Here is a 144,179-nt window from a genome sequence, read left to right as displayed (position 1 = left end):
GGGTTGTTGCCCCTAGCAACCAGGCTGCAATGCCCACAAGCTTCGTGGACCCGCCGATCCACCGCAAACAGTCAGTAAAAAAAAAATAAATTTTTTTTTTCTTCTTCTTCTTCCTCTCCGGGGAAGTACCTCCTAGGCCATTGCCCTTAGCAACCAGGCTGCCGTGGCATTCTCCACCATAATGTGAGGTAGCGGCGTTGCTTGGGCAAAAACGTGAGGTAGCAGCGTGTTCACACCAACAGTCTATTTATTGTTGCAGCATAAATAGATCCAATTTCCAACAATCAAAGTCTCTTCCGGATCACAGCCGGTGCATATAGATTAAATCCTTGGTATAAAAAGTCTTGTTACCTTAGGACCCTGTTAACTGCAGGGGTCTTGTTAAGGTTCTCCTAGGCTTACACTCTTGGCCTGTGTTCATTCCACACAGAGCCAGCTCCGCTCACACAGCATGTGGTAGCTTCATCAAGCCTGGCTCTCAACTGAGACACACCCTGATGTGCTCTGCCAGATTTAAAGTAAAATGCTAGACATGAGGATTGCTACAAAACCTGGACTTGGAGAAGGGATCTGTCTCCCTGTTACCCTTTGTGCTATACTCCCCGTAATAGCTATAGCAAACTCAGAGGGTTTCCAGACACATTCTGGGGGACACATAGCGGTCTTCAAATATTACCCCTGTCACTGCCTCACAGTAGATAAGAATGAAATGTTTATATATACCACATAAACAAGTGTATATTTTATTCCATGAGATTTTTAGGTGGGTAATAAACATGGAATACATGTAGATTAGGGAAATGTCCACAAATCCCATATAAACAGGTATAAACTGCGTTAGATAGGTGGGGAATTAATATGGAATATAGGTAGATAATAGAGAAATTTACACATATTCCATATAAACAAATGTATATTTTATTCCCTGTGTTAGATAAGTGGGGAATGAACATAGAATATATGTAGATAATAGGGAAATGTCCACAAATCCCATAAAAACAGGTACATATTTTATTCCCTGAGCTTCTTAGGTGGGGAATGAATATGGAATATGTGTAGATAATAGGGAAATGTTGACATATACCACACAAACAAGTGCATATTTTATTTCCTGAGCTTCTTAGGTGGAGAATGAACATGAAATATATGTAGATAATAGGGAAATGTTGACATATACACTACTGTTCAAACATTTAGGGTCACTTAGATATTTCCTTATTTTTGAAAGAAAAGCACATTTTTTTCAAGGCAGCTAACATTAAATTAAACAAAGAAAGAAATACACTCTATACATTGTTAATGTGGTAAACGACTAATCTAGCTGCAAATATCTGGTTTTTAAGCAATATCTACATGGGTGTATAAAGTCCCATTTCCAAAAACCAACACTCCAGTGTTCTAATGGTACATTGTTTTTGCTGACTGTGTTAGAAGGCTAATGGATGTTTAGAAATCCCTTGAAAACCCTTGTGGAAGTATGTTAGCACAGCTGAAAACAGTTTTGCTGATTAGAGAAGCTATAAAACTGACCATCCTTTGAGCTAGTTGAGAATCTGGATCATTACATTTGTTGGTTTCATTAAACTCTCAAAATGGCCAGAAAAAGAGAACTTTTATGTGAAACTCGACAGTGTATTCTTCTTCTTAGAAATAAAGGATATTCCATGCGAGGAATTGCCAAGAAACTGAAGATTTCCAACAAAGGTGTGTACTACTCCCTTCAGAGGAGAGCACACACAGGCTCTAACAAGAGTAGAAAGAGTATTGGGAGGTCCCGCTGCACAACTGAGCAACAAGACAAGAACATTAGAGTCTCTAGTTTGAGAAATCGACGCCTCAGAGGTGCTCAACTGTCAGCTTCCATAAATAGTACCCTCAAAATGCCAGTGTCAATGTTTACAGTGAAGAGACGACTCCGGGATGGTGGCCTTCAGGGCAGAGTGGCAAAGAAAAAGCCATATCTGAGACTGGCTAATAAAAGGAAAAGATTAATATCGGCAAAAGAACACAGACATTGAACAGAGGAAGATTGGAAAAAAGTGTTATGGACAGACAAATCGAAGTTTGAGGTGTTTTTCATCCTATAGGACAATGACCCAAACCACACCGCCAAATTATGCATGAACTATCTGGTAGCTGGTATTCTATCTGTAATGGAGCGGCCAGCCCAGTCACCAGATCTCAACCCTATTGAGCTGTTGTGGGAGCAGCTTGACCGTATGGTATGCAAAAAGTTCAAGGCAATCCAACTTGTGGGAGGCGTGGTATTCCATACTGGGTATGGAGCAGGCCAACACCGGTTCACACAAAAGCACAATGCCCAGGCTCAGAAACACCTCATCAGACAGGGTAAGGGCATGATTATACCTGAACTCAGGCTGGGGGGTAGAGTTTTAGGACTGGGAACACAGTAGTACAAGTGGGAACACAGTGTGAAGTGTGGAGAGTCAGAGTCCAAGTGTGGAGAGTCAGTTTAGGAGTTGGAAGGAGCAGTGGAGGAGGAAAAACCTATGGTCTGGAGCCGGCGCTGCTCGACCAAGGTGCAAGCAGAAGGGGTTCTAGAGACCACAGGAGGAGCAGGATCCTCCCGTGGCCTTGTTCCACATATAATCTACGGGTGGAAGGACTTGGCCGTAAAACAGGGATTGGTCCCTAGGCTAGAGGAGAATAACATACGTACTCAGCTAGCAAAACCAGCGGCTGAGGTGACTGCAAGCACCGAAGCCACATCCGCACACACATTCGCTGGAAGGTGACCCTAAAGTACCAAGGGATAGAGCTTCACACCACCCAACAAAGTCCACGGGCATTAGCACATGGTTCAATGAGCGAGGGCGCAAAGCAGGAGGGAGAAGCAAGTGCAGGAAGACGGCCAGAGAAAGGTACACTTAAGAAAGTTGCATCGGACTCGACCTCCGAACCACCCGGGATCGGCTGTAGCCCATCACAGAGAAACCACAGCTTTCCAAAGACAGTCACTGGGTAGTCGTGTAACCCTGGAACCTGCTACAGTGACTAAAAACCTTGAGACTGCATCCCTGTGTCGCTCCGTTATTCACCTGCAACCCTCGCCACCCCTTCTACTTCTACCACTCCAATCCACCCTGGGGCCCAGCTCTACCTGTGGAGAGCTATACCATCTCATCTGCGTCACCATCTGCCCCAGAGGTCCCCATCCCGCAGCGGCAGCACCTAACTTGCCACATACCATAGGTGGCATCACAAATAAACTGTCATCGTTTCCTTCCTATTTCTTAAACGACACCGCCAGGGTCGCGGAAACAGGCCCTGCTGCCGCGGCCCAGTGACGAGTCACCCCACAGCCCCGGAGCTTGCGTGTCATATCTCCAAATTACCTCATCAAGTTAACAGCTAAAATGCCAAAGATCTGCAAAGCTGTAATGCTGCAAAGAGAGCATTCTTTGACGAAAGCAAAGTCTGAAGGAGAAAAGTATTTTTCTCGTCGCCACAACAGCGCCACCAGAGAGATACAGTGCCTACAAGTAGTATTCAACCCCCTGCAGATTTAGCAGGTTTGATAAGATGCAAATAAGTTAGAGCCTGCAAACTTCAAACAAGAGCAGGATTTATTAACAGATGCATAAATCTTACAAACCAACAAGTTATGTTGCTCAGTTAAATTTTAATAAATTTTCAACATAAAAGTGTGGGTCAATTATTATTCAACCCCTAGGTTTAATATTTTGTGGAATAACCCTTGTTTGCAATTACAGCTAATAATTATCTTTTATAAGACCTGATCAGGCCGGCACAGGTCTCTGGAGTTATCTTGGTCCACTCCTCAATGCAGATCTTCTCCAAGTTATCTAGGTTCTTTGGGTGTCTCATGTGGACTTTAATCTTGAGCTCCTTCCACAAGTTTTCAATTGGGTTAAGGTCAGGAGACTGACTAGACCACTGCAACACCTTGATTTTTTCCCTCTTGAACCAGGCCTTGGTTTTCTTGGCTGTGTGCTTTGGGTCGTTGTCTTGTTGGAAGATGAAATGACGACCCATCTTAAGATCCTTGATGGAGGAGCGGAGGTTCTTGGCCAAAATCTCCAGGTAGGCCGTGCTATCCATCTTCCCATGGATGCGGACCAGATGGCCAGGCCCCTTGGCTGAGAAACAGCCCCACAGCATGATGCTGCCACCACCATGCTTGACTGTAGGGATGGTATTCTTGGGGTCGTATGCAGTGCCATCCAGACCAAAGATCCTTGAACCAGTCTGTCTCAGAGTCCTCCAAGTGATCATGAGCAAACTGTAGACGAGCCTTGACATGACGCTTTGAACGTAAAGGTACCTTACGGGCTCGTCTGGAACAGAGACCATTGCGGTGGAGTACGTTACTTATGGTATTGACTGAAACCAATGTCCCCACTGCCATGAGATCTTCCCGGAGATCCTTCCTTGTTGTCCTTGGGTTAGCCTTGACTCTTCGGACAAGTCTGGCCTCGGCACGGGTGGAAACTTTCAAAGGCTGTTCCATAAGCCTTCCACTTCCGGATGATGCTCCCAACAGTGGAGACAGGTAGGCTCAACTCCTTGGAAAGGTTTTTGTACCCCTTGCCAGCCTTGTGACCCTCCACGATCTTGTCTCTGATGGCCTTGGAATGCTCCTTTGTCTTTCCCATGTTGACCAAGTATGAGTGCTGTTCACAAGTTTGGGGAGGGTCTTAATTAGTCAGAAAAGGCTGGAAAAAGAGATAATTAATCCAAACATGTGAAGCTCATTGTTCTTTGTGTCTGAAATACTTCTTAATACTTTAGGTGGAACCAAACAGAATTCTGGTGGTTTGAGGGGTTGAATAATAAATGACCCTCTGAATAAACTTTTCACAATTTAAAAAAAAAAAATAAAAAAAGAAATAACATTCTTTTATGCTGCAGTGCATTTCACACTTCCAGGCTGATCTACAGTCCAAATGTCACAATAACAAGTTAATTCCGAATGTGTAAACCTGCTAAATCTGCAGGGGGTTGAATACTACTTGTAGGCACTGTAGGTCCGCCCCTCATTCTGGACCGGAAACCCACTAAAATAAAAAGGCAGCACCTCTCCGATGCATCAGTTTGGTTTCCTGTCCCAGGATGGGAGACCCAGAAGTGCTCTGGCGCTGCCACAGTGAAGGACGGCTTTCATTTGGGGTCCCTGGTGTTCAAATCAGGGGCCTCAGCTTCCTTGTTTTCTTTTACCATTATTTTGTTTTTTTGGGACCAGGTCTGTGTCCTGCAGGGGTGTATAGCCCTGGTGGTTGTATACGTCAGTCATATACCAGGTCTGTGTCCTGCTTGGGCTATGCCTCGGCGATTGTATACGCTGGCCTCCAGGTCTGTGTCCTGCCGGGGTGGAGATCCCGGCAGTTGCATACCCTGGTGCTTTATGCCGGGTCTTTGTCCTGTGGGGGTGAGCACCCCTGCAGTGGTATACGCTGATCGCATGCCAGGTCTGTGTCCTGCTGGAGTATTTGTCCCTGAAGTTGTATACGCTGGCCTCTGTGTCTGTGTCCTGCCGGGGTGGAGGTCTCGGCAGTTGCATACGCCGGTACTTTATGCCAGGTCTGTGTCCTGCTGAGGTGTGTGTCCTTGCAGTGGTATACACTGGCCCCCGGGTCTGTGTCCTGCCGGGGTGGAGGTCCCGGTAGTTGCAAACGCTGGTACTTTATGCCGGGTCTGTGTCTTGTGGGGGTGAGCACCCCTACAGTAGTATATGCCGGTCACATGCCAGGTCTGTGTCCTGCTCGGGCATATGCCCCTGCATTTGTATACGCTGGCCTCTGAGTGTGTGGTACTATATGGCAGACGGTCACATGCCAGGTCTGTGTTCTGCTTGGGCGTATGTCCCTGCAGTTGTATACGCTGGCCTCAGGGTCTGTGTCTTTCCAGGGTGGAGATCCTGGCAGCTGCATATGTGACGCCCTGCACTAGCCAGGTAGTCACAGATAGCGCCCCGCACAACACCAGTCCCTCACTAGGTAACACCAGCCAAACCATAAACCCTAGTCACCTCCCTCAGAGCTTGATGGACGCACCAGGGGGCAGAGCCAGGTGGTTGATCACGCCCACCAAGGAGTCCAGAGGGCCTGAGGCAGGAAAACAGTAGTCAGTTGGAGTCAGTGTCAGTCGGTTTGGCTTTGGCTAGGAGGCAGACGGTGGCCTTAGCCTGCAGGAGCCGGGAAGACGGCTCGGTGGAACCGTGGTGGACCGGGACAGGGTAGTGGCCCGCCGGTACTGACCCGGGGAACCGACTCGGAAACCGGAGCACAAAGGGGGGTACTCAAACCCTGAAATGAGGTCCAGAACCCACTGGACTGAGTTAATTAACTGATTGCAGTCTGGACTATAGGTCCTTTCCCACCCAAGTCCCGACTGAAGACAACAGCCCACCGAGGGGGATAGAAAGCCACCGCACAGGCAGAGAGATCCCACAGGCCAGCATCTGCGGGCAAACGGGCTCCTCCGACATATACAAAGCCGGGGAGCGGATTCCCGTCACTGAAGCGCAGGCAGTCCACAAATACACAACACGGTGCAGGAGAAAGGCCGAGACCACCAGACCGGGTGGGGGACCAGACGCAGCCGGCTGCGGGCACCAACCACCATCAACTTGGTTTACCAGAGACTTGTGTGTGTCAATAACTGTGAGTATAACAGTGCCGTCCGGCCGCACACTGCCCTGCACCGCCCAGCTCTCCCCAATGGGTCCTGGGGCCACCACCCCTGCCCACGGAGGGGTTAACATCTTGCTGTATCACCATCTGCCCCGGGTGCCCAGTAACCGCAGCGGTGGTGTCCACCTTCACCACAACCCGTGGGTGGTGTCACGAACTTAAACACGGCTCTGGCCATACACCTACCTACCACCCCCCTAAAGTAGCGCCAGCACCCTTTCAGAGCGAAGTGACCCAGGGTCAGGAGACACTCGAGCCACCCACCTACGAGCCCGGATCCGAGCGGCTCGGCGGCAGTCAAGTGCGGGGCGGTACACATCGACTCTTCTGGAGTCACGAACAGGATACTTACCTATTCACTTACCTAGTGAATGCGCCTTGAAGTGAAGTCAGCGGTGGTCCGTTGCGAAATTTGCAGAAAATTCACCATCTTTCCGCTATCTTTTGGCACAAAGATTCCCGCCAGAGTCTTCTTCCCCGCAGAAAGGGCGCGAAAACTGAAGCCCCCTGGGAAGGTGGCCGTGCAGCAAAGCGAGAGGTCGAAAAACGAAACTGATCGGCCAAAGAATGGAGTGCCGCAAAAAGACCAAGGGGGGGCGGGTGAAGATTCTGCGACATGTGACCCAGCTGATAAAGGGCAGGGACTCCAGGACCCTGCCACCCTTTCGGTTCCTGGATCCCGAGTGAGCGACTTGGCTGACCCGTCTAGCAAGCCCGAAGCCCCCGCCCGAAACAGCGGCGTGGGTGGAAGCCCGGACCACACAGATGTGTCACCGTCTGCAAGCCCAGGTGCGCTTCTTAATGAAGAGGTGGATGGCCGACATGGAGGAGGTAGCTGCGGCCGTGCGGGTACGTGAAGTGGAGCCAATTTTGGAGGAGCGGGTAAGCGACCCATGCCCCTATGTCCCCGAGTGACCGGCTATTGCAGCTGAGGGACCCAGTCTGCCTCTGCCCTCCATGTGCCTCCCTCACCGCTCGTACCGGTTGCCGCTGCTCCCCCCGCTCGGTCCGCTGACACCGGCAGCGGAGCCCGTCCTATCCGCCCGTGAGGACCCGTCTGTGGAAGCAGCCCGCGGATGGCCAATTGTCAGACCAGCGCCAATCCCGCTTCCGTGGAAGATTCACCCCCGGAAGATGCCCGTTCCTGGTGTGGACCCGCCGGTCCTGGAAGTGCCCGCACCCAAAGAAATCCAGGCCCCGGCAGCCCGCCCTGCCAAGATGGAGATGGATGCAGACCGGAAGAGGGCCCAGCAGGTAAAGCTGGCTGTTCCCAGGTTCCAGGCCTCTGCTGAGGCGGTGCGAGGTTGCTGCTGCGAGGCAGCAGTGCAGGCCGTGTCACAGCGGAGTTCTCCAGTGCAGCAGGTGCCGGTCGTAGCCGGCACGGGGGAGCTCCGACTGGGCCAGACCCCCGCGCAGAGGGAACCGGAGCATGAGGATGCTCCGTATTGGGAGCAGCAGCGCCAGCTGGGCCGGGAGATCGCGGCCCAGGAAAATAAGAAGGCAGAGGTGCTGGCCCGGACCATCTGGGAGAAGGAGAATCTCTGTAGTGCCACCTATCGGGTGCGGGGCCCGACCCACGAAGACCAAGTCCGGCAGTTTGACCGCCCTGCGTGGATGGGGGTTCATCTTTGAACCGGGCCTGGAGGCGGAGATATTCGTATCCCGGCGGAATGTCAACTCCCACCTTCCGATGGGACACCCGGACCGTGACCTGGAGCCCGGAGAGCTGGTGAGCTACACCCGGCATTGCGGGGAGAGGGGCTGGTTCACCCTTGATGTGAAAAAGAGGGTGAGCCGCAGTATCCCGAGGCGGCCCCAGTTCCCTCCCTCGCCGTACAGTCCTAAAGTTGTGCTGGAGGAGGAGTATGAAGAGGAGTATGAGTGAGGTAGCGGTTCCCGGCTACCATACTGCCCGTCCCCGTTGGGGCTTTGTTAAAATCCCCGTACTGCCCGTTTCATATGAACATGGCTGAGAACTTGTAGGCCACCCAAAAACGTTTGGGCTTGTAAATAATCCTGGACCAACTTTCAAGTCCTGCAGCCCCGGGGAGGCTGGTTGGAGGAAGGGCCTGCGGCAGAGGAGGCCGGGGTCCCGTCACCATTGCAACCGGTGACTACCCTCTGGGTCAGGGGTCCCCTGGACGTGAAGCCTCTGAGAGACTGCCGGGTAAGGAACTTTTTACCCGGTCCGTATGGGCAACACCCGGGTCCGAATCCGATTCCTGGACTGGGGAAAAGGGGTGCTGACCTGTTTTTAGAGGCAGCATCAAGGTTCAGGTTTGCTTGAGTGGGCAACTGAAAGGACCTGGTCCCGTCCCGTTCCCGGTTAATAAAAATGTGTTTTTATCTGTTTGCAACGTTTAAGCAAAATGCCTCCCGTCAAGAGAAGAAACAAAAGCTTTCGTAATTGTAAATATGTTGGTATACTTGTATACATGTTCTCTTTTACTTTTTGCAGTTCAGAAAAATAAACGGTGGTGGTCGGACAGCCCGCGGACGGTCTGTAGTTAACCAAGGGGGAGTGTGATGCCCTGGACTAGCCAGGTAGTCACAGATAGCGCCCCGCACAACACCAGTCCCTCACTAGGTAACACCAGCCAAACCATAAACCCTAGTCACCTCCCTCAGAGCTTGATGGACACACCAGGGGGCAGAGCCAGGTGGTTGGCCACGCCCACCGAGGAGTCCAGAGGGCCTCAGGCAGGAAAACAGTAGTCAGTTGGAGTCAGTGTCAGTCGGTTTGAGTCAGCAGTGAGTAGTGAGAGGAGTCTGACAGGTGGCGTGGTTGGAGCCTGGGCACCTTTGGCTAGGAGGCAGATGGTGGCTTTAGCCTGCAGGAGCTGGGAAGACGGCTCGGTGGAACCGTGGTTGACCGGGACAGGGTAGTCGCCCGCCGGAACAGACTCGGAAACCAGAGCACAAAGCGGGGTACTCAGACCCTGAAATGAGGTCCAGAACCCACTGGACTGAGTTAAATAACTGATTGCAGTCTGGACTATAGGTCCTTTCCCACCCAAGTCCCGACTGAAGACAACAGCCCACCGAGGGGGATAGAAAGCCACCGCACAGGCAGAGAGATCCCACGGGCCAGCGTCTGGGGGCAAACCGGCTCCTCCGACATATACAAAGCCGGGGAGCGGACTCCCATCGCTGAAGCGCAGGCAGTCCACAGATACACAACACGGTGCAGGAGAAAGGCCGAGACCACCAGACCGGGTGGGGGACCAGACGCAGCCGGCTGCGGGCACCGACCACTATCAACTTGGTTTACCAGAGACTTGTGTGTGTCAATAACTGTGAGTACAACAGTACCGTCCGGCCGCGCACCGCCCTGCACCGCCCAGCTCTCCCCAATGGTTCCCGGGGCCACCACTCCTGCCCACGGAGGGGTTAACATCTTGCTGCATCACTATCTGCCCCGGGTGCCCAGTAACCGCAGCGATGGTGTCCACCTTCACCACAACCCGTGGGTGGCGTCACGAACTTAAACACGGCTCCGGCTGTACACCTACCTACCACCCCCCCTAAGTAGTGCCAGCACCCTTTCAGAGCGAAGTGACCCCGGGTCCGGAGACACTCGAGCCACCCACGAACGAGCCCGGATCCGAGCGGCTCGGCGGTAGCCGAGCGCGGGGCGGTACACATACGTCTGTACTGTGTGGTATGCACTGGTTTGGTATATGGTGACATACTAGGGTGTGTCCTGCTTAAGGCGTATGCCCCTGCAGTTGTATTTACTAGCCTCCGGGTCTGTATCCTGTCGGGGCCATCAGAATTCCGGCAGTTGACACGCCGGTTTTGCTTTTTTTGTCCTCTATGTCCCGTAGGCTGGAGCAGCTGCGATTGTTTCCCGCCGGTGGCTTACCGAGTCAAGGGTTTCCAGATGTGGAAGCGGCGATCTCGAGCCATGCCGCGGTCTTCCGAGTCCTGACAGGAGGTATCATCGGACCGGAACCCGTCTCTGCACATGCGCAGGATCGGGCAAGATGGCGCTGCCCACCGCTTCTACATGGGGGTAGCGTTCCTTCCCTGTTTTAACTCGGGCCTTACCTGGTGGATAGTAAAAAACTCAGAGCAGCGGATTTACGCAGGTGCTCTCAGCCATACCTACCGCCTCAACCCGATGCGGTCTGTCAGGGTGGTGAGTGGCGGTTTACTTCCCGGCTTCCTCTTGGTCTGTCCCGAGCATTGCTGGGCCTCTGGGCGGACTCAGCCTGCACGCCCTTCTACTGACCGGGGGCCTCCTGGCTGTCTGGTTTCAGTTCTGGAAGGCAGCCCTTGTAAAGTTATGGGTGAATTTCTGCCGCAGGCAACGATGGCTTCTCCAGCTTCGGTTGATGTCGGCATCCCAGACTCAGGCTATCTGTCGGCCTGCTTCTGGGGTGGGGCAACTGTTCGGGATATTTCCATTCTTTGAAAATGGAAGCTGTCCTTCAGTGGTGCCTCCTCCGGGGACTATTCTGACTTTCCGTAGTGGATTCTTCGGAGCCCACGGTTGAATGGCTCCCATTGACAGTCGGAGGCTTCTTCACTCTTCAGCTTCACGGCCCTCGCAACAGAGATCAGACTGCTCGCCTCCCGGCTCTGTCCACTTGGCTCGGCTCCCCCGCACCGCTTGCCTCTGGTGTTTCAAATACGCCATACCATAAGGTATACATAGAAAACAGACTCCTTTTTTTTGCCTTTGGGACTGTGGGGCTTCCTATTCAGGGTGGATTGGTCTGATTGCTTCTCGGCTTTGGCCTCCCTACTCGCTCCCGGCTTCGAAACCTCCGGACCGACTGGTGCCTCTAAGCTTGGGCCTAGTGTTGCAGTTCGGTACCTAGTGCCTATAATGGGCCTGGTACCTATGATATGCCTAGTGCCTCTGCTGTGCCTAGTGCCTCTGCTGTGCCTAGTGTCTCTGCTGTGCCTAGTGCCTCTGTTGTGCCTAGTGCCTCTGCTGTGCCTAGAGTCTCTGCTGTGCCTAGTACCTAGGCTGTGCCTAACGCACATGAGATGCCTAGTGCCTATGGTGGGCCTAGTACCTATAATGGACTTGGTGCTTCTGTTAGGGCTCCTGCCTCTGCCAGCCTAGGTGCCTCTGCTGTGCCTAGGTGCCTATGCTGTGTATAGTGCCTATGTTGTGCCTAGCGCCTATGATGTGCCTAGTGCCTGTGAAACACCTTGTGTCTCTGATGTGCCTATCGCCTATCTTGTTCTGTGACTAGCCTCGGTGTTGTGTCCTCCGTACCGAAGCCTAGTGCCTCTGTTGCTTGTGCCGCTGTGTTGTGCCTGGTACCTTTGTACCAGTGCCTAGTGCTTCTAAGCTTGTGCCTCGTACCTTCGAGCCTATGCCTAGCACCTCTAAGCCTGTGCCTGGTGCCTCTGTGCCTGTGTCTGGCGCCTCTAAGCCTGTGCCTGGCGCCTCTGAGCCTGTGCCTGGTGCCTCTGTGCCTGTGCCTAGGGCCTCTGTGCTTGTGACTAGGGCCTCTGTGCCTAGGGCCTCTGTGCTGTGCCTGTGCCTAGGGCCTCTGAGCCTGTGCCTAGGGCCTTTGAGCCTGTGCCTAGGGCCTTTGAGCCTGTGCCTAGGGCCTCTGAGCCTGTGCCTAGGGCTTCTGAGCCTGTGCCTAGGGTCTTTTGAGCTGGGGCCTAGCGCCCCTGAGCTGGGGTCTCAAGCCTCTGGACTTGGGCTAGCACCTTGAGGGGGCCTGGTGTCTTGAGCTGAGCCTGTCGCCTCTGGGCTGCGGCCTAGGCGACTCTGGATGTGCTTGACGGCTCTCCGCTGGTGCTTGGTGACTGTGAGAGGCGCCTGGTACTTCTGAGGTTTATTCCTAGAGCCTCCTGGGCGTGTTGCCTGGCGCCTTCTGGGCGTGTTGCCTGGTGCCTTCTGGGCATGTTGCCTGGCGCCTCCTAGGCTTGTTGCCTGGCACCTCCTGGGTTTGTTGCCAGGCGCCTCCTGGGCTTTTTGCCTGGTGCCTCCTGGCTCCTGGGTTTGTTGCCTGGTGCCTCCTGGCTCCTGGGCTTCTTGCCTGGCGCCTCCCGGGTTTGTTGCCTGGCGCCTCCTGGGCTTTTTGCCTGGCACCTCCTGGCTTTGTTGCCTGGCGCCTCCTGGCTCCTGAGCTTGTTGCCTTGCGCCTCATGGGCTTCTGCCTGGCGCCTTCTGTGGTTGTTGTCAGGCGCTTCCTGGCCTTGTGCCTGGCACCTTTGTGTTTGTACTCAGCGCCTCTATATTGGGGCCTAGTGTTGCTATTCTTGCTTGACAGCCGGCGCCTTTGGCGTTCCTTGCATCATTGGTAGCCTTAGGCCTTACCCATTGGTGATTTCATGTGTCCACGCATAATTTAAAGACCTATCTTAACTTAAAAAAAATTGTTTTGGCCACAGTTTTGATTGGCATTCCTGGGGCACTCAGTTTTGGCTCTTATTGCAACCGTTGCCAGCACACTCGGCTGCGGGATTTGTCTTTGGGGACATGTAATAATCATAATAATAATAATAATAATAATAATAATAGCGCCAACATATTCCATAGCGCTTTACAATTAAGAGGGGACATGTACAGACAATATGAGACAATACAAAATAACAAAATTAAGATACCAGGGGGAGTGAGGGCCCTGCTCGTAAGCTTACAGTCTATGAGGAAATAGGGGAGACACAAAAGGTAAATGGGGGGGAGAAAAGCTTGTCATATATGGTCCAGCCATCGATTTAATAGGGTATTCAAAAGCAGCTGCATGAACCCGTCGGTGAGAATTTATACAGGTACAGGGGACGAGAACTGGAAGTAAATTTTTTGAAGGGCAGAAAGGGACTAGATTATATCAGGGCGGTGAGGTGATAGGCTAGTCTAAAGAAATGCGTTTTTAGGGCCCGCTTAAAGGTGTGGATGTTGGGAATTAAACGGATTTCTCTTGGTAGTGTGTTCCAGAGCATAGGCGCAGCTCGTGAGAAATCTTGAAGACGGGAGTCGGAGGTTCGAATTGTTGAGGATGTCAGTCTTAAGTCATTAGCAGAGTGGAGGGCACGGGTGGGGTGATAGACAGAGATGAGGGAGGAGATGTAGGGTGGTGCGGAACCGTGGAGAGCTTTGTGAGTGAGAGTGATAAGTTTATATTGGATTCTGTAACGGATAGGCAACCAGTGCAATGACTGGCAAAGAGCAGAGGCATCAGTGAAGCGGTTGCAGAGGAAAATGATCCTGGCTGCGGAATTCAGAATGGATTGGAGAGGGGAGAGTTTAGTAACAGGGAGACCAATTAGTAAAGAGTTACAATAATCCAGGCAAGAATGAATGAGAGCGACAGTAAGAGTTTTTGCAGAGTCAACGGTAAGAAAAGGTCGAATTCTTGAGATGTTTTTGAGGTGGAAGTGACAAGAACGAGCGAGTGAACGAATGTGGGAAGTGAAGGAGAGATTGGAGTCAAATATAACCCCAAGACAGCGGGCGTGCTGCTGGGGCATAATGGTAGAGCCACACACAGTAATGGTAATATTGGGTTTCGGAAGGTTAGGAGAGGGAGGAAACAGAAGAAGTTCAGTTTTTGACAGGTTCAGTTTTAGATAGAGGGAGGACATGATGTTGGAGACAGCGGACAGACAATTGGTAGTATTTTGTAATAATGCAGGGGTGATGTCAGGAGAAGAGGTGTACAGTTGGGTGTCATCAGCATAGAGATGGTACTGGAAACCAAATCTGCTGATTGTTTGTCGAATAGGGGCTGTGTATAGAGAGAACAGGAGGGGGCCTAGGACTGAACCCTGAGGAACCCCGACCGTAAGGGGAAGAGGAGAGGAAGAGGAGCTGGCAAAGGATACAGTGAATGAGCGGTCAGAGAGGTAAGAGGAGAACCAGGAAAGAACGGTGTCCTTGAGCCCGATAGAGCGGAGCATAGTAAGTAGGAGCTGGTGATCCACAGTATCGAATGCAGCAGAGAGATCCAGGAGGATCAGCAGGGAGTAGTGACCATTAGATTTAGCTGTTAGTAAATCATTAGAGACTTTAGTAAGAGCAGTTTCAGTAGAATGTAAGGAGCGGAAACCGGATTGTAGAGGGTCAAGGAGAGAATTATTTGACAGATAGCGGATTAAACGGGAGTGGACCAGACGTTCCAGGAGTTTGGAGATGAATGGTAGATTAGAGACAGGTCTGTAGTTAGCGGCACAATTTTGGTCCAGGGATGGTTTTTTAAGTAATGGGTGTATGCTGGCATGTTTGAAGGAGGAGGGAAAGACACCAGAGGAGAGAGAGAGATTGAATATTTTAGTTAGGTGAGTGGTGACAGCTGGGGTGACAGATTTAAGATGTGAGGGAATAGGGTCACTGATGCAGGTAGTAGGGCGAGAAGATGCAAGGAGCATGGTGACTTCTTCTGTGACTGGATCAAAGAGTGACAGTGAGCTAGATAAAGTGTAGGAGGGCAGACAATGTGTGGTGTTATGAGGCTGGGAGGAAATTTACTGGCGTATATGGTCAATTTTTTCTTTAAAATAATTGGCCAGGTCATCTGCACTGAGGTTGGTGGTTGGGGCCAGAACTCTTGGTCCTAGGAGGGAATGGAAAGTATCAAAGAGTCGTTTAGGATTGTTGGCTAAGGGAGGTGATGAGGGTGTTAAAGTATGCTTGTTTGGAGAGGTGAAGTGCAGCATTGTATGTTTTGAGCATAAACTTATAATGGATGAAATCTTCGGCTAGATTGGATTTTCTCCACAGACGTTCAGCGCACCTAGAACACCGCTGGAGAAAGCGTGTTTGCAACGTGTGCCAGGGCTGCTGCCGTCTGCGCCGAGTTGCTCTGTGTGTAGCAGGTGCAGCTTCATCTAGGGCGCTCTGTAGGGTGTCATTATAATGTTTTACAGCAGAGTCAGGACATGAGAGGGAGGATATTGGGGCCAGTGATGACTGCAACTTCTTCAGAAATTCCTGGTTGTTAATGGCATGTATATTCCTATATGGGAGGTAAATGGGGGTGTCCTGAGTGGGTTGACAGCTCTTGACCAAGAATGAAAGAAGGTTGTGGTCAGAGAGTGGGAGAGGGGAGTTAGTGAAATCATGCACTGAGCAGAGACGGGAGAAGACCAGGTCCAGCATATTCCCACCTTCATGTGTAGGAGAGTTAGTTAGTTGTGAAAGGCCAAGAGAGGAGGTTAGAGATAAAAGATGAGTGGCAGCTGGGGAGAGGGGATCATCAATAGGGATGTTAAAGTCCGCCATGACAAGAGTGGGTAGGTCACAGGCTAGGAAATGTGGAAGCCAGGTGGCGAAATGATCCAAGAACTGACTGGTTGGGCCTGGAGGGCGATACACAACTGCTACTTGCAGGGAGAAGGGTCTGTAAAGCCTGACAGTGTGGACCTCAAAAGAAGGGAAGATAAGTGAGGGAACAAGAGGGATGACCTGAAAAGTGCAGTTTGGGGAAAGCAACAGACCAACACCTCCACCTGATCTGTTGTCAAGTCTAGGGGTGTGTGAAAATTGTAGGCCACCATATGAGAGAGCAGCAGCTGCGGTGGTGTCTGACTGCTGAATTCAGGTCTCAGTAATAGCCAGGAGGTTGAGGGAATTGGAAAGGAAGAAGTCATGGATGAAGGAGAGTTTGTTACATGCTGAGCATGAGTTCCAAAGGGCACAGTTAAAAGAGACAGAAGGTATGCAAGGAATATTAATGAGATTTAGGGGCTTTCTGAGAATGCCAGGGAAGGAATTGAGCTTACTATTATAAGAAGGTCCTGGATTAGGTGCAATATCTCCTGCTAAAAGGAGAAGGAGAATTGAGAGAGTGAGAATGAGGTTAAGAGATTTATGAGAGTGTATTACGTTGCATGGTGGGAGTGGATGGATCTGGATGGTTTATAATTTTGAAAAGAGCATGAGAACAGTACATAGGAGAGGAGAGGAGAGAAGGACTGATATCGATGGAGTGCACTGGGTGTGTGAAAGAGCAGTAGAAATGAGGGATTGAAGCAGCTAGCATATAAATTGTACAAATACATAGGGTGGAAACATGTTGCAATGCACAAAAATTTAGAGCAAGTTTGTTTGTTAGTCTTACATGCCTTACCTGTCTCCTGCCCTGTACAACTGCCATGAATAACTGCAGTGCACTTATCAAAAATCAGCACTTAAAAAATCTGCACAAATGCCCCCTGCATAAATGCTTCCCCTTAGCTAGGTTTACTTATATAGGAAAACTTGTGCTTAGATGTGGGTCAATTTAGCTCGTTAATCAATCAATCAGCTAACTTGAGACACAAAGAGGCAATGACTTGGAATAACAAGAAACAGGCTTGCATACTAACAAGATCATAAAACTCATGAGCAAGTGAGATAAATTTTCTACATCTAAAGCTGGGTTTACACTGCAACATCGCAAAGGACATCGCTGTAACGTCACCGGTTTTGTGACGTAACAGCGACCTCCCTAAGTCTCTGTTGAGTCGCTGGTGAGCTGTCAAACAGGCAAACCTGGCCAACAACGCAACAGCGATCCGGACCTGCAGAACGACCTAGCTGGTTGTTGGGGATGTTGATAAGCAGCTTTTTGAAAGGGAAGTTGCTAACAAAGTCGCTGCAAAGTCTTTCACACACTGTAACTTTCTAGCGATGCATGCTGCACAGCGGGAAACAAAGGACCTAGGAATGGTCCTGAACGATTTGTAGCGATCAGCAACTTCACAGCAGGGGCCAGGTCGCTGATGTGTTTCACACACTGCAACATCGCAAACGACATCGCTATTGCGTCACAAAACCGGTGACGTTACAGCGATGTCGTTTGAGATGTTGCAGTGTGTAAACCCAGCTTAAGAACAAGCTCAGTTACAACTAATGATATATACCATTGCATTGCTATAAGCAGAAAGTGGAGTTAGGATTTAGCAGATGAGAGGAGATGAGATGATCATATATACCTGTGGTCAATAAGCGTTACATTGGAAGGAGTGATTCCTAAAGCCGCACAGCTCAGAAGCAATTCTTTCTTACGAGTCTCCCTTTGATTGTAGTAATTTCCTGTGGAGCAGCAGAGCACAGAGAGGGGGCGCTGTCCCTGCAACAGACCCAGGATAGTGGGGGCAAAAAACATGCACTCGTCATCTGGGTGGCCGATGAGCAGCAGCAGAGCCCGGACACCTGGCAGCAGAGCCGCTGACTGGCCGGAAACAGCATCCCGCCACCTGCTACACACCCACCACAGCACAGCGAGTGCCGCCACCACCGGCCTGGGGGACTGGAATCCCTTGTATCCGGGGTTCTTTCAAGTTCATGTTACTGTGCCCAAGAGGATCAGCTCTTTTCACTTTTCCTCGGTTCACTGGCACTATGTTGGTTGGATCCTGTTGGGTGCCGGAGTAGGTGTTCCCCTTCTAGGGGAGTACGCGGTCATTCACCCTAATGAAAGTCACATCCCTACACATCAGGGGCACGTCCGAGGGAAGGCCTTGTGCTATCCTGGTCGCAAACCTCCCCCGGCCTGGGCAACCTTGCTTTCTTTCTCGGGGGTCTGTCAGGGCAGCTTTCGGGAATGCAGTCTCTTCTCTCCCAGGGGCTCTTCTCCTCCTCTGGTTTTAGGCCTCCATCTGACGGCCAGGGTTTTGTGGAGAGACGGTTGGACATCAGGGTTTTCCCTCGCCCTGTTCCACTCTTTCAGTGGTGGACGTCCTTCTACCCCTGGGTTTCTCAAAGTAGGGGGGACACTTCTGTCCTCTACAGGTAGGACCTGTTTCAAGCAGTTCTCGCCTACTTCGGCTCAGTCTGTCCTCGGGGTTTTCAGCAGTTCAAGTGGGCAAGTCAGCATTGGAGGCACTGTACAGTGGCTGGTTGGCAGTATTCGATGGGTTCGCAGTATCCTTCCTGCGGTCACCAGCTTCCCCTTCCTCTTTTTCCCTCTTGGGGGTTGGTTTGTGCATTGACTGCTCTTAATGCTCCTTCTGCCATCTCCTCCATTCCGTACCCCTCAAGGTGACTACTGCTTGCACTGTCCTGGGGCCAGAGTGTTAGTATCCTTGGGTTCGCTCTCTCTCACCGCCAGGCTCTCGGTTTGGGTTGATGGGACCAGCCTCATATGACCATTGTCCCTTTGCCGCTTGTAGCATGGGACTTCCATGTTGGAGGAATTGTCTTCCCTCCTTCTGTCCCTATACTACAGTCCCTTCGGAGGACTCATTTCAGATACCAGGGGATCACGTGTGGCCTTGTTGTCTCCACGGTCCACAGTTGGGCTTTCAGCATCCAGAGGGTCTGTTACTAGTTGGTTCCGGGTGCCTCTTGGGGAGGCCTGTGTGTCCCATGGTACATTGGTGCCTCGGGGTATTACGGGACGCTCTACCGGTTCTGTCGCCCTCCTGGGCTGCCCTTGCAGATATGCTTCGGCTCACTTGCGTGTTACTTGGTCTATTTGACTGCCTTGTTTTACATTCTACCGGCTGGCTTTTCTGCCACATCTCCTATGTTCAGTGGCAGGGTTCTGGAGGCTCTGTGCCCTCCCTAAAGGTGTTTTCTTTCGAATCTCTCTGGTGGCGCTGTCGTGGTGATGGGAAAAATCTAGATTACTTACTGGTAATTGGTTTTTCCAGAGCCACGACAGCGCCACTGCTTCCGACACCTTTTTTGTCTTGCGCTCTCGGTTTTCGCCTTTCACAATAGTGGGTGTGACCATGGGGTTTGAATTAACCTTGCCTTTTCTAGTACTCCTTTCTATGCTCTGTAACCTAACTGATGCATGGGAGAGGTGTCGCCCTTTTATTTTAGTGGGTTTCCTGTCCAGAATGAGGGGCGGACCTATCTCTCTAGTGGCGCTGTCGTGGCTCTGGAAAAAACAATTACCGGTAAGTAATCTAGATTATTTCAAGTAAAAATCTTTATTTCTAACCTAGTCAATGTTACCCAGACTTAGAAGTTTCCCGACGACTGTTTAGCCGAGGGGTAAGCCGGGCAGTCTTTCCTCCAGTGTCCATGGTGTCCAAAATAGAAGCACAGCTTGAGATCCCGGCGTCTTCTCCTCTCCTTCTCATCCGGACTGACGGCTCCAACTTCCATGTGTTACGTAGCCAGCAAAGAAGGTGCCCTAGGTAGAGGGGGCGGAATCTCACGCATGGTGCCCCTTCTTTCCCATAATCTGCGGTCCATACGAACTGTCTCCATCATCGCATCATCCAAGGTGCTGGGAGGAGGGTGCAGAGCCAAAGCATCTTTCAGTCTGAAAGACCTCTCCGGAATTGGCACCTAAGTGCAGAATCATTCCACCGTACCTCAGTGGACCTCTGCCGAAACTCAGAACAATATAGCTCAGCAGTGTGGTTTCCCTGAGTGCGACACATGATCCTGTCCTCAGCCACCCGTACTCGGTCTGGTTCGTCATATATCACCCCGAGGGAGTCAAAGAAGAGGACAACTGAATGCCGTTTCGGGGACGAAGGGGGTAGGGAAAACGCCCAGGTCTGGGGACCCCCTCTAAGTAACGACATGATGATCCCCAACCGCCTGGTCTCATTCCCCGAAGACCGAGGCCGGAGAGTGAAAAGAAGCCTGCAACTCTCCCTAAATGTCCGAAATAGGTTTTTCTCCCCCGAGAATTTATCAGGGAGCATCACCATGGGCTCGGGGGAGGTCAGTTGGACATCAGTGGGACTATGCAGTTCTACAGTTTGTGAGGTAGCTGCCACTGAAGTGGCCCTCACAGAAGCGGAGACCTCACTCTGCAGCATATTGTGTGAAGCTACCAGGGTGCGATGCTCTGCAGCCAAATCCTGTACCAGCTGCATAAGGTTGGCTACTTACTCGCACAAAGTACTGAGTGGATCCATTACAGTCTTTTATCCTGCAAAGATGGATCCCACTACCAAGAAAAAACTGGTTTGTTTTTTTTTCCTATGGGAAGATAAAGCCTATTGGAGCTGGTTATACTGTCAGGCTGCCAGCAGGGGGAGCTGGAGTCCTGCAGGGAAAGACACTACATGGAGCTGAATGAGCAAGGAGGGGAACTCCCAGTGTGTGCTAATGCAGTTTCTGCTAGCATCAGCCGGACAGCTGAAGCTGTGGAGCATGCGGGGGATGGTCAGACGGGTCCGGGTCATATACAGTACGGGCAGCAGGAAGACCGGAGGAACTAGCAGTGGAGGAGTTGAGATCAGGCCGAGGTCGGTACCAGAGTGGGGAGGTAGGAGAGGGGGGAAACAACTTGGGCTATTGTGGGAAGGAAGGAGGTGGGACAGAGGAATGGCAGAACGACTAGGGGACAGAACACAGACAGAGGCTTAGGGCACAGAAAGGGGACAGATCAGGATCACACTTAGGGTATGTGCGCACGTGTGCGTAGTACATGCAGTTACGCTGCGATCTGCACCGCAGCGTAACTGCATGCGTCCTGCGTCCCCTGCACAATCTATGGAGATTGTGCAGGAGCTGTGCGCACGTGGCATATTAGAATGCAGCAATTCGGCTGCTGCCCGAATTACTGCGTTTTAAGAAGTGACATGTCACTTCTTCCGTGCGCTTTGCATGCTGCCTATAGGGAGAGGCACCATGCAAAGTGCATGAATTCTGCAGGCACCATGTGCTTCAGAACGCAGCTTTTCAGCTGCGCTCTGAAGCGCACCTTTTATGTGCGGTGCAGAGCGCACACGTGTGCACATAGCCTTACAGGGATCCGCACTCACTTTCAAAGTAAGCTTATAGCCGGCACTGGTTCACTGGAAATTTCATCTTTTAAGGCATCCAAGCTCCGGAAGTGAGGCCCGGGAGAAGGCTCCGCCCCCTAGCCATGTGGACGGGGAGGCGAACCATGACACATATTCCATATTCATTCCCAACCTAAGAAGCTCAGGGAATAAAATATACAATTGTTTATATGGGATATTTGTACATTTCCCTATTATCTACATATATTCCATCTTCATTCCATGTCTATGATGTCTAAGAAACCTATTATTCATTTCTATAATTTTTAATTGTGAACAGCAGTTTTCAGCTCTTTCCACAGATTCTCGATTGGATTCAGGTCTGGACTTTGACTTCCATTCTAACACCTGAATATGTTTATTTGTGAACCATTCCATTGTAGATTTTGCTTTATGTCGTGGATCATTGTCTTGTTGAAAGACAAATCTCCGTCCCAGTCTGAGGTCTTTTGCAGACTCCAACTGGTTTTCTTCAAGAATGGTCCTGTATTTGGCTCCATCCATCTTCCCATCAATTTTAACCATCTTCCCTGTCCCTGCTGGAAAAACAGGCACAAACCATGATGCTGCCACCACCGTAAACCATGATGCTGCCACCACCGTGTTTGACAGTGGGGATAGTGTGTTTAGGGTGATGAGCTGTGTTGCTTTTATGCCAAATATATCATTTGGCATTGTGCCCAAAAAGTTTGATTTTAGTTTCATCTGAACAGAGCACCTTCTTCCACATGTTAGGTGTGTCTCCCAGGTGGCTTGTGGCAAGCTTTAAATGCCACTTTTTATGGATACCTTTTAGAAATGGCTTTCTTCTTGCCACTCTTCCATAAAGGCCAGATTTGTGCAGTGTATGACTGATTGTTGTCCTATGGACAGACTCTCCGACCTCAACTGTAGATCTCTGTAGTTCATCCAGAGTGATTACAGGCCTTTTGGCTGCATCTCTGATCAGTCTTCTCCTTGTTTGACATGACATTTTTGAGGGACGGCAGGGTCTTGGTAGATTTGAAGTGGTATGATACTCCTTCCATTTCAATATGATCGCTTGCACAGTGCTTGTTGGGATGTTTAACCCCTTCATGACCATGGACGGATATATCCGTCATGGAGCGTGTCCCGTTAAGCCCCGCCCCCTGCCGCGGGCAGGCGGCGGTTGGCACACATATTAGCTGTTTTCAACAGCTGACATGTGTGCCTGCATGTTGCGAGTGGAATCGCTTCCACTCGCAACATTTAACCCCTTAAATCTCGCTGCCAAAGTCTGGCAGCGAGATCTATATGCGCGCAGCCATGATTTTTACTTACCGCCGCCCCCACCGGAAGTCACGTGCGTGATCACGTGACTTTCGGTGGTTGCCATCGTAGCACAGGGTCATGTGATGACGCCTGCAGCTATGAAGTTTCACTTTCATTTTCCCTCAGAGCAGGGAGCAGAGAGAAACAGTAAGTGACTGAATCTGCTGTTTACAGCTGTATAGCTGTGATCAGCAGATAGATAAGAGTGATCGGATTGCTGATCGCTATAGCCCCCTAGGGGGACTAGTAAAATAAAAAAACCTAAAAGTTTAAATCATCCCCCTTTCCCCCCATTGAAAATTAAAGGGTTAAAAAAGAAATAAATATACACATATTTGGTATCGCCGCCTTCAGAAATGCCCAATCTATCTATATATATAATTCCCTTATTCTGTCTGTCTGTCTGTCTGTCTGTCTGTCTGTCTATCTGTCTGTCTGTCTGTCATGCTCCAAAATTGTGTCCTTACGGTGACACAAAGCTGATTGGCCGCTGGGCTCGCCATGGCCCCGCCCCCCCACACGGATTGGCCGCTCGCCCAGGCTGCGCCCCCACACGGATTGGCCAGCCGCTCGCCCAGGCTCCGCCCCCCCCACAGATTGGCCTCTCGCCCCGGCACCCTGCAGGCATTGGCAATTCGGCCACGCCACGCCCCGCCCCCCTCACGCAATGCACGTTAGCTCTGGCCCCACCCCCTCCCTCCTCCCGCGCATTTCTCGAACTGACACGGCTGTCACGGAGGTGAGTACGGTACTCCCTGCCCACCCCCCCCCCCTCCCCCCCCGCCCCCGCCCCCGCTCGCACAGGACTGGTGTGGATACGTTGCTAACCATGCTCGCATGGTTACAAGCGCTGTCACGGAGGTGAGTACTGTACTCCCTCCCCCCCCCCCCTCCCCCCCCGGCCCCCGCTCGCACGGCAGTGGTGGGAGTGGTGTGGATACGTTGGTATCAAGCCCATCAAGGTCCTGCTGCGCCAGAAGATCCACACGCACACACACAAACATACACACACATCAGATCACACTCACACTCACTCTTACACACACCTCACACACACCTCACACACACCTCACATCGCATCCACATACTCACAACATCCTGGGATATCGCTTGCTTCTCGGCGGCGAAAATGTGCTGTTGTGATCTTCCAGGACCTGACGGAGGATCACATGGCCAGAAGCATGTGATATCCCCGGATGTTGTGAGTATGAGCGCGTAAGTGCGATATCGTCAGTGTCTGTGTGTGTGAGTGGATGCGATCGGGTGTGTGTGAGTGGATGCGATCGGGTGTGTGTGAGTGGATGCGATCGGGTGTGTGTGTGAGTGGATGCGATCGGGTGTGTGTGAGTGGATGCGATCGGGTGTGTGTGAGTGGATGCGATCGGGTGTGTGTGAGTGGATGCGATCGGGTGTGTGTGAGTGTATGCGATCGGGTGTGTGTGAGTGTATGCGATCGGGTGTGTGTGAGTGTATGCGATCGGGTGTGTGTGAGTGTATGCGATCGGGTGTGTGAGTGTCGGCAGAGGACCAGGCCGTGCTGGAGGAGGCTGGGAGCAGAGAGGCTGATCATGGGGAAGAGGGGAATGCTGATGCTGAAGGAGGCTGGGATGGGAAGGCTGGGAGGAAGGAGGCTGGGATGGGAAGGCTGGGAGGAAGGAGGCTGGGACGAGAGAGGCTGATCCTCAGGAAGGCTGAGGAGGGGAGGCTGATGCTGAGGGAGGCTGGAAGGAGAGAGGCTGAGCAAACGTGCTCCATCCGCCATACTGCGCACTCCCCATCGTGCTGCATCCCCCATGCTGCGCACTCCCAAACGTGGTCCATCCGCCATGCTGCGCACTCCCAAACGTGGTCCATCCGCCATGCTGCGCACTCCCAAACGTGCTCCATCCGCCATGCTGCGCACTCCCAAACGTGCTCCATCCGCCATACTGCGCACTGGAGCACGTTTGGGAGTGCGCAGCATGGCGGATGGAGCACGTTTGAGAATGCGCAGCATGGCGGATGGAGCACGTTTGAGAATGCGCAGCATGGCGGATGGAGCACGTTTGGGAGTGCGCAGCATGGCGGATGGAGCACGTTTGGGAGTGCGCAGCATGCCGGATGGTGCACGATCGGGAGTGCGCAGTATGGCGGATGGAGCACGTTTGGGAGTGCGCAGCATGGCGGATGGAGCACGTTTAGAAGTGCGCAGCATGGCGGATGGACCACGTTTGGGAGTGCGCAGCATGGCGGATGGAGCACGTTTAGGAGTGCGCAGCATGGCGGATGGAGCACGTTTGCAAGTGCGCAGCATGGCGGGTGGAGCACGATGGGAGGTGCACACCTCCCCCCAACACACACACACACGCGCACTGCACAACACACACACACTAGGAATCACAAACAACGCCCTACACAGACACCCACACAGACAACGCTGCACACACAAATATACGCACATACTGCACAACACACACATTGCTCAAAACATACCTCCCCCCAAAACACACCACACACACACAAACCGCACAACACACACACACACACACAACGCTACAGACACACAGCGCTCCACAAACAACGCAACACACGCAACACACATACAACACCGCTCTCACCCCCCGCGACACTCAGAACATGTACAGCGCCCTACACAAACACTTGGTAACTACACACAACAACATCTATATATATATATAACAAAAATCATACATGAACTACACAATACGTAAATTCTAGAATACCCGATGCGTAGAATCGGGCCACCTTCTAGTCAAAATATAAAATCAATTAATCTGATTGGTAAATGGCGTAGTGGCAAAAAATTCCAAACGCCAAAATTACGTTTTTTGGTCGCCGCAAGTTTTACGCAAAATGCAATAACAGGCGATCAAAACGTAGCATCTGCGCAAAAATGGTACCATTACAACAGGGGAAAAGGGGAAGGGCACCACCTAGTGGGATCTCCTGGTATACTAAACACGTACTAAGAAAGGGGAGGAGAAAAGGTATACCAACATGGGATCACCACAACAGTATTATTATTATTATTATTATTATTTATTTATAGAGCACCATTGATTCCATGGTGCTGTACATGAGAAGGGGGTTACATACAAAATACATGTACAAGTTACAGTAGACAGACTAGTACAGAGGGAAGAGGGCCCTGCCCTTGCGGGCTTACATTCTATAGGATTATGGGGAGGAGACAGTAGGTGGGGTGTAGGTGGGGCGGCAGCTCCGCACGGTGGTGGGGCGGCAGCTCCGCACGGTGGTGGGGCGGCAGCTCCGCACGGTGGTGGGGCGGCAGCTCCGCACGGTGGTGGGGCGGCAGCTCCGCACGGTGGTGGGGCGGCAGCTCCGCACGGTGGTGGGGCAGTGAGGTCATTCAAGGTTATAGGCATTTCTGAACAGATGAGTCTTTAGGTTCCGTTTGAAGTTTGCAAGTGTAGTAGATAATCTGACGTGTTGAGGCAGTGAGTTCCAGAAGACTGGGGATGTTCGGGAGAAGTCTTGGAGACGGTTGCATGAGGAGCGAATGAGAGAGGAGGATAGAAGGAGATCTTGGGAGGACCGGAGATTACGTTTTGGAGTGTAGCGAGAGATTAGTTCAGAGATATATGGAGGAGACAATTTGTGGATGGCTTTGTAAGTCAGTATTAGTAGTTTGAATTGGATACGATGGAAGATTGGGAGCCAGTGAAGGGACATGCAGAGAGGAGAAGCGGGGTGGTAGTGAGGCGAGAGGTGGATCAGTCGGGCAGCAGCATTAAGGATGGACTGGAGAGGGGCGAGCGTGTTAGCAGGGAGACCGCATAGGAGGATGTTGCAGTAGTCGAGGCGGGAGATTATGAGAGCATGCACTAGCATTTTTGTAGATTGAGAATTGATGAAGGGACGGATTCTGGAAATATTTTTGAGTTGAAGACGACAGGAGGTGGTGAGGGATTGAATGTGTGGTATGAAGGACAAGGCAGAGTCAAAGGTCACTCCGAGGCACCGAACTTTGGGTGCTGGGGAGAGCGTGATGTGACAACAGTATGTAAAGGATAAATATTTTATTGATACACGCAGAAACAAGAAACCACATGTCTCCACACTTGGAGTATGGGCACACAATAACACAATTAAAAACACTTAAAAAGCCAAAGGCATGGACACCATACACGCCAGGAAAGGTGACATATAAAGAATACAATGTCGATACAATGAAGGTACTCTATAGAATATTGCACAAAGGCCCGGTCCCAGAATTGGTCTATTTATAATGGTAATGAGACAGAAACTGTATGATATACTACACAGAACAAAATAAATGGGATGCAAAATTGAAAAGTCGCTGTATAGATATAAACAGATATGTCAACACCTGCATATAAAGGATCACACGTATTGCAGTAAGTTACCCCTATATGTAGTGACCACGGAGGTCAATGAGTCGTATAGTTGTCACGCTCCCCGGGTCCCATGCTCCGTTCCCCGGGTCCTCTGCCCCGCTCCCCGGCTCACCTGCCACGCTCCCCGCTCTCCAGCCTTCGGTGCCCGTACTTCCCAGGCCCCCTGGTCTCCGCTCCCGGCGCCCGACGGCTTCCCAGTCCCGGGCCGGCTCTCCTGCGTCCTCCTCTCAGCATCCTGCCCTGGCTTCTGGCACCCGAGCCGCGCGCACGCGCATTAGGGCGCGCGCGCGGTCACTGACCCTTTCTTAAAGGGCCAGCGTCCATTAACAGGAAATGACTCTAACAGGTACAGGGTATAAAGGGGTTTAATGTCCAAGGGGGCGGGGCCTGATCTTCGTGTTTTCCAAGCTAGGAGTCAGGTCTCCTTGTGTCTTCTTGCCATACTCACGTATCTCTCTTCTAGAGCTGATCCTGCCTCGCCATCCGGTCCTGCTGAATCCCGAACCCCGCACGCTGTCCGTCTGCCATCTGACAGTCCGTACCATCCCGGATCCCTGCGGTGACCCGTCATCTCGCTCCAAAGGTTCCGGACCCCGCCTGACATCATCTCGGCTTCCGAACCTGAGCTACGTCACCCGGACTACCATCTGTGACTCCGTGGTCCCAGGGACTTCTCCGTTACACTCACTTGCACGGACTGTTCTGCTGCCCATAGTGCTTCAGCTACCGGACTCCTTACCACCACCTTAGAGTTCGGCCCAGTGGATCCACCTCCTGGGTCTGCCCGACCGCCTGGCCCTGACAGTAAGATCAGGCCATGGATCCCGCTGCAGCACTAGCGGCCTTGCAAGAGGAACTCCAACGCCAGCGTGAAGTCCAGACCCGCATGCTGCAATTCATGTCTTCTGTGGACGCCCGCCTGAACACGTTACAAGCGGCAGTTACGCCTTCAGCATCCAGGGTCTCCACTAGTCAATCCACGGCTCCCGCACCCGTGGCAGCCTCTTCGGATGCTTCCAGACTCCGTTTGGCTTCACCACCCCGTTATGCCGGAGATCCCAAGACCTGCAGGGGCTTCATAAACCAATGTTCCCTTCATTTCACGCAGCTGCCACATTTGTTTGCCTCCGACCAAGCCAAGGTCGCCTTCATAATGTCTCACCTAGAGGGCGAGGCACTGTCATGGATGAACCCCTTGTGGGAGAAGGAGGACCCTATGACCAAGGATCTTCAAGAGTTCCTGCAGTCCTTTCGCAGCACCTTTGACGAGCCGGGACGCGCCTCTGCGTCTGCTTCATCCCTTCTCCGCTTACGTCAAGGAACACTGACGGTGAGCCAATACGCCATCCGTTTCCGCACTTTGGCTTCAGAACTCGGGTGGAATAATGAGGCCCTAACAGCCGCCTTCTGGGAAGGACTCTCGAGTCGCATCAAAGATGAGTTGGCGGGTCGTGACGTGCCCTCCACCCTAGATGCCCTGATTGCCCTAGCAACTCGAGTGGACATTCGTTTTCAGGAGCGCTCCAAAGAGCTGTCTCGTGAGAGACGTCCGGTACGGCATTCCTCTCCTCCACAGAAGCCCTCCGTACCTCAGTCATCAACAGCTGGGATTCCCGTCCACGAGCCCATGCAGATCGACCGAGTGCGGCAGTCCGAACAACGTCGAGCAGAGCGGCTCGCCAAGGGTCTCTGCTTTTACTGTGGAGAGGGCACACACCTCCTACGCTCCTGTCCGGAAAGGCCGGGAAACTCCAAAGCCTAGGGTTGGTAGGAGAGGCCACCCTAGGTGCTGGGACTCTCTCAGACCCGGTTATGTGGACTGTGCAAGTGTCAACGGGAGAGACGCGCTTCACGGCTGAGGCATACCTCGACTCTGGAGCAGCAGGCAATTTCATCCAGCAGGCCACGGTAGACAAGTACCAGCTGCCTGTTACTCCACTCGATAAGCCCCTAGTGATTGCCTCTGTGGATGGGAGACCCCTCTCTGATACCATCTCCTGGGTCACCAGGCCGGTCGAACTGCGTATCGGTGCCCTGCACACCGAGAACATCGCTCTCTACGTCCTTCCACACATGTCCCATCAAATCCTGCTGGGACTTCCCTGGTTGCGGACACACGAACCATCAGTCAGCTGGGGTACTGGCGAAATCACCCGATGGGGCTCTGCTTGTCATGAGAAGTGTCTGAAGTCCATACAACCCATCCGACGACCTCCGGTTCCAGAGAACCTACCGGAACTGCCCTCGGCCTATTGGTCCTTCGCAGACGTTTTTGACAAGAAGGAGTCTGAGGTACTTCCGCCACACCGTCCCTACGATTGTGCCATCGACCTGCTCCCAGGAACAACACCACCTCGAGGACGAATATATCCGTTGTCTCCAGCCGAAACCAGGGCCATGTCTACCTACATCACAGACAGCCTGGCAAGGGGATTCATCCGGAGATCCTCCTCTCCTGCGGGAGCAGGCTTCTTCTTCGTTAAGAAGAAAGAGGGTGACCTACGCCCATGCATTGACTACCGGGGTTTGAATCAGATCACCGTAAAAAACAAGTACCCTCTGCCGCTCATCCCCGAATTGTTCAACCGGCTCAGAGGAGCCCGTGTGTTCACCAAGCTGGATCTTCGGGGTGCCTACAACCTAGTTCATATCCGCTCTGGGGACGAATGGAAGACCGCGTTTAATACTCGCGATGGGCACTATGAATACTGCGTGATGCCCTTCGGCCTGTGTAACGCACCAGCAGTCTTCCAAGAATTGGTGAACGACATTTTCCGGGACCTCCTCTACGTCTGTGTAGTAGTTTATCTGGATGACATCCTTGTCTTCTCTCCGGACCTCCAGACCCACAGAGAGAACGTACAGCTGGTTCTACAAAGACTGAGAGAGAATCGTCTCTACGCCAAATACGAGAAGTGTGTCTTTGAGCAGTCTTCTCTCCCTTTCCTGGGATACATCATCTCGGGTACTGGACTGCAGATGGATCCTAAGAAGGTCTCCTCCATTCTCAACTGGCCTCCCCCTTCTGGACTGAAGGCAATCCAACGGTTCCTGGGATTCGCCAACTACTACCGCCAGTTTATCCCTCACTTCTCTGCCCTGACTGCTCCTCTCTCCGCTTTGACCAAAAAGGAGGCTAATCCAAAGGACTGGTCACCTGCGGCCGACGCCGCGTTTTGCTCTCTGAAGCGAGCATTTGCCTCCTCTCCTGTACTCCACCGACCGGAATTAAACCGCCAATTCACCTTGGAGGTGGATGCCTCCTCCTCGGGAGCCGGAGCAGTGCTCATGCAGAAGTCCTCCTCCGGTAAGATGGTGACTTGCGGTTTCTTCTCCAAGAGCTTCTCAGCGCCTGAACGTAATTACACCATCGGTGACCGAGAACTATTGGCGGTCAAACTGGCTCTGGAGGAGTGGCGCTACCTCCTGGAAGGAGCAGTGTACCCCGTGATTATCTATACGGACCACAAGAACCTGGAATACCTGCGGTCCGCTCAGCGACTGAACCTGCGGCAAGCCAGGTGGTCCTTATTCTTTGCCAGGTTTGATTTCCAGCTCCATTTCCGACCCGCGGACAAGAATGTACGCGCTGATGCCTTGTCTAGGTCTTTCATGCCCATGGAGCAGGAGGAAGAGACTACCCAACCTATCATCTCTCCTAGCAAGATTATTCCGGTGGCTCCTGTCACCCTGGCCCAGATACCGCCCGGGAAGACCTATGTCTCTGAGACCGACAGGCACAAAGTGTTACACTGGGGTCATGCCTCAAAAACAGCCGGTCATGCAGGCCAGAAGAGAACATGGGGTGCGATTGTACGCCATTACTGGTGGCCATCCCTTCGCACGGACGTCGCTGCTTTTGTCTCCGCCTGCTCCTCTTGTGCCAGGAACAAGACGCCCAAACACCTGCCCTATGGCCGTCTTCTGCCTCTGCCGATACCCTCAGTTCCGTGGCAACACATAGCGATGGACTTTATTACGGACTTGCCATTATCCTCCGGACACACAGTCATATGGGTCGTGGTGGATCGGTTCTCCAAAATGGCTCACTTCGTCCCTATGGCCGGACTGCCCTCTGCTCAGGAACTCGCGGAAGCCTATATACATCACATCTTCCGCTTGCATGGCTTTCCATCCCACATCGTGTCCGACAGAGGAACTCAGTTTACCTCCCGCTTCTGGAGGGCGCTCTGCAAACATCTGGGAGTGACTCTGGACTTTTCTTCGGCCTACCATCCTCAGTCTAATGGCCAAGTGGAGAGGGTCAATCAAATCTTGACCTCCTTCTTACGTCACTATGTCAACGCCCATCACGACGACTGGTCCACGCTTCTGCCTTGGGCTGAATTCTCCCATAACCACCACATCAGTGAGTCGTCCTCCAAATCTCCCTTCCATGTCGTTTACGGACTTCAGCCCTCCGTCCCATTGCCTATATCCCCTTCTTCGGATGTCCCTGCTGCTGATACTGTAGCCCGTGACTTCGCTACCATTTGGGACTCTGTCAAGGCGTCCCTTGGGCGCGCTTCCCAGCGGATGAAGAGACACGCTGACAAGAGGCGTCTGGACCCTCCGTGTTTCTCTCCTGGTGACCTGGTCTGGCTTGCTTCCCAGTACATCCGATTGAAGATACCATCCTACAAGCTGGGTCCTCGCTACATCGGGCCGTTTAAGGTCCTCAGCAAGATCAATGAGGTCTCCTACAAACTGCGGCTTCCGGCCACGATGAGGATACCCAACTCCTTCCACGTCTCTCTGCTCAAGCCGGTTTTCCTTGGTCCCTTCTCCGCTGCTGCCAGTCCGGCTCCTCCTCCTATTGCTGAGGACGACATCTATGCGGTAAGGGATATCGTGGCCATGAAGACCGTTCGAGGCCGACAGTTCTTCCTGGTGGACTGGGCTGGGTATGGTCCTGAGGATAGGTCCTGGGAGCCCAGGGAGAATGTGGGCACTCCACTGATCCGTGCCTTCCTGTCCCGGTTGCGGGGAGGGGGGCGTGGGGGGGGGGGTACTGTCACGCTCCCCGGGTCCCATGCTCCGTTCCCCGGGTCCTCTGCCCCGCTCCCCGGCTCACCTGCCACGCTCCCCGCTCTCCAGCCTTCGGTGCCCGTACTTCCCAGGCCCCCTGGTCTCTGCTCCCGGCGCCCGACGGCTTCCCAGTCCCGGGCCGGCTCTCCTGCGTCCTCCTCTCAGCATCCTGCCCTGGCTTCTGGCACCCGAGCCGCGCGCACGCGCATTAGGGCGCGCGCGCGGTCACTGACCCTTTCTTAAAGGGCCAGCGTCCATTAACAGGAAATGACTCTAACAGGTACAGGGTATAAAGGGGTTTAATGTCCAAGGGGGCGGGGCCTGATCTTCGTGTTTTCCAAGCTAGGAGTCAGGTCTCCTTGTGTCTTCTTGCCATACTCACGTATCTCTCTTCTAGAGCTGATCCTGCCTCGCCATCCGGTCCTGCTGAATCCCGAACCCCGCACGCTGTCCGTCTGCCATCTGACAGTCCGTACCATCCCGGATCCCTGCGGTGACCCGTCATCTCGCTCCAAAGGTTCCGGACCCCGCCTGACATCATCTCGGCTTCCGAACCTGAGCTACGTCACCCGGACTACCATCTGTGACTCCGTGGTCCCAGGGACTTCTCCGTTACACTCACTTGCACGGACTGTTCTGCTGCCCATAGTGCTTCAGCTACCGGACTCCTTACCACCACCTTAGAGTTCGGCCCAGTGGATCCACCTCCTGGGTCTGCCCGACCGCCTGGCCCTGACAATAGTGAAGACCTAGTGGTACACCATATGCATTCACAGGCAAATTTATAGCTGATCAGGGTAAAGGCAGCACGCTGTGGGTACGTATGGAGGTTAGACTAAATCTGCAAAACATTTGATATAATACAAATGCATCAACAGCAGGCACCACATACAGTCAGTATCTCCGGTATATGGGGATATACACCATGCCTATTACCCCTATAATAAACCTATTAATGCAGCATGTGCAATATAGACCAGTATATAATTAATATAGTGTACACAAAAAAAAACAAAAAAAAAAACTGCAGATATGTATAAAGGTTTAAAAAAACCTGCGCAATATATTTAGCATGTTTGCAAGTATATCAATGAAGGGCAACACAATCAGTATCAATATAGGACCAATGAGTGGCAGGGTTTTAAAGATTTAGGCTAGAGATAGTGCAAAAGCGGGACCGTACCAACTACCCCAAAGTACTCTCCCTATCTACTCCCCCTTTATGGCTGCCATTATACTTTGGGGTAGTTGGTACGGTCCCGCTTTTGCACTATCTCTAGCCTAAATCTTTAAAACCCTGCCTCGGCCTCCTTGTATGGCCCTAGTGGCTTCTTGGCCCTATCTTTACAGGCTTGGTTTATATATTTTTTACTTGCTGGGGATATTTGTTTGCATGAGGTATATTCCCTTTACACTCATTGGTCCTATATTGATACTGATTGTGTTGCCCTTCATTGATATACTTGCAAACATGCTAAATATATTGCGCAGGTTTTTTTAAACCTTTATACATATCTGCAGTTTTTTTTTTTTTGTTTTTTTTTGTGTACACTATATTAACCATATACTGGTCTATATTGCACATGCTGCATTAATAGGTTTATTATAGGGGTAATAGGCATGGTGTATATCCCCATATACCGGAGATACTGACTGTATGTGGTGCCTGCTGTTGATGCATTTGTATTATATCAAATGTTTTGCAGATTTAGTCTAACCTCCATACGTACCCACAGCGTGCTGCCTTTACCCTGATCAGCTATAAATTTGCCTGTGAATGCATATGGTGTACCACTAGGTCTTCACTATACGACTCATTGACCTCCGTGGTCACTACATATAGGGGTAACTTACTGCAATACGTGTGATCCTTTATATGCAGGTGTTGACATATCTGTTTATATCTATACAGCGACTTTTCAATTTTGCATCCCATTTATTTTGTTCTGTGTAGTATATCATACAGTTTCTGTCTCATTACCATTATAAATAGACCAATTCTGGGACCGGGCCTTTGTGCAATATTCTATAGAGTACCTTCATTGTATCGACATTGTATTCTTTATATGTCACCTTTCCTGGCGTGTATGGTGTCCATGCCTTTGGCTTTTTAAGTGTTTTTAATTGTGTTATTGTGTGCCCATACTCCAAGTGTGGAGACATGTGGTTTCTTGTTTCTGCGTGTATCAATAAAATATTTATCCTTTACATACTGTTGTGGTGATCCCATGTTGGTATACCTTTTCTCCTCCCCTTTCTTAAAATGGTACCATTAGAAATGACAGCTCGAGACACCAAAAATAAGCCGTCACTGAGCCATAGATCCCAAAAATTAGAACTCTACGGTTTTCTGAAAATGGTGCAAAACGTACGCCACTTTTATTGGACAAGCTTGTAAATTTTTTTTAACCCCTTAGATACAAGTAAACCTATACATGTTTGGTGTCTACAAACTCGCACAGACCTCAGGCATCATACCCACACATCAGTTTTACTATATAGTGAACACCGTGAATAAAACATCCCAAAAACTATTGTGCCATCACACTTTTTTTGCAGTTTTTACACACTTGGAATTTTTTTGCTGTTTTCCAGTACACCATATGGTAAAACTTATGATTTCATTTAAAAGTACAACGTGTCCCGCAAAAAACAAGCCCTCATATGGCAAGATTTACAGACAAATAAAAAAGTTACGGCTCTCGGAAGAAGGGGAGCAAAAAACAAAAACGCAAAAACGGAAAGTGCCTCGGGGCTGAAGGGGTTAAAGTTGTGGAAATCTTTTTGTAACCAAATCCAGCTTTAAACTTATCCACAACAGTATCATGGACCTGCCTGTTGTGTTCCTTGGTCTTGATGATGCGGTCTGAGACTATCACAGAGCAGGTGCATTTATACGGAGTCTTGTTTACACACAGGTGGCTTATATTTATCATCATCAGTCATTTAGGACAACATTGGATCATTCAGAGATCCTCAATGAACTTCTGGAGTGAGTTAGCTGCACTGAAAGTAAAGGGGTCGAATAATATTGCACGCCCCAATTTTCAGTTTATTCTTTTTTACAAAAGCTTAAAATAAGCAATAAATTTCGTTCAACTTCACAATTGTGTCCCACTTGTTGTTAATTCTTCACCATAACATTAAAATTTTTATCTTTATCTTTAATTCAAGGGGGCCGAATACTTTTTCAAGGCACTGTATTATCATTCTTTTTATTTATTCCTTTTCTTCATTCTTTTTAGGTTGTCCCGTAAATTACTACAGATTACTGAGGGATGTTTCTGTTGTAATTCATGCCATGTTTGTGATGTAAATTCTGTTGATTCTGCCAACTGCGCTCCGTCCCTCCCCACATATCTGCAACCGCTCTTCAAAATAGTCCAGGTTATTTTTTACAATTCTGACCAGTGTCACTTTGAAGGGTTATAACTCTGGAACACTTCAATAGATCCCGGTGATTCTGAGATTGATTTTCCGTGACAAATTGCACTTCATGTTAGTTGTAAATGTAGGCCGATATTTTTTTGCGTTTATTTGTGGAAATTTGGCGAAAATATAGAAATTTTCAAACTTTGACATTTTATGTCCAGAGCCAGAAAATACCCAAACGTGACACCATCCTAAAAACGGTACCCCTCACACTGCTCAACACTACATCCAAGAAGTTTCTTAACCCTTTAGGTGCTTCACAAAAACCAAAGCAATGTAGAAGGAAAAAATGAAAACTCTACTTTTTGACACAAAAATGTTACTTTAGCCATAGAATTTTGCATTTTCACAAGGATATCAAGGAAAAAATGCACCACAAAATTTATTTTGCAATTTCTCCTGAGTACGCCGATACTTTACCTTATATGTGGAGGAAATCAATTCTTTGGGCACATGGCAGGTCTCAGAAGGGAAGGAGTGCCATTCAAATTTTTAAAAGCAAAAGTAGCTGGAATCATTAGCAGACACCATGTCGCGTTTGGAGAGCCCCTGATGTGAAACAGTGGAGTTCCACCACAAGTGACCCCATTTTGGTAACTAGACCTTTTATCAAGATGGTTGGTGAGCACCTTGAGCCTTCGTGGGCCTCACAGAAGTTTATATTCTTTACCACTAAATTGTTACATTAACCAGGTAACCTTTTTTTCACAAGCGTGTAATAAAAAAATGCACCATAAAATTTATTTTGCAATTTCTCCTGAGTATGCAGATACTTCATATGTGGTGAAAATCAACTGTTTGGGTGCAGGGCTCGGAAAGGAAGGAGCACCATCTGGCTAAAAAAAAATTGGCTGAAATCAGTGAACGCCAAGTCGCGTTTGGAGAGCCCATGATGTGCCTAAACAGTAGAGCTTCCCCACAAGTGACCCCATTTTACAAACTGCACCCCTTAATGAATTCATCTAGGGGGTGCAATGAGCATATTAGCATGTCTCAAAATGTTATTCTATTGGCCAGGGAACAAAAAATAATTACATTTTTTCCACTAAAATGTTGCTTTAACCCTAGATTTCCAATTTTCACAAGGGGATAGGTAAAAAAAGGCTCCATAATGTGTTACACAATTTCTCCTGAATGTTGCAATACCCCACATGTGACTGTACAGTAGTGTTTGGCCGCACCACAGGGCTCAGAGAGGAAGGAGCGCCATTTGATTTTTGGAGCACAGATTTTCCTAGAATAGTTTCTGGACTCCATTTGCAGGGCCCATAAGTGGCAGAACAGAAAAAATAACCTCAACTGACCACGTTTTAGACTTTACACCACTCTTTAAATTCATCAATGGGTGTAGTGACGATTTAGTTTCTGGAAAACATCCATGGTGTCAAACGCAGTGAATATAGCAGAACTAAAAATTGTAAAGGGGGCTTTATACGCTACGACATCGCTAATGCGAACTCGTTGGGGTCACGGAATTGGTGACGCACATCCGGCCGCATTAGCGATGCCGTTGCGTGTGACACCGATGAGCGATTTTGCATCGTTGCAAAAACGTGCAAAATTGCTCATCGGTGACATGGGGGTCCATTCTCAAAAATCGTTACTGCAGAAGTAACGAGGTTGTTCCTTGTTCCTGCGGCAGCACACATCGCTCCATGTGACACCGCAGGAACGAGGAAACTCTCCTTACCTGCCTCCCAGCCGCTATGCGGAAGGAAGGAGGTGGGCGTGATGTTACATCCCACTCAGCTCCGTCCCTCCACTGCTATTGGGCGGCCGCTCAGTGACGTCACTGTGATGCCGCACGGACCGCCCTCTTAGAAAGGAGGCGGTTCGCCGGTCACAGCGACGTCGCCGGGCAGGTATGTGTGACAGGTCTGGGCGATGTTGTGTGGCACGGGCAGCGATTTGCCCGTGTCGCGCAACAGATGGGGGCGGGTACCCACACTAGCGATATCGGGACCAATATCGCAGTGTGTAAAGTGGCCTTAAGTCCTTCTCGTGCCAAGTACATTGTACACTTGCATCAGGGTTTCCATCTAAATCTCCCAATAACGTGATTCAGATGACATACCCGAGGGATCTATTCAGTATAATAAACAGAAGAAATCCCCCTCAAATTATGACATTTTGGAAATTACACCCCTCTGGGAATTCATCTATGGGTATAGTGACGATTTAGTCTCTGGAAAACATGCATGTTGTCAAACGCAGTGAATGTTGCAAAATTAAAAAGTACCTTGTAGTACCCATGCATTGTGCCCAGCTCGTGTTTCTATCAACCTGCACGCCATACATTTAAGTGGGATCTCCTCACTACAACAATTCCAAACGTGGACACTAACTGTGGTTTAGGCACATTGTGTGTGGGGCATATGTAAAAATAAGTTAAACTTTGCGTGTGTGTGTGTGTGTGTGTGTTTCTGGGAATCTTTATTTTCTTTAAGTAGAAAAAATATAGGAAAAAAAAGAGAAAATTAAAAAATTAAAATTTGGTAACAGAAAAAAGAAACATACTAAACGAACGTTAGTAAAAAACAAAAAAAAGTCGTGCCCAAAATTCAGGACGAACTCTGATCAATGAACGGCGCTCCACAAGCTGCAGGACGCATGCATAGATGAGGTGCAAAAAGCAACAAGAGATATAGATACAACTAAAAGAATAGTCCTGCCTAAAATTGAGCACATAGGCCAATCCATGATGAGCATCACTGATTGGCACTCAGCAGCATGGTTGAGGGACAAAAAAAAAATTATACTTACAAGACCAGAGGAACAGCAGGAGGATCAGTGACCAGAAGAACTGCAGGAGGAACAGAAAAATGCAGCAAAATGGATGGCTCACCACAGGGCCCAGGAGCAAGCAGCAAGATGGACGGCTCACGCGAGGACCCAGGAAGGACCAAGCAATGGAGGCAGATTCGATCAGACCGATGAACACCTCGAAAAACATGGCGGCAGGAGGATCCAGACAGCAGTGGCAGCAGGTAGAGGACGTTGGAGGGGGATAGGAGAAGCGGAGGGATCGCACCGACCACAGAGGGCAGGAGGAGAGAACACAGGGGACAGAAAAAGAACACAGGGGGCAGATGGAGAGAACGCAGGGGGCAGATAGAGATATCGGAGGAGGCAGATGGAGAGGTCGGGGGGCAGTACTTACGGAGGCAGCAGCAGTATCGAGGAGCAGTGGCGATCAGACAGTGGCGACGATGTAGCACTACAAGTAACAGCTTGGGCACTGCACAGACATGCTGGGGCAGGGCTCTCCAGACAAAAACAAGCCTGGGGGTTGGGGCTGTCACCACCAGGTCAGACCTTCCCCCCGCATGCTGATTGGAGAGATTGCATAATTGCACGATCACTCCAATCAGTGCTGAAGAGGAGGGATCCGGCCTCCAGTCAATGATCGGAGCTGCTGATCATAGCTGCATCTCACCATATTGTACTATTTTAGGCATTTTTCTGCATAAAACAGTGCGATCGCTGTGATTGGTGGTTCAGATTTGAACAGCCAATCACAGCAATTGTGGATGTGGGTCGACGATGCCCCCCCCTGGGGTCAAGCAAGGTTCCCCTGCTGTAAGAAACAGCAGGGAGCATCATTTGAAAGCTGTTGCTATGGCCACGGCAATCAAACGAATTTTAGGATATACCGCTACGTCACTGGTCGTTAAGTCATCTAAAAATAGGACATAATGGTACACCCCGTGGTCGTGAAGGGGTTAAGACTGGCATGCAAAATTATGTTCTTCATGAATTGAGGCTCTAATCTTGTGTAACTGTCAAGAAATAATAAAATGTACCGCAACTCCATTCCAGCTATCTCACTAAAGTGATGACTAGATAATAGAATTGTAGCATTACAGACTTGCTGAACTTAGGTCCATGTCTACAAGGAAGCCCTCTGTACAAATCCATTATGGCTGTCTCACTACAGAGATTACTAGATTGGAGTAGCTGCACAGAGGTCCATGATTTCTGGGCACTCTACTCCCTATAAGGACATCCTCCCTGCAGCAACTCCATTCCAGCTGTTTCACTACAGAGATGACTAGATAATAGAATTGTAGCGTTGCAGACTTGCTGAACTTAGGTCCATGTCTACAAGGAAGCCTTCTGTACAAATCCATTATGGCTGTCTCGCTACAGAGATGACTAGATTGGAGTAGCTGCACAGAGGTCCATGATTTCTTGGCACTCTACTCTCTATAAGGACATCCTCCCTGCAGCAACTCCATTCCAGCTGTTTCACTACAGAGATGACTAGATCAAGTTGCTGCCTGGAAGTTCATGATTTCTGGGCACACTATACTGTCTATAAGAACAGACTTATTACAGCAACTCCATTTTTCATGTCTTACTACGGAAATTACTAGATTAGAGTTCCTGCACTGAGGTTCATGATTTCTGGGCATACTATACTGTCTATAAGGATCTCCATTCTAACTGTGAAACTACAGACTGTAGTGAGCACCAATATGTATATATGTATACAGAGTGCAAGCCAAAAACTACATAATCAATAAAGATTAAGGCTGCACATCCAATAATATGATAATGGTATAATGCTACAAGCATGCTGACAATTATAATGAAAAATGCAATTTGTTAACTGGAAAATGAACATGTGAATCATGAAATGCATACCTGCCAAGACTACTAGGAGGCTGAGAAACTGTGGAAAAGAAGCGCACATAGGGTTTTTTGTGTAAATCAGATTTTATTCGAATAAAGAACATGTTTACAAGTTATAGGATAGGCAACATATGATATACAGTAGAATAACTCAAATCTTGGAGGTAATAAGTAATACAACACTTTTCTACTTGCATAATAATTCCTTTGATTACACACTTCAGGTCGGACCATCATCACCCATGTAATAGCTTTGCTTTGGAGATGATGCCCACTGGGTGACCAACAATCCGACCCCCATACAAAAATGTATGCAGCCTCATTTAGAAACGGGAGGCAACGTAGATGCACAAAGTCCCTGAGATGACAATCCTTTCTAACAATGTAAACATAACATAAAATGTACAAAGAGGAAAGAAAGATGAGAAAAGAGGAAATGTAGGGGGAGAGGGAAAAGAAAAGAAGAAGGACGAAGAAGATGTCTCGTCTGGCTCATGTGCAGCCCCCGGCACTTTTGTTTTGTGGAACGGACAATCACAGAGGTCTCACGCCCCCAACCGAAGCTTGAAGCCATAGTATCAGGTCTGGTGTCTCTCTATACATAATCCACGGCGCCCACAGCCTGAACACTCGCTCCCCCGAGACAGACGCCTGGCCGACCAGCTCCTCCATCCTATAGATCTGGTTAATCTCGGCCACCAGTTCAGCCCGCGAGGGCACTTTGGTCTGCCTCCAGTACCTTGGGATTAATCTCCTTGCCCCCGTAAAAAATGCCTTAACAGGCTTCTCTTGAAGTTGGCAATCGAGATGTGGATGTATGAGCCTCTATCGTTTGAGCATCTCCAGCATTCTTCAGAGACAGATGGGAACAAGGAATGAATTCTGGAGGGGCAGTGATACCACCTAGAAACTATTTTGTAGCCCCGTTCCTGTGACGCTACATCCAGCGACGACTTGTGGGTAAAGAGTAATATTTTTGAGCGTTCCTCACGTGTGAGGGGTCTCCCCAAATCCACCTCCCATTTCAAGAAGAAAGGGGCATCATCCTCCTGTCCAGACACCTCAATCTGGAACATTTTGTATAGCAGGGCAATGGTGTGTTCCAGAGGCTCTCCCCCCAGACACAGAGACTCAAAGGGTGTCAAGGGCCTATAAAAGTTAGTTTGTGGTGAAAGGGAGTTAATAAAGCTCTTCAATTGCTCATAACCAAACCAAGCTCCTTCGGGAGTGCGGTTGTCGGGAAAGAAAGAATGAAGGGGCCTCATACCCACATTGGACACTAGATCCCTCATTATGGACACCATGCCTCTGGACAAGTGAAGAAATATGTTGCCTGTTAAATCTGTCGAAGTAGAGAATTATTATGTAAAGGTGTCCATGGTCCAGGTATAGTGGAAATGCCCAGGAGTGCGTTCGAACTCCTGAGAAATGAGGACAAGCTCTTTACGAGGAACGGCCTGGCCTGAGTGCACGGGTGTGAAGGGGCTGGTGACCACAAAGCTACGAGAGGGGCGCAGTCTGTCTGAGATATCTCCACCTCCACCCAGTGCTTAGACGTTTTGTTATGGTAGAGATCCAGAAGGCATGTTCCCAATGAAGCAAGGTGATATTTTTGGAAGGCCTCCCCCACCCGCAAGTCTAGTCTTGTTCAGGACTCTATAGGCCAGCCGAGGGCGTCTGTGTGCCCAGACGAATCTGGTTATGGCCGTTTTTAATCGTGAAAAAAGGGAAGCTGGCAAGGGTATGGGAATTGCCTGGAAAAAATATAACAGGCGAGGCAGAATATCCATCTTTATGGCATTTATCCTGCCTAACCAGGATATTGGCAGCTTATTCCATTTCAGGAGATCCGCCTCTATCTTCCCCAAAACTTTAAGGATATTAGCTCCGTACAAGGACGAGACATCAGCAGTCAAGGCAATGCCAAGATATGACAATGATTTCACTTGCCACCTAAAGGGGAACGACGCTCGAAGCTGATCGATCACCTGGTGCATAAGGGAAATAGTAAGCGCCTCCGACTTGTGCATGTTCATTTTAAAATTGCTCAGAGAGCCAAATCTGTGAAGTTCCAACATAAGTTTGGTAGGCTCGTCACTGGATTTGTTATGAACAGCATCAAGTCGTCGGCGAAGAGAGCTAGTTTATCCTCCCTGCGCAGAGCCGGGACCCCTTTAATTGATTGGTTGGACCTTATTGCCACAGCCAAGTGTTCCATTGTGAGAACATAGAGCAGGGGGCACCCCTGCCGCATTCCGTTCTTGATGTCAAAGGAATGGGAAATACCCCTGTTAACCTTAATCTGAGCAGAGGGGTTCGTATATAAAGCCGAGATCCTATGTAGCATTGTTTGCTGCAGACCTGCCGCCTCAAGGACCTGGAACATGAACTCCCAGTGCACCCTGTCAAAGGCCTTTTCTGCGTCCACCGACAGGATGCACGTGGGTATTCCAGTCCTCCACACTCTATCAATCAGGGATATTGCACGTATTGTGTTATCTCTTGATTCTCGTCCTCTAACAAATCCTACTTGATCAGTGCTAATCAGACAGGGAAGAAGCGGCTGCAGTCTATTTGAAATGAGCTTGGCATACATTTTAATATCTATATTGCTCAATGATATTGGTCTATAGCTCCCGCACTGGGAGGGGTCTTTACCTGGCTTGGGGAGGACAATTATGTGGGCTGCTAGCGCCTGTTTCGGGAAGGATCCGCCATTGGATACGTAATTACAAGTGGACAAAAATTGGGGCCTCAATTGGTCAATAAAACGCTTATAGAAACCCGCTGTAAACCCATCAGGCTCTGGGCTTTTCCCAATCTTTAAATCTTTAATGACATCTGTTACCTCCTCTAATGAGAAATCCTCCTCTAGGCCTTTGGTTATTATTGGGTCCAGCTCTGGTAACTTGGTAGAGCGAATATACATTTTTATTTTCTCTACTAATTGTTGTTTAGGGAGGTCAGAAAAATGACCCTTAATATTGTATAAATTTTGATAATATTCCCTAAAGCATTGTAATATCCCCTTTATGTTCTGGATTTTTTTCCCCTGTTTATCATTTATGAATGGTACGTAAGTAGCCAAGTTACGTGGGTGTAGTGCTCTGGACAGAAACCTGCCGCTCCTATTCCCATACTGGAAGAACTTGCCCTTAAGTCTTTCCCTCCAGCATCGTGTTCTCTGGTCTAAGATGGACAGCAGTTTCTGCCTGGCTGTAGATAATTGACCAAATATGTCTTGCACATTTGTGCGTTTCTGGGCGGACTCTAGGTCAGAGATCTGGGAAGAAAGCATTTTGATCTCCTCCATTCTTTCCTTTTTAAGATGACTGCCATGTTTTATGAGGACTCCTCTCAAGACACATTTTAATACCTCCCACTTCATGGATGGGGCAGATTGGTCAGCCATGTGATCCAGTGTGAAGTTTGAGATTGTCTGGGTCACGTCTGCCAAGCATAACGTATCCTGCAATAAGTTCTCATTGAGGCGCCATGTGAATCCTGACCTTTCTGCTTTGCCAAGTTGTATGGAAAGATATATAGGGGCGTGCTCAGACCCAAGGATGGAGCCTATCTTTGTGTTTAAGTGGAAATCTAGGAGCATCTGGGATATGAAGAAATAGTCAATCCTGCTGTAAAGTCGGTGTGGCATGGAGTAGTCTCTCGTGTCTGGGTGAAGAACCCTACAGGCATCCACGAGCTTCAGGCCCTGCAGCTGTCTTTTAACTTTATGTATAGAGGAGTTAGGATATGAGGACTTACCCGAGGAGACATCCATGGACGGATCCATTGGCAAATTGAAGTCGCCACCGAGTATCACAGGAAGGGGACCTGCAAAGTCCTCCAGTAATGTCCGACATCTGGCTCCGAACCCCTACTGGTCTTTGTTGGGAAAGTACACATTAGCTATCACAAAATTGTGGGAGGCCCAAGAAACTCTTAGGGGTGCTTCACACACAGCGAGATCGCTGCTGAGATCGCTGCTGAGTCACGGTTTTTGTGACGCAGCAGTGACCTCATTAGCGATCTCGCTGTGTGTGACACTGAGCAGCGATCTGGCCCCTGCTGTGAGATCGCTTCTCGTTACACACAGCCCTGGTTCGTTTTTTTTATTGTTGCTCTCCCGCTGATAAGTACACATCGCTGTGTGTGATAGCGAGAGAGCAACAATCCTGAATGTGCAGGGAGCAGGAGCCGGCGTCTGACAGCCTGTGGTAAGCTGTAACCAAGGTAAACATCGGGTAACCAAGGTGGTTACCCGATATTTACCTTCGTTACCAGCCTCCGCAGCTCTCACGCTGCCAGTGCCGGCTCCTGCTCCCTGCACACGCTAAGCTAAGCGGTGTGCGCTGGTAACTAAGGTAAACATCGGGTAACCATACCTGATGTTTACCTTAGTTACCAGTGTCCGCAGCTTCCAGACGCCGGCTCCGTGCAAGCGCAGCGTCGCTTGCACGTCGCTGCTGGCTGGGGGCTGGTCACTGGTCGCTGGTGAGATCTGCCTGTTTGATAGCTCATCAGCGACCATGTAGCGATGCAGCAGCGATCCTGACCAGGTCAGATCGCTGGTGTGTAATACTTATTCTATATTCTGAGGATTTCGATAGCGTAGGGCAATGACAATCAGAGACGAGTTCCGGGTACAAGATGTTTTATAGTATGTCACCACGGTAGAAACAGAACAAACACAACAATACAATAACACATACAATACTTTCCGGAATAGACGCGCAGGGGATTCCCGGGACCACGCACCGGACTCCCCCAGGGAGACCACCGGAGCGAACCCCTATACAGGGACTGTCCGGCAATCTACCCCGGAAGGCCTAAATGCGCAGCGGCCGGGATAAGGAGCAAGCGGTAAAGTCAATGAGTGTCCGTACGGAAATGTTTATCCAGGATGGTTACGAACCAAAAGAGAACCAGGCGGAGTGCTGACCGAAGATGGTAAACGGAATCCGGGCACAGCCTTAAGAGCCGGGTACAGTCCTGAGACAATCGGTAGGTAGTCCTTTAGGGGAATCCCGAGGCAATCCGGAATAAGCAGCAAACACAGCAGGAGCACACAGCAGGCAGTATACTCAGGCACTGGACTGGGCTGGGAGGCGGCCTTTTAAGCTGCTGGACAGGAAGTAGGGCAACAGAACGGTAACCTCCATGTTAACCGAGGGCAAGGGCAGTCAAAAGAGAACTGGAAAACCTGGAAACCTGACATTACTCCCCCCCCCAGAGACGGCCTCAGGACGGATCAGGGCCAGGTTTGTCCGGGTACCGGCGATGAAACTGAGCAATCTTCCGGGGTGCCCGAATGTTACCCACCGGTTCCCAGGAATCGTCCTCGGGGGCGTACCCCTGCCAACGTACCAGATACTGAAGCCGACGACGATGGAGCCGGGAGTCAATAATGTCCTCAACCACGAACTGCTCCTCGCCGTCGACCATCACAGGCGGAGGAGGAGGCACAATACGACCATGAAAAGTATTAGGGGAAACGGGTTTGAGGAGAGACACATGAAAGACCGGGTGTACCTTTAGATGGTGCGGTAACCGTAGCCGACAGGCCACAGGGCTCACGATCCCGGTGATTTTGAACGGACCGATGAATTTTTGTCCCAGTTTCTGTGAAGGAACACCCAATCTCAGGTTTTTGGTGGATAACCATACAGAGTCCCCTACCTTGTACATGGGTGCCGGTTTCCGGTGAGTGTCCGCCGACCTCTTGTAACGCTCCTGGGCCGTAGCTACGGTGTTCCTTAAAACCTCCAGATTTTGTCGTAGTTCTGTCACTCTGTCCTCCACCGCTGGTACCGAAACCGCAACCGGTGACCTAGGCAAAATAGTCGGATGGTAACCCAGGTTAGCGAAAAAGGGCGTTACCTTAGTGGAGCTGCTCTGAGTGTTGTTGTAGGAGAACTCCGCCAACGGAAGCATCTTCAACCAATCGTCTTGGAGATGGCTGACATAACAGCGAAGATATTGTTCCAGGGTTTGATTCGTCCGTTCGGTTTGTCCATTTGTCTGAGGATGGTATGCAGAAGACAAACAGACATCAATCTGGAGTGCCGTACAAAACCCCTTCCAGAATCTCGACGTGAACTGCACGCCCCGATCGGAGATGATCTCATCCGGTACCCCATGCAATCGGAATACGTTCTGGACAACCAAATCCACTGTCTCTGCGGCTGAGGGAAGACCGGTACACGGAATGAAGTGAGCAGCTTTAGTCAATCGATCCACCACCACTAAAATGGTATTATGCCCGCCTGAGACCGGCAACTCCACAATAAAATCCATGGAGATAGACCCCCAAGGGCGAGATGGCACGGGTAACGGTTGGAGGAGTCCCGTAGGAGCCACACGAGGGACCTTGCACCGGGCACAAACCACACATGAGTGGACATAGTCCTTCACGTCCTTTAAACAGGTAGGCCACCAGAAAAACCGGCTCAGAAATTCCTGCGTCTTCTGTACCCCCCTATGACCGGCCAACACGGAGTCATGAACCAACTTGAGAACCCGAAGTCTTACGGCCTCCAGGACATAAATGCGTCGTTCTCTTAACCACACACCATTCCGAAGAACAAGTGTTACATCATTCGGGGGGGCAGCAAGCAATACATCACCATCATAGGCCAGCTTGATGTCCTTCCACAAGTCCTGGTCCTGGATTACTCCAACGAAATTGGCATCTGTTAACACGGTCTGCGACGGGGTTCCAGGCACGGAGTCCACGGCAGGGATTCGGGACAAGGCATCGGCTTTCCCATTACGTGAACCTGGACGGTATGTAACAACAAAATTGAATTGGTTAAGAAATAGGCTCCAACGGGCTTGTCGTGGAGACAGGCACCTGGCAGACTTGAGAAATTCCAGATTACGGTGATCTGTGAGTACTATCACTTGCTGCGCGGCTCCCTGTAAGTGGTGTCTCCATTCCTTGAAGGCGGCAATAATCGCCAATAATTCCTTATCCGCAATGTCGTAGTTCCTTTCCGCAGGGGACAACCTGCGGGAGAAGAAGGCACACGGATGCAGGAGACTCTTGTCCCCGGTCCTTTGAGAAAGAATGGCCCCTAATGCGTAGTCGGAAGCGTCGACCTCCACGATGAAGGGAAGTGCGGGATTCGGATGCACTAGTATGGGTGCTGAGGTAAAACATCCCTTGAGACGATGGAACGCTTCCTGAGCCTGGGCGGACCATACAAACTTCTGTCCTTTCTTAGTCAACAGGGTGATGGGACGAACAATCTCTGAAAAGTTACGGATAAAGCGTCGGTAAAAGTTGGCAAAACCGACAAAGCGTTGTACCTCTTTGATGTTTCCCGGTTCCGGCCAGTCGAGAATGGCTTGTATCTTGCTAGATTCCATGTTCAGTCCCTGAGGAGAGATGACATAACCTAAGAATTGTATTTGTGAGCAGTGGAACTCACATTTCTCCAGTTTAATGTACAGGTGGTTGTCCCTCAGCCGGGTAAGTACGGTCTTGACGTGCTCCTGGTGTTCCTGGAGAGAATCAGAAAAGATTAGAATATCATCCAGATAGATCACCATGAATTGGTCCATGATATCCCTGAAAATATCATTAACTAGATGTTGAAATGCCGCAGGAGCGTTACAAAGTCCAAAAGGCATCACTAAATACTCAAAATGTCCGTACCGACATCGGAACGCGGTCTTCCACTCGTCTCCGGGACGTATACGAAGCAGATTATATGCCCCACGGAGGTCCAATTTGGTGAATATCTTTGCCTGTTGGACTCTCTCCAATAGCTCCGGAATCAACGGTAACGGATACCGGTTCCGGATGGTTATTTTATTCAGTTCCCGGTAGTCAATACAGGGTCTCAGAGTCCCCTCCTTCTTTTTCACAAAAAAGATGGGTGCCCCTGCGGGCGAGGTAGACGGGCGAATAAATCCCTTGGCCAGGCTTTCATCAATATACTCCTTTAGGGCTTCTAGCTCAGGTGCCGCCAACGGGTAAACATGACCAAACGGGATTTCTGCCCCTGGGAGTAAGTCTATGGGGCAATCATACGGTCTATGCGGAGGAAGCCGATCGGCCTTTCTTTTGTCGCATATGTCAGCGAAGTCACGATAAACCGAGGGTAAAACGGGTACCTGTACCGTGCCTTCTGCATGTGGTGTTACCGGAACCGGAACAGTTGGACAAATGGCCGGATCACTCTGCGGTGGGAAGGATATCTCCTTAGTTTCCCAATTGATGACCGGATTTGTAGACCGTAGCCACGGAATACCTAGAATAATCGGAAAATGTGGAGAAGAGATCATCATGAAAACAAGAGTCTCCTGCTGACCTGGTTTCATCACGCATTCTAGCGGTACTGTTTCCCGATCCACTGGTCCAGATGTTAACGGAGATCCGTCTACCGTCTCCATGGTAACCGGTAAGGATCTTTGCTGAGTCCGGATACCGTGTTTACTAGCAAAAGAAAAGTCCATGAAATTTCCCCCTGCCCCAGAATCTATCATTGCAGAGGTAGGAATTAGCTGTCCCTCCCACCGGATCTGAATGGGGAGTGAACAATGGGTATATTTCCCTTCTGAGTCCTTCGGTGAGGTAGACATTACCGTCAAGGGAAATACCGCATCCAAGTGTCCACTTGCCTCAGAGATATCAGACTCTGCGTCCGTGTTATCACACTCTGCCATGGCTGCCAATACCTTATTTGGGCGATTCGGACGTTTCGGGCAGTCGATTAAAAAATGGTCCGATTGACCGCAGTAGAAACACAAACGCTCACGGAGCCGGTGTTCACGACGTACGTTGGTCTCTCGCTTTTGTAGAGAGTCCACTTGCATAGGAACGTCCTCAGCCTCCCGTGGCGTCCTGAAAGCCGGTTCTCTGGAAGGAAATGTATTATTATTTATACGGTTTATAGCTGCCCATTTTTCCTGTCTACGTTCCGTTAAACGGGTATCTATGCGCACACAGTGCTGGAGAAACAGGTCAAAATCCCCTGGGGATTCGGAACGGGCTAACTCGTCCTTGATGGTACCGGACAAACCCTTTCTGAAAACGGACAATAATGCATTGTTTCCCCAGTCGGTGTCTACCACTAACCTCCTGAACTCAGTGGCGTATTCAATGACAGAGCGCTTTCCCTGACGTAAGGTAAGGAGAGCAGATTCAGCGGTAGCACGGCGATTCGGATCATCAAACATCTGCGCCATTGCGTTCAGAAATTCATCTAGGTGATTTAAACGGATGTCCCGGTTTTCTATCATCGGATTAGCCCAAGCCAGTTCTCGTGAGGTTAATAACATGATGATACATAACACCTTTGACCGGTCAGAACGGTAATATTCAGCATGTACATCGAAAAACAGTATACATTGGTTAATAAATCCACGGAACTGACTACGATCACCATTAAAACGGAATGGGGGTAACCTAGGCATACCGGCAGCTGGTACGGACGTAGTGGGGACGGCTTCCTGAGCCTCCACTCTGACTTGCAAATCCTGTATAGCCGGACCCAGTACCTGGTGATCATGGCCCAGCTGCGTTTCCACATCTCTAAGCTTAGTCTGCACCACCTCCATCTCCTGCTGCAGGGAGTTAATCATGGAGAACAGCTGATCTACTCGTGTCTCAGTCATTGCCCCAGCGAAATCCTCTAATGGCCTGAGTATAATGTAATACTTATTCTATATTCTGAGGATTTCGATAGCGTAGGGCAATGACAATCAGAGACGAGTTCCGGGTACAAGATGTTTTATAGTATGTCACCACGGTAGAAACAGAACAAACACAACAATACAATAACACATACAATACTTTCCGGAATAGACGCGCAGGGGATTCCCGGGACCACGCACCGGACTCCCCCAGGGAGACCACCGGAGCGAACCCCTATACAGGGACTGTCCGGCAATCTACCCCGGAAGGCCTAAATGCGCAGCGGCCGGGATAAGGAGCAAGCGGTAAAGTCAATGAGTGTCCGTACGGAAATGTTTATCCAGGATGGTTACGAACCAAAAGAGAACCAGGCGGAGTGCTGACCGAAGATGGTAAACGGAATCCGGGCACAGCCTTAAGAGCCGGGTACAGTCCTGAGACAATCGGTAGGTAGTCCTTTAGGGGAATCCCGAGGCAATCCGGAATAAGCAGCAAACACAGCAGGAGCACACAGCAGGCAGTATACTCAGGCACTGGACTGGGCTGGGAGGCGGCCTTTTAAGCTGCTGGACAGGAAGTAGGGCAACAGAACGGTAACCTCCATGTTAACCGAGGGCAAGGGCAGTCAAAAGAGAACTGGAAAACCTGGAAACCTGACATGGTGGGATCGCTGCTGCGTCGCTAAAGTGTGACAGTACCCTTAGAAAGACGTATCTGCCCAATGGGTCGATGAGCGAGCCTAAAACCTCAGGAGTGAAAGACTTGTGGAAGGCTATGGACGTCCCGTCCAGTGCTGTGATACCAGACTGGATAGAATTTAGATGAGCACCGAGGCACTGAATCTTGCCTAAAGTGTGTCTCTTGGAATTGTAATATGGAGACACGCTGTTTATGGTTATTATATCTTATTTGACTTCTTTTGTGAGGGATGTTAAGCCCCTTTACGTTCAGAGAGCAAAACTTGAGACTATTCATTGTGTCTGAGTAGGGGAAACAAACTGATATTTGGCACTGCCACGACTGCCCAGACGAGAAAGAGAGGGAAAAAGTGAGAAAGCATAGACAAAGGTAGAAGACATAAGATAAAAAACATTAATAGTAGACCTTGCGCAAAAGCGCTTGTCTCGACCTGAATGTGCCTAAGGAGAGCAGTAATGTCTGTTCTGCGCACTGTGAAGGGGGAGAAGAAGCCGAAAACAGTGCTCACTCCCTCACCGACCCTCCCAGCCATTCAAACCTAGTATAACAACATTGGGGTATTGGGGTAGTGCAACTTGAACCATTATGGCAATGAAGCCATCAACATATGCTTTAACAGTAACTTAATTTTAAACCTTAAACATTAGCAGAGATCGTGCAGCGGACTGTGAAGGAGAGTATGAGGGGAGGGTGAAGTGGGGGACTGGAGAAGGTGAACTGGTGAGTGAGGGGGAAGAAATGGGAGGAAGAGGGGGGCAGAGGGGAGAGAAGAGAGGAGGAAGGGGAAGAGGGGGGAGAGGTGGAAGAGGGAGGGGGGAAGAGGGTGGGAGAGGGAGGGGGAGAAAGGAGGGGGAGGAGGGGAAAAGGGGGTAAGGAGGGGAGAAGGGGGGGAGGGAGAGGAAGGGAGAAGGAAGAGGTTTGGGGTTGGTTTTTTTTTGTGCAGGAAGAGAGAGCACAGTCACAGACTAATGTTATTCTGACTTCCCAAAAAAGTTACAAACAGCTTACGAATGTCCATGTCACATTGTTAATGGGTAGAAGGAGGAGAAATCATGGCATCCCTGTTTTAGGACCAGCAAAAGGGATGTAATGAGACCCAGTGGGTCTGTCTTCTAACTAATTGTGGATGGTGATCCTGAAACTTTTAAATGTCAAAGGAGATCAAGAAGGGGACCTCTGCTGCTCCATTTGGGTCTGTTTGGGGTTTTTCTGTCTGTTCCTTCATCCTGAGGCTTCTTGCCAATTGGGTGGAATCACCGGTAGGTGTAGGCTTTTCGGCCAGTCAGGTAGATCTGTCATTGGTAACTCAAATGTTCCAAGGAACTTAGGAAGGTCCCTAAGGGACCGAAATATCGCCGACTTGCCCTCCTTTGAAGCCACCAGTTGAAAGGAGTAGCCCCATCTGTATATTATATTTTTGTCCCGGAGTTGATCCAGCAGGGGGCGCAAGGCCCTCCTCAGCATGAGGGTGCGCCTGGCTAGGTCAGGGAGCAGTGTAACCTGAGAATCCAGGAAAGCAATTGGGCCTTTGGATCTGGCTGTTGCCATAATGCGTTCCTTGGTTTAATACAAGTGCACCCGACATATCACATCTCTGGGCCGTGTATTGTTGGGTGGTTTGGGCCCCAAAGCTCTATGAATGCGATCTAATTTAACAGTGTTTACCTGATTGTCCCCCAAGATCTGCATGAATATCTGCTGTGCTGCGGCATCTAAATTGGATGATGGCACTGATTCCTGGAGTCCACGTATGCGGATATTATTTCGCCTATTGCGGTTTTCTTGGTCTTCCAGGCCTGCCTCCAGCTCCTCCGGCCTGGCAGAGTGATGGTTAATTATTTCACGGTACTGCTTTAACTCTGATAGAGCTGCATCCTGTGATCTCACCACCCCCTCCACTCTCTCTGTAAACTCCCTCTGAAGGGCATTTATCTCTTGCTTGTAGGTGTTCTCCAGCCTGAACACAAGCTTTTCCAAATCATGTTTGGTGGGGAGAGATTTAATGTATTTACTAATGTCACGGAGATTCACCTCCTCAGAGTCTAATTCATTCTCACTGGAATCCTGAGAAGCGGTGACTGGGGAATCCCCTACCTTTGAGACATGCTTCAGTGAGGAGTGTTGTTGTTTCCCTGCCGTCGCCATCTTGGCCTGAGCAGCTCGTGTTTGAGTGGGGGTGCTGGAGGCCAGGAAGCGATCCATCCTGCTTGTCCCGGTCTCCGGATCTGCTGCTTGCTTGAGGGAACGTCTGAGTCTGCCCATGTGAGGTTTGGGATCAGCTGCACTACCTGTAAGAGGCTGAAAGGGCGGCCTGGGAACAGAGCTAAGGAGATGTGTGTCTCACTCTGCCATCAGCAAGCCACACCCATCGCGCACATAGGGTTTTACCCGATTTAGGGTTAACGCAGGGAATGGGACAGCTTGTCACCTGCTGCAGTTGTGACGGGCACAACTCCTTAAAGGCTCAATGTAAATAGAATGGTGGTAAGCAGCAGCCCTGATACAAGCGGTAAATTATAAAAAATGGTTTAGAGGAAACGGGTTAAATGCTGCACTAAAAACAACAAATCCAGGACATATGATGAATTCCTTTTTCTTTATTTTCACAGGTCAATGCGTTTCAAAGACATCTCCATCTTCTTCATCAGGACAAACATAAAAGGAACAGCCTAGTACATGTTACATGCAAGGGGTACATACAGTGCCTACAAGTAGTATTCAACCCCCTGCAGATTTAGCAGGTTTACACATTCGGAATTAACTTGGCATTGTGACATTTGGACTGTAGATCAGCCTGGAAGTGTGAAATGCACTGCAGCAAAAAAGAATGTTATTTCTTTTTTATTTATTTTTTTTAAATTGTGAAAAGATTATTCAGAGGGTCATTTATTATTCAACCCCTCAAACCACCAGAATTCTGTTTGGTTCCCCTAAAGTATTAAGAAGTATTTCAGGCACAAAGAACAATGAGCTTCACATGTTTGGATTAATTATCTCTTTTTCCAGCCTTTTCTGACTAATTTAAGCTGGGGTCACACTAAACAAGAAGTAACAAGGCACTCCCAAAGTATGATGAAAAGTGTATTTATTGTGCTTGAAGAACGTTTTCGGCCCAAATTGGACCTTCCTCAGTAGCACTAAGCATAAAAATAAAGTACAAAAATAAATAACATAAACACAAACGGTGTATATAACACTGAGGCAAACAAAATAGTTTCATGTACGTAACAGTGTACATTGCAATATTCAAATTCATATTCTTTGATAGAAAGAGTCTCATACATATATTCATTTCATATATGTGACAATTTATACATTATTCTGTGATAAATAAATTTCATATTGACTCAGACTTTTTTGAAAGTTAAAACATGAAAATGAAGAGAAAAGGAGTAAAAATAAAGAAAGAGAAGAGGAGCCAAAGAGAAGAACAGGTGAAAAAAGTTGGTTTGTACAGGGTTAATGGAAGGAGGAAGATGTGTAGTAAATGTCTATAACAGTGAATGAGCATGGTGAAAGGGAAAGACTGGTTGATAGCATATGTGTATAGCCATCAGGGGTGTAGGATGTGATAGTGTGATTACAGAGTAAAATGAGATAGTATGAATGTAAACGCTGTGTGTGGGAAAAAGTCATATAGGAATTGTAAGCATAGTGTGAATGAAAGTGAAAGACTGGATATGAGTACTCTGAGAGAGAGGGAAAGGATTTATTGGATAGTCTGTGAAGAAGTAAATAGCCGTCAGACAGAAAGAGTCTCATACATATATTCATTTCATAAATGTGACAATTTATACATTATTCTGTGATAAACAGATTTCATATTGACTCAGACTTTTTAGAAAATTAAAACATGAAAATGAAAAAACAAGGAGTAAAAGAAAAGAAAAAGAAGAAGAACCAAAGAGAAAAGCGGGGGAATGTTGGTTTGTACAGGGTTAATGGAGAGAGGGAGGAAGATATATAGTAGATGTCTATATGGGTGGATGAGAATGGTAACAGGGAAAGACCTGTGGGTAGTATGCGTGTATTACCATCAGGGGTGTAGGATGTGATAGTATGATTACAGAGTAAAGTGAATTGGTATGAACGTAAGCGCTGTGTGTGGGAGAATGTTATATAAGAATTGTAAGCATTGTGTGAATGAAAGTGGAAGACTGGATATGAGTATTAAGAAAGAGAGGGAAGGGATTTATTGGATAGTCTTGTGACGAGGTAAAAAGCCGTCAGAGGAGTGTAGAGAAGGCTGAGAGGATTAGTGAATCATGACAGGAAACAAAAGTGAAAACGCCGAGGTGCTTACCAAATGTGAGGAGTAATGTGGCATGGACTGCAGGCGCGGAATCCACCGCTGCATGGGGGCTGCCATGACAGTGGCCGGAGAGGCCGGGCTAAATAGAGGCGGTAATCAGTCCAGGCGGTGCTGGTGTGGGATCGCGCGTGCGCAGTAGGAGCACACTGCTCAGTGAGTTAATCACATGACGCATGCGTAAAGTCATTGAAGGTGCAGAGGCTTGTGCCGGGAGGAGGACAACGCATGCATCAGGAAATGCACGTGGAGTAGGAATAAGTAAACATAGGGCATGCGTGGAACTTACAGGGCTAGTAAATTGTGAATGGATCGACTGTGCTGGATGTGCGCACAGTGTTATCTGGGGAAGATTAGATTGCGCCTGTGTTGGTGATTTATAGTGAGCAGTTATAGAAACACTGCGTGCCGGATCTCCATACTAGCTGATATGGGTGAGAACCTGTGATGGTGGTCGTAGAAGAGCAAATAGGAGAACAACAGGAGCCACAGGATGGGATCAGTATTTTTTCTAAAAGAAAGAAAAAAAGAGTTAGAGAATAATCATATACAATATGGTCGGACAATAAACATTAATTATGTAAAGATTCATAACAAAGATTCATAAAAAAGATTGAAGGTCATATTCCCTATTTAAACCTTTAGGGGCTAGGGTGCTGAGTTCATGGATCCAATAGGCTTCTCTTTTTTTGAGAATTTTAATCATATCACCCCCTCTCCTGGGACTATCTATATGGTCAATGACTTGGAATTTGAGTTGTGAGATGGTATGTCTGGCAGTTTTGAAATGATGAGGAATGGGTAAGAGAAGATTTTCGCATCTGATGGTAGATTTATGCTTGGATATTCGATCTCCAATGTGTTGGGTGGTTTCGCCCACGTATAAAAGGCCACATGGACATTTAATGATGTAGATTACGTTGGTCGATTTACACGTATAAAAATTGTGTACAGGATATTGCCTTCCATTGTGCGGGTTGTAAAAACTGTCACCCTTTTGGACGTTGTTACACTGAGGACAGCTGAGGCAAGGAAAGGTGCCAACTTTAGGTGTACCTAGGAATCTTTGCTTGGGAGTTTTTTGGATAGGACCCACATCTGCTCTAATAAGTTTATCTTTAATGTTTGGTGGTCTTTTGTAACAGGGTAAAAAAGGTGTCCTAAATTCGGGAATGTTGGGGTATCCTTGTGTCAAAATATGCCAGTTTTTACGTATAGTTTTATGGATCTTGAAGGAAAAGGGGTGAAAAGTGTGCGGAAAGGGTATTCTTTTCTCTTTATTCTCGCTAGTGTCAATGGCATGGTGTCGGCTGCTTTCTAGTAGTGATAATGGGTAACCCCTATTAGAGAATTTATTCTGCATCTCTTGTAGTCTTAAATCTAACGTGTCCTTGTCAGATACTATCCTTTTAACCCTCTGGAACTGGGAAATGGGGATAGATTTTTTTACGGACATAGGGTGATGGCTAGAAAAATGCAGAAGGGTGTTTTTATCAGTATTTTTGGTGAAAAGATCAGTGGATAAATTCCCCTCGGTGTCCTTCAGGACAGTGGTGTCCAAGAAATTGATTTTTTGTAGATCATATTGCAGGGTGAAATGCAAACCAGGCCAAGTGGTGTTCAACTGATCAAAAAACTCATGAAGGGCTCCAATGGGACCCTCCCAAACGCAAAAGACATCGTCTATGTACCTTTTCCAAATCGGACAGAATTTCTGAAATAGTGGATTAGGGTAAACCACCTTGTCCTCGAATTTCGTCATGTAGCTATTTGCGTAAGGGGGGGCCACATTAGAGCCCATCGCGGTACCCTGTGTCTGAAGGTAATAATTGTCACCAAAAAGAAAATAATTTTCTTTCAAAACTAATGTCAATAAATCAACACAAAGAAATGACAGATTGATCGAACTTATGTTGAGTAAGAAGGTCCTGGATTGCAGTGATGCCAGTATCATGTGGTATACTAGTGTAGAGACTAGCTACATCCATAGTCACTAATAATGACTCTTTCCTTATCCGTCCTAATCTCTTGATGACTTGTAGGAACATACCAGTGTCGAGAAGGAAGGATTGAGTGGTCTTAATTAAAGGGGTAAGGATTTTCTCTAAGAAGATGGATAAGGGAGAGAGAATAGAATCTGATCCTGCCACTATAGGTCTGCCTGGTGGGTTGTCAAGTCGTTTGTGTACTTTAGGGAGTATATACAGAACCGGTGTGATGGGGTTTGATTTGGTGAGAAAATCAACCGTCTTGGAGTCAATGGTACCCAGATGTAAGTGATGTGTAAGAGTATTCTCAATTTTTTTGGTCAATGATGGTAGGGGGCTACGAGTTAGTTTTTTATATACTTGATCGTCACTGAGTTGTCGGTCTATCTCTTTAATGTAGTCAACTTTATTCATTATAACAACCGCTCCGCCCTTATCTGCTGGTTTTATAATAAGGTCTTTGTCATTGGATAGGTCATTTAGTGCTTGGCGGTCTAATGGGAAAAGATTATTATGATAATAAAATTTACCAATATTAATATCATGTCGTAATTGTTGGAAATCAGACTTCACAAAATCAATAAAAGTTTCAACAGGTGAGGAACCAAGAGGAGGACGATATGTGCTCTTGGATTTTAGACCCAAATCGGTAATGGAAATGATAGACTGTTTAACCGGAGTGGCAGTCGAAAAAGGCTTACCATCAAAATGAGTTTTAATTCTCAGGTTTCTAAAGAACCGTTGTAGGTCCATGTCTAACTCAAAGGTATTGAGTTTAGCGGTTGGACAAAATGATAAGCCCTTTTGCAAAACTGCCAATTGTGTGGTACTAAGAATTTTAGAAGACAGGTTTATCACTAAGGATTCTTTACCTGTGATCTGGTGGTTCTGAAGGTATCGAAACCTTCTGCACTGCCCGCCACGTCTTGTCTTTTTCTTCGTCCTGCATGACCGCCTCTTGGGCCTAAAAAAGGAACTTGGTTGCTTGTGGATGGGCCCCTGCGCTCGCTGTCTGTGCTGGAGTTGGAATGTTCTGAAAAAGACCGTCTGGATTGATAGCGGAATTTTGTTGAAGAGTAGTTGTCCTGCCATCTGTAGACCCTCCCTTGACTGTAGTCATCCGCGTCACGGATAAATTTGTTACGTTTGCGAATTTCAAGATCCTTCCTGTGTTGTTCTAGGTTATTATGAATCTTCTGTCTGAAGTTGTTGAACTCTTCCACTGTGGCGCTTGCTGTCTCCAATTGTGCTTCAATGTTTCTTATACGTTCTTTGGTTTTGTTAATATCTCTTTGTAGGTAGTCAACCGTCAGTGTCATAAGGTCCAATGAACATTTGTTCAAGATCTGTTCAAATCTTTTCTTGTATTCAATATTCTCACTAAAGATAGTGGGACGTAGGGAAACCCGGAGTCCCCGGGGTATCCTCTGAGCCTTTAAGTACTCTGTGAGAGTGGCACAATGAAGTTCAAAGTTGATGAGATGACGTGATTCCTTTTCGAATTCTTTTCCTTTGGCCTCCTTTGGAGGGAGCAATAGGAAATCACCAGAAATAGTAGTTTGCGATATGATTGTAGAAGTTTCCTCGGTGTTATAGGAAAACGTATTTGACATACTTGCTAGGAGTGCTCATTCAAAGGTACCATAGATATGAAGAAGAAAACGGCACTTCCTTCGTATATATTTTTTCAAAAGATGTCGGGGTGCACTTCAGGTTCCAAAGCCATAAAACAAGAAGTAACAAGGCACTCCCAAAGTATGATGAAAAGTGTATTTATTGTGCTTGAAGAACGTTTTCGGCCCAAATTGGACCTTCCTCAGTAGCACTAAGCATAAAAATAAAATCTGTTTATCACAGAATAATGTATAAATTGTCACATTTATGAAATGAATATATGTATGAGACTCTTTCTGTCTGACGGCTATTTACTTCTTCACAGACTATCCAATAAATCCTTTCCCTCTCTCTCAGAGTACTCATATCCAGTCTTTCACTTTCATTCACACTATGCTTACAATTCCTATATGACTTTTTCCCACACACAGCGTTTACATTCATACTATCTCATTTTACTCTGTAATCACACTATCACATCCTACACCCCTGATGGCTATACACATATGCTATCAACCAGTCTTTCCCTTTCACCATGCTCATTCACTGTTATAGACATTTACTACACATCTTCCTCCTTCCATTAACCCTGTACAAACCAACTTTTTCACCTGTTCTTCTCTTTGGCTCCTCTTCTCTTTCTTTATTTTTACTCCTTTTCTCTTCATTTTCATGTTTTAACTTTCAAAAAAGTCTGAGTCAATATGAAATTTATTTATCACAGAATAATGTATAAATTGTCACATATATGAAATGAATATATGTATGAGACTCTTTCTATCAAAGAATATGAATTTGAATATTGCAATGTACACTGTTACGTACATGAAACTATTTTGTTTGCCTCAGTGTTATATACACCGTTTGTGTTTATGTTATTTATTTTTGTACTTTATTTTTATGCTTAGTGCTACTGAGGAAGGTCCAATTTGGGCCGAAAACGTTCTTCAAGCACAATAAATACACTTTTCATCATACTTTGGGAGTGCCTTGTTACTTCTTGTTTTATGGCTTTGGAACCTGAAGTGCACCCCGACATCTTTTGAAAAAATATATACGAAGGAAGTGCCATTTTCTTCTTCATATCTGGGGTCACACTAAACGACAGCGACAACGACGTCGCTGTTACGTCACCATTTTCTGTGACGTAGCAGCGACCTTGTAAGTCGCTGTTATGATCGCTGCTTAGCTGTCAAACACAGCAGCCGAAGCAGCGATCATAACGACAGTGCTGCAACATGTGCAGAGAGCAGGGAGCCGCGCACACTGAGCGCTGGCTCCTTGCTCTCCTAGCTACAGTACACATCGGGTTAATTAACCCGATGTGTACTGCAGCTACATGTCACAGTGCAGAGAGCAGGGAGCCGCGCACACTGCTTAGCGCTGGCTCCCTGCTCTCCTAGCTACAGTACTCATCGGGTTAATTAACCTGATGTGTACTGCAGCTACATGTCACAGTGCAGAGAGCAGGGAGCCGCGCACACTGCTTAGTGCTGGCTCCCTGCTCTCCTAGCTACAGTACACATCGGGTTAATTACACGATGTGTACTGCAGCTACATGTGCACAGAGCAGGAGCCGGCGCTGGCAGCGAGAGCGGCGGAGGCTGGTAACTAAGGTAAACATCGGGTAGCCACCTTGGTTACCCGATGTTTACCTTGGTTACAGCTTACCGCAGCTGCCAGATGCCGGCTCCTGCTCCATGCTCGCTTCATTTCGTCGCTCTCTCGCTGTCACACACAGCGATCTGTGCGTCACAGCGGGAGAGCGACGACCAAAAAATGAAGCTGGACATTCAGCAACGAGCAGCGACCTCACAGCAGGGGCAAGCTCGTTGCTGGATGTCACACACAGCGACAGCGATGGGACGTCGCTGCAACGTCACAGAAAATGGTGACGTAGCAGCGACGTCGTTGTCGTTGTCGCTGTGTGTGACACCACCTTAAGACCCTCCCCAAACTTGTGAACAGCACTCATACTTGGTCAACATGGGAAAGACAAAGGAGCATTCCAAGGCCATCAGAGACAAGATCGTGGAGGGTCACAAGGCTGGCAAGGGGTACAAAACCCTTTCCAAGGAGTTGGGCCTACCTGTCTCCACTGTTGGGAGCATCATCCGGAAGTGGAAGGCTTATGGAACTACTGTTAGCCTTCCACGGCCTGGACAGCCTTTGAAAGTTTCCTCCCGTGCCGAAGCCAGGCTTGTCCAAAGAGTCAAGGCTAACCCAAGGACAACAAGGATGGAGCTCCGGGAAGATCTCATGGCAGTGGGGACATTGGTTTCAGTCAATACCATAAGTAACGTACTCCACCGCAATGGTCTCCGTTCCAGACGAGCCCATAAGGTACCTTTACTTTTAAAGTGTCATGTCAAGGCTCGTCTACAGTTTGCTCATGATCACTTGGTGGACTCTGAGACAGACCGGTTCAAGGTTCTCTGGTCTGATGAGACCAAGATCGAGATCTTTGGTGCCAACCACACACGTGACGTTTGGAGACTGGATGGCACTGCCTACGACCGCAAGAATACCATCCCTACAGTCAAGCATGGTGGTGGCAGCATCATGCTGTGGGGCTTTTTCTCAGCCAAGGGGCCTGGCCATCTGGTCCGCATCCATGGGAAGATGGATAGCACGGCCTACCTGGAGATTTTGGCCAAGAACCTCCGCTCCTCCATCAAGGATCTTAAGATGGGTCGTCATTTCATCTTCCAACAAGACAACGACCCAAAGCACACAGCCAAGAAAACCAAGGCCTGGTTCAAGAGGGAAAAAATCAAGGTGTTGCAGTGGCCTAGTCAGTCTCCTGACCTTAACCCAATTGAAAACTTGTGGAAGGAGCTCAAGATTAAAGTCCACATGAGACACCCAAAGAACCTAGATAACTTGGAGAAGATCTGCATGGAGGAGTGGGCCAAGATAACTCCAGAGACCTGTGCCGGCCTGATCAGGTCTTATAAAAGACGATTATTAGCTGTAATTGCAAACAAGGGTTATTCCACAAAATATTAAACCTAGGGGTTGAATAATAATTGACCCACACTTTTATGTTGAAAATTTATTAAAATTTAACTGAGCAACATAACTTGTTGGTTTGTAAGATTTACGCATCTGTTAATAAATCCTGCTCTTGTTTGAAGTTTGCAGGCTCTAACTTATTTGCATCTTATCAAACCTGCTAAATCTGCAGGGGGTTGAATACTACTTGTTGGCACTGTATATACACCTGAAAAAGGTGCCACGTTTACAAAGATTACGTTAGTTCTCCCATGACTAATGCGGACTTTACACGAGACGAGCTATCGTGCGATGCATCGTCGGGGTCACGGTTTTCGTGACACACATCCGGCATCGTTCACGATGTTGTCTTGTGTGACACCTCCGAGCGACGCAGTATCGCTCACATATCGTAAGTCGTGTACTCGTCGCTCAGTTTTAAAAAATTGTTTAATTAAAATGGCACTGGTTGTTCATCGTACCCGGGGTAGCACACATTGCTCCGTGTGACACCCCGGGAACGATGAACACAGCTTACCTGCGTTGCGCGGCTCCCGGCGGCTATGCGGAAGGAAGGAGGTGGGTGGGATGTTTACGTGTCGCTCATCTCCACCCCCCCACTTCTATTGGCCGGTGGCTGTTTGACGTCGCTGTGACGCCGAACGTCCCTCCCCCTTCAGGAAGTGGATGTTCGCCGCCCACAGTGAGGTCGCTCAGCAGGTAAGTACGTGTGACGGGGGTTTCACGACTTTCTGCGACACGGGCAGCGATTTACCCGTGACGCACAAACGATGGGGACGGGTACGATCGATCGTGAAATCGCAAGATCGGTCGACTCATGTTAAGCAGGCATAAGAGTCACATGGGATGGGCAGGAACATGTGGAAAGAACAAAAAAAAGAAAAGAAAAAAAAGGAAAAAAAAGAGAAAAAAGAAAGAAGAAAAAAAGGGGAAGGAAGCAATAATGAAAAAAGGAGGAGAAAGGAGAAAAAAAGGGAAAAAAGAGAGAGGGGAGAAAAGGGGGGAGGGGTGGTGAAATTAAGAAAAAAAACCATCATATCTTAAATAAAAATTATGAAAAAAAATGTTTTCTTTTTTTTTGTTTGAGTCAATTTTTGAAATAGAAAATAGTGTAACATGTAAATGCAAAATGGAAAATTTTGATGTAAAATTGAAAAATGAGAAATGAAAGATCAAAAATGAACAATATGTGTATAACTGTGAAAAAGATGTTCTAGAACCATGAAAGTGATTTACTCCAAAAGTGATGCTTGAAAGACTAGCGCTAAAACCACCAAACTATAATGAAAGAACAGTGGTTATTAGAAAAAAACAGCGTGTGAATAAATGGAATGGAAAAATAACCTTGAAAAATATAAAAATGTAAACATGAGAACCCCGAGGGGTTAGAAAAAATGCATAGATGAATGAAAAAATGTTTTAAAATGTGTGAAATAATCCCTGTATTAATGTATAAAGTATTTATTGAACAAGGAAAAATACTACAAAAAATATCCCTAAAAGGCAGGAACGACAGCTAAAAAAACTCTAGAGTGAAGTTTTATATGAAAAAAACTCTTTTCCTATTGAATGCAAGAAATGATATTTCGCAATCGCATTGATCAATGTAACCGAGCCCCAATACCTCGCCAAGGTATAGTATATCTCTATATTGGTGTCCCTAGCTCTGTGATCATAACTCTAGAGATATCACATTAAAAAATGATTTGCATAAAAATTGAAATGGGGATAAAGGTTAGACAAAAAAAAAATTGAATATAACAAAAAATAACATAATTATGATCTAAAAATATATATATTTTTTTGTTCTTTTCACATGTTCCTGCCCATCTCACGTGACACTTAAGGGCACGTTACATGCTACGATATATCTAATGATATGTCGTCGGGGTCACGATGTTAGTGACGCAGATCCTGCATCGTTTGACATATCGTAGCGTGTGACAGCTACGTGCGACTATGAAAGAGCAAAAATACTCACCTTATCGTTGCTCGTTGACACATCGCTCATTTTCTAAAAATTTAAAGTCATTCTGTGCTCCAGTTGTTCATCGTTCCCGGTGCAGCACACATCGCTCCATGTGACACCCCGGGAACGATGAACTGCAGCTTACCTGCTTCCCGCCTGCAATGCGGAAGGAAGGAAGTGGGCGGAATGTTTACGTCCCGCTCATCTCCGCCCCTCCGCTTCTATTGGCTGGTCGCTATGTGACGTCACTGTGACGCCGAACGTCCCTCCCCCTTCAGGAAGTGGATGTTCGCCGCCCACAGCGAGGTCGTTTAGAAGGTAAGTACGTGTGACGGGGGTTTACAACTTTGTGCGAAACGCAAAAACGATGGGGGCGGGTGCGATCGCTCATGCGAACGCACGATACATCGATACGTGTAAAGCAGCAGTCATGGGAGAACTGAAGTAATCTTTGTAAACGTGGCACCTTTTTCAGGTGTATATATGTACCCCTTGCATGTAACATGTGCTAGACCGTTCCTTTTATGTTTGTCCTGATGAAGAAGACGGAGATGTCTTTGAAACGCGTTGACCTGTGAAAATAAAGAAAAAGGAATTCATCATATGTCCTGGATTTGTGGTTTTTAGCGCAGCATTTAACCCGTTTCCTCTATACCATTTTTGATCATTTACCGCTTGTATCGGGGCTGCTGCTTACCACCATTCTATTTACATTGAGCCTTTAAGGAGTTGTGCCTGTCACAACTGCAGCAGGTGAGTACCTGTCTCACTCCCTGCGTTAACCCTATATCGGGTTAAACCCTATGTGCGCTTCTTTTCCACAGTTTCTCAGCCTCCTAATAGTCTTGGCAGGTATGCATTTCATGATTCACATGTTCACTTTCCAGTTAGCAAATTGCATTTTTCATTATAATTGTCAGCATGCTTGTAGCATTATACCATTATCATATTATTGGATGTGCAGCCTTCATCTTTATTGATTATGTATTTTTTGGCTTGCACTCTGTATACATATATACATATTGGTGCTCACTTCAGTTATCCTTTAGTATTATGAAGTTTTTTTCTGAATGTGAACACAGCTCCGCCCCTTTCGGCCATGTTTTTTTCCATCTCCTATATAAGCAAGTCCTTGGTTACCCCTCTCCACACACAGAAGTTTTTAATTGCAATGAGATGACACAGAGTGACTGTGGAGACACAAGGGGCATTGGGTGCTCTCATCCTGACCTGACGTAAGGTGAAGTAACCACACCTGGATCAAGAGTAGGTTGGTGCCGGTCCCACTTACACAACTCATGCACACAACCAGGTTGCCCTCCTTTTCCGTGGTCCAGGCTAGGTTGAGTCAAAAGGGATCACCAGCGTGGTTGGGTCCTTAGAACACCACCACACCTGGGATCCCCAATCCACTAGTAGCGGGAACCTGGGATGGAAGGAGAAACCACCAGGGGAGGTTAGGAGCCAACACGACAGGAATTCTCCAGCAGGAGAGCAAGAGAGCAGACGGGTTTTACCAGTGGCTTCGTTGGGACGCAGGAGTGAATACGGTCGCTGAGGGGAGAGCTTGATTGCTCCTTCGGCACTGGCGCTGACAGGGTGCAGAATCCTATGGTGGATTATACTCCAGGTTGTCCACCAAAATCTGCAGGCTAGGGGGAATGCATGTCCCTCCGGCCCCCACAGTTCCCAGAGAACTGTGCCAGATAGGATCCGGGGTCGTGTTCCAAGGCAGGCCCCACAGCGGACCCGAGGCACCTGCATACGGTCAGGGAGTACACACTTTTCAAGAACCAGAGGTCCCCAAGAGCTTCAAGCCATGGGGATTCAACACCAAGCGCAAAGAGGAAGGGCCCAAAGTCCATTGCACCGGCTCTGACCTCTAAAAGATCCGGGTTCGACGGAGCCCATCACAGCTGGTGACCAGGACTTCCCGGGCGAGAAGCATACTGTGAGTAAAACACCTGGAACCCGCATAGATTGTATTCGCCTGTCACTCCCGGCGCCACCGCCCTGCGCCTCGGCGCTCGCCATCACTACTCCCCTCATCATCCGCCCCGGAGCCCGCTCCACCTGTGGGGAGCAGAAACACCTCTGCTGCTACTACCATCAACCCCGTAGGACTGAGACAGCAGCGGCGGCTAATTCCCTGGCTACATACCGCCGGTGGCGTCATGAAATCAATCTCCTGCATCATCCTTATCCCCCCCTCTCCCTCCGTGTACACCTCAGGGTCACCAAACCGGGCAAGGCCACCCGTGACATCCCCTGACCCTCACCGGCCTGGTGACGAGTATTATCCCCCGACCCCCTGGGGTGTTACAGTTGCATGGACCAGGGCTCATCCCACTGAAAGCTAGCTCTCCTTTCCTGTGGGCAAAAAACTACTCAAACAACACAGGGTGAGTAAACCACAAATTGATAAGACTTAATTGGTTCACCAACAGCCAAAAAGCTATTGTACATTCCCAGCAATAACACAAGATGGTACAAGCAACAGAGTCTCCCCCTTCTGCAGGCCTACCAGGGATTATAGTCTTTGTTACTTTAGGGTTTCCAGGGTCAACTATCTCAGTCCAGCAGCAAGCCGCTTTTGGTGGTCACCCACTGAGAAGAGATAACGGCAAGCTTAGAAAGCAGTTCTTCAGCTGATATTATTTAGCATCCTTCTCTTGGTGTAGTTCTGTGACTCCCAGCTGGAGCTGAAGTTCCTAGGGTGGAGGTATGTAGAATAATTCACTGGTGACAGAAACAAGGCCCATATTTACCACTGTTCTCCTACAGGATTGGTGGAGATGGCTGCTTTTTCATTGGTCGCAAGTTGAGATGAGCGAACCTTTCAAAGTTCGGTTCGCCGACATTTACTGAGCTTCCTGGTGTTTGCCGAGCTGTTTGACGAACAGATCGGCAATCATATCAAACCCATTGAATTCAATGGGAGGCCAAACTTATATGTAATAGTTTGTAGGGGGCTGTAAGAGAAAAAAAACGAGGAAGGATTAAGTTTCCGGCGCGGCTGTAACTGCTCCTGCGGCTGTACATCCGGGGCCACTCATCATCGCTCATACATATTTACAACTTTCCCCGCCAACCAACGTCTTTGATTGGCTGAAGTCATACCCCACCCCCAGACTGAGTCTGTGATTGGTTGAAATCACAGACCCTGTCTGCACGTCTATTATATGAAATCACAGACCCTGTCTGCACGTCTATTATATTGTTGTGTGAAATAAATAAAATGGCATAGTGTTCCCCCATCTATTTATACCAGTATAGGTAAAGCTACATGCTGCAGCCCCCAGCCGTGCGCTTATCTTGGTTGTGTATCAAAATAAGAGGAACCGCATGTGGCTTTATTAAAAATAAATAAATAAATAAATAATTATAAAAAACAGCATGCGGTCACCCCCCCCAATTTTCATATGAAGCCAAGATGAAGCCTGACAGCTGGAGGCTGGTATTCTCACGATAGAGATGCCTATGTTTATTGCCTCCCCCCAGCCTAAAAATATTACCCTGCAGCCACCCAGGATTGCCGCATCCATTTGATTTGACAATCCTGGATCTTTAACCGGCTCTTCCCGATTACCCTGGTGCAGTGGCAATCAGGGTAATAAGGGGTTAATCGCAGCTCACAGCTGCCACTCAGCCCTAGATTAGTGATGGTTAGAGTCTATGAGACCACCCATCCACTAATCTGTAAGTGAAAAGAAATGAACACAAACACAAAAAAATCCTGTATTTGAAATAAAATAAGAAAAAAACCACCCTTTTTCATCAATTTATTAACCCCAAAAATTCCCCTTGTTCTGCCTTGTATGGCAGCCTGCTAAGAATCATTCATTGCAATTTCTGTTACAACCCCTAGAGGTCTTTGTTATTCTATGAATTCATGAGTTTCTCTTTAAGCTAAACGTATTCTGGGTAAGAAACGCCCCCCTCCGAGCAGAGAAGAAGCCTGCAGCCATTTTCTCCTTGGATTTGTTAGGAAAGGACCTGCCGACTCTCTGTACATTCACCCCTGCCTAGTGTAATCTGGTGAGCAAAGCAAATTACATGTGTTAGGGATAGAATCCTAGATGGAAGACTGTAGTAAATGCATTGTACATTGTAATTCTACACCTTAGTGTCGTCCCTGCCTTGCTTGTATAGATAGGATTCTCTATCTGTGTTGCAGCTGCAGTGACCTTTCACCTACATTCTCATTATAACTGTATCTCATATACCGTTATGCTATGTTAACTCTGTTTTAACACTGTACTGACTGTAATCATTTTCTTGTTATAGTTTTTACCCGTATTCCATATACCGTATTCAACTGTATCTTTGATATTCCTATATTCACTGTATAATCCACGTATACTGCAATCAAGTTCACATTACCAGCCAATAAATGAAGGCTATTGAACTCATACAGTCTGTTTATCTGAAATGTGAACGAGGGTTTAGCTGTATGCCAGAGATTTACAGCGTTACATGAAAGAAGGCAGAACAGTAAAAACGGACACTGACCGCAGGCGGTAGTTGAATAGACTGCATGGGACCGCTATCACCCATACTGCACCACATACGGATACTACAGCAGCCGCCATACAGCCGCAGGGATCAAGACCACAGCCCTCCCCAGCAAGCACAACACCTTTCCCGGAATCCGTTCACGTATAGACCCAGCTTTTCCGCCCAAGTTATCATCATATAAAGAAAAAGACCTCGCATCACCACATGTAGGTGCTCAGGAGAAAAAAAGTATCAAGAGGAGGGTAACTCCGGCACACTTATCGTTTCCAATAAGTATATTAAAGTAAATGCACGAAAAATTGATTTCAAATCCTTTTGTTTTATTGGTGCAAAAAATCATGAAGCGGTGCTGTACAAAATAATGTCCGCCAGGTAACGACGTTTTGGCCTGAAAGGCCTTCCTCAGGTCGGACAGATTAGTTACAAATTTACAAGGTGTGACAAGACAAAAACAAACACAAAATAAAAGGACATCCATCAATATGATTGTACAAGCATATTTGACAATAAAATAATAATAAGGTACAACACTGGAAGTAAGGTAATCACCTACCTCTATACCGTGCATACCATTTGCTGAATCCAGGTGAGCTCCCCCACCAGTTGTGTCACACCTATCTTACACTACACATTGCTCATTACCACTTTTACCCGCACAACCCCCTTTCACAAGTTCCATTTATTTGTGACATCACCTTGGACTTATAACATACTGCTGTTTTGCTTCTCCTCATCGTCCGCTTACTTCCAGTGTTGTACCTTATTATTATTTTGAGATACCTTCACCCATCTGAAGCTCACCTGATACCTGAGTTGGACCCAGAAGCCCCAATAGCTTTATTCTTGGGAAGAGCTATAATACGAGTTTACAAGACTAGAGAATACATCAACAGCTTCCAAAACGTTCCATACGCACAGAAGCTCGATCTTGGATGGGTCATCATAGGAGACGTCTGTCTAGGAGGAGCACACAAGCCGACCTCAGTCAACAGTATGCTCACCAATACATTAGAAAATGGACGCCCATCTCTCTTCCAGCCATGTCAGAATAGTCTTCTGGTAAAGGAGTTACCATGCAGCACCCCTCTGCCTTGCCCTTTCTCAGTTCCTTCCAACGAAGACCATGCTTCTGAAGGTGAACAAAACCACATAGGGTGTGCAGTCTTCCACAGCACAAAGGAGACAACAAGACAGCGATGTCCATAGAAGACAGGATGTTCTTGGACACCATGGATCCGGAAATAGTCAAAGACAAATCAAACAGTTGGGTCGCACCACTACCATTTCGACCTCGGAGACGACGCCTACCAAACAACAGGTAAATGGTCTACAATCACTTCATCTCCCTCAAGCACAAACTTCAGATGTCACTTGAGACAAAAGAACACTTCTTTACCTTCATGGAGAAGATCTTACAGAACAACCACGCGGAGGTCGCACCCGCACTTCAAGACTCCGAGGAGTGTTGGTACTTACCTATCTTTGGTGTGTACCATCCCAAAAAGCCAGGCCAGATAAGAGTGGTATTCGACTCGAGTGCCAAATGCGAAGACGTCTCGTTAAATGATGTCCTATTGTTGGGCCCAGACCTCAACAACAGACTCCTAGAAGTACTACTCTGTTTCCGCAAGGATTCAGTGGCATTCATGGCTGACATACAACAGATGTTCCACTGTTTTCTCATCAAAGAGGAACACAGAAACTATTTGAGGTTCTTCTGGTATCGCGACAATGACCCCGATAAAGACATTGCAGAGTACCGGATGAGGGTAAACATCTTCGGGAACAGTCCTTCCCCAGCAGTCGCTATCTACGGCCTCAGAAATTCCACCAAAGAGGGTGAAGAAAAGTATGGGTCAGATGTCAGATCCTTCGTAGAAAAAGACTTCTACGTAGACGACTGCCTGAAGTCCACACCAACAACTGAGGCTGCAATCAGTCTCCTAAAAAGGGCTCAAGAAATGCTTGCTCTGTCTAACCTGACGTTGCATAAAATTGCCTCCAACAGTCGAGAATTGATGGAAGCCTTTCCCTCTCAAGACTATTCCAACGATCTAAAGGACTTAGACTTAAGCATTGACTCCCTTTCCATGCAGCGGAGCCTAGGATTGCTTTGGAATTTGAAGACGGATGCCTTCACCTTTCAGATCAACAAAGACGAGAAACCCTTCACGCGCAGAGGAGTTCTTTCTTTGTGAAGAGCTTGAACGACCCATTGGGGTTCGTGGCTCCAGTAACCATCCAAGGCAAGATGATGCTAAGGGACTTCACCCGAGACACATCTGATTGGGATGACCCACTTCCAAAAGAAAAAGCAGATCTGTGGACTGAGTGGAGGAAGTCTCTCGAAGCCTTGACCGACCTTCGTGTAAAACGACCATATGCTCCTGTGCTATCCACAGAAGTCAAAACACAAAAACTTTGTGTCTTCTGTGACACATCAGTTAAAGCGATCACTGCAGTAGCGTACCTCAAAACCACAGATGCGAATGAAGAGAACCATATCGGGTTTGTTATGAGCCGGACAAAACTGTCGCCACTCCGTGAACACACAATACCCAGACTTGAGCTCTGTGCTGCCGTTCTCGCGGTTGAATTGGCCGAACTTATCTCAGATGGGATGAGTCTGGAGATCAAAGACGTCAAATTTTATACAGACAGCAAAGTGGTACTTGGGTATATCTGCAATGAAACGCAAAGCTTTTATGTCTACGTCAGCAACCGGGTACTAAGGATAAGAAGATCCACTTGCTCTAGTCGATGGCACTACGTGTCTACCCATTACAATCCTGCAGACCACGCGACTAGATCCGTGGCACCAAGTCATCTGAGAGACACTACATGGTTCACAGGTCCTGCCTTCTTGCACCGTTCGATGCCTGACATCAGAGAGTCTGATACATTCGAACTAGTGGACCCAGATGATGATGAAGAGCTTCGTCCTCAAGTGTCTGTTCTACATACAGTGACCTCAAGTAATCACCTCAAATCTCATCGATTCAGCAGGTTCTCGACTTGGAAGTCGCTCGTTCGAGCCATCGCTTTTCTACTTCATGTAGTTCAGTCCTACAAGATAACACTACCTACAAGTCAGAGACCTTGTAGATGATGGCATCACTGCAAGCATGCATTCACTGCTTCTAATCTGGAAAGAGCTAAGATCACAATACTCCGCGTTATACAAAATGAGACCTACAGCAGAGAAATAGACAACCTCAATAAGGGACAACCCATTCCCAGAGACAGTATCCTGAAGAAGCTCGACCCGTTCATTGACCAAGACGGACTGCTGAGAATAGGTGGTCGCCTTCAAGAAGCCGAGGTAGAAGTTTCAGAGAAACCCCCGATAATAATCCCTGGACTTCATCACGTCACCATCCTGCTCATTCAGAATCATCATGTCTTAGTGAAACATCAAGGTCGTCTGTTTACTGAAGGGAATCTACGAGCAGCCGGACTATGGATAGTCGGAGCAAAGAGAAATGTGAGCAAACTCATCTTCAATTGCGTTACGTGTCGCAAACTTCGTGGCATGTTCCAAAATCAGAAGATAGCCAATCTGCCACCTGACAGGCTTAGTACCAAACCTCCCGTCACCAATGTTGGGCTAAATGTGTTCGGCCCTTGGTGTGTGGTCACACGACGCACTAGGAAGATCCATGCTGAAGCAAAGTGCTGGGCAGTTCTATTCAATTGCCTATCCATCATAGCTGTCCATATCGAAGTAATCAAATCTATGGACACTTCAAGCTTCATAAATGCTCTTCGACGCTTCATCGCGATCAGAGGCCCTGTGAAGCATATTCGTTCTGATAGAGGCACAAATTTTGTTGGAGCGGCAAGAGAACTCCAAATCCCTTCTAACCTGGATATGGTTAATGTAGAAAGGTACCTAGGCGAGCAAGGGTGCACCTGGACTTTCAATCTGCCACATTCCTCACACATGGGAGGAGCCTGGGAAAGAATGATAGGGGTAGCACACAAAATACTAGACTCCGTCTTCTTACAAGCAAATACCAGACTTACACATGAAAGTTTGACTACATTCCTGTCTGAGGTTTCAGCTATCATGAATGCAAGACTGCTGACAACTCTTCCTGGTGATTCTGGAGACCCGACCATCCTTACTCCCACTATGCTACTCATGCAGAAGACTTGTGTTCCAAATGCTTCACCTGGAGAATTTAACGACAATTACCTCTATAGACGACAATGGAGGCAAGTGCAAAATGTAGCCAATGTCTTTTGGGACAGATGGAAAAGGCAGTACCTCTCCACTCTGCAAACCAGGACAAAGTGGCAGAAAGACCACCCATACCTCAAAACTGGCGATGTTATACTTGTGAAAGACAGTCAAGCACATCGGAATGAGTGGCCACTCGGCCTAGTCACCAAACCTTTTCCCAGCAAGGATGGAAACGTACGTAAGATAGAGGTCAGAGTGTGCAAGCTTGGGGAGAACAAACTGTTCCTCAGGCCTGTAACTGAACTTGTGTTACTGATTTCCCCAAAAGAACCAAATAGTGGCATCCGTTGATGCCAAGCGGGGAGTGTTCTGCCTTGTATGGCAGCCTGCTAATAGTCATTCATTGCAATTTCTGTTACAACCCCTAGAGGTCGTTTTTATTCTATGAATTCACGAGTTTCTCTTTAAGCTAAATGTATTCTGGGTAAGAAACGCCCCCCTCTGAGCTGAGAAGAAGCCTGCAGCCATTTTCTCCTTGGATTTGTTAGGAAAGGACCTGCCGACTTACCTCTCTGTACATTCACCCCTGCCTAGTGTAATCCGGTGAGCAAAGCAAATTACATGTGTTAGTGATAGAATCCTAGATGGAAGACTGTAGTAAATGCATTGTACATTGTAATTCTACACCTTAGTGTCGTCCCTGCCTTGCTTGTATAGATAGGATTCTCTATCTGTGTTGCAGCTGCAGTGACCTTTCACCTACATTCTCATTATAACTGCATCTCATATACTGTTATGCTATGTTAACTCTGTATTAACACTGTACTGACTGTAATCATTTTCTTGTTATAGTTTTTATCCGTATTCCGTATACCATATTCAACTGTATCTTGTAAATGTGAACGAGGGTTTAGCTGTATGCCAGAGATTCAGAGTGTTACGTGAAAGAAGGCAGAACACCCCTGAAGGTCCGACGTAATTCACACAAGGTCCCACGATGATCCTGGCTCTGCTACATTGGAAGTGACAGCGAATGGCCATTGAACATGATTGCACACTGTAACGTCAGGTAGAGACTGAACTACGATTAGTGGTAATGTGGAGCCCCTGATGCTTCAGTCTCCACAGAGATACTGCACCTTAGCCAGAGGTGTGGTATTCCATCCTGTGTAAGGAGGAGGTCAACACTGGTTCACACAAAGCACAACACCCAGGCTCAGAAACACCTCATCAGACATGGCAAGGGCGTGATTATACCCGAAGCCAGGCTGGGGGCTGGATTCTTAGCAGTGGGAACAAAATAGTACAAGTGGGAACATAGTGGGAAGTGTAGAGTTCAGTGAGTGAGTAGTCAGGAGAGGAGCAGTGGAGGAGCGAAGTCCCGTGACCTGGAGCAGGTACCGCTCGGCCCGGGCACAGACAGAAAGGGTCCTAGAGACCACAGGAAGTGCAACGTCCTCCCGTGGCCTTGTTTCACATATAATCCACGGGTAGAAGGACTTGGCCGCAACACGGGGACTGGTCCCTAGGCTAAAGGAGAAGGACCTACGTACTCCACTAGTAAAACCAGTGGGTGAGGTGACTACACGCACTGAAACCACCACCGCACACAAATTCACTGGAAGGTGACCCTCAAGGACTAAGGTATAGAGCTTCACGCCACCCCACAGGGTTCACAGGCACTGGCACTGATACAGACACTGGCACAGGCACTGATACAGGGTTCAGTGAGTGAAGGTGCAATGCAGGAGGGAGAAGCAGGCGCAGGAAAGGGTTCACTTAAGAAGGGTGAATTGGCTGCAGGTCTGACCGCGGCTGAGTTCCCATAATCTGCGCCAACAAAATCCCGACGCTCAGATTTTATGCAAGGGTACATTTCTTTAAAACACGCAGCTGGCTTAGCAACACACATAATCAGAGTTTGCTATACGGGTCTCTAACTTCGGACACACGGCACAGAACACAAAAAAACCCAGCAATGATAAACAAGAATTCTGTCCCTGACTTGCCCTATGGGTTATATTACCAGTCCAAAACACAAGGAGGGAGGGCTCCCACGTAGCAGGCCTGGACTCCGGGTAAACAGCGGCGACTCCAAGGAGCAGAGATTGGGAAATCTTCAGCCCTCTCGCCAGAGGACTAGCTTACAGTCGGAATGGAGGAAGGAGACGGTCCGGAGGTCCCTTGAGTCCAGGATCACCTCTGCAGCAGTTCTGGCAATCCCTCACATGTCAGCGATGAGGGCAGTCAGAGGCAGGTCTGTTCAGGTACAGCTCTAGTAGCTCAGTGTCTTTTTCCCGCACTTTTTCCTGTACAACCAGTGCCTGTGGGAGTGGATCAGATTTTACAGCGTCCGCCCCTCGAGCAATTTCAGCACTTGTCCACAAGGTGGCAGCACTATCCTGTGTAATGTCAGTCTCCATGTCTTTTTCAGTCACAACACAGTCAGAGCTGGTCGCCTCGTTACAAGGGTGCACCAGACTCGACCTCTGAACTATCTGGGATTGGCTGGAGCTCATCATTGTGAATCCCGGCACTCCAAAGGTGGTCACTGGAATGTCATGTAACCTTATAGCCTGCAACAGTGAGTAAAAACTTGAAGACTGCACCCCCCGTGTTACTCCGTTATTCATTTGCGCCTCCAGCCCTGCAACCCCCAGCCAGCATAGACTACTACTACCACCAATATCCACCCTTTGGCCCAGCTCTACCTGTGGAGAGCTATACCATCTCAACTGCGTCACCATCAGCCCCAGAGGTCCAATCCCGCAGCGGCAGCACCCAACTTGCCGCATACCACAGGTGGCATCACGAATCAATCATCATCCCCTTTATCTTTATTTAAGGACACCGCCGGGGTCACAGAACCGGGCCTAGCCACCGTGGCGTCTCAGCAGCAGAAGAACCGTGGCGCATCATATTCCTGTTCCCAATCTACACCTCCTGGAAAAAAAAATAAATGCATCATAACACCATGCAGTTTTGATGCAATAGTGTCATGATTTTCAAAGTGTGTCTTGTGACTAGGGACAGGCTCAAGACCTTTTCTTTACCATCTGAGACCATACACATTAAACATGGTTCTTTCCTTAGGGCACACTAGGGGCTAACTCCTTCTTCTGGTGTAGCAGCAGACCTGCTCAGCTGTCAGTGGTTGATCACTTCCGGCCTGGATATAAGCCCTCTGCTTCCTGCAGTGGGTTCTGGTTATTCAATTCAGTTAAATAACCAGTGGTGAGGTGTTGCTTTCTGCTGCTGCTATTGTTTGTTAGTTTTGTGAGAGAGTTCACTGTGTGTTACTTTTCCCTTTTACTTTGTTACCCCTCCCGGTTCACCTTATTGTAGTTCCCTAGTGTGGGTCTTTGTTGTGTGTGTTTCCGTTTAGACCACCTGTCTGTTATTATTTGTTGGTGGGTTTTTTTGGGGATCACCGTCCTGATCTGTCCCCTTGGGTGGTAGGTGTGGAGGGAACATCACCATCAGGGCCAGGACAAGAGATAGGGAGAGGTTGGAAGCTCAGATGTCGCCACCTTAAGGCATAATTCTGGATCAGCCTAGGGTATCCCCTAGCTTCAGGGTAAGCGCAGGGCCCCCCGTCCTCTCCCTGTCCCAAGCTGTCACATCCCCCCGTGACATAATAACCAGCCTTACCTTATTCCTTTTTCGGCTGCAGCTTTGGTCCATCTCGCACAGAAGATCTTGGAAGAGGTTAGGGGTCTGGGCTCCGAGATACTGCAGCAGGTGGTGGTCCTATTGGTGGCAGCCCAATGCCCACCTGAACCTAAGGTGGCCCTCCCTGACAGGTTTTCAGGGGGGCGGGATAGGTTCAGGGTGTTTGAGGGAGCCTGTCATTTATACTTTAGGCTCTGTCCCCATTCTTCAGGGACTGAGGCCCAGCGTGTGGGTTTTTTTTATCTCCTTGTTGCAGGGCGATCCTCAATCCTGGGCCTTCTCTTTACTGGCCGATTTGCAGGCTATGCGGTCGGTAGATGAGATCTTTGCAGCTCTGGCCCTGGTCTACAGTGAGCCTGATAGCATCTCCCTGGCAGAATCCCAGCTCTGCAATCTCCAGCAAGGGGCGCGGCCAGCTGAGGAGTACTGCTCGGAGTTTTGTAGATGGGCCACGGACACCCTATGGAATGATCTGGCTCTCAGGAGTCCATTTGTCCAGGGGTTGTCTGCCCGGTTAAGGGACTACCTTCTGTAGTACTCCGTGCCCACGTTGCTGGAGGCTGCCATGACCCTTGCCATCAGGGTGGATAAGCACCTCAGAGAGAAATCCACCACGACCAGGGTCCCTACAGCCATTCCGGAGGTGGAGGTCCTACAGGTAGAAGAGCATGAGCCCATGCAGGTTGGGGGGCTCTCCTCTCGCATTCAGTCAGTATCTGTTCGCTGTGGGACAAGGACCTGTTTTTACTCTGAATGTGTGGGTTACTTTACTGGGGTATGCCCATCTCGCCCCAAACAGGTCCCTCCTCCTAAGAAGCTGTGTTCCCCTAGTTGCTTTGAGGCAAGTGACCAGGGCATTATGGTTGCCTCAGTTTTTCCCTCTGCGCTGACTACACCACCAGCGGCACAAAGGAAAGATACCTTTACCTCTCCTCAGACCTGGTCAGAGTGTTTGACCCATGAGACGTTTTTTCCGTGTCCTTCGGGACTCATTGTTCCAGCTGATAAACCGCTCATGGACCTTTTCATTGAAGGCGATCCTGGAGTTTCTACCTCTTCTGTTCGTTCTGTTCTTTCCTCTCTGGACTCTGGGGCTAAATTGGAGGACAGAACTATTTTTCCCACTCCTCAGTCTAATTGTAACCCTCGGTGTTTCCCCCGGAGAAGTGGTAGTAAGGGAGTGGCTGCGGTGTCTGGGTGTATGAATGTACGTCCTTGTATTCAGGAGTGCAAGCATGATATTAAAAAACGTGCAGATCCAGACCTGTGTAAAAATGAGTTTGTATGGGTAACAACTAAATACATCAAGTAGAGGGGTACGTCTGGTTGGTCTGAGGGTGGAGAATCTCGGTCCTTATCTTGTTGCGGACTTTAGTGACCCTACGGCTGTGCATCTGGATTCAACCCCAGTGCTCAACACCCACAACATCATACACAGGTTGGCACGCAGGATGTGTGTGTTCTCTTGATGTTTGCATGGTTTTTCGGGTGGTCTTAGGTACTGGTTCACATTGTCCATTGTTGTTGGTGCATTATCTTGAGAGTCCTGAGGCCTCTCATTAAATGGGAGGTACTGTCACCATTATCATTGTGTATCTTGTGACTCGAGACAGGCTCAGGGCTAGCTTTACTTTACCATCTGAGACAGTACCATAGCTAGCAGGGGGGCAGAGGATGCAGTCGGAGATGCAATACTATTAACTGTATCATATATAAGTAAAAAGGGCACGGGTTTTATGCCGCGCTAAAAACCACAGATGCTGTAGATTAAAAAGATTTCCTTTTATTTATACAGTTCTACGCGTTTCAGAGACATCTCTGTCTCCTTCCTCAGGAAAAAAGAAATCATGAAAGGCATGATTTCTTTTTTCCTGAGGAAGGAGACGAAGATGTCTCTGAAACGCGTAGACATGATTTCTTTTTTCCTGAGGAAGGAGACGGAGATGTCTCTGAAACGCTTAGAACTGTATAAACAAAAAAGGAAATCTTTTTAATCTACAGCATCTGTGCTTTTTAGCGCGGCATAAAACCCATTCCCTTTTTACTTATATATACAGTGCCTACAAGTAGTATTCAACCCCCTGCAGATTTAGCAGGTTTGATAAGATGCAAATAAGTTAGAGCCTGCAAACTTCAAACAAGAGCAGGATTTATTAACAGATGCATAAATCTTACAAACCAACAAGTTATGTTGCTCAGTTAATTTTTAATAACTTTTCAACATAAAAGTGTGGGTCAATTATTATTCAACCCCTAGGTTTAATATTTTGTGGAATAACCCTTGTTTGCAATTACAGCTAATAATAATCTTTTATAAGATCTGATCAGGCCGGCACAGGTCTCTGGAGTTATCTTGGCCCACTCCTCCATGCAGATCTTCTCCAAGTTATCTAGGTTCTTTGGGTGTCTCATGTGGACTTTAATCTTGAGCTCCTTCCACAAGTTTTCAATTGGGTTAAGGTCAGGAGACTGACTAGGCCACTGCAACACCTTGATTTTTTCCCTCTTGAACCAGGCCTTGGTTTTCTTGGCTATGTGCTTTGGGTCGTTGTCTTGTTGGAAGATGAAATGACGACCCATCTTAAGATCCTTGATGGAGGAGCGGAGGTTCTTGGCCAAAATCTCCAGGTAGGCCATGCTATCCATCTTCCCATGGATGCGGACCAGATGGCCAGGCCCCTTGGCTGAGAAACAGCCCCACAGCATGATGCTGCCACCACCATGCTTGACTGTAGGGATGGTATTTTTGGGGTCATATGCAGTGCCATCCAGTCTCCAAACGTCACGTGTGTGGTTGGCACCAAAGATCTCGATCTTGGTCTCATCAGACCAGAGAACCTTGAACCGGTCTGTCTCAGAGTCCTCCAAGTGATCATGAGCAAACTGTAGACGAGCCTTGACATGACGCTTTGAAAGTAAAGGTACCTTATGGGCTCGTCTGAAACGGAGACTATTGCGGTGGAGTACATTACTTATGGTATTGACTGAAACCAATGTTCCCACTGCCATGAGATCTTCCTGGAGCTCCTTCCTTGTTGTCCTTGGGTTAGCCTTGACTCTTCGGACAAGCCTGGCCTCGGCACGGGAGGAAACTTTCAAAGGCTGTCCAGACCGTGGAAGGCTAACAGTAGTTCCATAAGCCTTCCACTTCCGGATGATGCTCCCAACAGTGGAGACAGGTAGGCCCAACTCCTTGGAAAGGGTTTTGTACCCCTTGCCAGCCTTGTGACTCTCCACGATCTTGTCTCTGATGGCCTTGGAATGCTCCTTTGTTTTTCCCATGTTGACCATGTATGAGTGCTGTTCACAAGTTTGGGGAGGGTCTTAATTAGTCAAAAAAGGCTGGAAAAAGAGATCATTAATCCAAACATGTGAAGCTCATTGTTCTTTGTGCCTGAAATACTTCTTAATACTTTAGGGGAACCAAACAGAATTCTGGTGGTTTGAGGGGTTGAATAATAAATGACCCTCTGAATAAACTTTTCTAAATTTAAAAAAAATAAAATAAAAAAGAAATAACATTCTTTTTTGCTGCAGTGCATTTCACACTTCCAGGCTGATCTACAGTCCAAATGTCACAATGCCAAGTTAATTCCGAATGTGTAAACCTGCTAAATCTGCAGGGGGTTGAATACTACTTGTAGGCACTGTATATATCACAATTTCTCTCCGGGGCCGCTGCTAAACCACTGGACACTCACAAGCGATCATAAGGGATTGTGACTGGCACAACCTCACCAGGTGAGTGTATTTCCTTCTAGTCTATCTACCCTCATACCGGGTAAGACCCTTTTTGCTCTTTTTCCCTCCTACAGTATGAACTGTATCAGTGACACTCCACCTTTAAATACAGTGGCTTGGCCGTGTCACGGGGTTTAGGTCCTATCACACAGAGCACTGTTTGCATAGGATTCCCTGCTGCTGTTTCCCAAAGACCTGTGCGGTGCTCAGTGTCGGCTTTGCCTCCTTCTCCCTCCGTTGTCTCAGTGGTTTCCTCCTGCAACACACGGAGCTCTGGGCTGCTGGTAAAGGCCCCGTCACACTAAACAACTTACCAGCGACCTGGCAGGGATCGCTGGAGCGTCGCTACACGTGGAAGCATGCTGCGCTTGGTAACTAAGGGGTGAATATCGGGTAACCAACCCGATATTTACCTTGGTTACCAGCACACACCGCTTAGCGCTGGCTCCCTGCACACCTAGCCACAGTACACATCGGGTTAATTACCCGATGTGTACTCTGCTATGTGTGCAGGCTGCAGGGTGCCGGCTTCTGCGGACGCTGGTAACCACGGTAAACATTGGGTAACCAAGAAGCCCTTCCCTTGGTTACCCGATATTTACCTTCGTTACCAGCGTCCGCCGCTCTCACACTGCCAGTGCTGGCTCCCTGTTCCCTGCACTCCTAGCCACAGTACACATCGGGTTAATTACCCGATGTGTACTCCGGCTACGTGTGCAGAGAGCAGGGAGCCGACACTGACAGTTGAGAGCGGCGGACACTGGTAATGAAGGTAAATATCGGATAACCAAGGAAAGGGCTTCTTGGTTACCCGATATTTACATTGGTTACCAGCATCTGCAGAAGCCGGCTCCCTGCTCACTGCACATTCAGTTGTTGCTCTGTCGCTGTCACACACAGCGATGTGTGCTTCATAGCGGGAGAGCAACAACTAAAAAATGGTCCGTGACATTCAACAACAACCAGCAACCTGACAGCAGGGGCCATGTTGTTGCTGGATGTCACACACATCAACATCGCTAGCAAGTTGTGCCTCAGCAGCGATGTTGCTAGCGATGTTGCTTAGTGTGACGGTACCTTAAGGCCCCCTTCACATGTCCGTGAAAATCACGCACGTGTTTCACGGACGTGTCAAAGGTGCGTTTTCCCCTCCGTGAGCCGTGTTTATGGCACTACGTGTGTTCTCCGTGTGTTATCCGTGATAACACATGGAGAACGAAAACTTTCAACTCACCTGTCCCTGGCGTCGCTGTCCGTGGTGCTGAACTTCGGTCTCCAGCCCAGCCGACTCCCCGCTGCTGCTGCTTCCGGCCGCAGTGAAGTGAATATTAAATGAGCATAATGAGCGGCGATCGGCAGCAAGTGACAGCAGCGGCAGAGACAGGAGGGCTGGAAAAGGTGAGTAAAGATTTATTTTTTTCTCTGACACGTGAGTTTTCTCTGGCGCGTGTCACACGGGACCGTATCCACACTACATCCGTGTGGTCCATATGCGGACCGTGTGACACCCGTGATGCCAGAGAAAACGTTGACATGTCTACGTGTGGAACACACGGACACGCGTATGCTCCACACGTTCCAAGGCAAAACACGCATGTGTGCGCAGACCCATTGATTTTAATGGGTCTACATGTGCCCGTGTCTCCGGTACGTGCAGGAACGGACCTAACATGAACCGGAGACACGTGCGTGTGAAGGGGGCCTAAGAGGCAGAGAGGATCTAAGATTGTGTGCAGTGGGGGAGGGGAGAGATTTACTGTGGTGACAGGGGGCAGTGTCCATTACTGCGCAGTGTGGGGGCCTGAAAACGTATGTACTGAGGAGATGTGTGTGTGGGGGGAGGGGGGCTGTATATTATAAAGGCTTGATCACATCTATGTACTTAGGGGATGTGTGTGTGTGTGTGTGGGGGGTGCTGTATATTATAAAGGCCTGATCACATTTATGTACTGAGGGGACGTTTGTGTGGGGGGAGGGAGGCTGTATATTATAAAGGCCTGATCACATGTATGTACTGAGGGGATGTGTGTGTGTGTGTGTGTGTGTGTGTGTGTGTCGGGGGCTGTATATTATAAAGGCCTGATCACATTTATGTACTGAGGGGATGTATGTGTGGGGGGAGGGGGCTGAATATTATTAAGGCCAGATCACATGTATGTACTGAGGGAATGTGTGGGGGGGGAGGAGAGCTGTATATTATAAAGGCCTGATCACATGTATGTACTGAGGGGATGTGTGTGTGGGGGAGGGGAGCTGTAAATTATAAAGGCCTTATCACATGTATATACTGAGGGGATGAGTATATTATAAAAAATGAAGGAAAGCGATCCAGCTGAGTGACCAGGTGATTTATTCAGTGCAATACAGACATGGCATAGTCGTGGTTAACGCGTTTCTGGCTTAACGCCCTTAATCATAACCATGGTTATGATTAAGGGCGTTAAGCCAGAAACGCATTAACCACGACTATGCCATGTCTGTATTGCACTGAATAAATCACCTGGTCACTCAGCTGGATCACTTTCCTTCATTTCTCATTGCTGCGGCCCGGGGCAGGGCCGAATCCGTGTCTGAGGTGCGGTTAGGTCAGACGTGGGTGAGCTGGATTCCTTTACAAGTATATTATAAAGGCCTGATCACATGTATGTACTCAGGGGATGTGTGTGTGTGGGGGGGGAGGGGGGCTGTATATTATAAAGGCCTGATTACATGTACTGAGGGGATGTGTGGGGGGGAGGGTAGCTGTAAATTATAAAGGCCTGATCACATGTATGTAATGAGGGGATGTGTGTGTGTGGGGTTGTATATTATAAAGGCCCGATCACATATATGTATTGAGGGGATGTGTGTGGGGGAGGGTTGCTGTATATTATACAGGCCTGATCACATGTATGTACTAAGGGGATGTGTGTGGGGGGAGGGGAGCTTTATATTATAATGTCCTGATCACATGTATGTACTGTATATTATAAAGGCCTGATCAAATGCATGTATTGAGGGGATGTATGTGTGTGTGGGGGTGGGGCTGTATATTATAAAGTCCTGATCACATATACAGTATGTACTGAGGGGATGTGTGTGTGTGTGTGTGTGTGTGGGGGGGGGGGGGGCTGTATATTATAAAGGCCTGATCACATGTATGTACTGAGGGGATGTGTGTGTGTGTGTGTGGGAAGGGGAGCTGTATATTATAAAGGCCTGATCAGATGTATGTACTGAGGGGATTTGTGTGTGGGGGGGGGAGCTGTATGTTATAAGGGCCTGATCACATGTATGTACTGAGGGGATGTGTGTGTGGGGAATGGGGGCTATATATTATAAGGGCCTGATAACATGTAGTTTGGGCCAATCATACTGTGTATAGGGGAGGTTTGGACCCATCATACTGTGTATAGAGAACTGTGGGGACATCATACTCTGTATAGAGAGCGATGGAGCCCATCATACTGTGTATAGGGGAGGTGTGGGCCCATCATACTGTGTATAGGGGAGGTGTGGGCCCATGATACTGTGTATAGGTGAGCTGTGGGCCTATCATACTGTATATAGAGGAGGTGTGGGCCCATCATACTGTGTATAGGGGAGGTGTGGGCCCATCATACTGTGCATAGGGGAAGTGTGGGCCCATCATTCTGTGTATAGTGGAGGTGTGGGCCCATCATACTGTGTATAGGAGAGCTGTGGGCCCATCATTCTGTGTATAGGGGAGCTGTGGGCCTATCATACTGTGTATAGGGGAGGTGTGGGCCCATGATACTGTGTATAGGTGAGGTGTGGGCCCATCATACTGTGTATAGGGGAGGTGTGGGCCCATCATACTGTATATAGGGGAGCTGTGGGCCTATCATACTGTATATAGAGGAGGTGTGGGCCCATCATACTGTGTATAGGGGAGCTGTAAGCTCATTATACTGTGTATAGGGGAGCTGTGAGCCCATCATACTGTGTATAGGGGAGGTGTGGGCCCATCATACTGTGTATAGAGGAGGTGTGGGCCCATCATACTGTGTATAGGGGAGGTGTGGGACCATCATACTGTGTATAGGGGAGGTGTGGGCCCATTATACTGTGTATAGAGAACTGTGGGGACATCATACTCTGTATAGAGAGCGATGGAGCCCATCATACTGTGTATAGGGGAGGTGTGGGCCCATCATACTGTGTATAGGGGAGGTGTGGGCCCATGATACTGTGTATAGGTGAGCTGTGGGCCTATCATACTGTATATAGAGGAGGTGTGGGCCCATCATACTGTGTATAGGGGAGGTGTGGGCCCTTCATACTGTGCATAGGGGAAGTGTGGGCCCATCATACTGTGTATAGTGGAGGTGTGGGCCCATCATACTGTGTATAGGAGAGCTGTGGGCCCATCATTCTGTGTATAAGGGAGCTGTGGGCCTATCATACTGTGTATAGGGGAGGAGTGGGCCCATGATACTGTGTATAGGTGAGGTGTGGGCCCATAATACTGTGTATAGGGGAGGTGTGGGCCCATCATACTGTATATAGGGGAGCTGTGGGCCTATCATACTGTATATAGAGGAGGTGTGGGCCCATCATACTGTGTATAGGGGAGGTGTGGGCCCTTCATACTGTGCATAGGGGAAGTGTGGGCCCATCATACTGTGTATAGTGGAGGTGTGGGCCCATCATACTGTGTATAGGAGAGCTGTGGGCCCATCATTCTGTGTATAGGGGAGCTGTGGGCTTATCATACTGTGTATAGGGGAGGTGTGGGCCCATGATACTGTGTATAGGTGAGGTGTGGGCCCATCATACTGTGTATAGGGGAGGTGTGGGCCCATCATACTGTATATAGGGGAGCTGTGGGCCTATCATACTGTATATAGAGGAGGTGTGGGCCCATCATACTGTGTATAGGGAAGTTGTGGGCCCATTATACTGTGTGTAGGGGAGGTGTGGGCTCATCATACTTTGTATAGGAGATATATGGGCCCATTAGAATTTATATAGGGGAGGTGTGGGCCCATCATACTGTGTATAGGGAGTTATTGACCCATTATACTGTGCATAGGAGAGTTGTGGGCCCATTATACTGTGTATAGAGGATCTGTGGGCCCATTATACTGGCTATAAGGGAGTTGTGGGCACATTATAATGTGTATAGGGGAGTTGTGGGCCCATTATACTGTGTATAGGGGAGTTGTGGGCCCATTATACTGTGTATAGGGGAGTTGTGGGCCCATTATACTGTGTATAGGGGAGTTATGTGTCCATTATAATGTATATAGGGGAGGTGTGGGCCCATTATACTGTGTATAGAGGAGCTGTGGGCCACTTATACTGTGTATAGGGGAGGTGTGGGACCATTACACTGTATAAGGGAGCTGTGGGCTCATTACACTGTGTATAGGGAGCTGTGGGCTGTGTATATGGAGCTGTGGGCTCATTATACTGTGTATAGGGGCTGTGGGCCCATAATACTGTGTATAGGGAGCTGTGAGCCCATTATACTGTGTATAGGGAGCTGTGGGCTCATTACACTGTGTAAAGGGAGCTGTGGGGACATCATACAGTGTATAGAGAACTGTGGGGACATCATACTCTATATAGAGAGCGATGCAGCCCATCATACTGTGTATAGGGGAGGTGTGGGCCCATCATACTGTGTATAGGGGAGCTGTGGGCCTATCATACTGTGTATATGGGAGGTGTGGACCCATCATACTGTGTATAGGGGAGCTGTAAGCTCATTATACTGTGTATAGGGGAGCTGTGAGCCCATCATACTGTGTATAGGGGAGGTGTGGGCCCATCATACTGTGTATAGAGGAGGTGTGGGCCCATCATACTGTGTATAGGGGAGGTGTGGGACCATCATACTGTGTATAGGGGAGGTGTGGGCCCATTATACTGTGTATAGAGAACTGTGGGGACATCATACTCTGTATAGAGAGCGATGGAGCCCATCATACTGTGTATAGGGGAGGTGTGGGCCCATCATACTGTGTATAGGGGAGGTGTGGGCCCATGATACTGTGTATAGGTGAGCTGTGGGCCTATCATACTGTATATAGAGGAGGTGTGGGCCCATCATACTGTGTATAGTGGAGGTGTGGGCCCATCATACTGTGTATAGGAGAGCTGTGGGCCCATCATTCTGTGTATAGGGTAGCTGTGGGCCTATCATACTGTGTATAGGGGAGGTGTGGGCCCATGATACTGTGTATAGGTGAGGTGTGGGCCCATCATACTGTGTATAGGGGAGGTGTGGGCCCATCATACTGTATATAGGGGAGCTGTGGGCCTATCATACTGTATATAGAGGAGGTGTGGGCCCATCATACTGTGTATAGGGAAGTTGTGGGCCCATTATACTGTGTGTAGGGGAGGTGTGGGCTCATCATACTTTGTATAGGAGATATATGGGCCCATTAGAATTTATATAGGGGAGGTGTGGGCCCATCATACTGTGTATAGGGAGTTATTGACCCATTATACTGTGCATAGGAGAGTTGTGGGCCCATTATACTGTGTATAGAGGATCTGTGGGCCCATTATACTGTCTATAAGGGAGTTGTGGGCACATTATAATGTGTATAGGGGAGTTGTGGGCCCATTATACTGTGTATAGGGGAGTTGTGGGCCCACAACTGGGCCCACAACTGTGTGGGCAGTGGCATTAGTATGTGGGCTGGTAAGAAGAGCACTGTTATTGTACCACACAGCAGGTGCAGTAATAGGGGCACATATGGCAGCAGTGGCTCAGTATTGGGGTATCATGAGGATGAGGGGTTTGTGCAGGTCGGGAATAGATGGGGTCGTGGCTGGAAATGTGAGACGTCAGATGAGTCTGTGTTGTAATCTCTGCAGACGAGCCCTGGTTGGAGAAGTCGTCATGTCGGGCTGGGCCAGAAAGAAAAGACGAGAAAACTGAATGACTCCATCAGAAAGAACATTAACTGTAAGTCACCACCTATAACTGTACTATAATCTCTCACATGTACTGCAGGACTGATATCTACCACTATATGGTCACCATATGGCGGTAATATCTGTGTTGGCCTTTGTATAGATCTATTTTCAGTAACAGCGTGGTCATCTGCTGAGGTTCCTCTATACCCATTATTAAGGAGTGCTACTATAGTTTTTACCTAGTTAAGGGCCCATTCAGATGTTTCTCCCCCCTGAGCTGAACCACTAGCTATGCCACTAATCTCAGACCATGCTCATTAAACATTTTTTTTTCCTTTGGGCACGCTAGCGGTTAACTCCTTTTTTTGGTGTAGCAGCAGACCTGCTCAGTTATCAGCGGTTGATCACTTCTGGCCTGGATATAAAGGGTGCTTTACACGCTGTGACATCGCTAACGATATATCGTCGGGGTCACGGTGTTTGTGACCCACATCCGGCGTCGTTAGCGACATCACAGCATGTGACAGCTAGGAGCGACGATCAACAATCCCTCTTGAAGGAGGGATTGTTCGGCAGCAACAACGACGTTGCTGATCAGGTATGTGCGTGTGACGCTGCCGTAGCGATATAATTCGCTACGGCAGCGATCACCACATATCGCACGAACGACGGGGGCGGGTGCTATCGCTCGCGACATCGCTAGCAATCGCTAGCGATGTCGCAGCATGTAAAGCACCCTTAAGCCCTCTGCTACATGCACATGGTGCTGATTATTCAGGTCAGTTTAGAGCTAGTCTGGAGTGGTGAGGTCTTGCTTTCTACTGCTGCAATTATTTTTTTTTTGGTTTTGTGAGAGAGTTCCTTGTGTGTTACTATTCCCCATTACTTTTTTACTCTCCCAATGCACCTTATTGTAGTTCCCTTGTGTGGGTCTTTGGTGTGTGTGTGTGTGTTTCAGTGTGTTTATATCCCCTGTCTGTTATTATTTGTTGGTGGGGTTTTTGGGGATTTCCGACCCAGTCTGTCCCTTTCGGTGGTGGGTGTGAAGGGGTCATCATCATCAGGGCCAAGAGATGAGATAGGGAAAGATTGGGGGCTCAGATGTCGCTACCTTCAATCATAATTGTGGGTTGACTGTCAGCCTAGGATACCCCGTAACTTGAGGGTAAGTGCAGGGCCCCCCGTCCACTCTCTCTCCCAAGCGGTCACATCCCACCATGACAGTTAGGTGTACTTTGCACGTTGCGACATCGCTACTGCAATATCGTCGGGGTCAAATCGAAAGTGACGCACATCCGGTGCCAGTAACGATGTCGCAACGTGTAAAGCCTAGATGCACTGATAAACGATCGCAAAAGCGTCGAAAATCGGTGATCTGTGTAGTGTCGTACATTTTCATAATGTCGCACCAATAGGAGATACGATGTTGTTCCTCGTTCCTGCGGCAGCACACATCGCTGTGTGTGAAGCCACAGGAGCGAGGAACATCTCCTACCTGCCTCCACCGTCTATGTGGAAGGAAGGAGGTGGGCGGGATGTTTACGTCCCGCTCATCTCCGCTCCTCCGCTTCTATTGGCCGCCAGCCGTGTGACGTCGCTGTGACGCCGCATGACCCGGGCCCTTAGGAAGGACGCGGGTCGCCGGCCAGAGCAACATCGCAGGGCAGGTAAGTGCATGTGAAGCTGCCGTAGTGATAATGTTCGCTACGGCAGCTATTACAAGATATCGCATGTGTGACGGGGGCGGGTACTATCGCGCTCAGCATCGCTATCATCGGCTAGCGATTTCGCAGCGTGCAAAGTACCCCTTAGTGATGGAATTTTTTGCCAGGAGGTGTAGATTTAGTGCAGGAATATGGGGTAAAAATTTCAGCAACAAATCTGCATCTCTTGGCAAAAAATGCACAACAACTGTTTTGACGCCGTTTCGGTGCAGTTTTCTGCAGGGAGGTGTAAATTTAGTGCTGAAATCTGGTGCTGACGTTTCATCGAGTTACTAAGCCAGAACAGGCCAAGGCTCGTACCGAATCTGAAATTGGATAACATGAACCAAATAGTTTCGCTCATCTCTAGTCGCAAATTCAATCCAGCTGCATGATTTTTCTTTGAATTATGCAGTCAGAGGGGCTAAGGCAATACACATTTATTGACAATAAAGCTCCAATCAGTTTGGAAAGAGACAATTTCTTAATTAGCCCCGGAGACTGCTGGATCCTGGTGAGTGTCGCTGTTGATGGGGTGGACAGACATTGTAGTGCTGGTGTCCCTGCGATCCTTGTTCTCCTCCCGCAGGGACATGCGCCACTCACGGCTATGGCCAGCTTGCACATATGTCCCGGCGTCTTCCTCCACCAGGTGTGCACTCCCGGCTTCCTCCTCCTGGGGCCTGTGTGCGTGGCCTAGGTCCTCTGGGAGTGTTCCAGGGGTGTGCGCGCACCGCTGCCCTTTTCTTAAAGGGCCAGTGTAGCGTGTCATTCCCAGCGTATTACTGAGATGCACTTGGTACATAGGGCAATCTCCCACTAGAGGAGTTGCCTCATCAGCGTGGTTAGTTAGTTATTGTTCCTGTGCCCTAGCCACCTAATTGTCAGGTCCCCTTTCCGCTGTGTCTTACAGTGTATTATTTCAAGCCTCAGCTACCCCGGTGGCTTACGCTACAGCAGATTTGTAACAGGATAAGGCACAGCCACTGAACTAGAAATGGAGGTGCACTTGTCAGTTTCCAAACCGTAGATATCCAGGATAAAACAAGGCACTCTTCAGGGTATACTTTACACAAAGTTTATTTTCCAAAAGAATTTTGTTGTGAACATGTGACGTTTCGGCCACGTAGTGGCCTTCATCAGACAACTCACAAAATTGTACGTACTGGAACAAATATATGCAGCAATGTATATTGGCACTGTATAGAGCAGCGTCTTAAGCAAAAAGACCAAGGTCAGCAAGAAAATGGTATTGAGTCGACCATCTGGGTTTTCGGTAGGTGGGTACTCTGGCGCCGCGACTACAGCTACTTTACTCTCGATGGGGTTATAACAGGTGGTCAGTCCCGGCTTCGTGCCCTGGGCGCTCACTCTGTGGCTGGGGAATGGGGTACAGGGATGATTTTGGGGATACATATGACACCACCTGTGGTGTCTGGTAAGCAGGATATATCAGCGCTGCCCGCGGCCGACCTCTGAGGCGATGGTGACAGCAGCTTAAGACATCTCAGCTCCCCACAGGTGGAGCTATTTTACTTGAGGGCGGTGGGTCGCTGACCAGGAGGGAAGCGACCGAGCGGTGCTGGCTGCCTTCTTCTCTGACGTCGCAGGGTCCTGTCGAATGGCGGAGAGATGACACACCGAGTTAACATCAGCTCAAACAAGTCCTTTTTACTAGCATCTGGTTTGTTTTGCACAGTACACAGCAGAAACAGTTCGGTTACCAGAAGGCCAATGGTCACAAGTTTCGGAGGAGATTTAATGACAGAGTCTCTCTCTGAGATAACCTTTCTTTGTCTCTTTCTCAGTCTATGCTCTGAGGGCTCTGTGACTCCCTCTTTAACCCACTCGTTAGTCTCGTCACTGGTTTTCCCAGGGGTCTGATGCTGCACGATTTCTTTATCTATCCCGCAACAGCGTCGTGAACTCGGCTTGGGGTTAGTAGTCAGACTCTTGATGGGTACCGGGACTCCTCTTATTTTAAGATCTTAGGTTAACGGTCAATGGTTTGGGGATAAACCTGACAAACCTCCTCGGTTCCGTTATACCGGTGTCGACCTGAACTCTTCAGCCGGCTCTCGCCAGACCTAAAGCGTCCCCTTTCCGTCTGGGTTACCGCTTTTCCTGTGTCTTTCTTTTCTTTTGGGATACCCTCGCTCAGGACGTCGGGCCTATGTTATTTCTAGCCCTTCTTCCCGTCATCAATTTACTCTCGTCTCTTCTTGTCGCTCCTTACTGACTGACTGCTAACTGACTAACTGTCACCCAGTCGTCCTGTCAATCACGTCGCATCTCACGCTCAGCTAGGCTCCACTCCCCTATGGTATTTGAATAATTCACAAGGAGAAGATCTAGTGTCAAAAAGACATATAATGTGGTCTTTGAGTAAAACTCAGCAGAATCCTTACAACATACTCAAAAACTTTTTTAATCAAAAAATACAAAATCTTTATTGAGACATGATTAAGAACATATACACATGATCAGCATGGAATAAAAACCAAACGTTGATAAAGGTATATTACCTCTAAGGACAGACCCCCACACCACTCCAATGATCGTTTCTCGTCAGCTTCGTCAGGGAGTGATGTGAGGGAGTGTCAGACCGCTTTAAATAGTTCACATACAGCTGTAAGTAATAATTGAACAGCACTTTCTTACCGGACGCTGCTAAGCACGAACGTGAGGCCTCCCTCCCCAGGCACGGGGCGGGGCTATGTCACCAAGGGCGACTAAGTCGCACCAATGACGCAGCAGCACCACGAGACCAGGGGAAAGAGGATTGCTCACGCGCGTCACAGCGTCAGTGCTCATTCTGCTTTTATGCAGTAGAACCAGTGCCATGTTTTAGTAGCCTAGATAGAAATGTGCTTCCCTAACATGGCAGCCGCCATAAATACAAAACAATGGTATATAGAAACCTGCATAGCAAAGGAATAACACAGTTGTTACTAGCAAAGAACGCATAAACAGTGATATCACATAGTGTGTATGTTAAAATGCTTAACGCTAACCATATGTCTTTCAGTAATTCATATGTTCCCAATTTCTTTAGGTTCTACAAATAGGCAGATCTTGGGGTTATTCTCGATTGTACATAAGCGGTCTGTACTCCCTCATTAAAAACATAATAGTGATGCAAAGTGGATTCAAAACAGAAAATTCATATAGTACATGTGTTAATATGTTCAATGACATTCTAAATAGAGGATCAGTGTATCATTACTACTGAAGGAATGTAAAGCTCCTGAAGAAGTATATGACATAAGTCAGACATGGAATTCATCACAGCATTAATGAATCAAAAAGTATTGCATCATAATATCAATTAGTCATCATATGAAGAATTCCAAAAATCAGAAGAGAGAGTGTCCCTATCATTCAAAAGGCCAAAAAAGGCCCACCTACAGCAATGTTACAGAGAAAGGCGAAAAAATGTGCCACCCTGTTCTGCACATAGCGGAGGTAAATGTAGATAATTATGGTGGTAAGGGTTGGAGGTCCAATTTTCAAAAGATCATGTATCTCACATGAGGGGGGAGAATTTCCTATTGTCCAAAGAGGTAAAAAAAGGGGAGACCCACCTAAAGACAATATTGCAGAGAGGGGTTGTATCAGGGGTACCACCACCCTTTGCATATGGTCTAGGTAAAATTACAATTGAGGTTAGTATCATTCATGAGCACCTTATTCAATCTCAGGCGATCCGACGTCCAAGGGTGAGATGAGAGGAGATAGTCCTATTGACAGAGAGGTCATTTAAAACCCATCTATAACAATGTGCAGAGAGAGGCGACACAAAAAGTGCCGCGTCCCTTTGGACATGGCATAGATAACATAGAATAGTATCAATATTGTTCTAGTGGGGCCTGATCATAACGTTATCAAGGAATATGACATCACAAAGCAGACAAATGTAGATAATTATTATGGTAGAGGCTGAAGGTCTAATTATCAAAGGATCATATATCTCACACAAGGGAGGGGGAGGGTTCCATTGTCCAAAAAGGTAAAAAAAATGAGACCCACCTAAAGACAATATAGCAGAGAGGGGTGGCATCAAAGGTGCCACGGCCGTTTGCATATGGTCTAGGTAAAATTACATTTAGGGTTAGTATAATTCAAAGGCCACCTTATTTAATCCCGGGGAATACAATGTGTCACGCTCCCCGGGTCCCCTGCCACGCTCCCCGGCTCCCCTGCCTCGCTCCCCGGGTCCCCTGCCACGCTCCCCGGCTCCTCTGCCTCGCTCCCCGGCTCCTCTGCCAGGCGTCCCCCGCTCCACAGCCTCCATGCCCCATCACCTGCGGTCCCCAGGCAGCCCCGTCCCCGCTCCCGGCGCCCGTCGGCAACTCTGCTTCAGCCCGGCTCTCCTGCCTCCTGTTCACTGCTCCCTGCTCTGGCTTCTGGCACCCGGGCCTCGCGCATGCGCATTAGGGCGCGCGCGCGGTCATTGACCCTCTCTTAAAGGGCCAGTGTCCTCCAACAGGATATTGAAGAATCAGGTACAGGGTATATAGGGGGATCCTTTCCAAGTGGGCGGGGCCTGTTCTTTGTGTTTTGCTAAGCTAGGAGTCAGGTCTCCTTGTGTCTTGTGGTATACTTACCTATCTCTCTCGTAGAGCCGCTGCTCCTGCCTCGCCAACCGGTCCTGACGATACCCGAACCCCGAACGGTGACTGTCTGCCATCCCGTCAGTTCACACCATCTCCGATCCCTGTGGTGACCCGTCTTCTCGCTCCGTCGGTTCCGGACTCTGCCTGACGTCATCTCGGCCTCCGAACCTGAGCTCCGTCACCCGGACTACCTTCAGAGACTCCGTGGTCCCAGGGACTTCTACACTCCACTCCTCTGAACGGACTGTCCTGCTACCTGCAGTGCTCCGGCTACCGGGCACCTTGCCTTCGGTGAGGTGTTCAGTCCAGTGGATCCACCTCCTGGGTCTGCCCGTCCACCTGGCCCTAACAGTAAGAACAGGCCATGGATCCCGCCGAAGCACTAGCGGCCCAGCTGGGCACCTTGCAGCAGGAACTCGTATGACAGCACGAGACCCAGTCCCGCATGCTGGCCTTCATGTCCTCGGTGGATACCCGCCTGAACACGCTGCAAGCAACTGCCACGTCCCTGGCATCTCAGGCTACTACTGCACAGTCCACGGCCACGGTTCCTGTGGCGGCTAGCTCGGAAGCTTCTAAACTCCGCTTGGCCTCTCCACCCCGATATGCCGGAGATCCCAAGACCTGCAGAGGATTCTTAAACCAGTGCTCCCTCCATTTCAAGCTGCTTCCGCACCTGTTTGCCTCCGACCAAGCCAAGGTGGCGTTTGTGATGTCCCATCTAGAGGGTGAGGCACTGGCCTGGATGAACCCCTTGTGGGAAAAGGAGGACCCTGTAACTACTAACATCCAGGACTTCCTGCAGGCGTTTAGAACCACCTTTGACGAACCCGGACGTGCCGCCGCATCCGCCTCATCACTCCTCAGGCTACGTCAGGGGACCATGACGGTGGGGCAGTATGCCATCCGCTTCCGCACTTTGGCCTCAGAATTGGGGTGGAACAATGAAGCCCTCACCGCCGCCTTCTGGGAAGGTCTCTCCAGTCGTATTAAGGACGAGCTGGCAGGCCGCGATGTTCCTTCCACCCTGGATGCCCTGATCGCACTAGCCACCCGCGTGGACCTCAGATTCCAGGAACGATCCAAAGAGGTGTCCCGTGAGAGACGTCCGATACGGCATTCCTCTCCTCCGCAGAAGCCCGCCGTACTTCAGTCAGCGTCGTCTGGTGTCTCTGTCCACGAGCCCATGCAGATTGACCGTTTGCGGCAGTCCGAACAACTCCGAGCAGAACGGCTCGCCAAGGGCCTCTGCTTCTACTGCGGAGAGGGCACACACCTGCTACGTTCCTGTCCAGAGAGGCCGGGAAACTCCAAAGCCTAGGGTTGGTAGGAGAGGCCACCCTAGGTGCTGGGACTCTCTCAGACCCGGTTACGTGGACTGTTCAAGTAACAACGGGAGAGACGCGGTTCACGGCCGAGGCGTACCTCGATTCCGGGGCAGCAGGCAATTTCATCCAGCAGGCCACGGTGGACAAGTACCAGGTGCCTGTTACTCCACTCGACAAACCCCTCGTGATTGCCTCTGTAGATGGGAGACCCCTCTCTGACACCATCTCGTGGATCACCAAGCCGGTGGAACTACGTATCGGTGCCCTGCACACCGAGAACATCGCTCTCTACGTCCTCCCACACATGTCTCATCAACTCCTGCTGGGACTCCCCTGGTTACGGACACACGAACCGTCAGTCAGCTGGCGTACTGGTGAAATCACCCGATGGGGCTCCTCTTGCCACGAGAACTGTCTGAAGACTATACAGCCCATCCGACGACCTCCGGTTCCGGAGTCCCTACCGGGACTGCCCTCGGCCTATTGGTCCTTCGCGGACGTCTTTGATAAAAAGGAGTCAGAGGTACTGCCGCCACATCGTCCTTATGACTGTGCCATCGACCTACTCCCGGGAACTACACCACCTCGAGGACGGATATATCCTCTGTCTCCTGCTGAAACAAGGGCCATGTCTGCCTACATCACGGAGAACCTGGCAAGGGGATTCATTCGGAGATCCTCCTCTCCTGCTGGAGCAGGCTTCTTCTTCGTTAAGAAGAAAGAGGGCGACCTACACCATGCATTGACTACCGGGGATTGAACCAAATCACCGTGAAAAATTAATACCCCCTGCCGCTCATCCCCGAATTGTTTGATCGGCTTAGAGGAGCTCGTGTGTTTACCAAGTTGGATCTTCAGGGTGCCTACAACCTGGTCCGCATCCGCTCTGGGGACGAATGGAAGACCGCATTCAATACTCGCGATGGGCACTATGAATACTGTGTGATACCCTTCGGCCTGTGTAACGCACCATCAGTCTTTCAGGAATTGGTGAACGACGTGTTCCGGGACCTTCTCTACGTTTGTGTGGTGGTATATCTTGATGATATCCTGGTCTTCTCTCCGGACCTCCAGACCCACAGAGAGAACGTGCAGCTGGTACTACAAAGACTGAGAGAGAATCGGCTGTACGCCAAGTACGAGAAGTGTGTCTTCGAGCAGTCTTCTCTTCCCTTCCTGGGTTACGTAATCTCCGATACCGGCCTGCAGAAGGTCTCTTCCATTCTCAACTGGCCCCCTCCTTCCGGACTGAAGGCAATCCAACACTTTCTTGGATTTGCAAACTATTACCGTCAGTTCATCCCTCACTTCTCTGCCCTGACTGCACCTCTCTCCGCCTTGACCAAGAAGGGGGCTAATCCGAAGGACTGGTCACCTGCGGCCGACGCCGCGTTTGGCTCCCTGAAACAGGCATTTGCTTCCTCCCCTGTGCTCCACCGTCCTGAGTTAAACCGACAGTTCACCTTGGAGGTGGATGCCTCCTCCTCGGGAGCCGGAGCAGTGCTCATGCAGAAGTCCTCCTCCGGGAAGATGGTTACTTGCGGTTTCTACTCCAAGAGCTTCTCAGCGCCTGAACGCAACTACACCATCGGTGACCGAGAGCTATTAGCAATCAAAATGGCTCTGGAGGAATGGCGCTACCTTCTGGAGGGAGCAGTGTACCCCGTGATCATCTACACGGACCACAAGAACCTGGAATACCTGCGGTCCGCTCAGCGACTGAACCCACGGCAAGCCAGGTGGTCCTTGTTCTTTGCCAGGTTCGATTTTCAGCTCCATTTTCGACCCGCGGACAAGAATGTGCGAGCAGATGCCTTGTCCAGGTCATTCATGCCCATGGAACAGGAGGAGGAGACATCCCAGCCCATCATCTGCCCAAGTAAAATCATTCCGGTGGCCCCTGTCACCCTGGCCCAGATACCGCCCGGGAAGACCTATGTCTCTGAAACTGACAGACAAAAAGTGTTGCACTGGGGCCATGCCTCGAAAATAGCCGGCCATGCTGGTCAGAAGAAAACATGGAGTACCATTGTACGTCACTACTGGTGGCCATCCCTTCGCACTGACGTCGCTTCTTTTGTCTCAGCCTGCTCCTCTTGTGCCAGGAACAAGACGCCCAAACACCTGCCATATGGTCGTCTTCTGCCTCTGCCTATACCCTCCGTTCCGTGGCAACACATTGCAATGGACTTTATTACAGACTTGCCCCTGTCCTCCGGACACACAGTCATATGGGTCGTGGTGGATCGGTTCTCCAAAATGGCTCATTTCGTCCCTATGGCTGGACTGCCCTCTGTCCAGGAACTCGCTGACGCCTACATACAGCACATCTTCCGGTTGCATGGCTTTCCATCACACATTGTGTCCGACAGAGGAACTCAGTTTACCTCCCGCTTCTGGAGGGCTCTCTGCAAACATCTGGGAGTGACTCTGGACTTTTCTTCAGCCTACCATCCTCAGTCGAATGGCCAAGTGGAACGAGTCAATCAGATCTTGACCTCCTTCTTACGTCACTACGTTAACGCCCATCACGACGACTGGTCCACGCTTCTTCCTTGGGCTGAATTCTCCCATAACCACCACGTCAGTGAGTCCTCCTCCAGCTTTCCCTTCCATGTCGTTTACGGACTTCAGCCTTCCGTCCCATTACCTGTATCCTCTTCCTCGGATGTCCCTGCTGCTGATGCTGTAGTCCGTGACTTTACAACAATTTGGGACTCTGTTAAGACGTCCCTTGGACGTGCTTCCCTGCGGATGAAGAGACACGCAGACAAGAGGCGTCTGGATCCTCCGTGTTTCTCTCCAGGAGATCTGGTCTGGCTTGCTTCCAAGTACGTCCGATTGAAGCTACCATCATACAAGCTGGGCCCTCGCTACATCGGGCCGTTTAAAGTCCTCAGCAAAATAAATGAGGTCTCCTACAAGCTGCAGCTCCCGGCCACGATGAGAATACCCAACTCCTTCCACGTCTCCCTGCTCAAGCCGGTTGTCCTTGGTCCCTTCTCCGCTGCTGCCAGTTCTGCTCCTCCTCCTATTGCTGATGATGACTGTCACGAACAGGCGGGGAAGTCCCTCAGAAATCCGCAGCTGTTCACTGATTTGTTACACACGACTACTCTCTAGCGCCCCCCTTGTCTGCAGGCCACTTTTGGTACTGCAGGACAATGCATAAGATGAGGCTGCTGAGCTGATAATGCCAAATATTGGAGGTCTCACAGCAAGGGTAAATGTATATCTCTGATTCCTGCTAATGGAATATTTATATACCTCGGTACCCTTAATGATAGCACTCCAATAATTCTATGCAATAACAATTACGCTGCCACCACCCAGACTTTCTACAGGTAGCTGGGAACCCGTTTCAGATAGCATAAGGCCCTTCGGGGTTTTGGATTCGTATATAAAGCATAAGGAAAGAAACTCTTAAATTTTTATATATTTAATCCGAAAATAGGCAGTGTTTAAAGAATATACAAGAAGTTACAAAAGGGAACAATACACATTACGGCATAACAGTTACATAAAATAAAAGGTATAAACGTGAAACTTACTAAGCTTGTGCCATAGAAGTGACGTCTGCTTATGGAGGGAGGGTCTCCAAGAGATGTTAGAATCGGCCAGCATCACCCTTCATGATGCCCTCCTAAGTACTGACTGAGCCCCCAAGACAGGAACTGTCTCTTATGCTCTTGCTAGCCCCCCTTGCCTGTGACATCATTTTACAGTCACTTGTGGGCTGGGCTTGAGATGGTCACAAAGTTCCATAATTCTAGGGTTTTTCATATCTTTGCCCCTGGGTCACACAGGTGAAAGATATTAGCGTCATATTTAATATCTCGATTTTACAGTTACATTGATACCAAACACAACGCCTCTAGCACAATTTTACTGGCCAATACTAATTTGTCGTGATTCCGTCGATCTCCTCGTCAGGTGAGACGGTGCGCTGGGTTCCGCACGACGCAGGAATTCTGGCAATGTGTTTTTCATCTTTCTAGCATTAAAGTCGCACTTCAAAACCTGCTTTGGGAGTTTTCCCGCCAATATTACAAAGAATTGTCTTTCTCTGCAGCTTTTGGCTTTTCTTCTACCATCACCCAAAGTCATAAATACCTTAAGCTTCCAGGCCAATCAGATAATCGCCATGACGACCTGTGGCTGGTGAAGAAGAGGGGGATGAAGTCCCTTCAACAGCTCTACATGACACCTCCCCCTTTTTGAGGTAGCATGGGAGATTGATTTGCCAATCGTCTCCTAAGCCTACCTCGCTGGCATCCCCCTGCCGGGACAGCCCATCAGCGTTGCCATGCTCAACACCCTTCCTGTGTTGAATGGTAAAGTCATACTGCTGTAGTGCCAAGCTCCACCGCAGTAGCTTACCATTGTCGCCGGCCACCCGATGTAGCCAGCTGAGAGGGTTGTGGTCTGTCACTATGGTGAAGTTGCGTCCATATAGGTAGGGCTGCAGTTTCCGCAGGGCCCACACTATAGAGAGGCACTCCTTCTCCACAGTGGCGTAGGCCACTTCCCGGGATAAGAGCTTGCGGCTGAGAAACATCACCGGATGCTCTTCTCCCTTCCCATTTACCTGGCTGAGTACTGCACCAAGGCCAAACGCACTGGCATCTGTCTGAACTATGAACCGTCGGGTGAAGTCCGGAGCTTGTAGGATTGGGGAACTGGCGAGGGCAGCTTTTAGTGCCCTGAAGGACCGTTCACAGTCATCTGTCCAGGTGACTACTTGCGGTAGCTTCTTTTTGGTGAGGTCCGTCAACGGCTTAGCAAGAGCACTATAGTTAGGAACGAACTTCCTATAGTACCCTGCCGTACCCAAGAAGGACATCACCTGCTTCTTTGACTTGGGGGTAGGCCAGGAGGTGATGGCATCAACCTTCCCTGGCTCTGGTTTCAGGGTCCCGCCACCCACTCTGTGTCCAAGGTACTGTACCTCAGTCATGCCGATCTGACACTTCCCTGGCTTTATAGTCAGACCAGCGCTTTGGATCCGCCTGAGCACCTGTTCCAGGTGCCCCAGGTGTTCCTCCCAGGTGGGACTAAAGATGGCAATGTCATCCAGGTAAGCTACTGCAAACCCTCCTAGTCCCTCGAGCAGCTGGTCGACCAATCGCTGGAAAGTGGCAGGAGCATTTCTCATGCCAAAGGGCATGACAAGGGATTCATACAGCCCGAATGGGGTGATGAAGGCGGACCTTTCCTGTGCTTCCTTGGACATAGGAATCTGCCAGTACCCTCGACTCAGGTCCATGATGGTCAGGTACTGGGCCCCGGCTAAGCAATCCAGTAACTCGTCGATGCGTGGCATTGGGTACGCATCGGGTGCTGTGATTGCATTTAGCCTCCTGTAGTCCACACAAAACCGGGTTGTCCGGTCCTTTTTGGGAACCAAGACTACAGGCGAGGCCCATGCACTTTTGGACCTCTGGATCACTCCCAGGACTAGCATTTCATCGATCTCCCTTTTTATGTCCTTTTGTACCTCTAGGGAGACACGGTATGGGGGTTGACGAACTGGGGAATGACTCCCTGTGTCCACCTGGTGGGTGGCTAGGGATGTCTTCCCTGGGACATTCGTGAAGGTCATCAGGTAGGGCCGGAATACCTCCCGCAGCTGGGACTTTTGGTCCAAGGATAGCTGTGGGTTGAATGCCGCCTCCTCGATAGACCCTCCATCCCGGGCTGAGGCGAGCAAGTCCACCAAGACTTCACTTTCGCCTTCCTCGGGAAGACTACACACAGGAAGAGCAAAGGCTTCCCTGTCATGATGAGCTTTCATCATGTTGACATGGAAGACCTTTTGCCTCTTCCTGGCATGGTCGATGGTGACCACATAGTTTACGTCATTGAGGCGCTGATGCACCAGGTATGGACCCTCCCAGGCCGCCTGAAGCTTGTTCTGGGTCATTGGGACCAGGACCCACACCTTCTGACCCACTTCATACACCCGCTCTCGAGCGTGTTGGTCGTACCATCGCTTCTGGCTGGCCTGGGCTTGCGCCATATTCTCATGCACCATCTGCGTCATTGACTGCATCTTGTCACGGAGCCGAATGACATACTCCACAACGGACACTTCTGGGGAATTCAGTTCCTCTTCCCAGGATTCCCTTACCAGACCAAGAGGCCCCCGGACTCGTCTGCCATACAGGAGCTCGAAGGGGGAAAACCCCGTTGAGGCCTGTGGTACCTCTCTGTAGGCAAACAGCAGGTGTGAGAGATACCGCTCCCAGTCGCGTCCATGTGACTCAACCAGCATCTTAAGCATCTGCTTAAGTGTACCATTAAATCGCTCACACAAACCATTGGTCTGTGGGTGATAAGCGCTTGATATCAGATGCCGCACCTGCATTTTCTTACAGAGAGCCTCCATTAGACGAGACATGAACTGAGTCCCCTGGTCGGTAAGTATCTCCCTGGGAAATCCTACTCGGGAGAATATGGTCAAGAGGGCATCTGCCACCTTATCGGCTCTAACTGAGGACAGAGCCACTGCCTCCGGATACCGGGTAGCATAGTCTACCACAGTAAGGACGAATCGTTTTCCAGAGCTGCTGGGGACGGCCAGAGGCCCGACAATGTCCACAGCGACCCTCTGGAAAGGCTCCTCTATCACCGGCAAGGAGATCAGGGGAGCTTTGGGAGCAGGCCCTGACTTTCCCACTCTTTGACATGTGATACAGGAGCGGCAGTAGTTGGCAACATCTGTCCCCATTTTGGGCCAATAGAAGTGGTGAGACAGCCGGGCCTTGGTTTTGCTAACCCCCAAGTGTCCGGCGAGTGGGATCTCATGGGCAATCCGCAGCAACTCACTCCTAAAGCGGTGAGGCACCACCAGCTGTTTTTCCTTCAGCCACTCTTGTTGGGGGTTACAGGGAATTGTCTCCCGGTACAACTTTCCCTGGTCCCAGAATACCCTCTCCTTATCGGTCTCGGAGGAGGGCTTCTCTGCGAGGTCCCTTAACGTCTCTAGACTGGCATCAGTTCGTAGAGCCACCTGAAACTCTTGGCTAGAGGCAGCCAAAAGTGACGTTAAGGTTCCAACCTCACCGGGACCCTCTGGGACCTGCTCTGGGTCCATCACCAGTTCCGTTATCCCTCTGGGTGAAGAGGTGTCAGAAGGCAGGGTTTTATTTGCGTTCTGGGCACTCTGACTGCGGGTGACAGCACCGATGAAGGCTGTCTCCCTGGGGAATAACCACTCTTCCCCATCAGCCTGACAGGTACTACTGGCTGTGTCACTGTCCGCTGTGACACCGCTCAGCTGCATTTGGCCACTGTCCTCGTGGTTCTCATGTCTTCCTCCATCTCTGTCAGCACAGACACTTGCTACCTTGGGGTTGTCCTCAGCCACGTCACCCTGCCGCGTGGCATGGCTGAGTTCCCCTGGGCAAATCTCCACTTTATTACCATGCACAACATTTGTAATCACGTTCTGGATATCCGCATTCGGGTCGCATGACTTATCAACAACATTTGCATCACATGATTTAACAACATTTGCATCACATGACTGATCAACAACATTTGTATCACCTGACTTTTTGGATTCGGGAGGATCATCAGGGAGAAATTGTGCAACTAATCGCCCCAGATCAGTCCCCAATAAAACATTGGTTGGTAGATGTTCATCCACCCCCACTTCCCTCCACCCTCTCCCAGCACCCCAGTCGAGGGGAATCAGGGCCATTGGGAAGGAGTGGTGGACACCCCCCGCCAAGGCGACAGTCAGGAGTTTTCCCGGGATAAAGTTTTCAGGGGGTACCAGTTCAGGGCGGACCAGTGTTCTGTCGGCCCCAGTGTCCTTGAGCCCCACAGTGGGGGTTCCGCCTACGGTGACGGGGTGTAGGTTTTCGCAGGCCCTACCACCCGCCTTCCTTGCCAAAAGGACAGCTCCAGTGGGCCCTTGGGCCTTGGATGTGGGGTTCCTCTTCTGCCTCTCTGGGCAACCAGAGCTGAGGTGTCCAGGCAGGTTGCAGGAAAAACACCTGCGAGTGTCAGAGGTGGGCCGGGCACTGGTGGATGAAACAGGACCTACGGGAGGTCGGCTGGTAGGGGCAGGGGTGGTTGTAGTTGTCATCTTACCCCCTTTCCAGCTAGTGGTGGACGGCTTCCGCACCTCCGATGCACGGTTGGCCACATAGGCGTCGGCAATCTGGGCTGCTTTTGAGGCCTCCTTGGGCTCTCGGTCCATAACAAACTGTCGAACCTCCACAGGACAGACATGTAGGAGTTGGTCCTTCACCATGAGGTCCTTTAACTCCTCAAAGGTTGTAACGGACAGTCCTTGGATCCACTGGTCAAAGGTGCGCTGGAGCCCACCCTCCAAATCGCTGTAGCTGTCATGAGGTCCGAGCTGGAGGGTCCGGAATTTTTTTCGGTACACCTCCGGAGTCAGCTGATACTTCCGTACTAGGGCCTGCTTTATGGCCCCATAGTCTCCACTCTGCTCTTGAGGGAGACTGGCAAACGCGTCCAGGGCCTTGCCTCGCAGCCCTGGGGTTAAGTATCGTGCCCATTGTGTTGAGGGCAACTGGTACTGCAAGCAAGTCTTTTCAAATCCCCTCAGAAAGGTGTCCAAATCCCCGTCCTTTTCCATCACAAGAAAGTGCTCCGGTCGGGGCTTAAAGCTGCTGGCATTATTGGACTCACCGTTTAGTGAGGAAGATGTCTGCTGCCGGGCTTTGAGGATATTCAATTCATGGTCTCTCTGGGCTTGGCGCTCTCGCTCGGCTCTCTCAGCCTCTCGCTCGGCCTGAGCCTGGCGCTCGGCTCTCTCAGCCTCTCGCTCGGCTCTCTCAGCCTCTCGCTCGGCTCTCTCAGCCTCTCGATATTGCTGAATGAGGCTTAGCCGTCCCTGCCGGTCATCTGCAGCGAATTGTTGTAGAGCCATCTTCAGGAAAGAGTCCATGTTGCCCCGGTCACTGCTCTGGCTTGCAGTTGATGGTGGGGACTCTGCAGAAGCACTATCCTGGGCTTGGCTTGCCTCCTCTTCTCCAGCACTGGGGGAATGAACGTGCTCTGCGTCCCATTGTAAAAGTTCTTTAATGAGGTCTTGCCTCGTTTTGCCATGGCCATCAATCAACTTGGATCTGCAGAGTGCAGCAAGAACTTCCTTCTTCTGCTGATTGTACCAGGCTTCTGACACAGCATCCATAATTGCCAAATAAAAGATAGGATAGAAAACAAGAGAGAAGGGGAGGGGGTAACTGCTACACGTACAGTATTGTTCCAGGTATATTTAAACACTGAGTTCGATCCTCAAAACTTTTGCAAGTTTTTAGTGAAAGGGATGATTGCTCAAACCAGATCACTAATGCTTTATATATCCCACCGCTGCCACCAATTTGTCACGAACAGGCGGGGAAGTCCCTCAGAAATCCGCAGCTGTTCACTGATTTGTTACACACGACTACTCTCTAGCGCCCCCCTTGTCTGCAGGCCACTTTTGGTACTGCAGGACAATGCATAAGATGAGGCTGCTGAGCTGATAATGCCAAATATTGGAGGTCTCACAGCAAGGGTAAATGTATATCTCTGATTCCTGCTAATGGAATATTTATATACCTCGGTACCCTTAATGATAGCACTCCAATAATTCTATGCAATAACAATTACGCTGCCACCACCCAGACTTTCTACAGGTAGCTGGGAACCCGTTTCAGATAGCATAAGGCCCTTCGGGGTTTTGGATTCGTATATAAAGCATAAGGAAAGAAACTCTTAAATTTTTATATATTTAATCCGAAAATAGGCAGTGTTTAAAGAATATACAAGAAGTTACAAAAGGGAACAATACACATTACGGCATAACAGTTACATAAAATAAAAGGTATAAACGTGAAACTTACTAAGCTTGTGCCATAGAAGTGACGTCTGCTTATGGAGGGAGGGTCTCCAAGAGATGTTAGAATCGGCCAGCATCACCCTTCATGATGCCCTCCTAAGTACTGACTGAGCCCCCAAGACAGGAACTGTCTCTTATGCTCTTGCTAGCCCCCCTTGCCTGTGACATCATTTTACAGTCACTTGTGGGCTGGGCTTGAGATGGTCACAAAGTTCCATAATTCTAGGGTTTTTCATATCTTTGCCCCTGGGTCACACAGGTGAAAGATATTAGCGTCATATTTAATATCTCGATTTTACAGTTACATTGATACCAAACACAACGCCTCTAGCACAATTTTACTGGCCAATACTAATTTGTCGTGATTCCGTCGATCTCCTCGTCAGGTGAGACGGTGCGCTGGGTTCCGCACGACGCAGGAATTCTGGCAATGTGTTTTTCATCTTTCTAGCATTAAAGTCGCACTTCAAAACCTGCTTTGGGAGTTTTCCCGCCAATATTACAAAGAATTGTCTTTCTCTGCAGCTTTTGGCTTTTCTTCTACCATCACCCAAAGTCATAAATACCTTAAGCTTCCAGGCCAATCAGATAATCGCCATGACGACCTGTGGCTGGTGAAGAAGAGGGGGATGAAGTCCCTTCAACAGCTCTACATGACAATGACATCTATGCGGTAAGGGATATCGTGGCCATGAAAACCGTACGGGGCCGACAGTTCTTCCTGGTGGACTGGGCAGGGTATGGTCCTGAGGATAGGTTCTGGGAACTCCGGGAGAATGTGGGTACTCCCCTGTTACGTGCCTTCCTGTCCCGGTTGCGGGGAGGGGGGCGTGGGGGAGGGGGTACTGTCACGCTCCCCGGGTCCCCTGCCACGCTCCCCGGCTCCCCTGCCTCGCTCCCCGGGTCCCCTGCCACGCTCCCCGGCTCCCCTGCCTCCATGCCCCATCACCTGCAGTCCCCAGGCAGCCCGATCCCCGCTCCCGGCGCCCGTCGGCAACTCTGCTTCAGCCCGGCTCTCCTGCCTCCTGTTCACCGCTCCCTGCTCTGGCTTCTGGCACCCGGGCCTCGCGCATGCGCATTAGGGCGCGCGTGCGGTCATTGACCCTCTCTTAAAGGGCCAGTGTCCTCCAACAGGATATTGAAGAATCAGGTACAGGGTATATAGGGGGATCCTTTCCAAGTGGGCGGGGCCTGTTCTTCGTGTTTTGCTAAGCTAGGAGTCAGGTCTCCTTGTGTCTTGTGGTATACTTACCTATCTCTCTCGTAGAGCCGCTCCTGCCTCGCCAACCGGTCCTGACGATACCCGAACCCCGAACGGTGACTGTCTGCCATCCCGTCAGTTCACACCATCTCCGATCCCTGTGGTGACCCGTCTTCTCGCTCCGTCGGTTCCGGACTCTGCCTGACGTCATCTCGGCCTCCGAACCTGAGCTCCGTCACCCGGACTACCTTCAGTGACTCCGTGGTCCCAGGGACTTCTACACTCCACTCCTCTGAACGGACTGTCCTGCTACTTGTAGTGCTCCGGCTACCGGGCACCTTGCCTTCGGTGAGGTGTTCAGTCCAGTGGATCCACCTCCTGGGTCTGCCCGTCCACCTGGCCCTAACACAATGTCCAAGGATAAAAGGGGAGGAGATATCCATATCACCAAAGAGGTCATTTTAGACCCATCTATAACAATGTACAGAGAGAGGCAGCACAAAGGTGCCACGTCCCTTTGGACATGGCATAGATAGAATAAAACAATATCAATGTTGTTCCAGTGGGGCCTAATCATGAAATTATCTGACATCCAAAGGTGGACATAAAAATGATCAAAGTCAGAGTAACTCAAGCCATGAATGGCAAGGGGGTGGGATAGCATGTGTCAATACTGGTCAGCATAAGGGTGCCTAGAGGAGATGCAAGTGGAAAACTCACAAAAATTGTTGAACCCCATTGGTCATTAAGGCCAATTGGTTTCATACTTCTTATCAGAGTAATCCACTTGCACTCCAACTGTCCCAGCCTTCTCGTCACATCACCCCTTCTTTTCCCCACATGTAGTCTATCAATGCCAATAAAGTGAAGAAGATGTCCCTGACCGGCATGACACTCCAATGTTTGGCTATGGGTTTTAGTTTGGCAATTTTTTCAACTTGGTCTGCGGTAACCAGTTCTGCTGCTTTTATGTCTCTGATATGTTCTAGAATTCGAACGCGAAATTCGCGTGTTGTCATTCCCTCATATAATTTCTCACAAGGGCATTGTGCTAGATAGATTACATATGTAGTTCTACAGTTAAAGGGGTTATCCGGCTTATTTTGACTTTTTTTTATTATTTCCCTATTGGGCCACATTGGGGCAGGTAGGTAGATAGTGACCACTTACCTGCCCTGCTGTCAGCCCCTCTCCCCCGGCTCAGAGTGGTCATGTGACCGCTCCTGCCGCGATTTTGCTGCTTCCGGTCATTTCATGTCAACATGGGCAGGACCATGTTGACATGCAAATCTGGGAACAGCATGTTGCCGCCCTGCTGGGCGGGTACAGTGCGTGAGTCCCCACCCCCTTCCCTGCACCCACCCACACATTCCCCCGCACCCCGTACTCTCAACGCCCCCGGTGTCACCGCCAGCACCGGGTCCCCTGCTTACAGTGCTTAGGATAGCAAGAGTGCCCGTGCAGTCAGTGTCCCGCTCAAGCCCCGTGGCTGCTCGCACTGCAGTGTGTATCAGCAGCTTCTCACAGTGCGTGCAGCTGCGGGGATGATGATCGCTGCTGTCAGGAGGTTAGATGAGATTATTACCTCCTGTGACGATCTCCTCCTCTGCCGATGTCACCGCTGTCACTGCCTTCTATGCCCGCCGCGTTCTCACGTCACGTCTCGCGGGCGGCCCGAGACTGTCACTAGCGGTGATGTCACGGGCTCTCGCGATACTGCTGAAAACGCGGCGGGCATAGAAGTCAGTGACAAGCGCTGACGTCAGTAGAGCAGGAGATCGTCACTGCAGGTAATGATCTCATCTAACCTCCTGACAGCACCGCTTGTCATCCCCTGCAGTGACCTGGGCTATTGATGTTAGCTCAGGTCACTCCACTGGTCTCCCAGACAATGGGGAACATTCTGTTCTACATTGACTGAGACATTGACTATGGTATGGATTGTCGTGGGACCCCCTTATTGGATTACGCCGGACCCTGATGTTATTGTTCGTTTCAATAAATTGGTCAAAGAGGGAATGTTTTGGGGAGTGTTTTTTCAAGTAAAACTTCTTTTGTTGTCTATTTTTTTTTTATTACTGACTGGGTTGGTAATGTCAGGTATCTGATAGACGTGTGACATCACCAACTGCTGGGCTTGATGCCAGGTGACATTACACATCTGGCATCAACCCTGTATATTACCCCGTTTGCCACCGCACCAGGGCAACGGGATAAGTTGGGGCGAAGCGCCAGGATTGGCACGTCTAATGGATGCGCCATTTCTGGGGTGGCTGTAGCCTGCTAATTTTAGGCTGTGGAGTGTCCAATAATAGTGGACCTCCCTAGTCTGAGAATACCAGACCACAGCTGTCCGCTTTGCCTTGGCTGGTGATCCAATTTGGGGGGGAGCCCACGTTTTTTGTTTGAAATTATTTATATAATTTAAAATAACAGCGTGGGGTGCCCTCTGTTTTGGATTACCAGCCAAGGTGAAGCTGCCAGCTGTGGTTTGTAGGCTACAGCCGTTTGCTTTACCCTTGCTGGCTACAAAAGATAGGGAGGACCCCACGTCGTTATTTTTTAATTATTTATTTTTTGGCTAAATACAAGGCTAAGCACCCTTTAGTGCCACATGAAAGTCACTAAAAGGTGACAGCTTAGAATATGCAGGGAGGTTGGACATTATATAGGTCTTTCTCATCTATCTATCTATCTATCTATCTATCTATCTCTCTATCCCATTCATTCATCCGTCTATCTCTCTGTCTCTATATCTATCTATCCATCTCTATATCTACTCATCTATTTATCTTTCTTGCTGCTTCTGTTTTTTGTGGTCCGCAAAAAAACGGAAGTCACACGGATGACACGGATGCATCCGTGAAAAAAAGACCGTTTTTTTGCGGACCGCAAAAACGGAATGGTCATGTGAATGTAGCCTATATGTGTTCCCTATGGGGGTAGGGGTCGGTACAGAACGATGGTGGGGAAGGGGGGTCAGTACAGAGCGCCGTTTGTGTGTGTGTGGGGGAAGTTGCAGAGCGCGATGTGTGTGGGGGTCGCAGAGCCCGATGTGTGTGGGGGGGTGCAGAGCCCGATGTGTGTGTGGGGAGTGCAGAGCCCGATATGGGGCTGTTATTTCCAATGCTAGAGGGATAACAGGTCAGGTGCTGGGTCAGAATACTGACAAGGAATGTGTGTGCAGTGGGCGGGCAGGGGGCGAGGCTGGACAGTGAGGCCAGGCAGGGGGTGAGCCTGGACACTGAGGCCGGGCGGTGCCAGCTCTGACTGGGAGGTGTGGCACAGGAAGTTATCATGTTTGCTGGAGCTGAATGTAAACAAAGAGCTGCAGAGAATAAAGGGATAATTCAAGAGGAACAAAAGTTAGAAAACAAAAAATAACAATGTAGGGATGTTTTATATGACAATACAGCACAGATAAACTCAAAAATGTTTGGTAAGCTAATGTCGGACAACTCCTTTAATATGATGTAAAATTTTGAATGTCCTTGTGTTTGGAGCATTTGAAAAATTATTTGTTTTCAAGACATACCTGCACGCAGAACAGCCACCGCATTTCCAAGATCCCCATTTAGGACCCTTTGAGTCAAAAATAAATTGAGATGACGTTCCTATATGATGGCTGTGTACCAATAGATCGCGTATTGCTCCTTTTGGCTACAAAGCAAGGTTGGTTAGTTACAATTTTGCATAAGTTAGGATCCTGTTTCAGGATTGACTAGTATTTACTAATTACATTGGTTAACTCTGACCATCTAGAGTGGTAAGTGGTAATAAAACGTAGCTTATTCTCAGAAGATTTTTTAGAGGGTAGGTGAGAAATGCCGGACACAGCTGATCCACGAACGGCTGGGTATCACAGTCCTGGAGAGCAGGCAAGATCCGGGTGCGTGTCCCAAAATATAGATCATGCAAATCCAGAAAATAGGCAGAAAGGGTCGCACTCCACAAGGATCTGGATAGATACAAATCTTTAATCCATGCTCAAATCAGGGATACAGGTGGTGAGGGGAGGTGAGGTTGTGCAGCGTTGGACGACAGCGGGCCATTTCGCAAACAAATTGCTTCTTTGGGTCCAGTGAAACAGGGACGTTGTATCCACCCTTTTATACCAGGTGGTGTGGAAAAACAATGTCACTGAGTGTATTAAAATGCATTTTAAAACAACACCCAGTGGAATTACATCAAGCAGACATAGAACAATATAATAAACAAATGGCAGCAACATTATAGTTCACAGAAGTTTAGAAAGAATAATATACATTACATTTTAAGGTATTTTGAAGAAAAATTTCTTTTTAGGAAAAGATTCCTTAAAAAAAAAAAAAAAATTTTTAAGAAAAATGTTTTGTTTTTTTTTTAAGAAAAAATTCCTTCAATGGCAAAAAAGTTTTTTAAGAGAAAAAATTCTTTATATATATATCTATATATATATATCTATATATATATATATATATATATATATATACTGTATATATATATATATATATATATATATATATATATATATAAATATATATCTGTATAGATTTTTGCATAATTTATTCATCATTAGTATACCTTGAAATGTATGCAGAGAGGGGAAGTCAGTAAATGGGAATCTACAAAAAGACCGACAAATCGTTTTTATCATTCAGGCCTAAGGGGCCAAGAGCATTCAAATCCATAATTAATCTAGACTCCCTTTGGAGTAATGTACAATGGGTGTCACTTCCTGTAGGGCAAGGGTGAATTTTAACCACACCAGCGTATCTCAAAAGCCGCGGGTTTCCTTCATGGCATTCCTGCATATGCTTAATTAATCGTGGTGAGCCCACTCCAGATGTTATGGATTTAAAATGCTCCCTGAATCTAACGTACAGGGGCCGGATGGTTTTACCTATATAAAACCGCTGACAAGGGCAAAAAATGACATATACTAGGTAGTTTGATTTGCATATTATGCAGTCATTAATTTTAATAACCTCACTACCGATTCTTAAAGTATTGCCTATACAATGGTATTCGCAAAAGGGGCAGTTTCCACATTTAAAATTCCCTTTCGTTTTTCTGCGATCTAGCCATGTTCCTTCTTTTTGATTGACAAAACGATTTTTAACAAGGATATCACTTAGGTTCTTACTTCTCCTGTAAGATATCAAAGGGCCTTCAGAAGCTGACTCGTTGAGATCTTTATCGTTAATAATCAAATGCCAATGTTTCCTAATACTAGATTTTATTGTATCATACATTGGATTAAATTTGAAATTAAAAACGCATCTCCCTGATGTCTCATTATCATATGCATTTTTGTTTTTCTTTTTTATGTGTTTTTTATGTGACAGGACATAGCTTGAAGTCTTTTCAAAGGCCTCATTAATCACTGACATAGGGTACCCTCGCTCTGAAAGACGTATTTTAAAGTCAGAGGCCTGTTGTATATATTTTTCAGAGTTGTTATGCACTTTTTGAGGCGTAGAAATTGACCAAAGGGGAGTGATTTCTTGGTGTGGGATGGATGCGCGCTGTTGTAGTGGAGCAGAGTATTTACCGAAGTGGGTTTCCTATAAATCTGTCTGTTAATTATGCCATCCTTCACAGTAAGTCTGACGTCCAGGAAGTCTAATTCTTGGCTGCCAAAATTATGAGTGAAAAGCATATTGTAAGGATTAGTGTCATTGAGGTAAGACACAAAACTGCAGAACTCTCGTTCAGATCCGTCCCACACCAAGAAAGCATCGTCCACATACCTAGCATATTTTTTTTATATGTTTTAGGTATGGGTTTCCGATGTTATAAATGCAGTCCTCTTCAAGTGCGGCCAAAAAAAGGTTTGCAAAAATGCAAGCTGCGGGGGTACCCATCGCGGTACCCTCGCATTGCACAAACCATTGGTCATCAAATTTGAATGCATTATGATGTAAAACGAAACTAAGTGCCTCTACAATAACGTCTACCAGAGCGGGGTCTTGATCAAAATTCAAAAGAACTCTTTTTATGGTCTGTACACCCAAATCCTGGGGGATGCGGGTGTACAGAATTTCTATGTCCAGTGCGGCTAAGTGGAAGCCATCCTGCCACTGAAAGTCTTCAAGCATATTAATAAACTCGCCCGTATCTTTCAGATACGAGGGAATTAACACAGTCAAGGGTTTTAGAAGCCACTCTAGATAGTGTGACAGGGGTTCTGCCACCGAACCTATCCCCGAAATGATCGGGCGGCCATGGGGGGGACACTGTCCTTATGGATTTTTGGTAAATAGTACCAGTGAGGCTTTTTAGGATGCAGAGGAAGTAGTTTTTCGGCAGTTTTTTTTAGTAAGAGTCCATGCACAGACATTTTTATGCAAGAGGCTTCTGAGTTTATTAATATAGGACCATGTGTGGTCGCTGGGTAATTTTTTGTAGACATTGCTGTCCTCAAGTTGTCTTTTAGCCTCTTGTATGTACGCCTCTTTATTTAGAAGGACAGTGGCACCCCCTTTGTCCGCCCTACGAATAATGATGTTATCCTGGGATTGCAAGACTTTTAGGGCAGTGATTTCTCCTTTTATAAGATTTTGAATAGGAGGAGGATATTTTAAAGCCTGTACATCTTTAATGACTAGTTCCTGGAACAGATCAATACTGCTATCAGGAATGAGAGGCGGGCAGAAAGTAGATTTTATTCCTTTTTTGAAAAAGGATTTTTCTGTGGGATTATTTAAATGAGTGGTAAAATCTGCAGAGCAAGATTCGGTATAACCGGGGTCTGATAGACTGAGTAGGAGAAGAGCGTCCTTATTTAAAGGGGTAGTATTATCGCTAGCTCCGAGAAAACCTAAAGGGCCTATTTTCCATTGCGATTCTCCTGTTTCAGGGGAATGTTGGCTTCTTTTTTGATTTTTATAGAATTTTTTTAAATTAAGTTTTCTACAACCTTTGAACAGATCTGTCTGAAAATCAGTCATGTTAAAAGCCTCAGGTATGCAAAAATTAAGGCCTTTTTCTAATACAGACAGCATATCAGTTGTTAAGGGAAAAGAAGTTAAATGAAACACTTTTAGTAGGCATATAGTTTCAACGTCTACTGAGCAAGAAGGCACGTTATCATGTAAGGAACAAGAGGAAACATTATTATCATGTGTTTTAAACGCAGGGACCGAAAGTTCTAAACTCTCCAAGAAACCTGCTTGCGTTTCCCTGGAGTACGTTTTTCTCCTATGTCTACGTCTGCCTCCTCTCCTGGTGGGTCTCCTAAAGGGAGGCTATTAGACGTAGAAGCTTGCAGGTCAACAGGTGCTCTGGCTTTCTTTTTAGATGTAAAATCTTCAGCTCCACTGGAGTCAGAATCAGTCGTCCAAGCATCTTTTGTCACAGTCTTGTTAGTGTTTCTTTTTTGATATTCTTGATGGAATCTTCTATTGCTCGATATGTGTGATTTTTTCCAAGAAAAGATCTGATCATTCTCGTAGTCTAGTTTGTCTCTTATAAACTTCTCTTTTTTGTTTTCCTTGATAACTGTTTGAAAAGGTAAAAGTTTTTTATCCAATTTTTGTAGAAAAGCCTGCCATGCCTCTTTAGAGATGCGACTCTCCATTTCCTTCCTTAACCTCAGAGGTTCGGTGGTAATTTTTGAATGTTCTTCCTCATTCTTTTTTTAGTACAATATCAAGGAATCGCATGGAGCACTCGTGCTGTACGGTTTCCCACTCTTTTTTAAACAAATGATCATCCTGATAGAATGATATGCTTTTCAGGATACGCAGACCTTGTGGGACCCGTTGGCTGTCATGATATGATTTTAACGATTGTACAGTCCAGAAAAGACTGATTTCCCTCTCTGCAAGGGTGTAAATTTTTAATTCCAAACTCTTATTGCCCATAATTTCAATGTCGACTTTTTCCTTACAACTGGTAAAGAACGTTGCAGCATCCTCCCTACCAGCTAAAACACCACTTTCAGACGTATCCATAGACATATCAGTCATGCTGTGGCAGTATAATGAAAAAAAGCCAGTGGAAAACACAGTGTGCACTCACGGTCAAAGCATAAGTCCAAGTCCAATAGAGGGTAGGTGAGAAATGCCGGGCACAGCTGATCCACGAACGGCTGGGTATCACAGTCCTGGAGAGCAGGCAAGATCCGGGTGCATGTCCCAAAATGTAGATCATGCAAATCTAGAAAATAGGCAGAAAGGCAGAAAGTGGTGTTTTAGCTGGAAGGGAGGATGCTGCAACGTTCTTTACCAGTTGTAACGAAAAAGTTGACATTGAAATTATGGGCAATAAGAGTTTGGAATTAAAAATTTACACCCTCGCAGAGAGGGAAATCAGTCTTTTCTGGACCGTACAATCGTTAAAATCATATCATGACAGCCAACGGGTTCCACGAGGTCTGCGTATCCTGAAAAGCATATCATTCTATCAGGATGATCGTTCCTTTAAAAAAAGAGTGGGAAACCGTACAGCACGAGTGCTCCATGCGATTCCTTGATATTGCACTAAAAAAGAATGAGGAAGAGCATTCAAAAATTACCATTGAACTTCTGAGGTTAAGGAAGGAAATGGAGAGTCACATCTCTAAAGAGGCATGGCAGGCTTTTATACAAAAATTGGATAAAAAGCTTTTACCTTTTCAAACAGTTATCAAGGGAAACAAAAAAGAGAAGTTTATAAGAGACAAACTACAGTCATGGCCAAAAGTTTTGAGAATGAGACCAAAATTTTATTTTCACATGATCTGTTGCCCTCTGGTTTTTAATTGTGTTTGTCTGATGTTTACATCACATACAGAAATATAATTGCAATCATATTATGAGTACCAAAAGATTATATATTGACAGTTAGAATGAGTTAATGCAGCAAGTCAATATTTGCAGTGTTGACCCTTCTTCTTCAGGACCTCTGCAATTCTCCCTGGCATGCTCTCAATCAACTTCTGGACCAAATCCTGACTGATAGCTGTCCATTCTTGCATAAGCAATGCTTGCATTTTGCCAGAATTTGTTGGTTTTTGTTTGTCCACCCGTCTCTTGATGATTGCCCACAAGTTCTCAATGGGATTAAGATCTGGGGAGTTTCCAGGCCATAGACCCAAAATCTCTATGTTTTGTTCCATGAGCCATTTAGTGATCACCTTTGCTTTATGGCAAGGTGCTCCACCATGCTGGAAAAGGCATGGTTGGGCACCAAACTGCTCTTGGACAGTTGGGAGAAGTTGCTCTTGGAGGACATTCTGGTACCATTCTTTATTCATGGCTGTGTTTTTAGGCAAGACTGTGAGTGAGCCGATTCCCTTGGCTGAGAAGCAACCTCACAAATGAATCGTTTCAGGATGCTTAACAGTTGGCATGAGACAAGACTGGTGGTAGCGCTTACCTCTTCTTCTCCTAATAAGCTGTTTTCCAGATGTCCCAAACAATCGAAAAGGGGATTGATCTGAGAAAATGACTTTACCCCAGTCCTCAGCAGTCCACTCCCTGTACCTTTTGCAGAATATCAGTCGGTCCCTGATGTTTTTTTCTGGAGAGAAGTGGCTTCTTTGCTGCCCTCCTTGAAACCAGGCCTTGCTCAAAGAGTCTCCACCTCACAGTGCGTGCAGAAGCACTCACACCAGCCTGTTGCCATTGCTGAGCTAGCGCGGCACTGCTGGTAGTCCGATCCCGCAGCTGAAACAGTTTTAAGATACGGTCCTGGTGTTTGCAGGTCCTTCTTGGGCGCCCTGGAGCCTTTTTGGCAACAATGGAAGCTCTCTCCTTGAAGTTCTTGATGATGCGATAGATTGTTGACTGAGGTGCAATCTTTGTAGCTGCGATACTCTTCCCTGTTAGGCCATTTTTGTGCAGAGCAATGATGGCTGCACGTGTTTCTTTAGCGATAACCATGGTTAACTGAATAGAAACAATGATACCAAGCACCAGCCTCCTTTTAAAGTGTCCAGTGGTGTAATTTTTACTTAATCATGACTGATCGCCAGCCCTGTCCTCATCAACACCCACACCTGTGTTAATGGAACAATCACTAAAACAATGTTAGCTGCTCCTTTTAAGGCAGGAATGCAATGCTGTTGAAATGTGTTTTGGGGGTTAAAGTTCATTTTCTTAGCCAATATTGACTTTGCAAGTAATTGCTGTTAAGCTGATCACTCTTTATGACATTCTGGAGTATATGCAAATTGCCATTAGAAAAACCTAGGCAGTAGACTTTGTAAAAATTAATATTTGTAGCATTCTCAAAACTTTTGGCCATGACTGTAGACTACGAGAATGATCAGATCTTTTCTTGGAAAAAATCACACATACCAAGCAATAGAAGATTCCATAAAATTTATAAAAAGAAACACTAACAAGACTGGGAAAAAAGACGCTTGGACGACTGATTCTGACTCCAGTGGAGCTGAAGATTTTACATCTAATAAGAAAGCCAGAGCACCTGTTGACTTGCAAGCTTCTACGTCTAATAGCCTCCCTTTAGGAGACCCACCAGGAGAGGAGGCAGACGTAGACATAGGAGAAAAACCTACTCCAGGGAAACGCAAGCAGGTTTTTTGGAGAGATTAGAACTTTCGGTCCCTGCGTTTAAAACACATTATAATAATGTTTCTTCTTGTTCATTACATGATAACATGCCTTCTTGCTCAATAGACATTGAAACTACATGCCTACGAAAAGTGTTTCATTTAACTTCTTTTCCATTAACAACTGATATGCTGTCTGCATTAGAAAAAGGCCTTAATTTTTGCATACCTGAGGCTTTTAACATGACTGATTTTTAGATAGATCTGTTCAAAGGTTGTAGAAAACTTCATTTAAAAAAATTCTATAAAAATCAAAAAAGAAGCCAACATTCCCCTGAAACAGGAGAATCGCAATGGAAAATAGGCCCTTTAGGTTTTCTCGGAGCTAGCGATAATACTACCCCTTTAAATAAGGACGCTCTTCTCCTACTCAGTCTATCAGACCCCGGTTATACCGAATCTTGCTCTGCAGATTTTACCACTCATTTAAATAATCCCACAGAAAAATCCTTTTTCAAAAAAGGAATAAAATCTACTTTCTGCCCGCCTCTCATTCCTGATAGCAGTATTGATCTGTTCCAGGAACTAGTCATTAAAGATGTACAGGCTTTAAAATATCCTCCTCCTATTCAAAATCTTACAAAAGGAGAAATCGCTGCCCTAAAAGTCTTGCAATCCCAGGATAATATCATTATTCGTAGGGCGGACAAAGGGGGCGCCACTGTCCTTCTAAATAAAGAAGCGTACATACAAGAGGCTAAAAGACAACTTGAGGACTTGTCTACAAAATATTACCCAGTGACCACACATGGTCCTATATTAATAAACTCAGAAGCCTCTTGCATAAAAATGTCTGTGCAGGGACTCTTACTAAAAAAAACTGCCGAAAAACTACTTTCTCTGCACCCTAAAAAGCCTCACCGGTACTATTTACCAAAAATCCATAAGGACAGTGTCTCCCCCCCTGGCCGCCCGATCATTTCGGGGATAGGTTCGGTGACAGAACCCCTGTCACACTATCTAGAGTGGCTTCTAAAACACCGAATGGAATGATCGTGTGGATGAGACTGAAAATGTTTGGTCAAGAGCTGGGTCAGAAAGGGGTAGTGCTGGTGGACCACCCCCCTAGAAGAGGGATGGAAGTGACACTGGGAATGAACATTCTGCGAGATCTAAATCATCAGATGTATGCCCGTGAGGGACCTCGTTACTGGACTCGTGCTACAGGTCACCGACCGACACAGAGAATGTTACACCGCCTAGTGTTGAACTGTGATCTGCTGAAAAGTGCAGTCCCTGGGGGCCGGGTGGGCCTTGTCCGAGTGCCATCACGGACCACGATTTCACTGGCGCCCCGACAGGAGGAACTTTTGATGTTGCCAGTGGGGGCGGCGCAGAGGCTGAATGGACTTGAGGTATTACTTGAGCCAGCCCCAGAGAAGTCCTCTTGTGCCAAGGTGCATGTGGCCCGGTCTCTGACGATTGTGAAGAATGGACGGGTGCCAGTCAGATGCATTAACGTGTTGGAGGAGGCTATTACCATTCCTGCTGGGACCATCCTGGCTGAACTGTTCGTGCCAGAGGGGAAGATGCCTGACAAAGCGGTTTTTGAATTGCGGCCAGACCCACAGTCATCCTGCCGACTACGCCAAAAATGTAATGACCAGAGGTCCTATTAAGATCCAGTGAGTCACAGACCGAGACTGAGGCAGAAATGAACAACAGTATTTTACTGAAATGGGGATCAAATTACGGTGAAATGTAGAATATAATAAGCTCAAAATCCCCTTAAAAACATTACCATTAATAATTTCACACACTAAGCGTTAGCCGAAAATCAATGCACCGATCTCAGAGATCCCAGGATATGTAAATCACATTTAGGGCCCGGAACAAGTTTACCTACACGTTAAACTTATCAAACTGGAAAGACGATGTAAATCAGATGAGGGTGATCTGATGGAAACTCTGAGATGGCGCACTGAGTATAACTTATCTCATATAATAATACAATACACTAAATGAACGATGACTATACACTTATCACAGGGATACCCGGGTATCTCAAAACCTATGGTACCATTAAACTCCAATGTAACTTTACACCGGTGTGTTTCCACGTGGGCTGCAGCAAGTCCAGAAAAATAAAAATAAAAATAAAACTTTGGCGCCAAAAATAAGTACTTATTGCAAAAAAGAAAACAACGTTTGGCAGCTATCAGCCAATGCCAGAGTCACCTGTCCAGCACTTTAATTCTGTAGCCTCAGGACGCAGTCTGGGGATCACTCCTCTCCAGGGCTTGTCAGAATCCTTCCAATGGGGATGGCACCGGACGCCGTCTCTCTTGTCGCAGTCACTCACGGCCTTACTGGACATCAATCACTTGCTCTGTCAAGGGGGGAAACATCTCCTCAGCTTCTCCTCAGGCGCTCTTTCAGTTGGACCCAGGTCCGCACAACTGGATCGCTTATCACACAGTGATGTGGTATTGTCTCCGCAATTTCTGTTTCCCTTCACTCTCCTCAGATGCTGTCACTGGCTCTGTTCACCAACAAGTCTCTTGTTCACCAACCGGGGCTTACAACCAACTTTTTAAGGCCCATATTGCTTCAACTGCTCTGTTGACAAACCCGTTGCCATGGACACCACACTCCCTCTCTCTATTTCCTGGATCTCCACAACTACTTCCTGTTTATCGCTCAGACAGACAGGCAGACTCTGCAGGGTCCTAATGCTCGCCCTGTATTGTCATAGTTCACTCTCTTACAACACTATCTAGAGTGGCTTCTAAAACACTTGACTGTGTTAATGTCCTCGTATCTGAAAGATATGGGCGAGTTTATTAATATGCTTGAAGACTTTCAGTGGCAGGATGGCTTCCACTTAGCCGCACTGGACATAGAAAGTCTGTACACCCGCATCCCCCAGGATTTGGGTGTACAGACCATAAAAAGAGCTCTTTTGAATTTTGATCAAGACCCCGCTCTGGTAGACTTTATTGTAGAGGCACTTAGTTTCGTTTTACATCATAATGCATTCAAATTTGATGACCAATGGTTTGTGCAATGCGGGGGTACCGCGATGGGTACCCCCACAGCTTGCATTTTTGCAAACCTTTTTTTGGCCGCACTTGAAGAGGACTGCATTTATAACATCGGAAACCCATACCTAAAACATATAAAAAAAATATGCTAGGTATGTGGACGATGCTTTCTTGGTGTGGGACGGATCTGAACGAGAGTTCTGCAGTTTTGTGTCTTACCTCAATGACGCTAATACTTACAATATGCTCGTCACTCATAATTTTGGCAGCCAGGAATTAGACTTTCTGGACGTCAGACTTACTGTGAAGGATGGCATAATTAACAGACAGATTTATAGGAAACCCACTGCGGTAAATACTCTGCTCCACTACAACAGCGCGCATCCGTCCCACACCAAGAAATCACTCCCCTTTGCCCAATTTCTACGCCTCAAAAAAGTGCATAACAACTCTGAAAAATATATACAACAGGCCTCTGACCTTAAAATACGTCTTTCAAAGCGAGGGTACCCTATGTCAGTGATTAATGAGGCCTTTGAAAAGACTTCAAGCTATGACCTGTCACATAAAAAACACATAAAAAAGAATAACAAAAATGCATATGATAATGAGACATCAGGGAGATGCGTTTTTAATTTTAAATTTAATCCAATGTATGATACAATAAAATCTAGTATTAGGAAACATTGGCATTTGATTATTAACGATAAAGATCTCAACGAGTCAGCTTCTGAAGGCCCTTTGATATCTTACAGGAGAAGTAAGAACCTAAGCGATATCCTTGTTAAAAATCGTTTTGTCAATCAAAAAGAAGGAACATGGCTAGATCTCAGAAAAAACGAAAGGGAATTTTAAATGTGGAAACTGCCCCTTTTGCGAATACCATTGTATAGGCAATACTTTAAGAATCGGTAGTGAGGTTATTAAAATTAATGACTGCATAACATGCAAATCCAACTACCTAGTATATGTCATTTTTTGCCCTTGTACATTACTCCAAAGGGACTCTAGATTAATTATGGATTTGAATGCTCTTGGCCCCTTAGGCCTGAATGATAAAAATGATTTGTCTGTCTTTTTGTAGATTCCCATTTACTGACTTCCCGTCTCTGCATACATTTCAAGGTATACTAATGACGAATAAATTATACAAAAATCTATTCAGATATATATATATAAAGAATTTTTTCTCTTAAAAAACTTTTTTGTCATTGAAGGAATTTTTTCTTAAAAAAAAAAAAAAACATTTTTCTTAAAGTTTTTTTTTTGTTTTTTTTTTAAGGAATCTTTTCCTAAAAATAAATTTTTCTTCAAAATACCTTGAAATGTAATGTATATTATTCTTTCTAAACTTCTGTGAACTATAATGTTGCTGCCATTTGTTTATTATATTGTTCTATGTCTGCTTGATGTAATTACAACTGGGTGTTGTTTTAAAATGCATTTTAATTCACTCAGTGATGTTGTTTTTCCACACCACCTGGTATAAAAGGGTGGATACAACATCCCTGTTTCACTGGACCCGTAGAAGCAATTTGTTTGCGAAACGGCCCGCTGTCGTCCGGCGCTGCACAACCTCACCTCCTCTCACCACCTGTATCCCTGATTTGAGCATGGATTAAAGATTTGTATCTATCCAGATTCTTGTGGAGTGCAATCCTTTCTGCCTACTTTCTGGATTCAGAAGATTTTTTATCCCGGGGAGTTAATAGTGTGTTCTGTCCAGATTTCTTGAGCGCTGATAGGCCTGATCCAGATGTTCAGTCTTGTATCCAGGTTGAAGAAATCTCCGTTGAAGATCCAATGCATGTCCCTAAAAATCCTCCTCCTTGTCACATATCCTTCGTGCTCTGATGAATTGGCCGGTGGGGATCGCTTTGATAATATGTGATGGATGGGCTGATTTTGCATGTAGCAGTGAATTCACACTCGTTTCTTTACGATGGATATTAGTGTGCAAATAGCCCTGGGAGTCCACAGAGATGCCAAGATCAAAAAAACTGATGTTTGTCTTGCTTATAGAATATGTCAGCTTTATATTCCAGGTGTTGTCATTCAGTTGTGAGAGAAATTGTTCCAATAATGCCCTTGGTACCTGCCAAATAAACAAGACATCGTTGATGAATCTTAGCCAGAGCACCACTGAGCCAGGGAAAATTGTCTCACTGTTTTGGATGTACTCCCTCTCCCACATGCCCATGAAGAGGTTGGCGTAGGATGGGGCACATGCCACCCCCATCGCTACGCCCCTCTTCTGCAAGAAAAAGCGATTTTTAAAAACAAAATAGTTGTGGGAGAGGACGTACTCCATTGCAATCAGAAGAAAGTCCACCAGACCCTCCTCCAAATCTCGGTTTGTCAAAAAGAATCTTAGAGCCGATAGTCCCAGAGAATGCGAAATGCTGGTGTATAGGGACTCCACATCACATGTTGATGAGGAACATGTCCTCATCCATGTGTATACCGTCCAGTCGTTGTAAAACCTCAGTGGAGTCCCTAACGAATTATGGTAATTCCATCACCATTGGTTTAAAAAAATGATCCAATAATTTGGAGATGGGTTCCACCAGACTTCCAGTCCCTGAGACGATCGGCCTACCCGGGGGATTTCTGAGGTCCTTATGGACCTTTGGTAGAAGATATAGTATGGGTACGCAGGGGTATTCACTTTAAGGCCTTCCCAGACCTTTTTTTGGCAAAATACCATTCTCAAGAGCCCCATCCAAAATTTTATCTAACTCTACTTGAAATGATTTAGTAGGGTCTTTAGAGAGTCTTTGGTAGCAAAGGGGGTCATGGAGCTGTCTGAAGGCCTCCTTCTCATAGAGGTCCACAGGCCAGACCACCGCGTTGCCCCTTTGTCCGCCGGTTTAAATACGACTTCTTTTAAGGCCTAAAATACACTTCCGCAAAAAAACCCCGTCCGTATGACACGGTCCGTTTTTCGGGTCCGTGTTCCGTATTTTTGGGGCGTTTCTCCGGTACGTATGGCATCCGTGTGATGGCGTATGCGAGCCGTGTGCACGTGTGGAATGTCCGTAGTGTCATGAAATACGTACGTGTGCAATCCGTGTGCCGTCCGTTTTTTTAGATACGTATTTTCAAACAAATAACCTTGTTAGACCTTCATAATGTGCTCCTGGTGTGTTAAATTGGTCAATTAACTACCCAATTTGGTTAGTTTGCTTAAATAACCTTAAAAAACATGGCTTCAAAGCTCTTTCTCACATTAGACACACTCCAAAATGTCTCTCTCCAATGAAGCAACCATGTATTTGCTCTGGTTGATATCTAGGAGATTTGGGGTTAGGCGACATATGATTGAAGAAGAGCCACCACTGGAGAAAAGGATGTGGATTCACCCCCTTGTGAAGCTCAGGAAATCACATGGGCATTTTAATATTTTATATGGGGAAATGTGGAACTCTCCACTTAAATTCCAAGCCTACTGCCATCTCACCATTAATTCATTTGACAACATCCTTGGCCTTGTGTACCAACGTTTGAAGCATCAGGACACCTCTATGCGCCTCAGCATCTCCCCTGAGGAACGACTGTTGGTGACTTTACGGTAGGTGTTGACATGTATACTAATGCTTTATCTGTCATTTTGAAATACATGTTAAGTTGCAAAAGCATCATTTTGTAGAAATTTTTAAATGTAAAAATATGGTCTTTGTAGAAAACTTATATTGATCACTTAACCACATTGCAAAATCAAATTTAAAACTGAGAAGTCACTTCTTCCATTTTATATTTACCAAAATTAAAGAAACAAGAGGCTTAACTCAAACAAACTTGTTTATTAAACACAAAACAGTGGGTGTCACCCACTGCCCCTGATGAAGCTAACATAGCGAGACGCGTTGGGCCAGGTTCTCCACCTCTATTTTCAGATAGGGAATCACCATGATAGGGATTTTCTGCCTATGAGGCATTGCAGTTGCTGTTCTGACTATTTGGTCACAATGCTGCTTGAAAGATAGAATGTCTGTCTCAATGTATACCTATTTATAAGATGGTTATATCTCTGATTCATTATCTGTATTGTTATACATTTTGAACTATCTATGGTGATTCTGGTACAATATTTATCTTTGAGAGGACTTATTCTGGATTGGGTCTCATTATTATTGTCCTTGGTGTTTTTTAATATGTCTGCACTGTGTTGTATTTTGTATGTGTGTTTTTAAACTTTTTGATACACAAATAAAAATCGTATTATAATCTAATTCTGGAGTGAGTGCCTTTTGGTCAAGCGCTTTTCTTGTGATTGACAAACCCAAATCAGATGACATTTCTTCTGCGTGTTGGGGATGCGTGGAGGTTGATATGAGGTAGGCTCCATCTCAGAAGCAGAGGTCGCTGTTAATACTGCTGACTGGGCTTCCTCACTATCTTCCTCACTATCTTCCTCTGTACTTTGATGAGAAAAAAAAAATTACTGTGTGCCTTTTAAATTATACCACCATGTGATGTAATGCTTGAAACTTACTTTGGTACTTCCATAATGGGCATAAGGAAGCTCAGTTTGTCATAATGGACATATTTTTTCTTTTTTGCAGCGGCAACTGTGGTGGCCACAGGGTTATACTCTCTGCGGAACTGGTCACGGGCTGAGCGCCATCGCCGTTTGACAAGATCCACTGTTAAAAAACATTAAAAAATGTAAAATAAGGTCACTAATTCAAACAATTGTAGATGTTAAAAAATTAGACATTAGTCTTGGATTGCATCAATTGTATGAAATAGGAACACACATCCATGTGTATGACAACAACAACCCATTACACTCATCTAGTGACATAATAACACAATAAGCATGGGAGAGAAAACAAGTTCAGCAGTAAACATCTTCAACCACTTATTAATCATTCATCTCCTTATAATTGTTAAAAAAATAAAAAACCTACAGAAAGCCATGACAAAAAAAAGTCTACAAACCCATTAAGTGCCATATGTTCCACATATATTTACCATTACACACTACAAATTACTGTTACCATTCCAGACATGGTGACACCAAGGAACTTGCATAATAAACCAAACATAGAAATACAAATCCAAAAATATAGACAAATCACAGCACATTTGCAATAGAAAATGCACAGAAATGGTAACCAAAAAAACCCCCAAACTAGTGGCTTCCCCACCCTGAAATGCCATTTGTACATGCATAAAATACTTTGCAGCCCATATATACACATGCTGACATTACTAGTAAACTGCAATGAATACTTCAAAAGTGCAGAAAACTACACTCTCCTGTTTGTGAGTCTCCAGTGTATCTCAAAATGAGTCAGGCCCATTAATACATGCCAAACAAACAATACAAATATGTTTATACTCTGCCTACAGAATGTGCACATGTAGGTAAAGACAGAAGCAATGTAAATATCTGTACTCACCATATCTATTTTTCCTTCCAGGGGTACATTGAGACCATCCATTCCTAGGGTAGACTATCTCTGCCACAGCCATCCATGCTCGTTCCACCATTAACCTGTCAGGATAGCCATCAATACGTGTGTCCCACAGCTCTGGATGCCTCTCCACTTCTCCAATCAGCCTCTCAGTATCGATTCTGAGCGCCATGCTCAGTACCTGTGTTGTTCTCTGTGCTCAAAGTTCCCCTGCAGTGAGAGGACAGGTGCCCAGCTGCTGTCTGGCATGCAAAGGAGACAGGAAATGTATGTTTGGCGCCAGAATTAATGACCATCAATTGACCTGATAGATTGGTAACAAGTGTTTCAGATTTTGTGATGAAATACGGACACGGACGATACGTCCTGAACACGGACATACTCCGTGTGCGGTCCGTGCAGGCACGGACCCATAGACTAAAGCGGGTCCGTGCCTGCGTGTTGCCGGCAAAAAACGGACATGTCATCCGTGTTGAAAAGCGCTCACACGTACTTACAACACGGACACACGTTCTGTGTGATTTTACGTATGTGTGCCATCTTCCATTGAATAACATGGGTCTCCGTGTGTACGTGTCTCCGGTACGTGCAAATACGTACCGCACACGTACAAATTACATGGATGTGTGTTGCGGGTCTAAATGCCTCAATTCTTCCAGGGCCTGTCTTTCCTCCTTCTTAAGATTGTCATAGGATTTATATTGTGGGATCCGAAAAATCTCCTCCACTACCATGCGAACAAATACCTCTACTGATGAACATAGAGAGAGAGAGAAGGGAAAAAAGTGTTTTTTTTCTTTGGAATGTCAGGAAACCTACCCGGTTGGATCTCCATCTGTTCCATCAGTAATTCCTCTAATATCTGTAGTGCCGCCAGTTCTTCCTCTGTTAAAAATAGATTAGAATGATATTTTTTCAACAGCAGTTTTCTAGCAAACAGGAAAGTATCCTTTATTGCTATAAACTGATTGAAGTTTGCTGCTGGACTAAATCCTAGACCTAGGGATAGTACCAATTCCTGTGCTGCTGTCAATATATTAGAAAGGTTAATTACCTTTAATGCGTTCGTTGCTTTAGGTTCTGGTTCAGAGGAAGTTGGTTTATACTTTTTTGCTTTGTTGCGTGTATAATAACCACTGCCCAATCCAGAGTTTTCACCACGTGCGCCTTCAACAGATATACTAGAGATGTCACTGATAGATGATGAGAATGATGTTGTTCTCACTGGGTTTTGTCGTGATTTCCATTTGTAAACATTATTCATCTGATAATCACGGGTATCTCGTTAGAATCTCCTTTTCCCATTTCAGAAATGCGTTGTTGAGTTCAAGATCGAAGCCTTGCATCTGTTCTGGGCTGAGTGCCTGTCTCACTTTGTCCTGCGAGATCTTTATCTTTTCCTCTAATTTTTCAAGATGTTTTTTGTCTGCTTCAATTAAAATTGATAGGAATGAGAGGGAACATGCGTCGCATGCATCCTCCCATCTTTTATCTAGATGTTCTTCCTCGAGGGAAAAGGATGGCATTACTTGTACCCGTAATCCTCGTATAAATTTCCGTTGTCCATAATGTTCAAGGGACGCCTTGTTCCACCATGTCTTCGTTCTTTTATATAATAATTACTTCAAAACATTTTTTTCACTTGATATATTCTCTGAGGTACTTTCCGTTATATCACCACTCACATCTCCAAATACTGTAGATAATCTATTTACCCATGTAGTATCTCTATTTTTAAAGTCCATGTTGGAGATTCCTCCTACAAAACAACATATATTAATTCACAAGGAGAAGATCTAGTGTCAAAAAGACATATAATGTGGTCTTTGAGTAAAACTCAGCAGAACCCTTACAACATACTCAAAAGACCTTTTTTAATCAAAAAATACAAAATCTTTATTGAGACATGATTAAGAACATATACACACACAGACATGTTAAAAAAATATATACATAAAAAAGGTGTGATAAAAGAGTCTGTCACAATTGAAAGAACATGATAATCCACATGATGGTCAATCCTGATACATGATGTACATTTTTACATAGAGTTCTACATGTTAATCCCAGTTATTAGAAAAAAGCTCCAAAAAGCCCAATGTAAATTTTTGTGGGGACAACAGGACATAAAACCCCACAATTGGCACAAACTAAAAGGCATAATATATAGAAACGAGGACAAAGAGTTATTATGTGCAAAAAGTAGACAATTTTTATTAAATACAGTTAGTGAACATCCGTATTAAAAACACATAAAATCAGCAAAGTGACAGGACCATTGACTAGGTTCCATATTGCCTCAGTATAAGTGACAATCAGTGTATATATATAAAGCTACACATCCAGGAAGGTACATGTTTATCAGATACATTCTATCTCAATGCCAGCAGTATAAAGAACCCTTCAGGGTCACAACCACATTTCAGCATGTATACAGGGTCACAAAGTATCTACCCGAAATGGATGGCAGCAAGGAGCCAGGCCAGGTCACAGGAGCAACCTCCAAACGCAGACGTACGTTTCGAAAAGGATTTTCTTTATGTCTTCATCAGGGCAGAGGCGTTCTAACCTTCCACCCCAACAAACCGGATTTTAAATGTTCGCGCCGATCAGCTGTCCGGAGGCTACGGAACGGCGCATGCGCGGACTCCCAGGCAAGTCCCGCGAGACCACCGCTGTCACGTCAAACCGCACATGCGCGGGAGAGGGGACGCGTCACCATGGCTCCCGCGCAGGCGCGGGACGGCAAGACGGCAGTGATCTAGCAAGGACGAGCATGAGAGGCAGCGCGCGCGCACGGGAACCACCGTAACTCGATGAAAATGTTACAGTACATAACAGTACAACAATACAGGTAACTGATCATTAGTTTTCAAAGAGAGCGACGCTCTATATGGGAGTCAGAGTGTTTTCATGTGATGGAGAAATTCTTTATATCTTTATTCATCCATGTGGACCACATATCACGCTTCCAAAAACGGTGGATAGTAACAGTTTAACCTATAAGCACAAAGGAAGTGAATAAGTATCTCCGGTGTCAGGGATAGATGGGTAGACAAAAAGTGCATTATATTAAGACCATTTAAAAGAGTCACGGATGCAGATGGTCAAAGAAAAGAGACAGTGCCACAGTCAAATACAGAGAACGAGAGCAAGACATGTACAATTACATCAGTACAAGGCTATATTAATACTACGCGGGTATATATGTATAGATATACACACACGTGCACGATGTATGTATATTGTCAGGGCTGAGAGGACTGGTAAGCCCAGGAGGTGGATCCACTGGACCGAGTACGCCACCAGGTGGCAGAGTACACGGCAGCCGGAGCACTGACGTGGCCGGGACGGTTATAACCGGGTCAGCAGGATCACGGAGTTCTATGGGATAATGCAGGAAACAGGCACAGGTACCCGGTAGCAACAGACAAACAGTCACAGGAGAGAGCACAAGGGGACCTGAGCATCTAGCTCTAAAGACAAGCTAAAGGACACGTTGATCAGGCAACGCCCCTATGGAAAGGCAAGTCTTATATACCCAGCACAGCCTCATGTCATTTCCTGCTGCAGGTGTGCTGGGCCTATAAGACCAGGAGAGTGGGCGCGGCCCGGTCCTATACAGAATCCTGAGGCCAATACTCAAAGTCAGACTCCTGAGACCAGGAGCATGACTCAGGGGAGCAGGAGCGGGAGCGGCAGCCATGACTGGTGGACACATGGATTGGATCAGTGGGTAAGGAGTGGTGCTGGGACACGGGGAGCGTGACAGTACCCCCCCCTCTAAGCCCCCCCCTCCGAGCACAGAACCCCAGGGGCACCCCGGATCGAGACACCGGATCGGGACCCAACGCAAAGGCGGGGAAGGACCGCTGACCCCGTACCGCCTTCTTAGCTGCACGGCGCTTAGCCGATCTCCCAGCAGTGGCAACGGGGGCAACGGGAAGAGGAGGACCGTCAGAAACAGGACTGGCAGCGTGGACAACCGGCCCGGGCGTCTCGGACCGGACACAGGACAGGGACTCATCCCCGGCAGCCGTTGGCATCAGAGTCTCAATCGTCAGGGACGGTGGAACGACGCTGGAGAGCGTCGTCACTTCCGGTTCTGGTGGCACCACAGGCACAAGTGCCAGGAGCTGTGGTACACCGCAGGACTGCGTCATATTCCCCTGTTCTTGTGCCATGATAGGGTCAGGTGCCAGGGGCTGTGGTACAACGCTGGATTGCGTCAGATTCTCCTCTTCTTGTGCCATGATAGGGTCAGGTGACAGGGACCGAGGAACAGGCTGTAGGCAGGTATCATGGCACGAGGGACTCCAGCGAGAGATTGCCCCAGAGCGCCAACTGATGTCAGGGTCATGTAGTCGCAGCCAGGGCAGACCCAGCAGGAGCGCAGGAGTCATTCTCGGGATGACGTAGAACGCAATAGTCTCAGTGTGCTGGGTACCAATACAAAGTCTCACGGGTTCGGTGGTGTACCGGACAGGTTCGTATAATTGTTTTCCGTCCACGGAGGCGAACCAGAGGGGTTTTGCAAGCGGGATGACCGGTATCCGATAACGATCCACGGTAGCTTGTCGGATGAAATTAGCCGCTGCTCCCGAATCAATGTGAGCCTCCGCCGTGAACTGGGTCTTCTCGGTCGTGACCTGGGCAGTCTGTGTAACCGGGACTGAAGGAATTCCGGTACCAAGGGTGGCGGTTCCCACCATCCCTTGGACTTGGGGTCTACCTGGTCTCTCCGGGCAAGAGCGGAGCAGATGAGAACCGCTTCCGCAGTAGAAACACAGGCCCCGGGCGAGTCGCTCTGCGCGGCGTTGCTCGGCTTGGCTCAGCCGGTCTATTTGCATGGGTTCCGGGAACATGTCACAGGAGGGCAGGGGCAAAGGAGCGGTAGGCCTCTGCGGGGACAAGGCGTGACGGGGTGGTAGCTTCTCCCGGAATACCTCTTTGGTTCGCTCCTGGAAACGGAGGTCAATCCGGGTGGCTAAAGATATTAAGGCGTCCAAGGTGCGTGGAACGTCACGGCCAGCAAGCTCGTCTTTGACGCGGCCAGAGAGTCCTTCCCAAAAGGCCGCCGTCAAGGCCTCATTGTTCCAGCCCAGCTCAGAGGCGAGCGTGCGGAACTGGATGGCGTATTGGCCGACGGTCAGGGTCCCTTGGCGTAGCCGGAGGAGCGAAGAAGTCACTGTGGTGGTACGTCCGGGTTCATCGAATGTACTTCGGAAAGCGTGCAAGAATTCCCGGATGTTAGTGGTCATTGGATCCTCATTCTCCCACAGGGGGTTAATCCAGGCTAGAGCTTCGCCTTCCAAGTGTGACATCAGGAATGCCACTTTAGCCTGGTCTGAGACAAACAAATGAGGAAGTAACTTGAAATGCAGGGAGCACTGGTTCAAAAACCCCCGGCAGTTCTTGGGGTCCCCAGCATAGCGAGGCGGAGCAGCGAGGCGAAGTTGCGAGGTTGCGGAGACAGCAGGTTCAGATCCGGACACCGTTTGCTGCGTGGACCGAGACGAGGCGGCAGTCTGTAATGTGTACAACCGGTGGTCCACAGACGTCAGGAACTTTAGTATGCGGTGTAAGGTCTCACGCTGTTGCACCAGTTCCTGGCGTAGTTCGGCCAGCTCAGATGTTTGTGCTCCAGCGGGATCCATGGCCTGATCAATCTGTCAGGGCTGAGAGGACTGGTAAGCCCAGGAGGTGGATCCACTGGACCGAGTACGCCACCAGGTGGCAGAGTACACGGCAGCCGGAGCACTGACGTGGCCGGGACGGTTATAACCGGGTCAGCAGGATCACGGAGTTCTATGGGATAATGCAGGAAACAGGCACAGGTACCCGGTAGCAACAGACAAACAGTCACAGGAGAGAGCACAAGGGGACCTGAGCATCTAGCTCTAAAGACAAGCTAAAGGACACGTTGATCAGGCAACGCCCCTATGGAAAGGCAAGTCTTATATACCCAGCACAGCCTCATGTCATTTCCTGCTGCAGGTGTGCTGGGCCTATAAGACCAGGAGAGTGGGCGCGGCCCGGTCCTATACAGAATCCTGAGGCCAATACTCAAAGTCAGACTCCTGAGACCAGGAGCATGACTCAGGGGAGCAGGAGCGGGAGCGGCAGCCATGACTGGTGGACACATGGATTGGATCAGTGGGTAAGGAGTGGTGCTGGGACACGGGGAGCGTGACATATATTATGATGTTATAAAAAAGGTGAATAACTGACGGCCTCGTTGAGACCCCTAGGGACCAGAGTGTCCAAGGTGACAATCCATTTAGTCTCGCATTGTGCTAGACGTTTTTTGAGGTCACCACCTCTGATTCCCCCCACTATGGCCTCAATACCCCTAATTCTGAGTTTGGCCGGGTCACAGGAGTGATGAGATCGAAAATGTCTAGGCAATGTTTTCAAAACATTTGGATCTACTTCCGATTTTGCTGCAGCAATGTCCCTAACATGCTCCCTGACCCTAATGCGGAGCTCACGGGAGGTGAGCCCCACATAGGTCAGGGGGCATGTGCACGTAGCAAAATATACCACGTGTGTGGTACCACACGTAATATATTGTTTTATGTGGAAGTTTTTTAATCCATCTGAAGAGTGGAATGTAGAGCTACGAAGCACGTTGCTGCAGGCCAAGCAATGCCCACAGGGGACACAGCCCTGTAACGGCCCGCGAGAACCAAATGGGTTGGCCCTAGGAGGGACATAATGGCTTTGTACCAAGATGTCTTTCAAACTTCTGGCCCGCCTAGAGGTCATCATCGGAGCATGAGAGGCAGTATTGTTGTACTGTTATGTACTGTAACATTTTCAGTGAGTTCCGGTGGTTCCCGTGCGCGCGCGCTGCCTCTCATGCTCGTCCTTGCTAGATCACTGCCGTCTTGCCGTCCCGCGCCTGCGCGGGAGCCATGGTGGCGCGTCCCTGCTCCCGCGCATGCGCGGTTTGACGTGACGGCGGTGGTCTCGCGGGACTTGCCTGGGAGTCCGCGCATGCGCCGTTCCGGAGCCTCCGGACAGCTGATCGGCGCGAACATTTAAAATCCAGTTTGTTGGGGTGGAAGGTTAGAACGCCTCTTCCCTGATGAAGATATAAAGAAAATCCTTTTCGAAACGTACGTCTGCGTTTGGAGGTTGCTCCTGTGACCTGGCCTGGCTCCTTGCTGCCATCCATTTCGGGTAGATACTTTGTGACCCTGTATACATGCTGAAATGTGGTTGTGACCCTGAAGGGTTCTTTATACTGCTGGCATTGAGATAGAATGTATCTGATAAACATGTACCTGCCTGGATGTGTAGCTTTATATATATATACACTGATTGTCACTTATAATGAGGCAATATGGAACCTAGTCAATGGTCCTGTCACTTTGCTGATTTTATGTGTTTTTAATACGGATGTTCACTAACTGTATTTAATAAAAATTGTCTACTTTTTGCACGTAATAACTCTTTGTCCTCGTTTCTATATATTATGCCTTTGAGTTTGTGCCAATTGTGGGGTTTTATGTCCTGTTGTCCCCACAAAAATTTACGTTGGGCTTTTTGGAGCTTTTTTCTAATATTTGTGCTTTTTCTGTCTACTACAGATAGTCTCCCAGCCAACATGAACTTCAGAGCCAGGGATAATACCTGGCAGTCTCAAATAGATGATGTTTTGAAGACAGGAGGTGCATCAGGTGGTGGAAATGAGGGTGCCCAGTCAAATGAGACAATGAGTATAAGATATAAGGAACTATTGAAGAAAAGAACGAAATTATGGTGGAATAAGGCTTTTCTGGGAAAGTATCTTGAGAAAGATCTAGTACCTCGCGGTCTCCGCGTACAGGTCTTTCTCTCCTTCGTCCTAGATGACGATGGATTCAAAACCAAGTGGGAGGAACTCGCTCAAACGTGTTCCCGTGGCTTTTTGGCCCTTTTATGGGACCATAACTCCTCTGCTTTGACCTCAATTGAAACGGAATTAGAATCCCTGGAAAAAAGCTGGAATGATACCTGCACACCTGACAGTATGACCCGATTTAACACTGAAATGAATCAGGAATTAGAAAGATGGGAACGAGAGATCAAGGCGTATAAGTTAAAAAAATTAAATAGGGATATTATTGATTACTCTACTCGAAGAGCTTACAAGTGGAGAATGGACACAGGGAGGGGACGTACAGGGGGTTATCCCTCCAAGAATCAGAAAACTCGATCCTCCTCTCTGGTGTCAGAGACCTCATGTGGGGAGTCCTCCTCCGGGGCTTCGGTGAGCTCCCCAAATGCAGCCGAAACTGTTGGAGCGCGCGTCAAGCAACGGGCCCGTCCACCTGTAGCCCATGGAAGGAATAAGCGACAGGGGAATAGGTTGCAGGTAATCAATTTATCAACGCGGGTGCTCACTGGTGCTCAGGTGGAGGTCTTATCACAGGGTCTCACTTTCTCCCCTTCTAATCCCTTCCATCTATTTACAGCCTTGAAGGACCTCAACCTTTTCTCTCACAAACTAATTTTAAAAAAACTTTTTCATAAGCGGAATACGGTGTCTGACAGTCAGGTGGAAAGGGATGCCATGCAGAATCTAGAGGATCTACTGTAGGAACAGTAGGCCCAACCTACAGGTACGTTCCCACAGACATTATTACCAAAGTCTACAAAATTTCCCCCCTTGTCTCTGAGTCCAGCTGTGGACATTTTTACTAAAATGGTGTGTGATGATTTCAGGCAAATATCAACCAGATGCAAACATGATAATTTGACACGGGCTCAGAGAACAGCACTGGTTGAATTGCAGGGATATCATGACATAATCATAAAATCAGCAGACAAGGGGGGCAATGTGGTTGTTTTACCAGTAGACAAGTACGAACGGGAAGTACTGAGACAACTGCGGAACAAGGAGACATATAAGAGACTCCCCTCTAGCCCATTGGTTGCATTTTCCGGTGAGCTCACTGTCATCCTGAGAGAAGCTTTCGAGAAAGGCTTAATTACCAGGAAAATGTCTGAAGGACTTTGTAAAAAATACCCCAGGATACCTACTTTCTATATCCTGCCTAAAATCCACAAAGACGCCGTCAACCCGCCTGGACGTCCAATATTGTCCGGCATAGAGGGCTTGTGTGACCCCATTTGTAAATTTATAGATTACCACCTGAAACCTTTGGTGGAGACCCTGCCCTCTTATGTTCGTGACACTACGGACGTCCTGCGGCGCATTGACAGTGTCTTTGTGGAAGACGACATGATCCTGGTTACCGCCGACATCGAAAGCCTCTATACCTGTATCTCTCACGATGATGGCCTCAGAGCGGTCCGTTTTTTCCTCGAGATGTCTGGTCGGGATGGCGATATGGGCGAGTTTGTAATTGAACTGCTCCGGTTTGCTCTGTCCCACAATTTTTTCGTATTCAAAGATGTGTTTTACTTGCAGCAGCGCGGCACTGCCATGGGCGCGGCCTGTGCGCCCGCGTACGCCGGCCTCTTCCTGGGTTACTGGGAGAGGCTGGTGTTTGGTGACGGGGGCCCCGAGCTTTGTGCCCATGTGCAGTGCTGGCTGCGCTACATAGATGACGTCTTTTTTGTGTGGCAGGGCGGTCCGGAGCAGCTTGACCAGTTTATGGGACAGTTGAACACCAATAAATTTAACATCAAGTTGATGTATAAGAGCAGCAGGTGCAGGATTGATTTCCTGGACATACTAATCACGGTGGATGACAGGGGATCAATCCAAACGGACGTCTTCCGTAAGGAGATGTCCGTAAATGCACTGCTGCATGCGTCCTCGGCCCATAACCCATCCACAATTCGTGCCATTCCGACCGGGCAATACTTGAGGGTGAGACGGATCTGCTCATCTGATACCAGTTTCGAGGCACAGTCCGTGGACCTCAGAGACCGCTTTCGTGATAGGGGATACAGTGGGAGAAGTATAAAATCAGGCTATAACCGTGCTAAAAAAACGTTAAGAGCACAATTGTTGGTCGATCTCCCTAAAAAACGTAAACAACAGGATGATACAGTGAGGTTCATTGGGACGTACAACCAAGAATGGGAAACAATGCGTCATATCATGAAGAGACATTGGTCAGTTTTATTTATTGACCCGGCGTTGGCAGAGATACTCACCCAGAATCCGATGATGACCTCTAGGCGGGCCAGAAGTTTGAAAGACATCTTGGTACAAACCATTATGTCCCTCCTAGGGCCAACCCATTTGGTTCTCGCGGGCCGTTATAGGGCTGTGTCCCCTGTGGGCATTGCTTGGCCTGCAGCAATGTGCTTCGTAGCTCTACATTCCACTCTTCAGATGGATTAAAAAACTTCCACATAAAACAATATATTACGTGTGGTACCACACACATGGTATATTTTGCTACGTGCACATGCCCCCTGACCTATGTGGGGCTCACCTCCCGTGAGCTCTGCATTAGGGTCAGGGAGCATGTTAGGGACATTGCTGCAGCAAAATCGGAAGTAGATCCAAATGTTTTGAAAACATTGCCTAGACATTTTCGATCTCACCACTCCTGTGACCCGGCCAAACTCAGAATTAGGGGTATTGAGGCCATAGTGACGGGAATCAGAGGTGGTGACCTCAAAAAACGTCTAGCACAATGCGAGACTAAATGGATTGTCACCTTGGACACTCTGGTCCCTAGGGGTCTCAACGAGGCCGTCAGTTATTCACCTTTTTTATAACATCATAATATACATGCATCGTGCGCGTAGTATTAATATAGCCTTGTACTGATGTAATTGTTGTACATGTCTTGCTCTCGTTCTCTGTATTTGACTGTGGCACTGTCTCTTTTCTTTGACCATCTGCATCCGTGACTCTTTTAAATGGTCTTAATATAATGCACTTTTTGTCTAGCCATCTATCCCTGACACCGGAGATACTTATTCACTCCCTTTGTGCTTATAGGTTAAACTGTTACTATCCACCGTTTTTGGGAGCGTGATATGTGGTCCACATGGATGAATAAAGATATAAAGAATTTCTCCATCACATGAAAACACTCCCATATAGAGTGTCGCTCTCTTTGAAAACTAATGATCAGTTACCTGTATTGTTGTACTGTTATGTACTGTAACATTTTCAGCGAGTTCCGGTGGTTCCCGTGCGCGCGCGCTGCCTCTCATGCTCGTCCTTGCTAGATCACTGCCGTCTTGCCGTCCCGCGCCTGCGCGGGAGCCATGGTGACGCGTCCCTGCTCCCGCACATGCGCGGTTTGACGTGACGGCGGTGGTCTCGCGGGACTTGCCTGGAAGTTCGCGCATGCGCCGTTCCGTAGCCTCCGGACAGCTGATCGGCGCGAACATTTAAAATCCGGTTTGTTGGGGTGGAAGGTTAGAACGCCTCTGCCCTGATGAAGACATAAAGAAAATCCTTTTCGAAACGTACGTCTGCGTTTGCAGGTTGCTCCTGTGACCTGGCCTGGCTCCTTGCTGCCATCCATTTCGGGTAGATACTTTGTGACCCTGTATACATGCTGAAATGTGGTTGTGACCCTGAAGGGTTCTTTATACTGCTGGCATTGAGATAGAATGTATCTGATAAACATGTACCTTCCTGGATGTGTAGCTTTATATATATACACTGATTGTCACTTATACTGAGGCAATATGGAACCTAGTCAATGGTCTTGTCACTTTGCTGATTTTATGTGTTTTTAATACGGATGTTCACTAACTGTATTTAATAAAAATTGTCTACTTTTTGCACGTAATAACTCTTTGTCCTCGTTTCTATATATTATGTTAATCCCAGTGTTGCTTAAGGCAAGAAAAATCTATAATGCTCACTGTCATGTCCCCAGTATATGAGTCAGGTTTATTCAATTATAAAAGGGGAAACACACAGGAGCAGTATGAAATGATTTATTCATGTAAATATTATCAATATTAAGCAGCCAAGGCACTGGTGAAGTTACAAAAAGTGTATATTTAGCTACCTGTAAAGAAGAACTCAGTTTAAAGGTGTATTCACTAATTCACAGCACACACATGATCAGCATGGAAAAAAAAACGTTGATAAAGGTATATTACCTCTAAGGACAGACCCTCACACCACTCCAACGATCGTTTCTCATCAGCTTCGTCAGGGAGTGATGTGAGGGAGTGTCAGACCGCTTTAAATAGTTCACATACAGCAGTAAGTAATAATTGAACAGCACTTTCTTACCGGACACTGCTAAACATGAACGCGAGGCCTCCCTCCCCGGGCACGGGGCGGGGCTACTTCACCAAGGGCGACTAAGTCGCCACCAATGACGCAGCAGCACCACGAGACCAGAGGAAGGAGGATCGCGCAAGCGCGTCACAGCGTCAGTGCCCATTCTGCTTGTATGCAGTAGAACCAGCACCATGTTTTAGTAGCCTGGATAGAAATGTGCTTCCCTAACATGGCAGCCGCCATAAATACAAAACAATGGTATATAGAAACCTGCATAGCAAAGAAGTTACTAGCAAAGAACGCATAAACAGTGATATCACATAGTGTGTATCTTAAAATGCTTAACGCTAGCCATATGTCTTTCAGTAATTCATATGTTCCCAATTTCTTTAGGTTCTACAAATAGGCAGATCTTGGGGTTACTCACGATTGTACATAAGCGGTCTGTACTCCCTCATTAAAAACATAATAGTGATGCAAAGTGGATTCAAAACAGAAAATTCATATAGTACATGTGTTAATATGTTCAATGACATTCTAAATAGAGGATCAGTGTATCATTATTACTGAAGGAATGTAAAGCTCCTGAAAAAGTATATGACATAAGTCAGAGATGGAATTCATCACAGCATTAATGAATGAAAAAGTATTGCATCATAATATCCATTAGTCATCATATGAAGAATTCCAAAAATCAGAAGAAAGAGTGCCCCTATCATTCAAAAGGCCAAAAAAGGCCCACCTACAGCAATGTTACAGAGAAAGGCGAAAAAATGTGCCACCCTGTTCTGCACATAGCGGAGGTAAATGTAGATAATTATGGTGGTAAGGGTTGGAGGTCCAATTTTCAAAAGATCATGTATCTCACATGAGGGGGGAGAATTTCCTATTGTCCAAAGAGGTAAAAAAAGGGGAGACCCACCTAAAGACAATATTGCAGAGAGGGGTGGTATCAGGGGTACCACCACCCTTTGCATAATGTCTAGGTAAAATTACAATTGAGGTTAGTATCATTCATGAGCACCTTATTCAATCTCAGGCGATCCGACGTCCAAGGGTGAGATGAGAGGAGATAGTCCTATTGACAGAGAGGTCATTTAAGACCCATCTATAACAATGTGCAGAGAGAGGCAGCACAAAAAGTGCCGCGTCCCTGTGGACATGGCACTTTTGACCTTTTTGGACAATGGAAACCCACCCCCCCTTGTGTGAGATATATGATCCTTTGATAATTAGACCTTCAGCCTCTACGATCATAATTATCTACATTTGTCTGCTTTGTGATGTCAGATTCCTTGATAACTTTATGATCAGGCCCCACTAGAACAATATTGATATTATTCTATGTTATCTATGCCATGTCCAACGTGCTGTTCAATTATTACTTACAGCTGTATGTTACTGCACTGCACTTAGGGTGTGGTGCTGATCATGGATCCAAAAGGAGGTTGGAGCCGGTTTCATCATCCACAACCCCATACACACATGGGTTGCCTCTACCCCACTAGGGACTGGGCTAGGGTTGGGTATAAAAGGGGTTTCCAACAGTGTGTCATTTACAGGATGCCATCACAACAGGGACCCCAATCCACTTGCTTAGGACCAGGGTAGGGGGAGGAGAAGCCACCAGGGGGAGTTAGGAGTCACACACGCAGTTTACAAAATTTTAGAGAGTTCTCCAGCAGGAGTGACAGTGAGTAGACTTGTTTCCCGATAGGTCCTGTGGGACATAGGAGTTTAACGGTCGCTGAGGAGGATACCATGTCAGTTCCCCCAGGACCAGCGCTGTTCAGGGTACAGCACCCTAGGGTGGTGTAATTCTTCGTTGCATCACCAGATCCGGCCAGACGGAGAAGTTCCATGCTTATTCGACCACCCAAGTTTCCAGAGCCAGGCGGCATATAGTACTCCCGGGGCCTAGATCACGGTCAGCCTTAAGGGGATCCCTGCTACTGGCATAGGAAATAGTACTCTACCTAGTACAGAAGGGACGCTAAGTGCTTCAAGCCACAGGGACCCGCACTAAAAAGTGCAGTGAGGAAGGGCCCACAGACTACCTGACTGGTTCTGACCTCCCGCGGATTCCGGATCGACCTGAACCCATCATGGCAGTGATCAGTGTGACCGGGCTGGCAGCTGAAGTTGTGAGTAAACTACACCCTGAACCCGCAGAGACTGTGTTGGCTCGTCCTTTCCGGCGCCGCCGCCCAGCGCTTAGGTGCCAACGCCCATTATAACCCTCAAGTGATTAAAAGAAGTGACCGGTTCAGTCTTCTGGGGTTTTCCACTCGAAAAACGTTCTGCATTTTGCAATGCAGATCAATGGGAAGGCTCGGAAGATGCCCGGAATCTACAACTCCCAGCTTGTCCTTAACAATGGTAAGGAGATGCTGGGAGTTGTTATCAGACTGCGGACCATACAGGATACACAATACTGATAAGACGCAGGCAGAATCACAAATAATCATTTACATCCAGGTACCTTTATAGGTGACATCTTCCGAGTCGATCCCTTTTTGTCTCCACGCAGCACAGACACCATGATGAGGTTTCGTGCCCACCGCTCATCTCTGAAAACCTCCCTCTTTATTCTTCATCAGCACTTCCCCACACAGCACCTTTAAAAATAAAAGTATCGGGGGTGTGGGCTAGGCACCTAACAGGGAAGAAGCACTTCACTTGGGCTCCTGCTTTTAGAACACAAAACCTCCTCTTTGAACTTTACAATCTGGTGCAAAACACCCTATCTTGGGTCCCCTGCTACCCTGGAAGATACCTGTAGGATTCAGCACCCCTAAGTAGCCAGCAAGGTGCAAGCCAGGATCTCCAGCTATCACCCCAATCTCTGCACACAGACCTAGGCTGGGAGCACAACTCCAGGAGGGCTCCAAGCAGAACACTGAGATCGGAACTATACCTGTGGGACAGCTCCTAGTACGCACCGAGACACAGTGGAGGTAAGGCCTTCTCCCCCAGAGAAGGAGACCCCTGGCCCCCCCTCCCTGAAATGCCATAACACCTCCACATAGTCAGAGTGCAGCCCTGAGTCTCACCTTCAGTGCTGTCCCAGTTGAGACACAGGAGAGATAGTGTCTCTGAGGAGAAGGAGGCATTTCCAAGTGACAGAGTGGGTGTACCCCAGAGGTGCAGCAGCTGTGATTGCGCCCCCCTCGGGACACCAGAGCTCCATGTGGGCAACGCCATTTTGCAGGCTTTGAGAGCTGAAGAAGAAGAGGGTGGGAAATTGTGCTGCAGTTGCCTTAAAAAAACAGGAAAGCTTTTACAGAGCTCTGCACTGCCACCTACTGGATAAAGCTTTTCTCTAAGTTCTGAGCTGAAAAAAGGTCTGCACTGACACCTATTGGACATTCCTTGGCTCCCTGCACATTACCCTATCGCCACCTGGTGGTCACTGTGACACTGACTTGCTGCAAAGAAAACACCGCATGAGGGAGCTGTGAAGGAGTAATGTAACCCTGTATAATGTCTGAATAGAGGGGAGGCTCATTCTACCACCCGAATAGAGGATATAAGTGGACAGCTACAACTTTAATAGACTCATATACATAAGGAATACCGAAAAGAGACAGAATACACAGCACTGACTGAGTAACGATCTGGCTGGGCTGAGGAGGAGAAGAGGACCAGGGTGGTCAATCAGATTAAGAAGGGGACAGTCGTTTGTGACTCCATTGGACAAGTTTCTTACTAAGAAAAACTGTGCTGTGAGAGATCCTATGCCACCTAAGGCACAAAGACAATCAACCCTTAAGGGCAGTCAGGCGAAAAATAAAAGTGCGTGGTCGGATCCATTGGATATGGACCTAGACACTACGCCTTCACTGTCTGCTCTGGTGTCTCAGCAGGTGGACGGGGGAGGATCACGTGACTCCCCATCAGAGACTGAGTTGGGAGATATGGAACACCATTTTGACCATAGAAGATTTAAAAAGTATCTGGATCTCCTTCCTACCAAGGAAGACTTCAAATCCCTGATCTCAGAGGTGAAAGAAACCTGTAAGTCAGAAATTAACTCAATCCGTCAAGATGTTGGGCTACTGGCAGATAGAGTGGACTCAGTGGAAAGGGAACACGATGCCACTAGACAGTACAATATCAAATTACAGAAAAACGTGACTTCCTATGCTCAGGCTCTGAGTGAAACTAACAAACATCTGGAAGACCTGGATAACAGAGGACGCCGTAATAATATCCGAGTGAGAAGTGTCCCTGAGACCACGGGTAATGAGTATGTCCATGCCATACTTGAAACTATATTTAACACTGGAGCGCCCTACAACTCAAAGGATAAAATTGGACAGAGTGCGTGATCCTCCCCCGTCCTCCATTACGCCCCAGGGGGGCCTCAAAATCAATCTCGTGACATTATCTGCTGCGTCCACGACTTCCAACTAAAAGAGTCCATTATGGCTAAAGCCCGTACCTCAGAGAGAATTGAATATCAAGGGACTCGGATCCAATTATTTCCTGATCTATCTTGGATCACCCTACAGAAAAGGAGACACCAGCAGCCACTACTTGCATCCTTAAAAGATAAGGGCATCCGATATCGCTGGGGGTTCCCATTTGCCCTTATAGCCTCAAAAGATGGTCATACGGCTGTGCTACGCTCAACTCGGGACCTCCCAGCCTTCTGCACTGACCTGGGAATCTCTCCACCCACCCTGGTAGACTGGGAATTAGAGATGCCATCCAATCCACCCTGTCCAGTCTGGCAGCAAGTGGACTCTAGGGGGGGATCTCCCTCATCACGGCCTAAGGTACGACCAGCTCCAACCTAAGATAACAATTTTTATTTATTTTTTTTCTCTTCTGGGAACTGGAGCCCCTTGTTTGAATCTCTGGTTTCAAGCTGCAGCCCCCTTTTGGGGTAATGGGGGGGTGGCTTCATGCCCTCCCTTGTTTATTACAGGGACTTTCGTTGGTCCTTCTTTCATAAGTAGCTGTTCACTTTTTTTTTTTATATTAATGTATCTGGTTATGACTCCTCATAAAATTTGAATTGGTTTGCTACTAGGGCGGTGAGAATTGAATACTCCCCTCTTGTAGATGTTTTGAATCTAGCTTCCGATACTGACGGCAATAGCAGAGTGTCCATAGCTACAAACCCCCTTCAAGGGTTAGAGTTACCCTGGTTCCTCCTACGGAAGAGTTGGTAAAGGAGGTTAGGGTTTAGATATTGGTAAAGTTTTTTACGTTATGCCAATTTTTTCTTCTTTGACCCTGGCCGGAGAGGACGGTGGCAGAGGTAAAGTCTTTTGCCCATGGCTTCACTCCTCTCCGGTAACATTTGTGACATGTAAATGTTATGCTCAATATGTTATGTGTTTTGTCATTGTCTTTTCCCATTCCTTATGTGTCGACCCTAATTGTGGTGAGGGAATCCTCTGTACCCCATTGAGAGCCATCCAGCGTGGGCCTTTAGAAAGTTGTGAGATGGGCAATACCCGGTTAGCCTTCGTATGTAATGCTAACTTTGCACTACAACTTAAAATCTGGTTAAAATTTTAATGTTAAATGTTAAGGGTTTAAACTCAAACATTAAGAGGCGTATGGCGATTGGTGAGATGCGGACCCAGCGAGCTGATGTGGTTTTCTTGCAAGAAACACACTTGAACCTCAATGGGAACTGCAATTTTGCTAAACATCTGTACCCCACGATTTTTTTAGCTTCCCAGGAAAGGAAAATAGTCGGTGTGGCGATTTTGATATCAAGGACCTGTCCCATTCAAGTTATGACCGCCTTGGCAGACCCACAGGGTAGGTACCTTATCCTACAAGGGACATATAAGGATCTTCCGATTATTTTGTGTAATATTTATGCCCCTAATAGCTCCCAGATCCTCTTTTTGAACCGGGTATTCCTCAAACTCACACTCCTTCCCTCCTGGATTGTGGGTGGAGATTTTAACACTATTTTCTCTGACTCTTTAGACAGGTTGACCATTAACAATCAATTGTCGAGCCCGTCTCAGCGTAAATTGACAGCTGCCTTTCGAAGACTGATCCGCAGGTTTGCCTTATTTGATTTGTGGCGAGTTAAACATCCCTCAGAAAAAACCTTTACCTTGTACTCTCCCCCTCATGGTACACACACCAGGATCGACTTCTTCTGTGGCAACATTCAAGCCCTTAGATTGACGAGCAATGTGGATATTGATGCGATAACGTGGTCAGACCATGCGCCAATGACTCTCACCCTAGATCAGACAACACCACGCACAAGAGTCTGCCACTGGAGGCTCAATGAGTCCCTCCTCAAGAGAACTCCCTACAGAGACAAACTGGAAGCAGGACTGATAGAATACTTCAAGAACAACGAGGGGTCAGTGCCTAATTTTTCTACGGTTTGGGAAGCCCATAAGGCCGTCTTTAGAGGGCAATGCATAGCATTAAGCTCCCGTATCAAAAAAGATAGACTTTCTCAGAGAGATCAGCCCCTTAGAAGTCTCAGAGACTTAGAAAATAGGATGACCCTTAACCCATCAATACGTACCCTTAGAGGTATAGTAAAGACTCGTGCCCAACTGAAGGACCTAGAGGTCAATATAACAGAAAAATTACTACTTTATAACAGGCATAAATACTATGACAAAGGAAATAAATCTCACTCCCCCTTGGCTCGCCAACTTAGAGAGGATAGGGGGAACTCATCCGTATATGACTTGAGAGATTCGGGGGGGAATATTTTCTATGACCCCACTAAAGTTGCAAAGATCTTTCAGGATTATCTATCAAGACTGTATTCTTTGCCTAGCTCGCTTCCTGCAGACCCAGGAAAGCAGAGGGAGCTAATCCACTCCTTTCTTGAGCAGTCTAAGTTGCCTACTCTTACTCAGAGTGCTGTAAATACACTGAATAAAGAAATCACGTATGAAGAGTTAGAAGAGGTGCTTAAATTACTTCCTAATGGAAAATCACCAGGTCCAGATGGTCTGACATATTTTTACTACAAGGCATTTGCAGATCGACTCACCCCCTATTTAGTTAAATTATTTAATATCTTCCTCACGGGCTCCCCTATACCCACAAGTATGTTACATTCTTATATTACGCTCATACCCAAACCGGGGAAGGATGCTATGGAATGTGCCAATTATAGGCCCATAGCACTCCTTAATGTTGATTTACTAAACTACTGGCTCTACGTCTTTCGGTCCTGCTCCCACACCTAATACACAAAGACCAGGTGGGTTTTGTCCCATGTAGGCAAGGGGGGGACAACACCAGGAAGATTATTGACTTAGTAGAAGTTGTTAATAAGACAGAGAGTGAAGCACTCCTTCTTAGTTTGGATGCGGAGAAGGCGTTTGACCGTCTGGGGTGACCATTCATGTTTGAAACATTGCATCATTTTGGAATCTCAGGTGCATTTATCACTGCCCTGAAAAGTTTATATTCATGCCCCTCAGCATCGGTCAAACTTTCATTATGCCGCATCTCAACCCTTTCAGATACACAATGGCACTCATGTGGGATGCCCTTTGTCCCCCCTGCTCTTTGTTATGTGCAGTGAGCCATTGGCTGCTGCTATTCGCATTGACCCTAATATACGTGGAGTAATGGTGTGAGACAAGGAGTTTAAGCTATCTTTATATGCGGATGATGTCCTATTGATTTTGTCCCAACCACATACCACCTTCCGAATTTGCATTCCCTATTACTACAATTTGGAAGGCTGTCAGGGTATAAGGTCAACCAGAGCAAAACGGAAGCCCTGCCTATTAATATTCCACAGGGGCGAGTTTCCTCCTTACAGGAAAACTACAATTATAAATGGAAAAATATATCCTTGACATAACTGGGGATACAACTAACATCAAAGTATAAGCTATTATACCAGCAGAACTATCCTAGTTTATTTACTGAGATAAAAAGGCTCCTGCTCAATTGGAACAAACTCCCATTGTCTCTGTTTTGAAGAATCTCTGCAGTCAAAATGTCTGTCCTGCCGAAGCTACTTTACCTATTTGAGACTCTTCCGGTGTGTGTACCATACAAAGAGTTGC

This window comes from Anomaloglossus baeobatrachus, chromosome 6, assembly GCF_048569485.1.
Source record: "Anomaloglossus baeobatrachus isolate aAnoBae1 chromosome 6, aAnoBae1.hap1, whole genome shotgun sequence".
Classification (NCBI taxonomy): domain Eukaryota; kingdom Metazoa; phylum Chordata; class Amphibia; order Anura; family Aromobatidae; genus Anomaloglossus; species Anomaloglossus baeobatrachus.
This window is presented reverse-complemented; position numbering follows the sequence as displayed.